The sequence below is a fragment of the Quercus suber genome, unplaced genomic scaffold (assembly GCF_002906115.3).
Source record: "Quercus suber isolate HL8 unplaced genomic scaffold, Cork oak 2.0 scaffold_702, whole genome shotgun sequence".
NCBI classification, from domain to species: Eukaryota; Viridiplantae; Streptophyta; class Magnoliopsida; order Fagales; family Fagaceae; genus Quercus; species Quercus suber.
This window is the reverse complement of record NW_027070143.1, coordinates 215,718-359,137: the sequence shown is the minus strand read 5'-3', so window position 1 is coordinate 359,137 and position 143,420 is coordinate 215,718. Positions and strand designations below refer to the sequence as shown.

General features: G+C 34.8%; 9 protein-coding genes and 2 long non-coding RNA genes across 15 annotated transcripts in view; 9 read left to right on the top strand and 2 right to left on the bottom strand.

Annotated features, from left to right (window-relative positions):
• Positions 1-2,524: 2,524 nt before the first annotated feature.
• Positions 2,525-3,377, bottom strand: LOC136064531 (uncharacterized). The gene is made up of 3 exons (XR_010626158.1): positions 3,223-3,377; positions 2,954-3,034; positions 2,525-2,836 (listed from the first exon to the last, which is right to left on the bottom strand). It is a non-coding gene; the product is annotated as an uncharacterized LOC136064531 (long non-coding RNA).
• Positions 3,378-10,098: 6,721 nt separating this feature from the next.
• Positions 10,099-10,755, bottom strand: LOC136064528 (uncharacterized mitochondrial protein AtMg00810-like). The gene has a single exon (XM_065766390.1). It carries the CDS (start codon positions 10,753-10,755, stop codon positions 10,099-10,101), a length of 657 nt encoding a protein of 218 aa, XP_065622462.1.
• A 6,487-nt stretch (positions 10,756-17,242) lies between these two features.
• On the top strand, positions 17,243-22,015 carry LOC136064532 (uncharacterized). 3 transcript variants are annotated; one of them, XM_065766398.1, is made up of 7 exons: positions 17,243-18,222; positions 18,316-20,067; positions 20,178-20,419; positions 20,520-20,741; positions 20,881-20,973; positions 21,066-21,173; positions 21,300-22,015. In XM_065766398.1, the coding sequence occupies exons 4-7, from the start codon at positions 20,644-20,646 to the stop codon at positions 21,682-21,684; spliced, it is 684 nt and encodes a 227-aa protein (XP_065622470.1). In that variant the 5' UTR covers positions 17,243-18,222; positions 18,316-20,067; positions 20,178-20,419; positions 20,520-20,643; the 3' UTR covers positions 21,685-22,015. The 3 variants fall into 2 exon arrangements, with proteins under 3 accessions (XP_065622470.1, XP_065622472.1, XP_065622471.1); XM_065766399.1 differs by lacking the exon at positions 21,066-21,173.
• A 23,285-nt stretch (positions 22,016-45,300) lies between these two features.
• LOC136064529 (uncharacterized) lies at positions 45,301-48,270 on the top strand. Its single transcript, XR_010626156.1, has 2 exons — positions 45,301-45,628; positions 45,749-48,270. It is a non-coding gene; the product is annotated as an uncharacterized LOC136064529 (long non-coding RNA).
• A 5,380-nt stretch (positions 48,271-53,650) lies between these two features.
• Positions 53,651-56,182, top strand: LOC112036094 (subtilisin-like protease SBT3). The gene has a single exon (XM_024068920.2). The coding sequence runs from the start codon at positions 53,792-53,794 to the stop codon at positions 56,093-56,095; it is 2,304 nt and encodes a 767-aa protein (XP_023924688.1). The 5' UTR covers positions 53,651-53,791; the 3' UTR covers positions 56,096-56,182.
• Positions 56,183-58,617: 2,435 nt separating this feature from the next.
• On the top strand, positions 58,618-79,870 carry LOC112036046 (uncharacterized). Of its 3 annotated transcripts, none has more exons than XM_065766384.1 (21): positions 58,618-59,081; positions 59,220-59,370; positions 60,989-61,320; positions 61,817-61,898; positions 61,974-62,289; positions 63,362-63,420; positions 63,877-63,966; positions 65,499-65,590; positions 65,806-65,904; positions 66,010-66,087; positions 67,211-67,295; positions 67,380-67,438; positions 67,557-67,626; positions 67,740-67,831; positions 69,235-69,297; positions 69,422-69,488; positions 72,549-72,821; positions 74,961-75,077; positions 78,226-78,378; positions 78,719-78,877; positions 79,422-79,870. In XM_065766384.1, the coding sequence occupies exons 1-20, from the start codon at positions 58,666-58,668 to the stop codon at positions 78,812-78,814; spliced, it is 2,790 nt and encodes a 929-aa protein (XP_065622456.1). In that variant the 5' UTR covers positions 58,618-58,665; the 3' UTR covers positions 78,815-78,877; positions 79,422-79,870. The 3 variants fall into 3 exon arrangements, with proteins under 3 accessions (XP_065622456.1, XP_065622455.1, XP_065622457.1); XM_065766383.1 differs by having other exon boundaries at positions 78,719-78,909; XM_065766385.1 differs by lacking the exon at positions 59,220-59,370 and having other exon boundaries at positions 58,988-59,081; positions 78,719-78,909.
• A 16,240-nt stretch (positions 79,871-96,110) lies between these two features.
• LOC112036090 (uncharacterized) lies at positions 96,111-97,488 on the top strand. The gene is made up of 3 exons (XM_024068916.2): positions 96,111-96,599; positions 96,693-96,784; positions 97,051-97,488. Exons 1-3 carry the CDS (start codon positions 96,275-96,277, stop codon positions 97,333-97,335), a joined length of 702 nt encoding a protein of 233 aa, XP_023924684.1. The 5' UTR covers positions 96,111-96,274; the 3' UTR covers positions 97,336-97,488.
• A 2,920-nt stretch (positions 97,489-100,408) lies between these two features.
• LOC112036035 (uncharacterized) lies at positions 100,409-109,389 on the top strand. The gene is made up of 13 exons (XM_024068852.2): positions 100,409-100,831; positions 100,913-101,066; positions 102,722-102,804; positions 103,508-103,567; positions 103,668-103,877; positions 104,210-104,338; positions 104,957-105,661; positions 106,036-106,228; positions 106,315-106,508; positions 107,418-107,522; positions 107,686-107,825; positions 108,559-108,837; positions 108,946-109,389. The coding sequence occupies exons 1-13, from the start codon at positions 100,469-100,471 to the stop codon at positions 109,208-109,210; spliced, it is 2,880 nt and encodes a 959-aa protein (XP_023924620.2). The 5' UTR covers positions 100,409-100,468; the 3' UTR covers positions 109,211-109,389.
• Positions 109,390-126,684: 17,295 nt separating this feature from the next.
• On the top strand, positions 126,685-127,248 carry LOC112036083 (uncharacterized). The gene has a single exon (XM_024068909.2). It carries the CDS (start codon positions 126,685-126,687, stop codon positions 127,246-127,248), a length of 564 nt encoding a protein of 187 aa, XP_023924677.2.
• A 6,774-nt stretch (positions 127,249-134,022) lies between these two features.
• Positions 134,023-137,004, top strand: LOC112036050 (cytochrome P450 CYP749A22). The gene is made up of 5 exons (XM_024068875.2): positions 134,023-134,433; positions 134,517-134,740; positions 134,864-135,096; positions 135,235-135,595; positions 136,389-137,004. Exons 1-5 carry the CDS (start codon positions 134,151-134,153, stop codon positions 136,815-136,817), a joined length of 1,530 nt encoding a protein of 509 aa, XP_023924643.1. The 5' UTR covers positions 134,023-134,150; the 3' UTR covers positions 136,818-137,004.
• A 5,381-nt stretch (positions 137,005-142,385) lies between these two features.
• LOC136064527 (cytochrome P450 CYP749A22-like) overlaps positions 142,386-143,420 on the top strand; it is a 7,416-nt gene continuing 6,381 nt past the window's right edge. The window contains exon 1 of the mRNA XM_065766389.1: positions 142,386-142,407. Coding sequence (XP_065622461.1) covers positions 142,386-142,407 — 22 coding nt within the window. The remainder of the gene's footprint in view (positions 142,408-143,420) is intronic.

Here is a 143,420-nt window from a genome sequence, read left to right as displayed (position 1 = left end):
TTACCTGAGTTGTGTTTCTTAATTATTGCTCAATTCATTGTATGTTTTAGCTATAAAGTTACTCTTTTATTTGAAATTCAATTAAAGTAGAAAATCATTTAGTTTTGAAGGTATAGTTATATGCATGGTTGCCAAAATTGCGATCTAGATCGTAGACAAGAACGGACCTATGATTTCAAGCTAGGGAGGCTAGAGACAAGCGGAAAAAAAAAATTCAAATACGCATCAATTTAGTATTAATAAATTATCAACCAAGACACAAACCCAAAAATCATTGGAATAGCAAAATACACATCCATATTTTCTAGAACTGGAATAGCAACATTAGTTGTTGGCAATCCCACATTGACTTCGGAAGAATTTGAATATTTTCTTTTAAAAAATCAAGCATTGTAGTTGATTTTTTTCATGATCTACAAATAAAATAAGAATCATATATATTATCTCACAAACGATTGTTGTTACTAACTAAAGACAAATACTAGAATCTAGGTAATATGCATGATGCATTTAATTATAAATTTAATATTTCTCACTTCTTTTTAATTTATAAATTTATTTAATTTAGCATTATGAGTTAACAATAGGCGCAAGTGAATCACTGTTATTTTCTTAAATTTGTGTGACAATTTTCTATATTTATGATTTGTTTTTTTCTCTTTGTCTTTGGTCTGCCTTTATTTATCTCTTTGTCTTTGTGTTGCACTGACCCACTAACCCAATCCCACTACCGACACTATAAATTTGTTCTACACTATTAACAAAAACTTTTCTTAACTTTATCCTCTTTTTTTTTTTAGTCACTTGTCCCTATTATGCCCAACTACCAATCAACAAAGAACAAACAGTCAAACAATGTCTACACTAATACGTTCTCTAAGCTGAGTAATCTCTACAAACTCTCTCTCTCTCTCTCTCTCTCTCTCTCTCTAATATAAGAGAGAGAGTCACAAACACAGAGTGAGAAAGAGTCACAAAGCCAAAAAGCCAAAAAAAAAAAAAAAAAAAAAAAAAAAAACACCACAGGCAGCACAGATTCAATTCACAATTACCAACATCAGTTCATTAATCATCAGTAAAAACACAAACACCAAAAGTCCACAAGCACAGATTGTTAGATTCTGAGATTCACAAACATTTTATTAGGTTTTGAAGGAAATGATAGATTAAATACCTGTGAACTGTGAAGGCTGGAGCAGTGGAGCAACGAAGCTAGGCTGGGTTGGGCAAATCGAGCAACCGGGGGCGGCAACAAGATGGGTCTCGGCATCTTGCGTGGCGGCATGGACAGCTCTCTTAGTCTCAGCGTGGGCGTGGACAGCTTGTTGGGCTGAGCAACAGTGTCACGGCGTAGGCGGTGGACGGTGGCGTCATGGCATACAGTCTCTTGCCTCTCCCTTTCTTTTCTTTTCTTTTTTTGTTTTTTCCCTTTGTTTCTGGCTTTTCTGTTCAGGCGTTTGGTTTTGGAGTCTTCAAGTCAAAGTTGGGTTTTTTTTTTTTTTTTTTTTTTTTTTTTTTTTTTTTTTTTTTTTTTTTTTTTCTCTCTGTCACTTGTCCCTATTATGCCCAACTACCAATCAACAAAGAACAAATAGTCAAACAATGTCTACACTAATACGTTCTCTAAGCTGAGTAATCTCTAAAAACTCTACTCTCTCTCTTATCTATATAATACAAGAGAGAGAGTCACAAACACAGAGTGAAAGAGTGTCACAAAGCCAAAAAAAAAAAAAAAAAAAAAAAAAAAAAACACCACAGGCAACATAGATTCAATTCACAATTACCAACATCAGTTCACCAATCATCATTAAAAACATTTTATTAGGTTTTGAAGGAAATGATAGATTAAATACCTGTGAACTGTGAAGGCTAGAGCAGTGGAGCAATGAAGCTAGGCTGGGCTGGGCAGATCAAGCAACCGGGGGCAGTGGCAAGATGGGTCTCGACATCTCACGTGGCAGCATGGACAGCTCTCTTAGTCTCGGCGTGGGCGTGGACAGCTTGTTGGGCTGAGCAACGGCGTCATGGCGTAGGCGGTGGGCGATGGCGTCACAGCGTACAATCTCTTGCCTCTCCCTTTCTTTTCTTTTCTTTTTTGTTTTTTTCCTTTGTTTTTGGCTTTTCTGTTCGGTGTTTGGTTTTGGAGTCTTCAAGTCAAAGTTGGGTTTTCTTCTTCTTTTATTTTTATTTTTTATTTTTTTAAGGTTTTCATGGGCTCTTGCCTTTGGGCTGGTTGACTGGGTTAAGGTGAGGGGGGCTGAGCTAAAAACTATGGGGGCTTGAGCTAAAAACCAATGGGGGCCCAAGCCCCCCCCCCTTTTTTGGAAAAGTTTACATACTAAAAAAAAAAAAAAACAAACCCCAAATGAAAATGGACAGCCCAAAAAAAAAAAAAAAAAAAATCAATTATACAGCCACAAATAGTTAACAATAAACTTTTCTTCCAACTTCAACTAATAATTTTAACAATTACATATTAATAAATATAATAGACATAATAATATGCTTCATCATTACCCATCTAAATAATCCCAAATTATGCATATCCAGAAATTAGCCCCAAGTTCAATGAGCTATACAAGCACATATAAGTACGTACATGAAGAACATATTTATACAAGAACCCAAATCTGTTCAATAGGTGATAAAAAGCTTCCAAAATTGAAACCTTCTATAAATTAACTGCCGAATTTAAGTTGAAACTTGTAGAAAATTAAAAGGCAAATAACAATCAAATTTGCAAAATTGAAAAACTAAGGAGAACACTAACCTTGTCAGTAGGTAGACAAGTGCTTTAGAAATTAGTTCCACCACTTTGATCGCAGCCGTTTTTAAGCTGAAACTCGTAGAAAACAAAAGTTAAAAAATCAATTATTATAAAAAAAATTGATCCAATCATCTTTAAAAAAAAATGAAAAACAAAGGAATAGAGCTATAAAACCAAGAACTCCACCTCTTCAATGTGACATAAAAAGCTTTCAAAATAAAAGTTTTAAATCTGTTAGTTGAGCTCACGGCTACATCTGAGTTGATGCTGATTAAGAATGAAAATGGAATATCAATTATTAAACAAAAAAAGAAAAAGAAAAAGAATCCAGGTAACAAACAAATTTCTAAATTGGAAAACAAAAATAAAGAAAATCAGTATCAATGCGAGCTATTTATGCCCAAACACAGAGATTTAGGTTTGGGTTTGGGTTTGGGTTTGGATCCAAGTCCAACCTCAGTGAAATCCACATATCTTAACAGGCCTAGACCTGCAATCACAAACTTCCATTGAAGCTCACAACGCTTCTATCCGCCGCCGACCGATGCGGATGCCATACCCATCAATATTATTATTATTATTATTATTTGGCTGGAGTTTCTGAGAAAAAAGGAGGACGATATGAGAGAGAGAAGCGTTGAAGGGGCTTTGAAGAGAGGGAGAGTGTGATTTGTTGCCGTTGACGTTAACGGCAACAAATCATTAACGTTAACGGTTAACAGCCGTTTTCTCTTGAAACTCACGTGTTTTTATTTTTATTTTTATAATTGCTGTCCTGACAGCAGCAACTGCCGCAGAAAATCCTTGTCCAAACTCCAAAAGACATGATGAAAAAGTTTTCGAGGGAGTGGAGTTTTGAGAGTAAGAGATAACGAACGTATAATTCCGGCACTCCATGCACAGATTGCAAGCTATACCTTCTCAGCATCCACACATTTCCTCAAAACTCGATGAACGTTTTGTGGAAGTTGGCTTGTATTGGCTTAGGCACAAGCCAACTATGACCTGTTTACCGGTTTGGCTAATAACTAATAACTAATAAGCCAACTATGACTAGAACATCAAGCAGTGGGAAATAACTAATAAGCTGATAAGAAAATATTGAAGAAGAAAAAGAAAATAGTACCTATTACTTCTCTCCAAAAGCCAACTATGACTAGAACATCAAGCAGTGGGAAATAACTAATAAGCTGATAAGAAAATATTTAAGAAGAAAATGAAAATAGTACCTATTACTTCTCTCCAAGTTCATTGTGGGAGTATTGTGAAGTTGGCTCACTTTCCACAGAGAATAACAGAGAGCAGAGAGAGATTGTAATAGATGTGGTGTGGGAGTATCATTTTTATAGTTATAATAGAGGATAGTATAACTTGGTTTGCACTTGTAAAGTTTGGGTTTGCACTAGGTCCACTTGACGACTTTGTAAAGTTTGGGTTTGCAATAGGTAAGTACAATGTAATTTCGGTAGTAATATTCCATTTCAGGCGGGAGTATCATTTCCATAGTATTACTATACATTGTAAAGTTTGGGTTTGCACTTGACTTTGGAAAGTTTGGGTTTTGGGTTTGCACTTGACTTTGTTAAGTTTGGGTAGATTGTAATAGATGTGGTTTGCACTTGACGACAGAGAGAGATTGTAATACTGTGTACTTTAAACGTTGTTTACGTTGATTTTTATTTATTTTTGATAATAAGTGGATTTCAAGTACACATTAAAGGAAGATTACTTCTTATAAGCATATCTTTATGTGCTTTTCTAGACGATGTGGGACTATAAAATTGCTTCTCACTTTGGTCCTTTACACAATACTTTACTAATGAGAGTATTAGCAATTGCTTGATCTCAAATGAATTGTTGAATTGTTTGATATATATATATATATATTCTATAGTTTGAGGATATGATGCTATTGTCATTTTTCTAAGGCTTGTTGATTGAAATTCCATCCAGAACCCTTGATCGAATTAATTATGTTGAAACAATTATACACCTTATTTGATCCAATCCATGGGGCCTAGAAATTGGAACAACGGAACCAAACTCCTAAAAATTTTGAGGTTTTTTAATAGAATTTTATGTCATACTTATTTTTGGTGTCATGGTTGTTGCAACATCTTGTAAAATCATAAGTTGTATTGCAAACAAGTTTTGTTTGGAGAGGGTGGATTAAATGCTAACACTTTTTTGGTTATAAAATATTTTAAGTATAAACTACGTATTTGGTTCCTATTCTATACACTATATTTTAATTTGATCCATAATAGTTCAATTGTGTCAATTTAGTCCCTAACCTTTCAGTCTCGTGTCAGTTTAGCTCATGCCGTTATCTTTTGGATGAAAATTGATGATGTGTTTAATGGCCAAAATAAAAAATTAGCTTTTGTTGATGTGACAATAAATTTATATTTTATTTTGGCCGTTTGTCATGTCAGCAATTTTTATCTAAGATATAATAGCATAAACTAAATTGACAAAACATTAGGGACCAAATTGATACAATTAAAAGTGATAGGCCAAAAACGTATTGACCCATTGTGATGAATTAATTGATTAATTAGCCAAGTTTATTAATTAATCAAATTAACATGCAATTGTACGTGCCAGAAACTAATCACCAATAACTAAAGTATGCAGCAGAAAATAAATTGACACGGTGATTTGTTTACGAATGGAGAAAACCTACATGGGAAGAAAACCTCACCGGGTGATTTTAAGGTCACCACTCCTGAGAATCCACTATTATCAAAACAAGCGGTTACAAGAAAAGGAATCCCAGTACCTTATACCAACCTACAATTGAATCCTTACCCCAATACCCAATTGGACTTGTTCTGTAGTGACAATCTCTCATTTTCAATGTAAGGCTACGTGACTAACCAATTGCGTGAATCTAATACGCGACTTGATCATCAATTTGAGAAGGATGTTGGCAGCAAAGTTTTTTAGTTCATCCAGACGATGAAGATCATGAATTTGCTCGGTCACAAAACCCTACGGTGTACAAACACAACAGTTTCTTCAAGAACTAGGGCAAACTAGGTTTCCGGTCACACTTTCTTCACACTTGTGGAATTATGCTCTTGTGCAACTTGTGTCACCTTTTACGGCCCTTAAAATAATTATTATGTATATTTTGGGTTGTGAGAAAAGAAAGCCTAAATACATACTCACGGATTAGACGAAAAATAGTCCTAAAAAACTGAACTTCATAAACGTTGACAAATACCCTATCTATCGAGTTAGCTGTCGAGCCATGGGCTTCAGCAGCTTTTAAACATCGATAAATGCTAGCTATTGAGTTAGCTGTAAAGTTTTAAAATCTTGCACTTTATTCCTCGATTCTTGGATAGACTTGTATGGTTTTAACACTTGAACTTGAAATAAGGTTCTTTGAAGCATTAAACACATCCTAGATCTACCCAATTACAAGTAAAGTGCATCTTGTCAAAGGATTAGCCAACTACATAAAATAGTGATATATGTTCCTAACAATGAATCACATATGTCTTAACAATCTCCCTTTTTGGCAATCCATGACAAAACCACAACAAATAAATGAGATATAAGAGAAGTCATAAATCACTCAACTTATACTCACTTGTTGAATACAATAAAATCTATTCTAACACAAACTCTTGAAAAACTTGTATTTCTGAAACACTTTAAATAAAACTCATTAAGACATCTTAGTGTGAAACAGAAATAAAAGATTGCATACATTAGATAAGAAACATGAGTATAAAGAAAGAAACAACACATGGAGAGATAGGTGAAAGAACATACATCAATATATATAAACCAAATATAAGTACAATGTATGTCAAAATGGTCACAAGACCAATATACAAGATATAATGTATCTGAAATGGAGAAAAAAGAAATAAGATACATAAAGTCCTCACTACATTCCTCAAAAAACACACACTCTCCCTAACAAAAATCTCCTATGCTAACCCTCCCAATGACTACTCTCTTATCCAAAACTATTCATTTTTGTTACAAGTGACAAAGGGTAAGAGTCTTAAGTAGACATCTCGTCATTGCTAGGTGAGCTAGCATCTCCATCCCCATCGTCATTGTCGTTAGAGTCATCATTGTCCTCGGATGCCTCGAGAGGAGGAGAGGGAGACTTTACAAAGCCACCAAGGCAAGCCTGTCTTTTCGCAATACAGCCGACAAAGGTGTTCACTTGATACAACTCATTAGTGAAAGTGTCAAGGCGAGCATCCATGCTCTAAAGCTGCGCCATGATCGCATCCAAAGCCACACCACCCACAGAAGAGGAGGGAGCAAAGGTGGATGGAGTAGAAGGAGTGGGAGAAGCTGTCGTACAGAACCACCTCGAACGCAGTTGCGCCTCGCTCCGTTTAATAGTAGCAGCGTCAATGGCACACATAACAAGGAAGTGGTTGGAAATGGGAAAGGGAACAAAAAAATGGCGAAGATCCTTGTGATAGCCGAAGGGAAAATAAGCTTATCATGGGTCGCCGTATCCCTATAGACATCTATGATAGAAAGAATGAAATGAGAGGAAAAATCTTTAGTGAGATGCTCTAAAAAAGAAAGTAAAAATCGAGCACGGGGCTCGGTAATAGAGTTATAGTGAGAAAGAGGATGCAAAACAAAAGTCATAACCATATTTATGAACCTAGGACCTTTAGCAAAGGTCGAACATGGAGTAAATTGATGCTTGCCCCAATCAAAGGGACATTCACAAAAAGCGGACACAAGCTCGTCTTTGGACACAATCCTCAGACACTCACAACCAGGGTAGTCAAGATGCTCTACCCTCAGGACATAGAGCACATAGGATACAATATCCGGTGTGACCACAATGCGCATACTTCAAACGTGAGTAACAAAAAGAGGTACTGAATAATCAAATCCATGCATATTGGAGTAGAACTCCTAGATCAGCATGAATGGACAAGTGACCGAGACGTCACATAGTGACTCCCAACACCTACTGTGAATGACAGTGGGTAGGTCAGTGTCGGAGAAGTCCGACAAAATGACTTGGCATTCTGAATGAACACCTCGTCGAGAAAAGTTCTCCGAGAAGTCCTTTTAGGTTTGCTCATCATGGAACCAGACATGAAAGGGAGTGGGGTTAGAAGAAGTGGATGCCCCAGAACGAAGAGGGTTCTGGGACGGAGTAGATTTTCGTTTAGGTGCCACGACGCAACTAACCGAAAGAAGGATAGAAAAAGAGACAATCAGAAAAGTTCCAATGCAGTTCAATATATAAGAATATAGAGAATGTAAAGTACGTATGCATGAAAATGCATGAGCATGTGATATGCAATAGTAAAAACATCATGGGTTTAGCCCAATCCAATCCTACCAACACACATGTTTGCAACAAAGTAAACACACACCTAAGAATGCATGAAACATTATTATAGTGCAAATGAGATGCAATGCATGATGTTTTAAGATCAAAAATACACAACCCATCCTAAAAATTTCACAATAACTTCATCAATTTTGAAAAAAACCCAAAATTTTCAAAACAATCCCAAAAAGTTAGGTCAATGCATGAAATGTGTGAAAAAAAAAGGATTAGGACCCTTACTAAGTGAAGAAAAACTTGATCTAGGCCAAAAAATCCTTGAGGATGAAGTTTGGAATGAGAGAGAGAGGTTTAGGGAGGTGAAGAGGTAATAGGAATCGAGAGAGATCAAGAGAAGTGAGACCCGAATCGCGTTGACCTTATATATAGAAGCTCAGTAATTTAAAAGGGCCGACAGATGCAGCTATTGAGTAGGTGTCTAGAGGTGTCCACAACAACTTTCTCAATGAATCGAGGAGCTATCGAGAAGCTGTCGAGATTGCGATAAAAAGAAGCTGAAGAGCTTGATAGATAAGCCAAGTGTCGAGAGGTGTCGAGGAGCTATCAAAATTGCTTAAAAACAATTTTTCAAGAAGAGAAAAACACAGACATGAATGCAATCAAACATGCAACTCAACCAAGGATCCAAACAACATTTTAATCCCTCAAAAACATCTTTCAATCAAGAAAAATGTAAGCATATAGATCCCAAAACACACACACACACACACTAAACAAGTCTAACCAATTTTATATTTCAAAAACAAGTTAAGACAATTTAGTGAGCATACATTAACACATTCATTCCTTGTGATGACCAACTCACATTGTACCTGCACATGTATCAAAAGTAGCAAAGAATATTGCGTGTTGTGTGTGAAAAACATCACAAGATTGCATAAGTGTCTACATGTTATGACGATTTGAGTTATGAGAAAATCACTTTAACTCACACACAATCATAACTGTTTGATGGAGACTATCACCTTCGAGGTACATCCTATAACTCCCACATCTCCTAGAATACATGCTTGCAATCATATATAGCATTTTGATCTTTTTGCTTTTATTTTTCTTTGCATATATTTTTCTTTTAAGCAAACCATGCATGAGCATATAAAAGAGAGAAAAGAAATACCCAATGATGTTAAGCATTTGACATTGCACTTTTGCTATGCCGAAACATATGGATATCATTTCATGATTGGTGGGCAACAGTGGCAAGATAGTTATTTATGCTTTTCTCTTAGGATTTTCTAGTTATTCTTATAAAAAAGAGTGATACAAGTGTTAAGTACAAAAGATCACTTAACTTTACTTATCACAAACACGAGCCACAAAACTCACTTGCTTAGTTGTGCATAGAGATGCTCATCTAAGTTATAAAAGATACAAAGTTTAGAAACTTTGTTTTAATGGCCATCCAAGGTACACAAGTACCAATGTACACAAACACACACACACATTATTTTTGTTTTTGTTTTGTTTTTTTTTTTTTCAATTTTTTTATATGAAAAACAAAATAAAATAAAACTAAAAACTAACCAAACAAAAACATGTTAAACAAGACAAAACCATGCATAAAACTAGATGCAAATGCATAAGGAAGGAGGAAGAGAAGAGGAGATCAGTCCATGGAGATGACACCAATGTTTTGGCGAAGGAATTCAAACCGTTTGCTGTCAAGAGGTTTGGTAAACAAATCAGTCTTTTGATCATCAGTGTGAATAAACTCAAGAGTAAGAGTACCATCTTCGACAAGCTCCCTAATGAAGTGATGTCGGATCTCTGTGTGTTTAGTTCGAGAATGTTGAACCAGATTCTTAGAGATGTTAATGGCACTGGTATTGTCACAGTAGATGGTAAGATGCTCTTGACAAATACCGTAATCATGGAGGAGTTTTTGCATCCATAGAAATTGGGTGCAATGGCTACCAGTAGCAATATACTTAACTTCTATAGTGGATAATGAGATGGAATTTTTCTTTTTACTTATCTAGGAGACAAGATTATTACCCATATAGAAACAACCCCTCGATGTACTCTTTCTATCATCACCATTCCCAGCCCAATTAGCATTAGAATACTCAGCTAAGACATCATTTGTGTCCTTGCTGTACCACACACCAAAGTCGGCAGTGGTTTTGACATACTTTATGATTCTTTTCAAAGCAATCTTATGAGACTCTTTGGGATTAGCCTGATATCTGGCATACACTCCTACACTATAACTAATGTTAGGTCTATTAGTAGTAAGGTAAAGAAGACTACCTATCATGCTTCTATAGAGAGATGAATCTACACTTTTACCTAACAAGTCAATAGTGAGTTTAACATTTGGGCTCATAGGGGTTCTAACAAAACTAGCAGATTCCAAACCAAATTTCTTCACAAGATTTTTAGCATATTTAGGTTCAAATAAGAATATACCTGATTCTTGTTGACGAATCTGCAATCCAAGGAAGTGAGTTAGCTCTCCAATCATTCTCATCTCGAACTCGGCCTGCATGAGTTTTGAGAAGCTATGAGCAAGTTCATCCTTAGTTGACTCAAAGATGTTGTCGTCAACATAGACTTGAGGAAATATAAACTCGCCATCTTCCCTCTTTATGAAGAGAGAGAGTTTGATCTGCTTTTCCTCTGGTGAACCCATGTGACACCAAGTATTGTGTGAGCCGATCATACCAAGCTCTAGGGGCTTGCTTTAACTCATAAAGTGCTTTCTTGAGGTACAACACATGATTCGGGAAGTGTGGATCAATGAATCCTTTTGGTTGAGCCACATAGACATCTTCTTTAAGCAGCCCATTCAAGAATGCAACCTTTACGTCCATTTGGTAAAGCTTGAACCTCAAGTGACATGCTAGGGCTAGGAGAATTCTAATGGACTCCATACGGGCTACCAGTGTAAATGTCTCATCATAGTCTATTCCTTCCATTTGTGAGTATTCTTGAGCTACAAGACGAGCCTTGTTGTGGATCACATTACCCTTCTCATCAGTTTTATTGCTAAATATCCATTTTGTGCCGATGATGTGCTCATCCTTCGGTCTAGGTACCAAAGTCTAGATATTATTTCTCTGAAACTGAAGCAGTTCATCATGCATAACTTCAACCCAGCTTTCATCCTGAAGAGCTCCCTCAACTTTAGTGGGTCTAACCTGTGACAAGTAACAGGAATAAGGCACAAAGTTAGCAACACATTTATCAACTGTACGCTTCCTTAGTGTAAGTTCATTCATGTTTCCCACAATAACTTCAGGAGGATGATTCAATTTGATCCTGGAAGAAGGTCATTTCTCTTCATGGGTTTTAGAATCAGGTGAAGTAGATAAGTCTGTTGAATTTTCAACAACACTTGGAGTATCTAGAGTACTAGGAGATGCACGCTCTTGGTCAACAATTTCTTAAACTTCTGTGGGCTCGGCAGGAAGAATCTCTTTGGGGATTTCCTCACCAAATTTCTTAGAACCGAAATATAAAGATTCATCAATAACAACATTTATTGTTTCCATTACCTTCATGGTTCTTTTGTTGTATACCCGATAAGCCTTACTTGTAGAGGAGTATCCTAGAAATATTCCTTCATCACTCCGGCAGTCAAATTTTCCTACATTATATCTATTCTTGAGAATGAAACAAGTATTTCTAAAGATTCTGAAATATTTAACATTTGGCTTTCTTCCCTTCCATAACTCATATAGAGTCTTCTTGGTACTAGGTCTAAAGTATACCCTATTAATCATATGACAAGCAATGTTGACGGCTTCTCCCCACAATTTTCTAGCCATATCCTTGTTGTGCAACATTGCTCTAGCTATCTCTTGAATAACCCTGTTCTTCCTTTCTACTACACCATTCTGTTGAAGAGTAATAGGAGCAGAGAATTCTTGAGATATACTTGATCTTATACAAAGGACTCCATATATGAGTTCTCAAATTCTTTACCATGATCGCTTTGAATTCGATCAATCTTCAGGCTCTTTTCATTCTGCAATCTTATGCACAAAGCTTCAATGTGCTCAGGAGCATAGACTTGGATCGTAGGAGAATGACCCAAGTATACCTAGTGAAGTCGTCTACCACAACCATGATGTATCTCTTTCCACCAAGAGACTTAGTTTTGGTTAGACCTATAAGATCCAGATGTAGTAGCTTTAATGGTCTAGATGTAACAAATGTCTGAGTGCCTGGATGTTTAACCTTTGTTTGTTTCCCAAGCTGACATAGTCTACATACCACATTGCTCACTCTACTGAGATTTGGTATCCCCAAAACTGATTCATGCTTAGATATAATTGAAAAATGTTTGTAACTTGCATGTCCCATCCTTTGGTGCCATAGATCTTTATTTAGTAATTGAATGCTATTGCACACAATATCAGCATCAGGAACCAATCCATAACAATTATCTAGAGTACGAACACCACTCATGAGCTTCTTTCCAGACTCATCCATGACAAGGCATTTTCCCTTTGAGAATAGTACCATGAAGTCTTGATCACATATTTAGCTTATGCTCAACAGGTTCACTCTCAGACCTTCTACGTATAAAACATTTACAATGTCTGGTAGTCCAGGTAGAGATATGATTCCCTTTCCTTTAATTTGTGACTTGCTCCCATCACCAAAAGTGACATTACCTCCTTTCTTAGACTCGAAAATCTTGAAGAGAGATTGGTCTCCAGTCATATGTCTTGAGCAACCGCTGTCAAGGTACCACAAACACGTGTCCATAACCTTAAATGCAGACTTCATTATGAAGCACACTTCGTGCTTAGATGACAGATCATTAGGAATGGTGTTTTCTCTCATCTGCCTTTTATGAGCTAAACCTTTAACTTTCACTCTTCTCAGACGAACTCCTTTGCACATTTTCATTCTAAGACAATCTAGTTTTCTCTTTGTCAAGCTGATATCTTTTCCAATAGACATCCTAATAGAATTCAAATAACTTTTAGACTTGCATTTTCTGATACACTTAAACAAGTAGAGATTAGAAAAACAAGATGTATTTGAAAACAAAGATCTCTTCAAGCCAGTTGCAGCGATGACAACAGGGGTCAATGGATTACACAGCAAAGATTAAAACCTAATCAGAGTGTGCTTGCTTTGATACCACTTGATAAGCCAAACACGTATTGACCCCTTTTGATGAATTAATTAATTAATTAGCCAAGTTTATTAATTAATCAAATTAACATGCAATTGTATGTGGTAGCATAAATAAATCACCAATAACTAAAGTATGTAGCTGAAAATAAATTGACAAGATATTTGTTTACGAATGGGGAAAACCTACATGGCAAAAAACCTCACCGGGTGATTTTAAAGTCACAATTCCTGAGAATCTATTATTATCAAAACAAGCGGTTACAAGTAAAAGAATCCCAGTACCTTATATCAACCTATAGTTGAACCCTTATCCAATACCTAATTGGACTTGTTCTGTAGTGACAATCTCTCCTTTTCAATGCACAGCTCCCAATACGTGACTAACTAATTGCGCGGATCCCAGTATGCAACTTGATCACCAACTTGAGAAGGATGTTGGTTACAAAATTCTTCAATTCATCCAAACGATGAAGATCATGAAGTTGCTCGATCACAAAACCCTACGATGTACAAACACAGCAGCTTCTTCAAGAATTAGGGAAAACTAGATTTCCAATCACACTTTCTTCACACTTGTGGAATTGTGCTTTTGTGCAACTTGTGTCACATTTTATGGCCTTTCACACTTTCTTCACACTTGTGGAATTGTGCTTTTGTGCAACTTGTGTCACATTTTACGGCCCTTAAAATAATCCTTATATATGTTTAGGGTTGTAAGAAAAGAAAGCCTAAACATATACTCACGGATTGGATGAAAAATAGTCCTGAAAAAATGAACTTCATAAACCTCGACAGATACCCTATCTATTGAGCTAGTTGTCAAGTCACAGGCTTCAGCAGCTTTTAAACCTCGATAGATGCTAGCTGTTGAGTTTTAAAATCCTGCACTTCATTCCTTGATTCTTGGATAGACTTGCATGACTTTAACACTTGAACTTGAAACATATTGACCTACCCATCTTAGATCTATCCAATTACAAGTAAAATGCGTTTTGTCAAAGGATTAGCCAACTACATAAAATAGTGACATATGTTCCTAATAATGAATCACATATGTCCTAACAAAAAGATTATAGACTAAATTGAAATATAGTGTAAAGGTTAAGGACCAAATATGTAGTTTACCCATATTTTAATTGAGGTGTAGAGAATCATCTTCTTGTATTTTGAATTGTGTCAAGTTTTATTTCACATGAATGTATTTTGAATTAGAAAATTTCAAAAAGAATTGTGATACACTTTATTTTAGATTTTCTAATCTTATGATCTTCTTTTTGTATACTAAACTGTGACAAGTCTTATTTCATATTGATGGTTTTGAATTAGAAATTTTCAAAAAGAACTGTGACAATTTATATCTTGATATATGTGTGTATATATATATATATATATAAGCCAAAACTTAGAAAAAATCAAATTAGAATTTAATTGGATTTCAATTGAAGTCTAATTTTATGCCAAGTGTCCAATTGAACTTTCTTAAATTTGGTGAACCACAATAATGACACTGCTTCAATCTCAATACAATATAATATTTATTACTGGACTCATTTTGAGATTTATAAAAACAAAATTTATTTTTTATTAAAAAAAAAAATTCTGGTTTGTCTAGCCCACTACTAGCATGTCACTTTTTTTTTTTGAACTAATATTACTTTTTTACTTCCTCATAATCATTCATCACATCAATTCATAAAAAATTTGTAATAAAAATAAAAATTTAAGAGTATGTTTGGTAACTGTTTTTTCCCCTTATTTTTTGTTTCCAAAAATAATTTTCTATTTTTGAGATTAAAAAACTTGTTTAGCAACCCAAAATGGACAGAAAACAAAAACTGTTCTCAAAACTCAATTTGTGAATGAAACTGAAAACATGCAAAAGGCTATTTTCAGTTTCTATTTTTCAAATGTTAATAAAAACACGCATTTGATTTAATGAATCTATCTCATTTAATGAGTTAACATTAAAGTTCAAATCCTAATAACAACATATTTTAGTATTTTCTATTTTTTTTTCAAAAAACTATTTTTTTTTATTTTAAATTTCAACTAATTTTTTTATTTAAAAAATACAAGAAAATTGTTTTTTCTTTATATTCCTAAAAACAAGTGTAGTGGCAGGTTTTGGTCCTTAAGCCCAAAAGATGAATGGATTAAGGTCCAAAGAGCCCAATATAATGAATTTGTAGAGAGTGAGCTTAAAAGCTAGGCTTCAATGGGTCCACGATCGTGTACCATGAATCAAAGATAGCAAGAAAGTAAAGAAGAACAAGTTCTAAGCAAAGAAAACCTTCCTCGGCAAAATTCAAGAAGAATGATCTTGGCGTATATTTCTTTTAGACTTGGATATTATTATAGTTTTTGTTACTACAGTGTTTCCTCTCTTGATTCTTTGATCCCCTGTCCCTGGAGGGTCTCTTACATTATATAGGTCCTTTCAGGTGATCTTTGCCCTCTATTTGCTAGTCATCCTGGCCACTACTTAAGTACCTGTCCCATTAGACGCCCTCCCCAGTCTCTTGTAAGTTGGGGCAATCAAGACAGCACTGTCCAAGGGTTTTTTCCACATAAATGCGGCCAGGGGGTTTGGTGAGACACATTGAATGTGGTGATAGCCACCATACCTTTAGTCATGTCAATGCTAACTCCTTCCTCGAAGCTTTTTCTTTGCTGTATGACCTCCTCTGATGACATGCCATTGACGTGGCGCTACTGTCCGAGGGTGTGGCCTCCTCGGCATGATAATGGCCCCTCTCAGCCACGAGTATAACACATGGCACAATTCCTTTATTGGAATTCCTGTACCCACAATAGCCCCTTAAAAATCTAGTTTTCTTCCTCCTATTCGAGGAGAAAAATGGGGTTTTGATTTTGGATAATTAATTTAGCACGTTTCTTTAACTTCCATACGTGAGAACGTTGCTTCGCGTGTCCCATAACTGTTCCTAATGCTTAAGAGTCCGTGATGTCTTATTAAATGCTCCAGGTGGTGCTTTGTTCCCCATCTCTTGCGGTGAGATGGAGATCCTATGGCTGGCATTTCTCCCCAAATTTTGAGCGGGATAACTCTCATTCACATCTGCCTCCTATATAAAGCGCCTAGGGGATTCATTTTCCTCACTTTACCAATCTTCGAACTCTCCAAATTTCCTAAATCTCTTGACTCTCAAGGCTTCCTAAATCTTCAAGCTTTTAAGAAGCTTCTGAAGTGTCCTTGTCCTTATTTTCATAAGTTCCTTTATTCTTAGGCTATTTTCTCCTCGGCCAATCTTCTCGGCCTCTTATTTTTTACTTCTTCTTTCATAAAGATCTTTCCTACTTCTTCTTACACAAAGATCTTTCCCACTTCTTCTTAGTCTGCCCTAATGGGTAGGTTCGCTCACCTCGTAGAGTCTTCCATTGGTATGGAGGGCTTTTGGGCTAAGTATCACATTCCCTAGGGAGCCTCCCTGCGGTATTATGCCTCACGCCAGTGGCTTACCCATAGGGGGGAAGGGGAGGTCGTCATTCCTATGATTGCCTTTATAAAAGAGGGAATAACGCTTCCCATAGGTAGAGTGACTAAAGACTACCTAATCACCCACAGGCTATGCCCCCACCAATGCGCGCCTAATTTGTTTAGGATCCTAGGTAGCGTGGACGCTCTCAATGAGCAAATGGGTTTAAACCTCACCTGGCACGGCGTCGTGTGGATGTGCAAGTGCCACTTGCTCGCAGACTCAGGGTATTACCTTAAGTCTTGATCCTCCATTGTCAGGCTCATCTCGTGCCTCCCTAAGTCCAACAAGGGCATGAAGGATGACTTCCTGATAGTCTCGGATGACTGGCACGATGGTTTTCACTACCCAGTCCAGGAGGGAGAGCTAGGTAGGGTACCCTAGGTTTAGGTCTCTCATTTCTTTTTTACATGGGCCTTAGCTTCGTAGTTTTACTACTTTCTCCTTTCCTTTAGTATTTCGTTTATTTCTTATGGATGGTTGCATTATTCTGACCGTGGTTTTGCTTCTTGGATATTTTTGCAGATAAAAGACACATAGCTCCTAACCTCAACCTCGTCAACGTTGAAGACCTCAACAAAGTATTAAGGTCCGAGGTATTTGTAAGCACGGATAAACAGTTGAGTGCTGTCCACCTCATCCTCAACTTCGAGCCTTTGTTGGACACATTCCAAGATGTGGGCCATGTAATTAGGGCAAGGGATCCTCGACTGTGTAGGATAGATGTCTCGGTGTCGGGATTTCTAGCTTGAGAAGACATTGTTCACGTGGAACTACTTGCCTATCGCGCTCCCTGTGAGGCTGCGGTCCCGAGAGAGGAAACAACATCCTCTCGCTTGTCACTTGAAGTGGAGATAGACCAATTCTACTTTGAGGAACATAAGGAGGATTAGGGAGGACCTGTAATCCAGATCTCGAACTCGAAAGGTGAGCTAGATAGATCTTCTATTGTCCACTCCCCCAAGCTCATCGTTGTGCGCCCAGATAGCAACTTCGAAAAGGAGGACAAGATGCCGTTGGACAAAAAGAAAGGATTGCGTGAGCTCCTTAAGGCTAGAGGGTCAGGCCCCAAGGATGCCTTAATGTCCTAGCCCTCTGCTACCCTTCCCCCTTTTCCTTCTCCTCCAGTTAATGTTTTTGCCCCTGTCGGCCTGAAAAAGAGAAAGAAGGAGAAGGAGGAGGGGGAGTTGGTCCCTCAGAAGGATAGGGTTCCTCCTCCCAAGTAGCAAAATTTGACTAAGGGTAAGGGGAAGGCCTCCTTGATCGAGAGCAGGGAGGACCAGACAGTGGTCGAGGTGCGCCTTTCGAACCCCGCTTAAGACCCTTGGGTGAAGCTGGATGGATCTGCCATACCATGGAACTCCAGCATTAGGGAGTTCCAGAAAGGGCACGCCCATTATCTAGCTGAAGCCTTGGAGCAGCCCCTCCTGTTGTCGACGAATATGGATGCGTTGAAGCATCTGCGATAGCCAGACCACTTCTTGTCCCTGAAAAGGGACCTTACTTTGGTAAGTTTCTGGACATGCCTTACTAAGGGCGTTTTGTTGTTTTTTTATTTTTTTTATTTTATTTTAACGTGCTCCTCTGTCGTTTCTGTGCAGGCCATCCAGGAGGTTTTTGTGGTCAAGGAGTGGGTCAAGGATGCCAGGAATGAGGCTAGGGTTTTTTCTTATTATATTAAGCCACTTTCCACTTTGAACTGCCAGTTGTTGATAACTTGATACGGGTTATTCTGAAAAGATGAGTCTAGGGAGGTCTAGTCGTTCATGGCAATTAGTTTTTGATTCTCAAACTTTACAATTGAGTTACTCAAAGAAGTTTGTCATAATTTTATACTCTAATTTTAGTTCTTTCTCAGTTTTACTTCAATAAAAATTAGCTCTAAAATTTGTACCGAAGGGGACCATGAGGGAGAAATGCACGACTTCTATGGTCATGTGTGCAAAATTTGGTAATTAGAATATATGTTTCGCCATAAAGTTGTTTTGTTCCAGTGTGAATGGTATAATACTGGTACCAATGGTCGAAGGAGAACAATAAAAATCGATGCACACTGCACGAGCATTGATGTTACAAGTCGATGGTATCAAAATGACCCTTTAATTATACTTCCTAGTCAAGCGAAACAAGTTTTCTACCTTTAAGATATGAAATTGCGTGACCCTTGGAAAATTGTGCAATGCATCTAACATAGGGGAGTGTTTGATGTCCCAGAAGTCGAGGGCGAAGAATCCAATGATAATATAGAAGATAGTGACGCATTCCAACAAGAAGCAATTGTTGATATTGTCCCTATCAATGTTGAAGACAATATTATTGAGCATTGTATGGGTGATGTTGAAATTGAGGTTATTCCTGAAGGTGGAATTTCAAGAGATGCTAATCAAAATGAAGAGCATGACATACCTGATGTTGATCTTGATATGGATTGTGATATGTAGAGTTCATAACAATTGTCTTAAATGTTATGTGATTGTCTTAAAGTTTTATGATTATCTACATAGCAATTGTTATTGAGATGTTTTGTACTTATCTTAAACTTGATATGGATATTGATGTGGTCATTTGTTGTGTTGAGTTAGTAGCAATTGTGTTCAAATTTAGCACTTGTGAATTGCTTGATATGGATGATGGTGTGGACTATAATATGTAAAGTTAGTAGTAATTATTACTGAGATGTTTTCTGCTTATCTTGAACTTCATATGGATATTAATGTGGTCATTTGTTGTGTTGAGTTAGTAGCAATTGTGTTCAAATTTTGCACTTGTCAATTGCTTGATATGGATAATAGTGTGGACTATAATGTTAAGTTAGTAGCAATTGTACTTATCTTTCATGTCAATACATAGTTTCAAAAAATGCCCAAAAAGGACAAATACACTCATAATATATCGAGGTATGAGATGGCAAGATTGGATAGAATGAGGCAAAACCAAGAGATAATTGATGCTTTGGGATTGAAGCACATCTCAACTTCTCTAAAGGATTCTGCTCAGTCCAATTGTGCAGGGAAAAGAAGCAAAGTTAGTGTTGTGGTAGATGATGATTATGTACCATCTATTGGTGACGATGAGAATGATGTTGAGTCATCTAACTCTTTAATCCATAAGATACAATAGATGTTCCATAGGGTACAATAGATAATAACTTTGTTGTTCTATTATTTGTAATGACTTTGTTGTTCCATTATATGTATGTTTCTAGTTACAGATGGCACCAGGACGACTTACACGCTTACGAGGTAAGGCATCTATCTCGGTGGTCCAATCTACGGAAACACCTCTTGAAGCAAATCCTTCCGCCCAAAGTTCTTCGAGTGCGGAGGCTACTGACGCATTAACTAGCACGATTGGTAATTACACAGAACATACGTAATTGCAACTGCACATTGTCTTTACTATTGAGATTATACTTAATGTACATAAAATGTATAATTTTATAACATTGATAATTTTTAAATAGGATTTGCTAGCAGAAATACCCGTGGAACAACACGTGGTATAGCAGTACGGGCACTTGTTGAAAAGGGTGGTAAACTACCAGTACGTATAGCTGCAGAGTATGATGCTCCTGTTGGGAAGAATGCGTGCAAGCTTGTCAATCAAATTGGTGTACAAGTGCGAAGTAATTTGTCCAGTTACAACGTAAACAATTGGAAAAGTGTTGATGCTGCTACTAGAGATGTGGTGCTTCAAAATATCGCGGTAAATTTATATTAATAACGTCTAACTCATCTTTGTTGTCACTAAGTATATTAATTCATATAATAATATTTTTATAATACATATATACTTCATTTTACAGGATTAGTTTGAGCTTGAAGGAGATTCCAACTTAGTAACGAAAACAATAAATACAAAATGTGGAAGATTATTGAGTAGTGGCTCTAACAAGTTGTATCAAACTTATAAAAAGCTTGTACAATCTCATGGTGAAGACTATGCAAAAAGCCACCTGGCAAAGAATGTCACACTTGAGCAATAAACTAGACTCATTGAAGGAAGATGGACCAATAAGGACTGGCTGGTAAATTATTTATGCGTATATTATTATTATCCAATATTTACTATATTATGTCGTCAAATGATTAGATTAATACTTAGATGAAGTAAATGTATACTGTTTTATTCATGATCTAATAAATATCTTGAATGTTCTTTATTAGGAAAAATCAAGAATTAATTATGAAAATAGAAGCAAAACTTCAGGCAAACATAGATGTGGGACAAAGGCACTTGCTGTTAGGGTTGATGAGGAGGTGCGTGTTTTTTCATTTTCTTAAACCTTAGCATATTACATGTTGTGATTAATTAACTATAAATAACTAAGACTCGAATGTTAATTAATTAGACAAATAATAATGGCGGTCAAGTTCCTGAATTGGCAAAAGTCTACAAAGATGTTCATTTTAATCCAAACACAAATAAGTGGATACACCATGACGATGAAGCGACATATGTATGTGTATCATTCCATCCCTATTATTACATCCTTATCATGTTTGTAAAGTTATTACATATGTAGTATTAATGTTGTGATTGTTGTTTTTGTTTTGTTTTTTTTTTTTCCTCTTTCAAATGGTAGGAAACTATTCTCAAAGTGCAAGAGGATCATTGTTAAGATCCTAATGCAATTCCCCTTACACAAGAGGAAATCTCAAACTTGGTTTTTAAGAAAAAAATCCGGTATTGTAAAAGGACTTGGCATGAGACCTTCCTCTTCTCTAGTAACCACTGCCTCATCTAGTTCCTCGGCAGAGTATATTCATCAATTAGAAAATGAGATAATTGAACTCAAAGAGGCAAGAGTTAGGGACGAAGAGGAGCGAGCTAAGGAGCAAGAGGCGCGAGCTAAGGAGCAAGAGGCGCGAGTTAAGCAAGATGAGATCCAAAAGAATATTCTTAATTTTTTGAGGAGCAAGGGTTATGATGAAGGTTTTAACTATGGGGGTGGATCATCTTCAAGTTAAATCACTTATTGGTTAGTACTTTATCTTTAAGTTAAAACACTTCATTTTTTATGTATCATTTGAAACTAATTGTAAGAAATGTTTTTTTATAACATAATTAATATTTTTACTTTACAATTTTAATGTAGTAGTGTTTTTATATTTGTGCATATTTCTTATTGGTGGCTTTAGGGGATTTACTTTTGGCATTATTTGAAGACATATGAGGACATCTTTTGGCTTTAGGGGGTTCTAATTATATTATACTACATTTTTTGTATTGTTATAAAACATCTTAAGTTATTGTATGTGTTGCAAACAATTATTGTATGGAAGGAGTTTGAATTTGATACTTGTTTTAATTTTAACTTGTGGAATGTATGGATCAATTTTTTATAAATGTGTTAATCAAATGTGAGGTTTTAATAATGTAATGACAGGTTACAGGTTAATATCAACGTCATGAAAATAATAAAAACAGAAAATAAGTTTTAGTGACGAATTTTTTCGTCACAAATATGGCAACAGAAAATTGTTTTCATGACGAAATATTTCGTCACTAAATGCAGTGGAATTTTGTAAGAAATGATTTTAGTGATGAAAATTTTCGTCACTATATGTGCATGGATTTTCTGAAAAATAGTTTTAGTGACGAATATTTTTGTCACTATATGTACCCGAAAATAGTTTTAGTGACGAAATTTTTCGTCACTAAATACTGTTTTTAGCGAGGAAAACATTTAGCGACAAAAAGTTTTCATCGCTAAAAGTTTTTTTTTTTTTTTACCAAATTGGACTTTTAGTGATGAAATTTTTCGTCGCTAGGACTTTTAGCGACGGGGCTACAGCAACGAAATGAATTTCGTCACTAAAAGTCCAATTTCGTCACTAAAGGTTCTTAGTAACGAAAAACTGGTCTTTTAGTAACAAATTTTTTCGTCACTAAAAATACATTTTCTTTTAGTGTGTCTTAATATAACCATTAACCACCGTAAAATGTATTTCTTTTTCTAGATGAATAACTCATTTGCGATTCTTTCTTTTTAATTTCTTTAATTTTGTCCTATAGTCCTACTGCATACAATTGGGAAAAGAATTCCCCCCCCCCCCCCTCCCCAACCCACCAAAATAGAAGAAAAACAAATTTGAATAAAGAAAAAAAAAAGGTCTTTTTTGGGGAGCTGTATTCATTATACACACCAAGTCAAATAAATAAAAGAGTCAATAACTCCTAAACCAAAAGGACTCAAAACATTAAATAAGACTTATGGGCCTTTGGTACAGCCAAGGACAGCCCATTCCAGAATTTTTGAAAATGAACAAATTGCCCTTATTCTATTAAGCTTATTTAAAACTGGTCCAACAACTTCCCAACCTAAAAGACTTAATAGTAAGACCCAATAATAGCTAAAATAACCTGCCAAAGGTGCTAAGAAGGTCCTATATCAAAACTAGACCATAATTCTTGAATCTTTGTATATTTAATCTTTTTTTTTTGCTTGAGTTGTTTCTGTCCTCATCAATTGTCTTCCTGCTCCCTTGAAGAAAATGCTTAAGAATCTGCTTACTAGAATTTCTGTAGGACCTAGTCCTATATTTGATCAAGTAATTGACAAATCTTTTTAAACAATCTACATATTGCATTGAGTATTAACTTAGCTGTGTAGTAAACACATTGATAAATTTGTTGATACAAAGGACCAGTACCCCTAGGATCAGGATTGGGCATAAATTAACCATGAAGAGCCAAAAGGGAGAGACGATTATTGCGAAGAGTAGCTCAATAGCAATAATTCTAGAAACCAAACAAATGAACCTCAATATGGGAAGGTACCCAGCATCTTGAGGTTGTAGTTTAATCTCCATATATGCAATGCAATGGACGATTGCAGCCATGAAGAAAAACAAGATGATGGCAAAATGTGTATGAAGTGGCGAGACGCCTAAGACTTGAAAGTGTATACCAATTAAGGTAGTCGGAAACAAGGTGAGGTCACCAAGAAGCGCGTGAAATGCTTCAATGAAAGAGAGTGCTTCATTACTGGCACATACACAAACAAGAAACCCTTCAGCTTAAATACTAATTTTTCTTCCAAGCATAGGAAAATCAAAATCCACTTAACTTCCACACACACACACATACACAAAAATCCCTTCAATAAATTAACTGCCGAATTTAAGTTGATACTTGTAGAAAACTAAAAGGCAAGTAACAATCAAATTTGAAAAAAGAATGAGAACCCAAACCTTGTGAGTAGGTAAAAAAGAGCTTTAGAAATTAGTTTCACCGCTTCGATCATAGCAGTTTTTAAGCTACAACTTGTAGAAAACAAAAGTTAAAAAATCAATTATTAAACAAAAATTGATCCAATCATCTTGAAAAAAATGCCAAACAAAGGAATAGAGAGATAAAACCAAGAACCCAAACCTGCTCAGTAGGCCATAAAAAGCAGCTTTCAATCCGATCGTTGTGATGAAGCTGGTTAATAATGAAAGAAGAATATCAATTATTAAATAATAATAATAATAAAATCCAAGTAACAATCAAATTTGTAAATTGAAAAAAAAAATCAATGTGAATGTGAGCTATTTAATATTTATGACCAAACGACGATTTTTTAACACTCTAGTACCTTCTACGATGGCAGCATCGGGTGGCTGGAGTTTTGGTTCCTATTTGGGAGCTGAAACTTTGGTTTTTTATTTTATTTTAAGAAATTAAGTTTTAAGATGGAGTGATTGTGTGTGTGGGGTAGGTTTGATTGTCTAGTCTCTATTGGAAGGTCGAAAATGGGGGGTTTTACACCATGGCCCTAGCATTTTTCTTTCATTTACCTAAAAACCACTTTCCTTCCTTACTATTCAAAACATTAGTTGTTATAAAAAAATAAAAATAAAAACATTAGTACTATTTTTCTCAACAAAAAAACATTACTACTATATTAGTACAATTCAATTAAAAAAAAAAACAATAGTACTATATATATTAGTACACCAACTAAATCATGAACAGAAAAAAGTTTTTGAGGGAATTATGAGCCAATTAACTATGATATTGAATTCATAAAAAAATAAAAAATATATATAAAACTATGATATTGAAGAAGAAAATGAAAACACTACCGGTATTTTTCATGATTTTGTAGATCACCTTCGGAAATATTAGACATTGTGGCTGTGTGGCTGCTTGAGTTGATGTGGATAATTGTGGCTGCGTGGCTGTCTGAGGGAATTGTGGCTTCATGATTTTGAGGGACTATACTATATAAATAGCTTGATGTTTTAGCACTGTCGAATTTTATATGTTTTACTTTTAGCAGTCAAGAACTATTCGCTTTTAGCGAACTATACTATGTAAATGGCCAATATAGCCAATTTTATATGTTTTAGCTTGATTCACCTTTTAGCAGTCAACATCTATTCGCTTTTAGCGAACTATACTATATAAATGGCCAATATAGCCAATTTTATATGTTTTAGCTAGATTCACTTCTTGGACTTTTTTCAGATTTGTGGCTGTTTCACTTTTAGTCAACATCTATTCGCTTTTAGCGAACTATACTATATAAATGGCCAATATAACCAATTTTATATGTTTTAGCTTGATTCACTTCTTGGATTCTTTTCAGATTTGTGTTTGTTTTACTTTTAGCAGTCTTCAAGCAGTATACTATATAAATAGCCAATTTTATATGTTTTAGCTTGATTCACTTCAGATACTTTTAACATGATGTTTTACTTTTAGCACTGTTGATGTTTTAGCACATTTCAATCTTCAATCTTCACATACTTTTAGCTCAGTTCTCATTTCCGTGAATATTTCACTCTTCTACACAGTATCATTCCTTATAATCATATTTTTATGCGCTTTCTTAGGCAACATGGAACCCTAGAATTGCTTCCCCCTTGGCCCTTCACGCAAAGTTTATTAATAATGGTAGCAATTCCTTGATCTCTAACAAATTGTTGAATTGTTTGATTTCATTTTAATTTTGCACAATTCCTGATCTAAAGTAGGGAAAGGAAGGGAATAACATGTTTTTATATTTATATATATATATATATATTTCTTCCACAGTTTGAGATATGATTTATTGTCATTTTTCTAATATTTGAATAAGAGATAATTCTCTCGCTTATACTAAATTTATAAGGGATTTAAATGTACCTATTTATGAAAATGTTGAACTTGTGTCCAATAACCATTTCCATTAGACATGTTAAGATATGCACTATGCCTAATTTTAGACATATACCTATATACTAACGTGTCCTGTAAATGATAAAATTCATGAGCTTTAAATTATTAATATTAAAATAGAGGGGACGTGAAAAGCTAGCAAGCAGGCCCCACTGTCCAAGAACCGGGGAAGATGGAAAATCGGAAGCTCTATTGTTACTTTTCTTCATTTTGGGTTCGGTTAATGTGTGCTTTTAGAGCATACATTAAGCTTTCTATTTATGAAAATATTTTCTCGAAAATTAAAAAAACTATCATTACTTTTTTAATTCTTAAAATTTTTTTTTCTAAAAATAAAAATTAATATATGCCCTGAAGGCACCTATTAGTAAAATACTTTCATTCTCCCCTGGACTTTTCCACGAATACCCCCTCCAAAACCACTATTCAAACTTCAAAGTAAGATTCTCAGACGACGTCGTACCCCTTAGGAAGGGGTATGACGCCCTCTTAGAATCTTATGGCTTGTTTGGAAGTTTAGAGAGGGAGGAGAGTAGAGGGGAGTAGAGGGAAGGGGAGTAGTGGGGAGGAGAGTAGAGGAGAATGATTCACCTCCACCTTATTTGGATGTTTTTAAAATTAGTAAGGGGGAAGAGATTAATTAGCCCTTCCCCTTGTGTAATTTTGTTAATATAATAAGGGTAACTTAGGTAATTTACTTGGTCAATAGTTTATGTACTCTACTCCCCCTCCAAATCTCTCCAATTTGGGGGAATTAAAATTGGGGGGCTAGAGGGAGTCCAAACCCCTCCAAACTCCTCCAAACCCCTCCCCCTCATCTTTTAAAAAACTTCCAAATAAGGTAATTGCATTACTCTCCCTCCCTCTACTCTACTCCCCCTCCTTTTTTAAACATCCAAACATGTCATTACTTTGAACCGACAATTGGCTAGTTTTACTGAAGGGGTATGACGTCCTCTGAGAATCTTACTTTGAACCGACAATTGGCTAGTTTTCTTTCAGTAAAGCACACACGTTTTCTTAAAATAAAAAAATAAAAAAACCCACCAACCCATCCCCATTGAAGTCAAAGCATCCCAAGGGACTCAAACCACGTCAGACCATCTTCACCGTTCATCCAGTCCCCAATAATAGTGCGCCATCTTGACCGTCTCGTCCAGAATCAAACCAAACCAAACCCAAAAAATTAAAAATTAAAAACCGAAAGACCGAGACAAGCTTGAACTGTCCGGATTTTTGCGAGCAGCTCTGGTCCAAATGTGCGATGCACAAACCTGGACTGGTTCGCTTATTGGTGACGAGAAGCAATTTTTATGTAATTCACATACATTTTTCAATTAATTTTAATCATCAAATAGTCTAGTGAGTTGATGCTCTTATAATGCTTACTGATGTGATAAAGAAAATTATTATGTAATTTTAATCATTTTAAGCAATTTTTATGTAATTCACATAGATGTCTAGACTTTCATGGCAGTTAGTTTCTGTTGATATGTAAGGTTTGACACACTAATTTGTAGGGGACTAGAAACTCAAACACATAGTAACGGTTAAAATGTCTAAGTAACTGATTTGCATAATTTATTTATCCTAAATATAAGGGTGGAAGGTCCAAACAACTAATTAAGAAAGCAGGAGCAAAGATATTCTAAGATACAGAAACTATTTTCCTGAGATACAAGGAGTAAGCAAGAAAGCTAAGCGTCTGTTTGGTTTGAGGAGTGAAAAAGTGAGATGATGGAAAATTAGTGGGAGGATAGAAAAGTGGCAGGATATAAAAGATTTAGTTTTCTCTCATGTGTGTTTGGTTGGAGGGGTAGAAAAGTGAGAAGATGGAAAACTTTTTTGTTTGATTTGAGAAAAAAAGGAGGGAATGGAAAATGTAGTTTATATAAATTGACTATTATGTCATTGTTATATGATATATAAGAAATAAATATATTTACACTCATTAAATAATATAAAAATTAACACAAATATATATACATTTATAATACTTTTCTTTATTATTATATATAATTTAAAATTTATGGACAACAAAAATTTATTGTGCGTTAATGGGAAGTCATTTTCAAAAAAAAAAAAAACTTTATCCACCTGACCATTATTACGTAAACCGGGAAGATATTTTCAGAGAAAAAAAACTTTATCCACTAGCCTTTTCAATAATACAATGACCCTTTACAAAAAACCTTATCCACACGACCACTATTACGTAAACTGGGAAGAAATTTTCAAAGGAAAAAAAACTTTATCCGCTAGCCTTTTCAATAATACAATGACCCTTTACAAAAAATTATCCACATGACCATTGTTATGTAAATTGAGAAGACATTTTCCAAAAAAAAAACTTTATCCACTAACCTTTTCAATAATACAATGACCCTTTACACTAAAAATTGGGCAAGGCAAAAAAAAAAAAAAAAAAAAAAAAAGGAACTTGGAGTTCACGTTGCTGTGAAGATGCTGAGAGATAAGGATGAAGAGGCAATAAAGTTGATAGGTCAAACGACGTGGGAAAGTGAGAGAGGTAGGTGAGAGCAATAAAAAGTGAGAGTATTTTTGTCACACAGCATGCCTTAACATTTTCTCTCCATTTTGGAGAGAAAAGTTTTTGTGGGCCTTGATGGAAAATCACTACAAAAAAAGCGGTTTTTAGCCACGTTTTGTAGCCGCGTTTTTGTAAAACGCTCCTACAGGATGGAGTTTCAGCCGGGTTTTTAAAAAACGCGGCTCCAGGCTAGACTTCGAGCCGCGTTTTTGGAAAACGCGGCTCTAGGTTAGCCTTTGAGCCGCGTTTACTAAACCCGACTATAGCCCTCCCTGGAGCCGCGTTTTTTCAGGGTGAAGTTGCGTTTTTTTTTTTTTTCTTTTTCAAGTATGTCCGGAACTGCGTTTTCCAAACGCAGCTCAGGTAATGGTTAGAGCTGCGTTTAACCATTAAACGCGGCTTCAACATTAAGTATAAAAAAAAAAAAAAAAAAAAAAAAAAAAAACAACAACTCCACAGAAGAAAAAAATACCCTAACCTCTCGATCGACCTCAAAAAAACCTCTCGGACTACTCAATCTCAACTCCATCCACCTTCCTCCAATTCCCCTTCCTTCAACTCGATCCCCCTTCCTCCGATTCCCTTCCGATTCCCCTTCCTCTGAACTCGATCCCCTTCCTCCGATTCCCCTTCCTCTCAACTCGATCTCAAACTCCTTCCCTCTCTTCCACCCTCTCCGAATCGCCGTCATCCTTCCGGTCTTCCCTCCGCTCTCCATCCCCTTCTCATGGATCGGTAACACACACACACACACACACACACTCTCTCTCTCCAACTCGCAATCTCACTGAAGACACTGTCGCAAGGCCGATTACAAGTAAGTTTTTAAAATTTTTTGATTTGCTTTGTGTTTTAGGGTCCCCATTTTTCGTTTAGGGTTTAGATTTTAGGTTTACGGTTTCGATTTTCGATCTAGGGTTTCGATTTTGGGTTTAAATGTTCAATTTTCCCAATTAATTTCGTTCTAGATTTGGATTCAAAAATTAGGGCTAAGAAATCTCTTTGATTCTCTCTGATTTTGTTGCAGGCTTGTTGGAGGAGCCGGTGATATCAAGCTTACTAAAGATGGCAATAGTCTTTTGAAAGAAATGGTGACTTCTCTCTCTCTCTCTGTCTCTCTCTCGCTCTGTTTGATTGACCTAGTACCCATCTGATCTGCCAGACTCGCATTATGGTATCAAGTAAAGCTTTAAATGTAAAATTTTAGATTTTTTTTTTTTTGGGTGGGGGGTGATCTAAAGCTTTGAAAGTTCTTTAGGGAAGTTGTGTAATTTAATTTATTACGACTTTTAACTATTTGTTCTTTGATTGCTTTAACACCTCAACACCTCATTTTAGTCCTTAATCGTGTTCAGGGCGTCAGTTAGGGTTTGTAGAGAGAAGAAATAGTGAGCAAGAATTCTGGGCTAGCCACTCTCTTTAAATTGTGTAATTTGGAAACCATAGAAGTAGAGGAACATAGCTTGTTTAATTTTTTAAATTAAAAAAAAAAAAAAAAAAAAACTAATTCTGGGTTTTTCTGGGTTCATTTTAATTTCTTGTAAGTTTTAGTTTTTGCATGTAGTTTTTAGAATTTTTGTTCAAATTAATGTTCAGTAGTTGTGGTATCATGGTCTGCAAATTGGTCCCATGTGGGATTTTGAATGAAAGTTTACATTTTTAAGTGTTATATGTATTTGAGAGGTGGAAATTTTGCATTTTGCTTATCTGGGTATCCTTACTTCTCTCCTAATTTTTCAAATTCTCATATTTTTAGTGTAGTCACATGTTGCTTTGAGTAGAATTGTGTTTGAAAGTTTTCATTTTTTTTGAGTCATTGTTGTTTTGTACCTGGTTCACTTGTCTGAATTCTTGGTTGGTTTTTAATTTCTTCAAATAGATTTGTTTATATTGGAGTTTTTGTTCACATTAATTCTCAGTAGTCATATGTGGGATTTTGAATGAAATTTCACATTTTTTGAGTGTTATATGCGTCTGAGAGGTGGGAATTTTGCATTTTCCTTACCTGTGTATCCCTTTTTCTCTTCCAATTTTTCAAATTCTCATCTTGTTATTGCAATCACATGTTGCTTTGTGTAGAATTTTGATTGAAAGTTTCCTTCTTCTTTTTGTTTTGTTATTGTTGTATTGAGTCTAGTTTACATGTCTGTGTATTCTTCATTTCTTTGTTGTCTTTTAATTTCTTCAAATATATTTTTATAGTGAATATTTCTTTAAAATTATAGATTTATAAAGCATGAATAAATTGTAGTGTTTTTTATTAACAATGTACATAAGAGTCTGATTTATGGAGTGACTGATTTCTCTTCTTTTTCTTCTTCTTCTCTCTCTCTCTTTTTTTTCCCCCCTGATAATCAGTGACTAATTTCTCATACTGTCTGATTTAAGTTATATGTATGGTATGGATTAGCATGTGTGATAGGTCATGGCAACAATTTATCATGCTTTGGCAGGCTATCTTTGCTATTCCAAATTTGCTATGCTGCATCACCAGTTTTGGACTTGCACACACATTTATCATTGTTTGCTTACTTTCTCTAAGCATTGATGATCCAACTAACATATTTAAGACTATAAATAAGCATTTCAATTTTCAATGGTTGTTCCAGTATAGGAATTTTAACAATCATGATTCGCCATCTTTGAGAATTCTCTTAATGCATGATAATGATATATAGAGAAAGGTTGTTGAGTTTGGGCAAATATAAATTAGTTATATGTGAAAAATATTCAAGGCTTCAATAATAAATAAATTAAATAAAACAAAGCAATATATAAATTAAATTACACAACTTCCCTTAAAACTTATCAAAATGACATTTAATTTCCTCTTTGAGATTCATACAAATGCCACAGATAACTCCATATTTAACTTTTTAAACAAAATATTCTGTTTTTTAAATGATTCCTACTTACTTCTCTCTTGAACTTTGTATAAATACGCACAGCCTGTGTTACTCGCATTGCAATGCAACAGTTTTTTTTCTTTTTCTTTTAATATTTTACTCTTAATTAAGGTCTATGAAATTGAACTGTTTAGGGTTCCTTAAAAAAAAATGAAAATTGTATTTAGTGTTAAGTGTTATCCTTTTACATTTTTTAACAGTGATGCTTGCGATCCAGATATAGAGAAGGAGGAGAAAATAGACCCCTGCCACTGGTAAGTTTTTCTTTTTTTCTTTTAATTTGGTTTGATTGGTTTTTCTTTAAGTTTTTCTTTTTTTCATTTAAGTTTTTCTTTTTTGATTAATTGATAGTTGATTAATGATAATTTAAAGATGTTGAATCCTGTTGTTAATCTTTTTTCTTTTCTTTTTTTATTTTTTTATTTTTATTTTATTTTAGGGAATTGTTGTTAATCTTAATTGAAGTTTTTAGTAAGTATATTTTTTATAGTGCACAGGGGATATAAAATACTTATTATAGACTTGTGTTTATACTTTATAGAACTATTCTATACTACTATCATATATAGTAGGAATATAATATATACAAAGAAAAAAGTACTTAATAATCAAATATTTTATTTGGTTCTCCAAAAACAAATTCCTACTATAATGCCAAAATTAATGTCTTCCTAAGAGCTTGAATACATATCTATATACTAGTATTTGCCTAGGTTTAAAAGAAAGTGAAAAATAAAATATAGATAAAAAAAATTCTCACAAACTTCTAAACGGGGAAAAAATCACATTTATGGAGTTCAAGTGATGGTGCATTACTTATAGCATCTTTTGTGATTTCTCATGTCTTTAGTTTGAAACCCACATTTTTCTCTCTCTATCATTGTTTACCTGTTAAAATGAACATTTTTTTTGGGGGGTTTGAACAAGAATAGTGATTTCAATTCTAAATGATCTATCTTACATATTCCCTAAGTAACCATGGATATTATTATATCCTTTATACTTGTATTTTGCTAGCCACAATACATCTATAGCTACCTGCCAAAAATGATAATTATATGACAGAATTCGATAGAATTTCAGTTTATGGCGTTTACTCTACAATGAGCGTGTTTTTTATCATCAAGTTAAGATACTACTTAGTTTTTGGTGTAGGTGAAATTCGAATTTCAAATCTCTTATTCAACGATGAGAGTTGACTTTATTAGTTGAGTTAATTGGAACCAATATTTCAAAATTTTAATCACAAACAAAGAAACTAATCATAGGTCAAAAATTAAAGATCCTAGCATCTAACTTTCAAAAATGTGAGAGGGGTTCATAGGCTTTGACACAAAGCGGATTTCATGCAAGAGGGAAAGCGATGACCAGAAAGATTCCAAATGATAAGCTGCCATTAGTCACGCTAGGTACCCTTATTGTCGTTTGGTTAAGTCTCTAAAAAAATAAAAATAAAAATTAATTAACTCACATGTGAACTCTCAGAGAATAAGGTTATATACCAAATGGCATTCAACAGTAGTGTTGAACCGGAAATAAAGGGCTGATGAGAAAGCATACACATGCAACTCTCTAGGCCGGGTTTATGAGTATAATAATCAGAACTTAGGTTTATATGCATGCATATAAACATTTGCTTATATTTTCCCCTTCCTACTCAACAAGTAATGATGATTGTTGGATTGAGTTACATAAATATGGCCGACTTGATAATTGTGTTTTTGACTATATTGCAGTGAATAAAACTTCAGTTATTTATTAGTTCTTATAATGATTGAAGATATAAAAAGGGTTTAAAATTCCAAGTCTTGAATGAAATGGTAGTTGAATTGATCTTGTTAGTCTTTGAAAATAATAACACCATTTGTTTTCTATTGTTCAATGCAACCAAATATTTCACTACATTTAATGCACTATACCTAAACCTAAACTACTCAACCTAAGTTTTGCCTACAATAAAATAAAATATTTTATCTTTTATTGACTCATTTTTATATTGCTATGTAATTTTTAAAAGCTCACATTTTTTTTTCATCATATATATATATATATATATCAATGTAGTTTTTGTTACTTGTTAGTTAAAATAAGTTAGAAGACACTACTATATTAAAATTCTTTTTTTATTAAATCACTTTTGGTCTTCAGTAAAAAAAAAATATATATATATATATATATTATCCTATATTGCATATATGCCATCTATCCCTCTTCTCTGGTAAGGTGCACCATCGTCCTTTAATGATAAGAAAATTAGACATTTCAAAGCATAACTTAGGCAGTTAGCTTTTCTAATTTGTTACTGAATATGCATTATATGCAAATTTTTTCTTGTGAGCTCCAATGCAATTGGCATCCCCTTGAAGAAAATTCATAATCCCAAAGGAGCCTACAAACTTATAAAATTTTGAAATGATTGCTTCAATTCCACATTTGCCTCTCAATTTATCTGTTGATTTATTACAATCTCCCAATTTTCTCCAATAATCAATACCTTAATTTAGTCTTCAATCATATAGAAAGTATAAACTTCCAATACCTTTCACTATCAACAACTTTTACTTGAAAAATCAAATGTATCTAATATAGGTTACTGTACTAGCTAGAGTCCGCCCAGGTGTACACTAGACTACACTGGGAGAATTTGTTTCATTTTTGTAGGCTTAACTTTGAGCACTAGAGAAGTACAACTCCTATATACATAGTTAAACCCACTATTATCCAGCAGCCAGCTAGCTAGCTAGTATAAACAGTACTTAACCTTTACGATCCCCTCAAAAAGTAGAAAAGAATAATTGTGGAAAGATATTTATTGCATGGTGGCATGCAATTGGTTGCAGTGCAACGTGCAGTTGGAAGCTCACAATTTCCTTATCTTACCTCATATCATATGTATACAAATCATGATGAAAGACATGTGATGGGGATTTAGTACTGGGATTTTTAGTGGTTCATAATAAGTTTTCAACATTTTATAATGTAATAGTTGTGTGGATGACTGGACGTGGTAAAGGATAACATCTTCTTATACCAAAGTTTATACTGCATCTTGATTAATTACTTTATAACTATTCACAAGTTCATTCTTCTTACTCCAATTTTATTATATATACACACACATATTGAGCATCTTGCTTTAACGATGTAGTAATTAAATGGTATTTTTATTTCATTTATATATTGTAGTATTTGAAATTTTAGCTAGCTGTTAAACAAATGGACTCATTCTGATTATTTGCCCTTCCGTCTTAGCATGTTGAAAACACTTGAAAAGTAGCAAAAGTGCAGTTATAGTACATTGGAAGCCAGCCGACCAATCAATGAGACTCAGGTAGCTTGAAGTTTTCACTCATGCCTCTCATACTAAAGATGACATCGTCAATATATGGATTATACAGATGATATTGTTTTATAGAATGCCACTTATATTGTGGACTCCACCGTAGCCGCGTTTTGAAACGCGGCTCAAGTGGGACCTGTAGCCGCGTTTTTTAAAAAACGCGGCCATAGGCTTGTAGGGCCGGTTTCCTGTGCCAGAGCAAAAGACGCGGTTACAGGTCCACCTATAGCCGCGTTGTAAAACGCGGCCATTGTCCTGTAGCTGCGGTACTTAGGCCGCGTTTACAAACGCGGCTACAGGAAACGCGGCTCCAGCCTGTAGCCGCGTTTTTGGGGTCTATAGCCGCGTTTTTCAAACGCGGCTATAGACCCAAATTTTTGTAGTGAATGCATAGCCCCACACAAAAGTTTTCTTTCCCCTCCTCCCAACCAAACAACACACAAATTTAGTTTTTCTTCAAAGTTTTCCATCCTTCCTATTTCACCTCCAAACAAACACAACCTAAAGTATTACAATGTGGCTTTACTAAACTTTTTTTTGGTTTAAAAAAAAAGGAAAAAAAAGTTGAGTACTAATCCAGAATAATTAATAGGTTTAAGCATTTAATAAAAAAAACGTTTAAATTAATTTATGGTAATTAATGACACTTTCAACAATAAATTTGGTAATATCCTTAACATTACTCACCCCATAGGATAAGTACGAAAGAACTTACCCCGAAACCCAGGCAAAATCCAAAGTTTAGAAAAATGAATATTAGAAAGAATATCCTATTATTGGTTGCACACTCCATATGTATAATTTCTTTTTTAAATAATAGACAGTGGCGTGGGCTAAAGCAAAACAAGAAGCAAATAAAAAATTGCGTAGGGCAAAAGCGAAAGAGGAGGGAAACGAATATAACCAAATTCGGAGACTACTCCAAATCCAAAACCAAAAATCCAAATTCTACCGCACAATTAAAAAAAAAGAAAAGAAAAAAAAGAGAGAGTCAAAGTCCTATATAATTTTACAGTTATACAGTCCCATCACTCACCGTTTTTCTCTCTTTTTCTGATAAAATTTTGGGTTTAGCTAGCTCCGATATGAGATGAGATTCTCTATCCTTCAAATATCTGGAATCTAATAAATTCTCTACCACTCTCTTTCGTGTCATCTCTGTCTCTCATGGCTAGTCTCTCTGCTTTAAACTAAATTGTTTTTGTAAGAAGTAAATAAACTAAAGCCGTAAATGCACTTTTAATCCCTATATTTTGACTATTCTTCATTTTAGTCCCTACATTTTAATTTTACTCACTTTTAGTCTCTAAATCAATTGACCGTTCCATTTTGGTCCTTTCTGTTAGCCCACTAATGGAAATTGTTTAGGTGGCAAATTGAGTACATTGCTGGCACATTAAATGCTGACGTGGCCAATTAAAAAAAATAAAAATTTTAATTAGCATTTTAAAAAATACCATGTCAGCTTCTAAATAAAAAAAAATTATTAATCAATTTTAATGAAATTAAAAAAGAAAAAACAAAATTAAAAATAATAAAATACATCAATTCAGATCTAATTCATTTTGAACAAGAACACAATTACAAATTTAAACATCAACACAAGAACATAAAGCACAAACCCAGAACCAAACACAAAAAACACAAACTCAAATTTAAACATTAACACAAGATCACAAACACAAATAACACAATAACAAACATAAAAAACAAAAAACATTTAACTCAGACCATCACTCTCGAGGTCGAGAGCTCAGACACCATCGACAACGTCAAGGCCAAGATCCAAGACAAGGAAGGAATTCCCCCAGACCAGCAAAGGCTGATCTTCGTCGGAAAGCAGCTCGAGGACGGCCACACCCTCGCCGACTACAACATCCAGAAGGAGTCCACCCTCCACCTCGTCCTCCTTCTCTGTAGTGGCATGCAGATCTTTGTCAAGATCCTCATCGGCAGAACCATCACCTTGGAGGTTGAGAGCTCCAACACCATCGACAATGTCAAGGCTAAAATCCAGGACAAGGAGGACATCCCACCAGACCAACAAAGGTTGATCTTCACCGGGAAGTAGCTCAAGGACGGGCACACCCTAGCCGACTATGACTGGTGGTCTGATCTGTTCATGTGGGTTTCAGATTGTAGGAGTAGTTGGTTGGTTGGTCAGATCGGTGATCATTGGTTGGGTTTGTTGTTGTTTGGGCTTCAGATTGCAAGGTATTTTCTAGGTTTCGATGAGGCGATTGACCAAAAACGCTGAGCAAAATAATGTCGGGCTGGGTTTTGGGTTGCTGCTGTGTTTATTTTAAATTTCTAGGTTTGTTTTTTTCATGTGGATTTTATTATTTTCTGGGTTTATGGGTTTGATTTGTTGAAGGATTCGGTAGAGGAAAGGGATTTTGAATGAATTTTTGCATGTTCATTTGCTGAGAAAATGTAATAAAAGAAAAGAAAATATTGATTATTTTAATTTTCTAGGCAACCTTCATGTTCTTTCCCGAAGAACATGAAGAATATGTTACTTTGTTCTTCCAAAAATAATGAAAGAAAAAAAAAGAAAAAATTTTAATTACTCTTTTTAATTGGTTTATGTTTGTTATTGTGTTTTTTGTGTTTGTGATCTTGTGTTAATGTTTAAATTTGAGTTTGTGTTTTTTGTGTTTGGTTCTGGGTTTGTGCTTTATGTTCTTGTGTTGATGTTTAAATATGTGATTGTGTTCTTGTTCAAAATGAATTAAATCTAAATTGATGTATTTTATTATTTTAATTTTGTTTTTTCTTTTTTAATTTCGATAAAATTGATTAATAGGGCATGGCATTTTTTTTAAAATGCTAATTAATTTTTTTTTTTAATTGGTCATGTCAGCATTTAATGTGTTAGCAATGCACTCAGTTTACGACCTAAGCAATTTTCGTTAATGGGCTAACGGAAATTACCAAAATGAAATGCGTTTATTGATTTAGAGACTAAAAGTGATAAAATTAAAATGTAGAGATAAAAAAAAAAAAAAAATCCAAGATATAAGAACTAAAAGTGTATTTACACCTAAAATAAAACAAGTACAGTAGAAAAGACAGTAGAGGACTTACTGGAAGTAGTTTTTGTGTCGTTAATGTTGTATAATTTTGAGAGGTAAATGAGTAGTTGATAATTAATGTTGTATTATTTTAAGAGGGTAGGTGACTAAGGTGAGTGGTGGGAAGTAGAAACCGTGAGTGGTACAGCTGCTGACTTTACTTTATATATATATATATATAATATAAATATAATATATTATTACTTTTGAATTTATATTAATGTTTGAGGATGGAATATTAGGAAAAGAGTACTTGCACTCTAATTTTTACACAATTTGTTTATGTGGTAAGTTGTAAATGGTAGAATAAAAGTGGTTGATTTACAACTCCACTACTCACAACTTGACACATAAGTAAATTGTGGCAAAATTTGTGATTCTAGCTAAAAATACTATTTTTTTCAAAAGAAATATAAAATAATATTTAATTTTAAATTATAACTTTATAAGTCACTAGTACCTAATTGTGTACCATTTATTTTACAGTATAAAAGTATCTATAAAAAAAATTATCATATCATATTAAATTTTATTTGAGGGGAGTCCAATTAAATCTATAATTTTCATTCAGCCAAAAAAAAAAAAAAATTAAGTCTATAATTTTCAATTATATTGTAAAGGATCAAAGGGGTATAATTGTTATAAATAATTATCATTTTTGTAATGTTTATTTATTTTTTATACTTATTTAGAATAAGGCATGAATAGTTGAAAACTCTTTTTAATATATTATATATATATATATATATATTATTATATGATAAGTTATTAATATTATACATTTATTTAATTTTTAAATTTATTAATTAATGATGTCGCCAGTTGGACCTTCGGTTTGACCTTGGTTGGACTAGATAACTGGAAACCACTCCTCTTTTCGGTTCTTTGACCGGTCCGATTTTTGAAACCATATTTTCTCCCAAAATTTATTAGAAATCAAACCGATCTGGAGTGGTAGGTACTTGTTTCTATTGTAATACTGAAATGAAATCGTGAGCTTGCAGGTGTTGTTTCGCTGGAGCTATGCTTAATTTTTAGTTTTTTAGTTGTATGCACAGTTTTTTAAAACACTGCAATTTTTTTTTTAGTACAAATATATTTTATCATATTTATAAAATAAAAAAAAAGTATTCATAAAAAATTTAAATAAGTTATTTTCAAATTGACTCTTGTATATTTATATAAAATTACTAGCATGTAATTTACAATCGGGTCAATTACAAATATTTATAGTTTTTTTTTACTAAAATGAAACTTATTAGTTGCCTACACAAGACATCAACCTTAAGGTGGCTTAGATCATAGGTATTTATACCCAAAAAAAAAAGATTAGATGCATGAGTGATTTTTTTATATGGTTCATTTGATATTGGACTCTTTATTCTTTTCAATGAATAATTAACTCAGCACAAAAATTAAAAATCTTAAGTTTAGCACATGACACAAAATTGAACCTCAATTGAAATCTAATTCAGAATCTACTCGTCAACACTATTAAGTAATCAACAAAAGTCTTTAGCTATTATAGTATACTAGCATGTAACCCATGCAAATGTAAGGATGCATTAAAAAAAAATATTATAAAAATATAAATAATTAGTCAAATTATTAATAAATAAATAAAAAAGCATGTAACACATGTATACGTATAGATACATTTAAAATTAAACACAATTTTTATCATAAAAATATAAATACTTAGTCAAATTATTTTTTTTAAAAGTAAACGTAAGTAATCACATATTAAAATTTTTGTCTAAATTTAATACTACTTATGATCAATTTTTTTTTCTAATTTTTAATAAGATAGAACATGTGGTGATCTTTGTTGTGTGATGATTTTTTTAGAATATTAAGTATTTTAACACAAACACACACACACTTACGTACATGGGGAGAGAGGAGAAGGTCTTAAAGAAACTGAAAGTGGTGTATATCCAAAATAGTCTAACTTTTGAGTATATGTGATTGGTTTTTTTTTAAAAAAAAAAAAAATTTATAGTTCATTAATATTAGATTTTTAGTATTTTGCACTCATTAACTCACTTGGCACAAAGATTAAAAACTTAAGTAGACACATAGCAAAAACTTAAGTGGATAATTATGATGCGGTCCCCATATAAATTTAGACATATGGTGCAAAATTAGATTCTAATTTCAAATTCTAATTGAACTTTCTCTAAGTTTTGTCTATTAATATATATATAGATTAGATATTATATAGATATAAATTATGGACAAAGTTTTGTTACAAACTTTATTGTAGCTGAGCTACAAATTCTTTTAAAAATTAATATTGCACATATTTAAAAATTTAACCCATTGTATTGTATGTTTTTTACGTGTCAAATTTGGTGTTAATTAGATGTAATTTACTATATGATCCATAAACTTATATTTTATTAATATATTATTTTAAACTACAAAAACTTATAATTTAAACAAATGCTTGATAACATAATTATTGATCTTTATCTTCTTGAAATTTTGCAAGTATAGATGATATAAGAAGAAAATATAACCGCTTCCAATTAAAAAAAAAAAAATTTGAATGAAATTATAACTAGGATAGAACCAAGTTTATAACTAAAATTTCTCAATACATTATATAGATTTGGATTTTTTTTTTTTTTCAAATGTTGTGTAGCGTAGGTAAAAAAGAAAGATAAATAAATAATCCTTATATTTTCAGACGTGTTAAAACCAGAAGGCAAGAGAAACCTCAACTTCATCCCACACCCCCCCACCACCCCCCCCCCCCCCCCCCGCCCCCCAAAAAAAAAAAAAAAAACTCTCCAAGTCCAAACGCAGGACTCCAGCACCTAGCTTCTCTCTATTTTTTTTTTTTGAGGGACTCCAGCGCCTAGCTTGAACCCACCAAACCATCGAAATCCTCCAGCAACGCGGTTTCCTCAAGAGGCCTAGCTAATAAGAATACGTTCAAGGTAGAATGTATGGTAAAAAACGAAAATGAAGACATTAATTTGTATACTAACCTGTCATGATTGCTAAGATTTAGCATCCCATTCGGAAATGGAAATTGTGACATTTGTCTCCGACTCCGACTCCGTGTGTCTTTCGGCCATCTTTGGGTTGTCGTGTCGTGATTTGCTTCAGCACTACCAAGTATGAACGCTTTAAAATATATATATATATATATTTTACAATAAGTGGCATCTTAACTTTGGGGTCCACCTCATGTGAGGGTGAGGAAGCATTCAATGAAAACAAGGTAGATTTTCTCCATCTCATGAGTCATGACCTACCCACATATATTTTTTTTTAATTGGTAATTTTTTTTTTTGAAAAAAGAGATTAAATTTCATTCAATGCTAATATATGAACCAAACCAAATTAAATGATCTCTATGAGCCACCTATTGCAATATGTAATATTATACACAGCATTAGGCAAAAGCTACACGATTTCAGAATGACCAAGGTTTCTTATATTTGTCAACAAGGTAATCGCTTGCTCATTTTTAGTTCGGTATGCTTTTTCATATTGTTGGTTTTGTAACTTGAATAGAGAAAATTACATATATAATTGAGTCTGACTCAAGATGTATTGTCATGGTCTTCTTATAAAATAGAAAAATACAAAACCTTCCGAGCATGAGGGGGAGAATCCTCAATTCAAAATACATCTTCAAGAATATGTCTAACATATTGAACTAAAGAATGAGCAACTAAATAAAAGTAGAGAAGAAAGGTGCTCTCGTGCTTTTGAGTACGTAGATGCAGTGTTTAGTCTTGTAGCCACTTGCAAGAGGTTGTGTGCCCCCCCCCCCCCTGGGTGCCGACGTGTCGTGGTCCTTTCACCCTGAAAGGAGTTCCCCTTTTCACAGACATAGTGTTTTTTCAGCTAGCGGACAAAGATGGCAGAGGAACTCGAAAGATTATGGTCTAAACTGTCTTTTACAGAGGAAGAAGACGAAGGTATCGAGTTGGACTCCAGTTGTACTAAGGCGGCAAGGGAGATAGGAAAGAACTGTGTGATAATGAAGATTCTAGCCCACAAAAGTATTAGCATTGATGCTCTCAGGAAGAACATGAGAATGCTCTGGAAGCCAAACAAGGGAGTTCAAATTTCCGAAGTTGGTGAGGATCTATTCCTTGTAGAATTTGGCGATGACAGGGATAAGAAAAAGGTTCTGGATATGTGCCCTTGGAGCTTCGAAAAACAGTTGGTTCTTTTCCAAGAGTTCGACGGAAAACTCACCCCGAAAGAGATTGATATCAGGTGGGCACCCTTTTGGATCCAAATATTCAATCTCCCCCTGAACTGCAGAACGAAGGAAATAGGACATGCTATCGGGGCCAAGCTTGGAGAGGTTTTGGAGATTGACGTCCCGGACTCTGGTGTCCAATGGGGAACGTGTTTGAGGGTGAGGGTGCGTTTAGATGTAAACAAGAGATTGGTTAGAGGCAAGAAGATTTCTGTGGAAGGTGGAGAAGGGAGGTGGGTCAACTTCAAGTACGAGAGACTCCCCAACTTCTGCTACCGTTGTGGACTTCTGAACCACGCTCTAAAAGACTGCCCAGAAAATGACGTTGAAAACAATAAAACGGTTGGCGAGGAGTTTCAGTATGGTGCATGGCTGAGAGGTGATTTCATTAAAAGGCCCTGGCAAGATCTTAACAAATCGGGGCGCGGAAGAGGAGCAACCACAGCGATAGACCGATGGGACACCGGACTTGAACCGGAGAAGAGGAAGGCAACACTCGGTCCAAACGTGCCCTCTGAAAGGGTTGGTGGGGCACATGTCTCGAGTCAGCCAGGCATGGAGGTGAACCCGCTGACACGGCAAAATGAAAAGGTTGGTGAAGCAGAGAAGGGGTCAGAGGATCTACACCAAAATGGAAGGGTCAACGGGTTAGTTGAAAAGCAAGTGAGAAAGAGTATGGGTTTAGAAAGGGAGGCCTCGGTCCAACCCAAAGACCAGGCAGAAGTGATAGAGGTTATGCCTTGGGAAAAAAGTCCGGATTTTGAGGAAACTCTGAAGAAAATTGACGAGGAACTTGGCTTCAAACTTGCGGCCAAAGATGCAGGTCATTTACTGACGAACAAGAGCGAATCTCCTGCTTCTAATTTGGTGCGGGACCTTAAGGCTTCCACGGATTTTACACACGCGGTAAGCCCCAAAGAAAAGGCCCATTTACGCGAGCCCATAACCCACGTGGTAAAATGCAAGGAAAAAACCCACTTAATTGAGCCCATTATCCCATCTGTTTCCACGGATAGCACTCAGGTGGAGTCAAAGTGTAAGGTGCTTGTGTCCAAGCCCAAGGAACAAGGCACGTGGTTTAGATATACAAGAGAAAGGAAAGTTACAAACCAGAACACAACGGCGCACTTAGAAGCTGCTAGAAGAGACCCACTTCACACCAGAGACCCACGACCAACCAAACGACAGAATACATCTCAAGATGAGATTCTCTACCAAATCCCAGCGGCGGTGGCTGATGTCCAGCCACGCCGGAAGCCATGAACGGCATCAGCTGGAACTGCCGTGGCCTGGGGAGGTCACGCGCAGTCCTGGAGCTCACCGAAATGGTGAAGAAACACTCCCCATGGTTCGTGTTCCTTATGGAGACCAGAGCAAAAGATAAGTTCCTCAAAAACCTTTGTCGCAAATTAGATTTGAAAAATCTCTTATTGTACTCTCTCTCTCTCTCTCTCTCTCTCTCTCTCTCTCTCTCTCTCTCTCTCTCTCTCTCTCTCTCTCTCTCTCTCTCTCTTTGCAAAACAAAAGGATTATAATAAAAATTAGCTAGATAGGGGTAAGACTACACCGCCTCTTTTCTACAATAAATGTTAAATTTAGATAATTTTTCATGCATATACACATGTAGTGGCGGCACTAGAAATTTTTCCCACGTGGTCATTAAAAAACTTAAATTAAACAAAATTAAATAAAATAAAATTTGAATATGTCGATATCACAAAAAAAACGCAAATACATAAATCTTTAAAATTTATTCTGCAAGTTTTCATATTTTGAAATTGATGTATGATAGTTTCGTTATCAATTCTATCAACTGCATCATTTTCAATGTATACAACCAAACAATTATTAAACTACTGATATCCCATCCAATTATGAACATCTTGCCTAATAAGTAACAATATAAACAAAATACATCATCTTTTTTAATGATCTATTCCAACCAATTTTTGTATTCTTTAAACTAATTAGTATTAAATCAACACAGTGCTTGATTAAATTTTTTTTTTTTTTTAGGGAAATCATGGCCAAGAAATTGACAAAAACCTCTTTGTAAATATGCTCTTCTTATTTCAACCTGATTTTTAGGATGAAAAAATGAGACATTTTCTCATAGCCTATGATTTGAAGAAAATTATTAAAGTCAACCCAGTTTTGCTTAGAATATTAATCTTGCAATACAAGTGATTTCTTTGTAAGAAATTTATTCATGGTGCAAAATAATAAAGGGTAAACTATAAGTTCATTTAATATATTCAATTTAGGCATTCAACTGTTATATTAATCATATTCAATAAAGTATTCAGGCATTAATTAATTTAGTACATATGCGTATGTACAAAATATATCACATAAATCCAACAAATTCAGCTAAAGACTAAAATAAACACTAATAGATTAGCCGTTTGAAATGATGTGTCTTTTGCGAACACAATTTAAAATTCACAATTAGGGTTTATTTGAGATCTGCTTATTTTGCTGAAACTGAAAACTTTTTGCTGAAAGTACTATAGATAAAGAAAAAAGTTAGCTGAAATAGTACATTGAGAGTCATAAATAATACCAAAAAGTGCAATGAGACCTATAAATAGTAGTAAAAATAAGCTGAATAGTAAAATAAACTGAATTTAAATTTAGAGCCAAATGCACACTTAGATGAAATCTCTTCCCTCGCAAATAGGAGAGCAAGCAAGTCAGCAAGACTAGAAACAGCAGCATTATAAATATTTTCAATGTAAAATTGATGGGTAATGGTAAAGTCAATGGGTTGTTGGGATAGATAATGAAATGAATTGAAATTTATCATGTGATTTTATTCTGGCACAAGGCACAAAGCACATCTGTAACACCCCGACCCAATTTTATAATTAAATTATGTGTTTGAGTGGTTAAGTATTATTAATATGTTAAGCCACTTACTTACTAAAATTAATATATGAGTATTTAAATAAATATATTATTTTATAATGCTTTTGGATAAGAATTGTGAAGATTAGAAATAATTGAAATGGCTATTTGTATTATAAATATATATTTAGTATGTGTAAAATTATATTAAGTGATTTAAGTTATTAGATACATAGATGGTATTTTAATTAAGCATGATGCATGAGATGTTGTAGTAGAATTTCACCCACATGCAACCAATTGAAATTTAATACATGTAAAGCCAAAGTGTCTTGCATGTTGACTCATGATATCCTCTTAAACCCAAAGAACAAGTTTTGGCCGGCCATGCAATGGGCAAGCTCCACCTAAGTTCTTCCTTGACTTTTCCAAGTGAATAGAAATTTCATGAAACTCTCCCTCCCTATTCCCACGGGTCCAAGAAGAAAATCTGAAATTTCTCCCCTCACTTTACTCACTTTTCTCATAAGGAAAGAGCTAGGAAGCTCTCTTAAGCCTTTCTCTCAAGCACACGTACCCCCCAACCCCAAAAATCCACTTTTATCTTCTTTGGCTGCCCAAAAGTCTTCTCCCTTATCTCTTCTTTTGCTGAGACAGAAAGTTCAGCCCCCTTTCTCTACTCCTTCTTTATTCTTGTTTCTTTCTTCTTCCCCTCTCACACGGCAACACCTCTTCCTCACTCTCTCACCAAAAATTCTAGTTTCTCTAAGAAGAAATTAAGAGCCTAAACACTAAGACTTCATCTTCAAAGTGTATGGGTAAGTAAATTAAACCTCATCTGATTTTGTGTACTTGGATAGTATGATTGTTTGTTTATTTTCATTCTTTATCCTCTGTTCTGATTTGTGAGACTGAACTTGTGATTCTGTTTTTGTAAGTTGAAAGAGTGATGGTGTTATGGACTATTGGATGCTTATTAGGGTATTTTAATATGTATTGTATAGGTATAAAAATACCCAAGTGAAATGAAGGCCAATTGCTATTTGTTAATGATTTTTGTAAAAACATGCACTGAAGCTGTCACTGTGACAGATTTGATGTTTACCAAAAGAAAATTCTGTATTAAATAATTTGCTGTGAATTAGGATGCTAGGAGTAGTTTTTATGAATTTTAAGACACACATGGTTGTTATGAAAGTGGTCTCACAGAATTTGGATGAACATAAAAATAATGGTTTAATTTTTAAGTTGCAAGAAATTCTGTCAGGACAGATTTGAGTATGCTGTCTTGTGTGATTTTTAGTAAATCATGGGTTTATTCTTTGACTCCGAAATTTTTATGGTTTATACTGGACATACATGAGAATAGTTATGTAAAATTTCATGACAATTGGATGTGTGTGGACAGCCTGTTTGTATTTTACAAATGGAGCATATTCTGCTGAAATGAGCAGTGAGCAACATATGCTACACCTGACTTTGAGGATTTAATTCTAAAGTTAGGGTGAATGATTTGAGCTATAATTTATTATGCTCATCATATGATATGTCTGGATCATAGTGTAATTTTGTATAACTTGGTTTAAGATTTAGTACTCAAAGGAGGGGTTCTAAACCATTCGACGGTTGTATTTATGAAGCTGTTTTGTTGAACATGCTATGTGTTTCCTTAAGAGTGTATATGGTTACATGACAATGCTTAAAACAGTTTTTATTTATGCATGCATTATTGTCCTAAGCTCAAAGTAGCCTTTGAAATGAAGCTGGCTCTTCTAGAGTTATGAGATAAATATGAGAATGATGGCATTTCTTTAGGTTGGTACATTATTTGTTGACGTGTGCATAATATGTTTGTGGGAACCTCACTGAGGTGGGATTAGGATTTCCTTGGTTCTAAGAGATAGGCTTTGAGATGAATGTGTAAGTTTATGATAAGAAAATTATGGATAGTAATAACCTTTGATTTTAGTTTAGGTGTTACCAGTCGTCAAGTTTAAGCTCCTTCAACTGTAGGCTATCGGTTCCTCTGCTTTTAGGTAAGGGATAAGTTATATGAGCATTTGGTAAGTCATGAGGTTATTTTAAAGTATATTATGCATTAAAATATTTTTAATTAGAGATATGGCATGTAAGCATTATTAGACAAAGATATGTTCGTGAGTTTTCGAAACCTTATGTATATGATTTAAGCATATTGATACTATTACTAATTCCACGAACATGATGTTTAAAGAAAAGAATGGAAATGCTATTATTATGAAATATTATGCAAAATAAGAAATTTTAGTATGATGTAAAATATGAATTGTTTTCGGGTTATGTCCTTTTGGTGATCTGAACTCTGCTAGTAGAGTTAATTACTAACTTTCCATGGAAAACGTTATCTGGTTGGCCATTATAAGTGGGACTGGCTTTGCTGTACCCGCCCCTTGTTGGTTACGGCCAACTTGTGGGGGAAGCCAACCTACCCCCATGGTTGGAAGATATGTATTATGATGTGATCTCAGGAATACTTGGCATTGTGGGGAATGTTGGATGCCTAGTACCGTGGTGCTAGAAGCCTCCCAAATAAGTACAGACTTATCAGCTATGAACTAACCAATAAGTTATTTATGAACAACGATATAATGTTATTAATCATGAGAGAATTATTTTGTTAAATGCATTGTGGAAAGTTAAAAGCTCTCATGAAAAGAAGAAGTTTTTTATGAAAAGAAAGTTGTTCATTAAATATAAAAGTTTCTGAAATTCTGTTATGCTATAAAGATAAAGTTTCTGATGAAAGTACAAGTTTATGTTAAAAAGTTATCAGGTATCTGTTTTTCTTTATGAAACGTTAAGTTTTATGATTATAAAATTTATAATATTTTACATGAAGAAGTTTATGAAGGAAATTTTTATTATTCTTTAAGATGCTTCCAGTTTAAGACAAAGTTACCGATTATCCGATTTAAGTTAAAATAATTATTTTGTAATAAAAATATATATGGTGACTTTGTAAGAAATGAAAGAAATTCAATCTGGAAGGTTTTGATAAATTATTTTGATAAGGAAAGGGAGAACAATTATTTCCTACGAAGAGCGTATAAGTTATTATTATAAATAGTATAAAATACTATGCATGAAAAGATATTCTCCTATGAATGTTGATAAAATAAAATGAATTGATTTACATGCATCCTTATTAAATTCTTATATATCTTACCTTTACTGAGCTGTGTAGCTCACCCCTTCCACTCTTTCAGTTAGCAAGTTTTATTTTGGAGTAGAAGAAGCCTTAATCGAGTTTTAGAAGGAGCTGGTTTTAGTTTTATATATATATATAGATCCTAAATTAGCAATATGATGTTTAGATTTGTAGCATTGTGTATTTTAGGATCTAATGAAAGTGTATACCTTAAAGTATTGAGAGATGTATTTTGTGAAATTCTGAATTTGAACAATTGGTGGATTATGTCAATCTTTGAGTACAATGTAGATGCTCTGAATATCAAGTGAAAGTTATATCATTTAAGTAAAGAAACAAGAATGAAAAGAAAAAGAGAAGCTTTTTAAAAGTTTTGAAAAAAGTTAAGTTGGTTCTTGTTAATATCAGATTTAAACTTGATATTAGCATGCCGGTCATTGTCACAAATCCGGGTATCGAGTTTGGGGCGTGACAACATCCATCCATAATACATGGTTCAAGCATGGAGGAAGTTTGTTCTCTTGAAACAACAATTTTATTATTATTTTTTCAATTTATATTACATTTTTTGATATAAAAGTATTAAAAACCTCATTTATTCACTTCCCAAAAACAATAAAATAATTGTTTGGTCACTAGATGTGATACTGATTACAAGTCTCTTGTAGTTAAGGTTTTCAGACCCAGACCGTTTATTGAACCGTAAAATGGAGAGATTTAAGGTTTTTGAAGTCAGGCTAGGGTCAAACTGTGATGACGTCATAATTAATTTAATAATTAATTAAAACCTAAATATAGATATTAAATTTATAAAACTAGCAAAATTGACTAATATATCTATATATGTGAGGGAAATTTAATGATTTTGAAGCATATATTTAATAATTAAATAAAAAAGTTAATAAAATAAAATAATAACCATGAAAACATTAAAATTTATGATTAATTTTTGAAGTAAAGTTGATTATCTTTGAAGGATTTTAATTATCATTTTTTTTTATTCCTTGTAAGAGATGGATAATTTAATTAAGTAGAATAAATTTGTGTTAAGTTGTTTTAAAAAATAAAAAAAATTACTAAGGGGTTGGACTGCACGGCCACCAGTTCGTACGGCCCAACCCCGATTTTAAGGGTTCATGGAATTGCCACATATGCCTGGTTCTTTATGCTTAAAAAACCGATTTTCATCTCGGTTCTCGGTTTTCACAATCTGACCTCCCTGTCCGGTCCGGTTCTGAGAAATATGCTTGTAGTTTGTACATTGATACATTGTCAACAGCTTATATTAGCATTATTTAAACATTAGGGACAAACTAGGATTCGTAAAATATTTTCCTTCTTTTAATTGTTATGCTCTGCATAGATATTAAAAGTGTTACTTTGTCGAATGGATCCAAAACATTTTCTTAAAAATAACCACAAAAAACAAAAAGGGTACTAAGTGTTTAGTTCAGAACAACTTAAGGTCTATTTGAGATTCGCTTATTTTTCTGAAATTGAAAACTTTTTACTAAAAGTACTGTACATAAAGGTAAAAGTTAGTTGAAATAATATAGTGGGATCCATAAATAATACCAAAAAGTGCAGTAAGACCCATAAATAGTAGCAAAAATAAGCTGAATAGTAAAATAAGCTGACTTTTTTAATTTTGAGCCAAACACACACTTAAACATTTGTTTTGGTCTTTTGGGCTAAATTGTATTTGTTTGGGCAATTTTTTAGAAGTGTTACGTTCGCAACATCTTTACGACACTTTTACAACAAATCCTAGATGAGCAGTTTTTACTAGTTCTAATCTGAACCTGCCACAAAAATCATTTTTTTGTCCATTAATAACAACTAGTAACAACTTACTACTTAAGATTTATTTGTGAAACTATTGTAAAAATGTTGTAAAAATTGCATTGTTTGAAATTCTTTGGCTCAACCTTCCACGGACCAAAATTTTGGAGAGATCAAATTTTATTTTAAATGGACACAAATTTTTATTTAGGGTGTTCAAGTTTTTTCAGGGTGGTCAAAATTTTTTTCTAGGGTGGCCAACAACCCATATTAATTGAAAATTAAAAAATTTTAAGGTATTAACAAAAAAAAATCAATTCAAGGTGGTCATGTGACCACCCTAAGTAACATGTAGAGTCGCCGGTGTACACATGCTACACAAAGGGATAATAACAAGAATTAGCTAGATAGGAGTAAGACTACACCACCTCTTTTCTACAATAAATGTTAAATTCAGATAATTTTTCATGCATATACACACATATGTAGCGTGCAAAGCACAAGACTTAAACTTTAAGTTTAAACTTAAACTTGGTAGGGTGAAACTCACTCAAGTTTCATGCCTTCTTCCATGCTTTCAATGACAAAAATTAAATTCTCATGTGAGTCTCTCTCTACTTCAAATTTTTAAATGTTTAATAATTTAGATTGTTCTTAATTATTGATTTGAGGTTTCACTTAAACATTAATTCAATTATTGTTTTGGATAGTTTTCTATTAAATTCAAGGGTTTTCCATTTAAATATATGTGATTAATTAAGTCTTAAAGTTCAATGTATTATTGAAAATCATTTTATATATATTTTTAGGTACCCCTACTATCTTCCATTCAGTTATATATATATATATATGCATTTTATGATACCTTAGTCCCACACAACATGCATTCATTATGTAACTTAAAAGTAAAATATTCATTTATTTTTATTATTTATTTTAAGTAAATTAATAAAAAAAATTATTTACATATGAATTTTGATTAAGCTATGCATCGCACGGGCATGATGCTAGTCTTCAACTAAAGTACGTATAAAGTGGGTTGAAGTCCTTATTATGGGATATTTCTCAACATAAATTATCTTTTGTAATAGGTGTGTTAATTTACTAAATGTAACAATTTGATTTATGAGAGTAGCATATGAGAAAGTTGGTATAATATTAATAAATTTGAGAGAGTTTCAATTTATGGCGTCCGCTCCTAATGATAGTTCTTTATCAAACCAAGATACCAATTAGTTCTTGGTGTCAGCAGGAAATGACCCTAGATATCTTATAAAATTATATGATATTCACTTCTCAAGTTCATCAAATAAATACATAACAAGTTGTGATGCATTGAACATAAAAAATGGTTAAGAAAATTTGTATTCATGGCATACCTTAGTTAACTGTCTTGATCTCATTTGTCTAACATTTGGTTCAGGAAAAGTTAATTGGCAAAATAAGAAATCCTTAAAAGTCAAATTCCATGCCAAGTATCTTGTAATTCAATTGTCTATTGCAAAGAGATATGTTAATGGTTCAAATTCCACTCCTCAAACTATTGAATCATTAGAGAGAGAAAAAAAACCCACAACAACATTGGGGTTAAAATAGTAGTGGAGGTCAAGGTCCTCTACTAATATTATGGGCAGACAAGTAGTTAGAGAGTGAGTATCTCAGGGTTCCCATACTCGACTCTATGGTGAGTTTGGTTCAGCTTTTTAAAACTGAGATTTTTGAAAAAGTAGAGGTTTCAAAAAGTGCGTTATAAAACTAGGCTTTTTAAAAAACTGAGTATTCGGTAAAAGCTGTTAAAAAATGCTATTTGAAAAAACTGAGTATTTGGCTAGTACTTATTAAAGTGGCAGTTTGAGTTGTAAATTACTAAAAAAGACAATGTATATGTAAGGAAGTTTATTTCATACTTAAATCAACTACTTAATAATACTTACTAAAAAAAAACTACTTAATAATAATAATAATAATAATAACAATAATAATAAATTTATTGTTAACTAAAATTTGTTGTAAAAATATTGTTAACTAAAATTTTTTGTAAAAATACTTTAAAGATAACATTACTCTAATATATATATTTTTTTTCATAAGCTTACTTAAAAAAAATAAAAAAATATTTGTTCATGCCCTTGCCCCACACCATATGTATAACCAACCCAACACCATAGTTGTCAGTATCGTACGATATGTATTGTATTATGTGTAAAAAATTCTGTATCGTATCGGTGTATCGTAAGTGCTCATGAATCGTATCGTATCGTATCGTAAAATTGTACATATCGTACGATACATAGACAAATGCTTTAAAATGAGATTTTTTGTTAAAATTTATACTTTTATTTGAATCTTACAAGTTGTTAAACTTTTTTAAACACAAACTTATTAGGTTACTTAATTTAACTTAATAAAATAACATATTTAGAAGTTTTTTTTCCCTCTCTTTCTTCTACAAAATTTGGACTACACAGTACACACTTACACTTCACTTTAATATTTACAAATTTATTTTCTATATCATGAATAAGATATTAATTGAAAATATTATTATTATTATTTTTTCACTATTGTTATAAGTCCAAGAAACTAGAATGCCAAGAAGAATTTTTTTTTTAAAATTATTAAAATAAAAAGAGCAAGAAGAGATAGTAAATGTTAATGACGATGAAGAAAATTTTAATGAAGAAATAAATTTGCAAAATGATAAACATGATGATAGTATTGACTTAGATGAGATTGATTAGCCAATATGATGAATATGATAAAAATAAATTAATTTTTGAGTAATTTGTTATATATTATCACTTTTAAATTTAAGCAATTTGATTTTTTTTTTTTTTTGGTAAACTTCAATGTATTAGTTCAAAAAGACAAACAAACTAAGGCATCTTCCTCACAAACAGCAGCCAAACAGCCTGGAAGATTGCTTGGTACAAAACAGAGAGAACCTAAACAGTTAAGTGTGTACTTTGCTATCACATGAGCAGCATCATTTCCACTTCTATTAATCCAACTAAAAAGACAAAAGGAAAAAGACTTAGCCAACTTACTAATGTTGAAGACACTAGTAGAGATAGCCCACACGGGGATGCCTGAAGAATCCAAGATGGCATCAATGCTGATTTTAGAATCACTTTCCACTGCAATATTCCTCCAATTTTCCCCATATGCAAGGTTCAGAGCCCATAGGATTGCTTTGATTTCAGCAAGAAGGGGGGAATGAAGAGGTATGATTGTTGCCCATACTTTAAGCACAGCCCCACGCTCATTTCTGGCAATTACTACTAAGGCCGCCTTTGATTGGGAGATGGTTGCATCAACGTTAAGCTTGATGGTGCCCACAGAGGGAGGCGTCCACTTGACGGAGGGCTTACTTGGATAGGGAGTCTCACAAGGAGATAAAATCCGGGAGCATTCCTTGAATTTAGTGTTGATCCTTAAACAGGCTACATTAATATCAGCAAGACTTTTAAGATGAAGTATATCATTACGGGTATGCCAAATTTCTTCCAAAGTAAATGCCATATTGAGTGTAACTCTCCAAAGCGATGAATAAATTAGTCATTAGTTTGATTTATTTAGTTAGTTTGTTAAATATTATTACATAAGTGATAAATAAATTAGTCATTAGCTAAATATATTCAAAATTTATAATGAACATTCCCTTTATATATATATATATATGTATATTTGTAATTTTTTATAAATTTTATTAAGTATTTGTGTATCTTACGATACACAATACAAAAAAATCAAAAATCGATTCATGTTTTGACAATTATGTCCAACAACTTTTGTTCCGTTTTATTCTCAGCCACATTTTCTTCACATTTTGTCTTCTTTATTTCTCCCTTATCTCTATTTTCCTCCACACACACACTTCTTTAAATTTTTTCTTCTTTCAAGTTTCAACACCTCTCTCTCTCTCTAACTCTGTGTTTCACATATTGCATGCTTAACCCAGTACCCACACTCCAACTTTGCTATTGTGCTCTAAAACCAAACCCCATTGATCATGGTTTGTCATATTCCCTACTATGTGTGCCTTATCTTTTTCTCAGTCTCTCACCTTGTCTCCACCTTAGCAGAATCTGATAACTATATCATTCACATGGATGTATCAGAGAAGCCCAAAGACTTTGGTAGCCACCAAGAGTGGTACTTGTCCACTCTAACCTCTGCATTAGAAACTTCTAAACTTCGCACCACCAATACATTTTCTACCTCCACTTCTAAACTTATCTATAGCTACACTCACGTTATAGATGGTTTTGCTGCAAGTCTATCACTTTCTGAGCTTGAGGCCTTAAAAAGCTCTCCAGGTTTTGTTTCTTCAATCAAGGACTTGCCTGTGAAGGCTGACACAACTCACTCACCGGACTTTCTTGGCCTTAGTGGCAACTCGGGCTTATGGCCAGTGACAGACTATGGCCAAGATGTCATAATTGGAGTGGTGGATACAGGAATTTGGCCAGAAAGTGAAAGTTACAATGACAAGGGCATGTCCGAAGTTCCTTCAAGGTGGAAGGGTCAATGTGAACTTGACACCAAATTCAACACATCTTTTTGCAACAAGAAGCTAATTGGTGCAAGGTTCTTTAACAAAGGTCTAATTGCCAAATACCCCAACGTGACCAATACCATTAAAAATTCCACCCGAGACACAGATGGTCATGGGACCCACACTTCAAGCACGGCTGCTGGGAATTATGTGCAAGGTGCATCATATTTTGGCTATGCCACAGGAACTGCTAGAGGCATAGCTCCAAAAGCCAGAGTGGCCATGTACAAGGTCTCGTGGGATGAGGGTCGTTATTCATCTGATATTATGGCTGCCATTGATCAAGCAATTTTGGATGGTGTAGATGTCATATCCTTATCATTCGGCATAGATGGTGTACCATTGCATACTGACCCAATTGCCATAGCCACATTTGGAGCCTTGAAAAAGGGTGTGTTTGTGTCCACTTCAGCAGGAAATCGAGGGCCTCTTCTTGGGACCTTACACAATGGCATACCATGGGTTTTAACCGTTGCTGCTGGTACCATGGACCGTGACTATAATGGAGTTGTTACTCTTGGCAATGGAGTTCAACTCTTGGGCTCATCTTTGTATATTGGGAAATGGAATTCATCTTCCAATAAAATCCCAATCGTTTTCTTTGATGCTTGTGACAATCTCAAGGCATTGCAGAAAGTTGGGTACAAGATTGTTGTGTGCCAAGATAAGAAAGGCTTACTGTCTAACCAAGTTCAAAATGCTTACGATGCAAAAGTGGTAGCTGTGGTCTTTATAACCAACGTCACTGACTTGGAATTCTACATCCAAACCTCATCTCCAGCAATTTTCTTGAACATGAAGAATGGAGAAACTGTCAAAGACTACATCAAAACCAGCAAGTCCAACCCAAAAGCAAGCCTTGAGTTCAAAAAGACAACTCTTGGTATCAAACCATCACCAAGAGTTAGTAGCTACAGTTCTAAAGGGCCATCTATAAGCTGCCCATTTGTGCTGAAGCCTGACATAATGGCTCCTGGTTCATTAGTCTTAGCCTCATGGCCACCAAAAATCCCAGCTGCCAATGAGGGCAGTTCCTTTCGATATAGTAAGTTCAATTTATTGTCTGGTACATCCATGTCTTGCCCACAAGCAGCAGGTGTGGCAGCACTATTGAAATCAGCACACCCTGATTGGAGTCCTGCAGCCATTAGATCTGCCATGATGACCACATCGGATGCATTCGACAACACACTCAATCCAATCACAGACCTTGGTGCTGATAATCATCCAGCCAGTCCTTTTGCCTTTGGAGCTGGACACATCAATCCCAACAAGGCATTAGACCCTGGTCTAATATACGATGTGAATACACAAGATTATGTGAATGTTCTATGTGGTCTAAAGTATACCAATCAGCAAATTCAAATCATCACCAAATCAGCTTCAAATAATTGTTCCAACAAGTCCTTGGACCTTAACTACCCATCTTTCGTTGCATTTTTCAATGCCAAGGGCTCCAATTCTAGTTTTAAAAGTGTACGAGAATTTCATAGAACAGTGACCAATGTTGGAGAGGGACAATCAACCTATGTTGCAAGTGTGACACCCATTAAAGAAATTAAAGTCAGTGTCACGCCAGAGAAATTGGTGTTCAAAAACAAGAATGAGAAGCAAAGTTTCAAGCTGAGTATTGAAGGTCCACAAAAGCTGAAAGAGGATTTAGCTTTCGGTTATCTTTGTTGGGCGGCTAGTGCAAGTAAACGAGTGGTCTCAAGCCCAATAGTGGCCACAAGTTACAGCTCTAAATTTGTGTCATAGTCCAAACTTTAATTGTCTCTCTTTTTGCTTGTGATATTTTAGCTAAATAAAGCTTGATTAATTAGTTTCAAGTTAATCTATTTCTAACCGGTTGGTGATAAAAACATTTTAGTTTATTTTTATTGGATATGGTTTTGTGTGGTTGTTAAGTTGTAGCTTGTTAAAAAGAAAAAAGAAAAAAGAAAAAAAAAGTGCAGTTGGTTTCCTTGCCAAAAAAAGTATGTATACAAAAAAATCAAGATATATGAGTTTGGGACTATTAATTATAAATCTTAACTACTATTCTTTTTTTTTTTTAATTAACAAAAGATGTCAAATTTTCCTGCACATTGTACAAGTATGCTACTAGTATTAAATATTGCAATAGGTGGCTCACGGAGATCATTTACTTTGATTCAGTTCATATATTAGCATTGAATGAAATTTAATCATTTAGGGGGTGTTTGGACTTATGATTTCCATAACTCATAACTCAAAAATGGTGGGACCCATAGCAAAAATGTTGTTTGGCAAATGATAACTCTGTTTCCATAACTCAATTCTCTGATTTTTGAGTTATGAGTTATGGAAACTGAAAACAGTCAAAATGTGTTTTCAGTTTGGCTATTTTTGTAACTCATAACTCAATGGCATTTTTGTAATTAAACACACATGGGGGATTCATTGTCATAACTCAGCCACACCTTTTTGACCAATCTACCTTTTTTTTTTCCTGGGTTCGGTCTCAGGTGTCTTCCTTCTTTTTTTTTTTTTTTTCCTTTCTTCTCCATTCGGTCTTAGGTGTCTTCCTTTTTTTTTTTCCTTTCTTTTCCTGGGTTCGATCTCAGGTGTCTTCCTTTTTTTTTTCCTTTCTTTTCCTTCCTTTTTTTTTTTCTTTTTTTTCCTTTCTTCTTTCACTGGGTTCGGGTGATCTGAGTTTCTTTTTTCTTTTCTTTTTTTTTTTTTTTCCTTTTTGGTTTGGGTTTTTGGGTACTAAAAAAAAAAAAGCTGCACTGGGTGACAGGTATGAGGCTTACAAATAGTCTGAAAAATATTGAGTGATAGGAAGTGAGTGATGATGCTAAAAAACCTTAGTATTTTAAGTGATTAGTAATGAATGACAAAAATTGAGTGAAGGGTGATGAGCGATAAAAAAAATCTAAACATGGCCTTAATCTCCTTTTTCAAAATATATATATATATATATATATATATATATATGCGCGCGTGCGAGAGTAGGTCATGACTAGACATGGCAAAATGGGTCAGAATTTTCTGACCCGACCCGACCCGACCTGAAAAAACCCGAACCGAACCCGATTTTTGACCCGAAGCAAAAACGAGTTGACCCGTGACCCGACCCGTGTTTTTTGCGGGTCAACCCGACCCGACCCGCGACCCGACCCGAACCCGAACCATTTTTTTAAACTTTTTTTTTTTTGGGTAAAAAAAATAGTAAAACTAAGACAATATTGGTTTAATTGTTTATTGTGAACTTTAAGGAAACAATTGATACATTTACATAACTATATGCAAATTAATTGAAAGATTAATGGTTGAACATTCTGTAATGAGTGAATATTTTTAGATATCAAATAACAAAGTACATGCCAAGATAATTTGGTTACAGTAGAGTTAAAAACATAGATTTAAAATTGTAGACATGTAAGAAATATTCACAAGTGTGAAAATAGTGAAGCTAAAGTATCAAATTAGCATAAATTATGAATACTTAGACCTATTTTTTAATAATTTTATGTCTAAAATAAACGGCTTTTTAAAATAAATTATGATATATCCTAGAGTGTGTGTTGCTTAACAATAATATGATATTCATAAAAGAGACCATGTATAAATAAGTAAGCAATCAAATTTTAAAGTATATCTCAAAATGAAATACAGTGTGCAATCAAATTTTAAAGTATATCTCAAATTGAAATAGAGTGTCAACCACAACTGATAATAGATTATAAAATTAATTTTCAAGATTGTAAATTTCTTATATATTTTTATTCTTTATCAAATGAGTTATCCAATAAGTCATTTGTAATTTTGTTTTATATTTGGAATGTTGATATTGTGTAGAAATAAAACTTGTGTATTTGTTTTACTTATCTTTGTGTTATTTTGTTTTAGATAGTAATGTTAGGATTTGTATAATTTTAAAATTGTTGAATAAGTATTAATAAGTTTAATTGAGTTCATTCTTGATATAAGTGGTGAATTCAAAATAATGCATTTTACATTAAGTAATTTGTTGCATAACTTTTCAAATGATAGATACATGTTGTTTTCTATATAAAAATTAAATAAAAAAAATTAATGTGAAAAATACGGGTCAACCCGACCCGACCCGTAACCCGATTGACCCGAACCCGATTTTGACCCGCTTAAAGTGACCAGTTTGACCCGCAACCCAATTGACCCGACCCAAATCCGACCCGACCCGCCCGTTTTACCATGTCTAGGACTCATGACTCGTGAGAGGACGGTAAGAGGGATGCCACGTATGTGAAAATTGGCCGAAGTGTTTAAAACTTTGAAGTCTAAAACCCTCAACACTAACTGCAAAACCCTCTCAGTCTCAGACAATGTCACAACAACCCGAAGCGGAACGAGCGGTGCTCCTCCGCGGGTACGAGCTCCGTCTACTACGCTGCACCCTCACTTCATCTCCTCCGTCCGATTCTCCACCGCCTCCTCCTCAACCGCAGCCTTCCGATCATTATCAGACTCACTCTTCACTCCTCAACGACCTCCTCTCTTCAATCGAGTCCGGCGACTATCTCCGCGCCCTATCCTCCGACGCCGCCGCACTCGTCCTCCAACAACTCTCCGATGACGAGTCCTCCTCCGCCGACCGAGTCTACTCCGAGTTGCTCCGCCGCGTCGAGTCCTTCCTTGTTTTAGAACCCGAAGACGACGAGGACAAGGCTTATAGAGCGTTGCTCGTGGTCAGCATCGCCGTTGCCGCGTTCCTCGCCTTCACTCAGTGCAACATGACTGGGTGAGTCAGTGAAAAAATTGCAACTTTTTGAAATTTGAATGACAAAAGATCGAACTTTGACTCTGTCTAATTGTGTAATTTATCAGCGTTTTGTTTGTTTTTTCTGTTTTGGATTGGTGTGATTGAATTATTCAATAGGCCTTTGAAGGAAATGGCAAAATGTCCATTGGCATTGAAGAAAGTGGGTGGTAAAGGAGAAGATGAGGAATTAGTGGAATGGGAAAACTGGGCTTGTAATCAGCTAATGGCTGCTGGCTCTGACTTGCTTGGAAAGTTCTCTAATCTTCAGGTTACTCTACTTCTGAATCTAATTCTAATTTGCTTCAAAACTTCAACTTCAAACTGTACTTATATGTGGGGTCTACCTACTATGGATAATTCCATAATTACAATGGAGAAGGGGGGATTTGAATCTGGAACGTCTCAGTTAGAGACCCGTGAGGTCCCAATTTTAAGGTCCTATTATGAACGGTGGCGACTTTGTACAATACAATAGTAGATTGGATTGGAGAACAAATGCTCAAACTCTTTTAAAGGAATCTCTTTCAACCTATTATGTGGTCAATCAAATGATTATCGGTGATGATCAATTATGTTATTCAGAAAAAAAGTTACATGATTCTACCCTCCTACCCTTGTTTCCTTTCCATGGAGAATGATATGGCAATCGAAGGTTCCTTCAAGGGTGGCTTTCTTTTCTTGGTCTTCTTCTTTAGGTAAGATCTTAACAACAGACAACCTTCGTAAAAGATGAGTGACAGTGCTTGACTGGTGCTATATGTGTAAGAGGTGTGGAGAGTCGGTGGATCATCTTCTATTTCATTGCCCCATAGCTTGGGAGTTGTGGTCTTTGGTTTTCTGCTTGTTTGGTATTCAATGGGTTATGCCTAATACTGTCCTTGAGTTGTTTGAGGCTTGGCAAGGAAAGTTTGCACGACATCGTCACATTGATGTTTGGAGATTAGTGCCTCATTGCTTGATTTGGTGCATTTGGTGTGAAAGGAATGCTAGAAGCTTTGAGGGTTATGAACGGTCTTTGCTGGAGATTAAGTCTTTTTTCTTAAACACTCTCTTTGAGTGGAGTGTGGTCTTTTCTCACTTGTTCTTCTTTTTCTATTTTTCTTGATCGTTGTTCTTTTGTTTCCTGATTTGTGCCCCCATAGTACATCTCCAATGTACTCGGTTTGGCAATCTTTCTATTATTAATAATATTCTTACGTTAATTATCAAAAAAAAAAAAAAGTATAAGCATATGTGGATGATTTTTTGAATCTCCATGTTACATGATTAGTGGAAAATAATTTTCCATATTTTTCCTCTAGATCAATTTGGAGGAAAATTCTGCCCTAGATTGTAGGGGATGTCTGATTTTTTGAACTTTTGGGGGAAGAGCGGAGATCACTTCTTATTGTCATGGAAATATATACTCTTTGTTACACCAATACTACCAACCTACTGAGCCTTTTAACTTGAATGTCATACTATTATTCATAATTTAATGAATTACATTACTTATCAAAAAAAAAAAAAAAAAAGTGAACAACATCAACTTATTTAATGGAAGGTAAAATTTGTTGATGGGATAATGGTAGCTTTTTTTTATTGGTAAATTACACATGAACATAGTGAGTTTTGAACCTATGAGCTCATTCTCTACTTACAATTGTTAGAGGAGGCGGTATCCTTTGAACTAGGACTCATCTGTAACTAGGTAGTAATATTGCCAATAGCCTTTTAGCTCGATTAGCACCTCTTGGTGTTTCTAAATAAGATGTCTATGGTTCAAATCCCACCTCCCCTAGCTATTGAATTAAAAAAAAAAAAAAACCAGTAGTAATATTTCATAACTGTTATTATTATTGTTGTTATATTGAAATCTGAGACAAGTCTTTTTGGCTGTAATGTAGTATTTAGTTTTTGCTAAGATGTTGCTCACGAGGACAAGAGACTTGTTATTTGGAGAAAGTGTATCTTCCACGTATGGAATTAGTAGCATCTCATGGTGGCTCGCTAGGTTCATATTTCTTCAACAGAGAATTTTGGATGAGCGGTCGTCTTCCTTGTTTGATTTATTGCACGTCTATGTGGGCGAGACTCTACATCACTTTGACACTTTGGAAAACGTAATGAGTTATTTTGGTTCAAGTTTACACAATGAAGATGCTTTAGCAATCATCTCGATGGTTCATTTAGAAGCTGGGATAATGGAATACAACTATGGAAGAGTTGATTCTTGCAGGTAAATTTCAATAGGGGAAGCTATTTTCTTTGATGAACTAATTAGTGGTTTATTAAAAAAAGCCCAAAAAAGTAACTGGAGTCATGTTTATTTAACTTGAAATAATGTTTGCACAATAAGATATATTGTATTGGTAGATATTTAACTTGTGGGAACTTATTTCAATATTTATATTGTAAGATAATACAGAAGACTTTTTTATATCTTCTTGTTAAGGAATCCTTGTCTTTAAATTTAAACACTTTACTTACCTTGTGACTTGTATTATCAGTTGATAAATGGGAAATTTATTTGTATGCCATTTAAGTTTGTGTTAGAGACTGCATGCAATCCCCAATTTCCCTCTGAAGATGTGCTTCCAGTTGTTAGAACATCATTATGAGTTTAATGTGGAGGGATTATTACCCTAGGTATACTTGGCTATCTTGAAATGGGATTTGGGTTTTTGATTACTCCTAGCTTCTCTTTATTTGCTGAGGTACCTATGTCATATCAGGCAACATTTTGAGTCAGCTGAAGTGGCAGCTGGGCTTCAGCTTTCTGTTACTGGGATTCTTGGCTTCCGTACTGTACATCAGGTAATTGAAGTACATATAGTTGGACTTTGCCAGAGATGCTTTCTTCTTAGCTTTACAGATCATTCTTGGATATAGGTACAACCTAAGGCACAGAGTGTACTTGTTACCAACACAAGCTCATCTAACTATGTCAGTAATTGCCCCTTAGAAAGCTCTGGTATCCAGGCCCACAAGTCTAGTGTTGGAGAAGATAATTTGCATTTAAATCAACCTGAAACCTCTGACATATTGATGACCCCAAAATTGTTAGTGGACAATGATGAAGGAAGTAGATTGCAAGGCATTCAAAATGGTGGTCCTGCTACAGCCCCTTTGAGGGGAATCCAACAGGCAGTGATTCTGGCCCGATGCCTTCTTATTGAAAAGAGCATTCCACATGGTGAAATGCAGGGTGAGTTCTAGACACAAACTTCTGGTACTAGTATGTGCTGCATCTTGGTTGACATGATGATCAACGCGAAATAAACTATACTTTTACTGTATTTTCAAAATGCATGCTATATCATTTCAAATTATTCCTTAACTGATATGAAAGATTGTATTAATAAACTAGACAGACTTAGATTTTTAGAAAGGGCAAAAAATTGATTTTTGTCTTTGAACAGTTTGGGGAATGGAGGCTGAACTGCCTTTGGGTTCTCCTAAAGGCTGCTTCTGTCTTTTTGTTCTTTTTTTTCCTTTGTTCACTACTGTGAACTCTTTGTGTTTTTCTTGCTATTCTATTCTTTAATAATATTCTCTTTTTACTTATCAAAAAATTTTTTTGAACACATTTAAAAAAAAAAAAAAAAAACGTTTTCTAGTTAAAAAGAGTTTTAGAATTAAAAAAAAAAAAAAAAAAAAAACATTGTTAGTAGTTCACTTGCCCATTAGACTTTAGTATCTTATAATTTAGTTGTGAAATACTCTTCCTTTTTCTTTCCCCTGACTATGAAAAGCATATATATATATATATATATATTTTACTACATCATTCAATATGGTCTACTTTTTTTTTTTCCTCCTTAATTAAAAAAAAAAAAAAATGATCAATCAAGCATTGAAGATGCTTATAGAGAGAGCAGATTCAAGAAAAGATAATTTTAAGTTAAAAATGAACAATGAAAGCCTGCAGCAAATAAATAGACCTGAAATTACATTGAAACATGGTCCATCATGCCTTTCCTGCTTAGAGATCAACTTCAAAGCTGTTCACCACTGGGTTCAAGCAGTTAAAGTTCTATCTGTCACTATAATGCTCAAACCAATCAGCACAACAGTTTCTGCTTCTACCATGGTCCTGACATATTTGTTTATTATCTTTTTTTATTTGATAAGTATATTTGTTTCTTATCTATATGGCAAGGATCTCCTTTACTAGAGTTCCTTTTCCCCATTGCTGTTATTTTAATTATATTATAAAGTCGTTTTCTGAGTTGAGATCCTTCTCTTTTGGTTATTCAACAGCCCTATTTCTGTCTCAGGATGGGATATGGCTCCATATATAGAGGCAATTGATTCTCAGCAGTTGTCATACTTCATTGTAAGTAGATAATTACGGCAATATGTATTTACTCACATTGCATATAATATTTTTATAAATGACACCATTTATTTCTTCAATGATAAATCTGTTAAATGTTGAATCTTCTGATAAAAGTCATTGCATCTTAAGAAGTTAGAATGAGGCTTTACTTGTACATAGATAAGCCATTACAATGGGTACCGCAAACAAGTATAAGAAATTGAAAATTTGGTCAACTTCATTATTATTAGTTGGGGCTTTCTTACACTTTAGGGGTTTGAGCAGTAACAGTCGGTTATGGGACTTGCCATGAGATTAATTTACCTATTACTTCATATAGGGATGCATGTTTTAATTATTCCCATTACACTTAAAACTTTCTGGGCTTTAATGTCCTATAGATAACCAAGGTCATCTTGCATTCCTATTGAATTTTGATACCGGCATGACTTGTTTAAAATTTTCCCCTTTCAGATAAAGTGTTTCTGTGACATCTTACGTATTCGATGGGAATCGACTCGTAGCCGCACAAAGGAGCGTGCATTGCTGATGATGGATAAACTGGTATGAGGTGCATCATTGTTATCATGTTAGCTATATTTTCTTTAGGATATCCAGTTGTTTTTCCAACTGAATACTTTTTCCTTCCTAATTTTTGAATTGCTGCCTGCTCTCTAAATTTATAGGTTTCCTGTTCAAGTTTTCATTTCTTGTGGCAGGAAAGAAATATTAAAGAGCAAAGACACCCATGGCAAAGCTAGTAATCCAATATACTATTAACAGTGAAAAAAAAGAAAATTTCTAAGATAAATAGGCTATTTGATTTCCCTGAACTTATTAGATACTCAGCTACTTGGTTTGCTGTCCCAGATTATGGTGACTAGGCTTTATGTATTGGAGTCATATGAGGATCCACCACCAAGTTGCATGTTTTCCTTCATTGCAATTTATGATGAGCTTCTTTGCTACTACTTGAAATCTCGCAGTTTTGTTATTTCAGGCCTTACAAATCATCTCACAGCTTTTGCTTTTTATGGCTTGCCCCTTATTAGTTGCTTCTGCTTCATAGGCTTCTGTAATCTCTGATAATGTAGTTTTTGTTCTTCCTTAATTAAATAGTGTAACACCGGAAGAGAGAGAGAGGGTGTGTGTGTGAGTGCGTGCACAAACATATGTAGATACACAGGTGTGGGTATGTACATGTGTATGTATATACTGACTTTGTGCTCACCAGAGTCTGCACCCACTCAATGCTACCTGAGTAAGCATGAGGCCAAGAAATATGATTTTGGATCTATTAAAATAATTCCTTCCCATATGCTCAACATGCTTCATTTTTTGTCAATTTGCAGTGTGGATAATGCTGTTTATGTTATTGGTATTTGGCATTCAGAGTTAGCCATTTTTACCATTAATGTCAGCAATGTTGTCCCTTACACCTAACTATATTTCATAAATTGCAAGGGGTTTGTCTTACCAAAGCCGGTCTTAATTTTTCATGCAACTGTTCAATGGCATAAGCATCAAGAAAGTTTCACCATTGCTGGGTTTATATCTATCAAACTATTTTTTTGTTTCTTTAAAAGTGAGCAACTGGTCCTTAAAAAGGAAAAAAAAAAAAGAATAGAAAAAAAAATTGTGCGACTAGCATGTAAAACTCAGATTCTAAATACCCATAGAGGGTTTAAAGTTAAGATATTATTTATTATTTGGACACAGACCTTTCTATAATTTATATTGGTTTGTGTACTATGCAACTCGTGATCAGTAAGCTAAGTGTATGCATACCGGATTCACACTAGATAAGGGAGTGCACATAAAAGCTCATAATAAGGGAAGCTCATTGAAGCATCTTTTCAGAACTATATTTTATAAGGTCATTGCTCATTAATTCCTACCTTGTTGGTTAATTAGGTGTTGACTTAATAAACAATGTTACTACTTACTAGATATCTGGTGTTTTTGTTGATTTCATGTGTTCCGAGGAAAGTTCATCCTATGAGGCAATCTAGTTTTTTAGCTCCAGTATATAAATAGTCCTCATTTATTTATCACTGTTATTATAAATCTCACAAAAAGATTCTGCACTATTACAGGTCCAGAGTGTCAGTGAGCCTTCTCCAGGAGTGGCACAACGAATTCCTTTTTGTTTTGGAGTTTATATCCCTACTATTCCTGCATTGCGAAAGTACAAATTCACTTTCATTGTCTTTATACACTATAACCCCCCTCTCCTCCACCCCCCCACCCCCCCCCCCCAAAAAAAAAAAAAATCATTTTTCTATTGAGCAGATCTATTCTTCTGTGTAATATTTCATACTAAAAGCTCTTTTCTTGCCAGAGTTGTATGCATGGTTAACTTCTATTGATTTTTGTTTTTTTGTTTTTCCTTATCAATTTTAGGGAATATGGTGAACTTTTAGTTCGCTGTCATTTAATTGGTGAGGCAGTTAAAATTTTTGAGGATTTAGAGTTATGGGATAATCTTATATTTTGCTACTGGTATGTTCATACTTGACAGCCCATTATCTAAGTCAATTTCCTTCATCAGTGCATTTTTCATATTTTGTTGCTGGAGTCTCACGTGAGATTCAATATGTAAATCAGCTTATTGGAGAAGAAAGCAGCTGCTGTTGAACTCATCAAGAAACGACTATCTGAAATGCCTAATGACCCCAGGTTATGGTATGTAAGTTACTTGTCTTTTCCTTTCTTTCTCCTTTTAGTTGAATTAATTTTCTACCTCAGCTAATGCAATCGAAGTTTGAAAGTTCCACTGGCATGTTATTGTGGAAGCAAATATTCTTTTTGATATCAATCCTGATTTAAAGTGGACAACTAATAAGCTCAAAGATGAGTTCTTTCTGATCTGTTTTGACTGAAATGAACTATGTTTATGACACAAAAAATGTTAAAAAGGAAGGCTATTTAATTATGTATATTGACACATGTTGGGCCTTTTCTAAATAATGTTGTGCTTGTTTTGCAAAGCTTGTTGTATCAAATCATATTTACATGCCTGCTAATATCATAGAGGACATGGTATTATTTAACTTGATACAGTGATGTTTTACTTTAGCCTACAACATGAAAACTTGTTTTCAGTTGTTTGACTTATTTCATTCTTGCATTTATGGTATATATATATTTTTAAAGTTAAATTATGCAAAGAACTTCTGGTGAATGCAGGTTAAAATCTACCGAAGGGGTGTCTTTTATTTGGGTTTGAAAGTGCCCAAAAGTAAAGCTTTACCTGTCTCATTATGAAATTTTTAAAAGGTGCATATATTTGAGATTCTGTAAGGGGAAAAAAAATGTAAATGTGTTAGGCTCATTCTTAAAATATGTGTATCATATGCAAGAAGGTTGGTCCATTTGCTTATCACTTGGTTATTCATAGAAACATCAGCTTGCTTTCTTGTTTGTGTCAGTTTTATGTATTCTTGTTTACTGCATCCATATCAGCTTATCTGTAAAAGACTTCTTCAGAGTTCTTTAAGAGTGGTATTTTCCGAATGCATTATTTTAGGTGATGAGAGAATAAATAGGAAAACGCAAGTGGAATTGGAATCTTATTGGTAATTACTTCTAAAACTTATTTCAATCAAGAGGGGTCTAAATTATTCTTATAGTGGTGTTGATTATTGTTACTTAACATTTTCTTTAGCAGTTGCTATTTGCATGACTCAAATAATGCTAAAATTGAAATAGCTTTCCGTAACCTTTATTTATTAAAATTATCTCACTTGCTTAAAATTCATCTTTGGGTTTGCAAAATATATCTTACTTGCTTAAAAATTATTCCTAGGTGTTCATTGGGTGATGTTACAAATGATGATGCTTGCTACCAGAAAGCCCTGGAAATTTCAAATGATAAGTCAGCTAGAGCTAAGGTGATTCCATTTCTTGCTATCAACCTTTTATCAGTATGCTTTTTATGTGGACTTTATGTTAATTTTATTGAGTCTGTTTGTCAGCGATCTCTTGCTCGTAGTGCATACAATAGAGGGGACTATCAGACATCTAAAATCCTTTGGTAAGTTTCCTCTAATGGCTTCTACTATATTATTCTGTTATTTAGTACTGATGATAATATGTGTACTTCATGGCTGATTTGGTTTTACAACAATTTCGTTGTGATTATTATGTTTCAGGGAATCTGCGATGGCCTTGAATTCTTTGCATCCAGATGGTTGGTTTGCCCTTGGGGCTGCTGCTTTGAAGGTGACTTATGTGATCTGCATTGTGTTAAATTCTCTATTGAAGGGATTTTTCCTGGCATTGTATTCTTCAATTTATCAGAAATTTCTGAATCTATTGCTGAACAATTGTTACAGGCTAGAGATGTTCAGAAGGCTCTGGATGGATTTACTCGTGCTGTTCAAGTTGATCCTGATAACGGGGAGGCTTGGAACAATATTGCTTGTTTGTATGCACCCTTTGCTCTGAGTCATCTTGCATTCTTTCCATGCTGAAATATACTGCCTTTTGTTTTCTCATCTCAATACAGTGCTAATATCTTTTATTGAACTTTTACATAAAATTTCCTACTTCAACCAGACAGCCTTTTTTTTCTTTTTTGAAAATTATCATTAGTTTTTTGATAAGTAAGTTTTTTTGAGAATTATAATGGCCTCCCCCCTTGTTTGGAATATTACAATGGCCTTTGCTGTCACAACAAAAGGGTCAATGGTGTTAATAACAGGATTTTTATTATCTAAAGATGAAACTGTACTATTTTTTTGCCTTCTTTTACTCAAAAGGGTAGTATACTTGCTATTGCATAGTCTAGCTTATAAAACAGGAAGGGGGGTTATTGTAATGTCACAAAACCTCATGAGAGATCGAGGTAACTTAACTTTTATTATTTCATGGGGGCTTCCTTCTAATTATTTATCTTATTTTTGTCTTTGTTTCAAGAGATTTATTATATGCATATACTTATAAACAAATATTTCTAAATTGTATATAAAATCTAAATTGCTAAGAGCTGGATTCTTAGTTTTATCCACCGCATAGCCTCTAAAATCCTGACACCAAACCTTTCTTTCCAGATTAGTTGGTCCAGTGTCTGCTCTTAAATTGGAATCTAGCATTTGGTGTTTAGGATTTAAGAGACTATGGGGTGGATAATATTAAATATCCAGCTCTAAAATATCATTTTGGCTTGGTTGTCTTTTGTTGCATTACTTTCTTGATAAAGTAATTGTCTTATTTTTTTCCCGGTTGAACTTTTTACCAGTGCTATAATGAATTCAGTTACTTATCAAAAGATAATAAATTTAGTTTGAACTACGTGTTAAGCCATAAGTTGAGTCAATTCTGTAGGGACTTCATTAGGGTTTGTAGAGATGTGAAGGGAAACAAGAATACCATAGCTATCAGGAACAAAGGTTTTGTTTCAAGACTTTGAGATGGTGGAAGCAAGGAAATGAGGGTTGTTTCCGTTCATTTATAGAAAATAAGCTGATTATTTGTTTTTGTTGAATCACAGTCTCATTTGTAGTGAATTATTATATGCAATTGTTTTCCCTTGAGATACTGGCAAGTCATTTTATATGTGCTTTACATTAGATGTTAATTAGTGTCCCTCACTCCCTCTTAACAACATGAAATACTAAGAATTATGTTTTGAATGACTTATGAAGACTATTTTGAGTCATTTTATATTTTCTCATAAATGAAAGTCACTTGTGATTAGTTGTCATTCAAGAATTAATATTGTGAATACTTGTTTGTTGTTTAATTCCTCTAACTGGCTTTAATAAATTATATGTATGCCTTTATATTTTTTTTAGAGGATAAATTTTATGCAACTTACCAATTATGCAGGCATATGATCAACAAGAGGAGCAAAGAGTCTTTCATTGCATTTAAAGAAGCTCTTAAGTTCAAGTTTCGTCTTTCTTCCCTTCATTAGAATGATGTTTCTGCACAGACTCACGCGCGCACACACATTTCTAATTTTTGGATTTGCAAATATATGAATATGTGGTGACCAAACGTGATTTGGTGACAGGCGAGATAGCTGGCAGTTGTGGGAGAACTACTGTCATGTTGCTTTGGATGTGGGTAATATTGATCAGGTAAGTGCTTTCTTTTAGCAAAGTAGTGCATTATTCTAAGTCTTCCTTTGGAGGCTTCATGTGATACAGCCCTTAACGAGGGGGTACTTTGTCAGGCCATAATATGAAGGATTCTAGTCGGCACACTGACACATTGTGCTAGTTAAATATACAAACCTGACCTATGGTTCATTCTTGCAGCTTAGCTCAAGCTCTTTTTTTGAATGGTCTACAGCCTTAAACTATATGGAACCACCCTCTCTGCTTGAGATGGCCCTGTTAAACAATTATGTTAGGTTTACGAATTATGTTTATCCAAATATATATGTTCAACCTGATGTTGTTAGTCCGGTGGCAGTTTATATTGCTGACGCGGAAGCTATCTCCCTCTAATAAGTAATAGAAATAACTCCATCAAGCAAAGAATTTGGGAGGACATGGATGAATTGATTTAAGGGTTACCAAATGAAGAAAGATTTTCAATGGGAGACCACCTAAATGGTCTTGTTGGAAAAGATAGTACGGGGTTTTGAAAGAGTTCATGGATGCTAGAGATATGGAGTAAAAAATGAATCAGGATATGTTATTAGATTTAAATTCATAAGATTTGATATTAACGGACACTTGGATCAAAAAAAGGGACGCACATTGAATTACTTTCAAAAATGGGACAAACATTAGTCAAATAGATTTCATCCTTACGCAAAACGTTGATATTAGATGTTGTAAAGATTTTAAGGTGACATGAGGCTAATGGTACTAAATATATGTATTAGACAATTGAAAAGAAGAGATATTAGAGAGAAACCCAAGAATTAGGTGGTAGGGTTTGAAGGGAGGAGAGAAACAAGATGAGTTCAAATATTAAATGATCAAAGAAGGCAAGTGGGAGCTAGAAAAAGATGTCGCTTAGATGTGGAATAACATGGCTAGTTGTATTTAAAAAACTGGCTAAAGACGAACTTGGAGAATCTAAAGGGTGTGGGCAATCTACTTTGGGGACTTGGTGGAATAAGGAGGTTCAAGTATCAATTAGATTAATGAGAGAAAAGTTGTAGAAGTGTACCTAGATGTAGAGACAATGTTGCTTATGAAAATTATAAAATGGTAAGTGGGAAACAAAAAAGGTTGTCCAAAAAGCTAAATATAAGATGTATATTGCAAGTTGAGGATGAAGGATGGAGGAAAGAATATTTATAATCTTGCTAAGTCAAGGGAAATAAAAACAAGAGTTTGAATGATGTCAAGTGCATTTTTTTGACATTATAAATGAAGATCAAATGGTGTTAGTAAAGGAAGCGGATATCAAAGAGGTTGGAGTGAATCAACACAATTAGAAACTGTAGGTTTGTTTGGAAAATTAGGATGATCAAGGTATGATGCATTGAGGAGGATGAGAACGAGTAAAACAGTGGGACCTGATGAAATTCCCATTGAAGTTTGTAAGTGCTTGGGTAACATGGGACCCATGGCTGTATGCTTGTTGACAAACATTTTCAATAAGATCTTAAGTGTAAACAAAATGCCTAATGAGTGGAGGAGATACTTTTATAATTATACCTATTTACAAGAGCAAGTGAAATATCAAAATTGTGCAAATTACCACAGCTTATGAATCACACTATGAAACTTTGGAAGATAGTGATTTAATATAGGTTAAGACAAAAAACAACAATATGAAGAATCAATTTGGTTTGGTTTTATGCTAGGACAATCTGCCATAAAAGCTCTTTTCTTACTTAGACATCTAATTTATGAAAAAGTATAGAGAAGCCCGTAAAAAACTCCATTAACTTTTTTTTTTTGGTCAATAGAAAACATACTATACAGTCCCTAGAGAGGTTATGTGGTGGGTTTTAGAAAAGAAAGAGTTCCTCCAAAGTATATAACTAAGGTGATAACAAGTGGATGCATTACAAGTGAGCTTTTCATCATTATAGGTTTACATCAAGGATCAACGTTAAGTCCATATCTTTTTGCACTAGTGATGTATGAGCTCACTAAATTGATTCAAGATGAAGTTCCTTGGTGTATGCTTTTTGCACATGATATGGTTTTAGTGGATGAAATTGTATGTGAAGTTAATGTTAAGTTAGAAATTTGAAGAGATGGTTTGCACTCTAAAGCCTTTTGGCTAAGTAGGACTAAAATAGAGTACATATAATATAACTTTAGTGAAAGAAGAAACAAAGATGAATGGATGAAGAGATTGAAGATGATGTGAATCATATGATAATTGCAAGGCGGATGAAGTAGTAGAGAAACACATCGGGAGTAGATTGTTATAAGACCATTTGTACTCTATAGTATTGAATGTTAAAAAGTAACATATTTATAGCCGAAATGATAATATAATAATTAGGATTTGTAATGAGGAAATTCACTTAAAGATAGGGGTGACCCTTATTGATGAGAAGATGAGGAAGAGTCACTTGAGATGGTTTAGTCATGTACAAAGAAGAATGATTAATGCACCAATGAGAAAGAGTGAGTTGATTCAAGTCGTGGGAATGAAAAAAAGTAGGTAGAGGAAAACCTAAAATAACATTAATAGTAGTACAAAATGACAGCAATTAAAGAGGTTATAGATAGTATGACTTTGGATAGAATGAAGTGATGGAAAAGAATTCATGTGGCTGACCTTTCCTAGTTTGTTGAAGATCAATAGTCAAAATATTTTGGGAATAAGGCTTGGTTGTTATTTTAAAATAACATGACTGGGCATAGTTACAAGTCTGCTTGACTTTGGGAAAAAGGGATTTAGCTATTCTTTAAAAAGATATAAAATGCTATGATGTTGGAATGTGGTATGATGGAAAACCAATAATTAAAGGCTTCATCTTCAATATAATTTGCTCACTTTCTATCAGATGGACTAGCTTAGGCCTTTCAATTGTTGGGCCTTTTTTCATATTTAACCATCCTTTGCATAGTTGTTACATGTGAAAATGTTTGTTTAGGCCATGAAGTTGATATAGTTTTTTTTTATTTTTATTTATTTATTTTTTTTAATTTTTTATGGTGGCATCATTCTAATTGTCTATATGTCCTTGTTTTTCATTTATGTATTGGCTCTTTTAGGCTCTGGAAGCTATACAGAAGGTTTCGGACATGACTAGTAATAAAAGAATTGACATTGAATTGTTAAAGGGGATTATGATAGAGGTGGAAAGAAGGGCTTCAACTGATCATTCTGTATCTCCTGTGATGATCAATGACGATAATTTTACTGATCAAGATTGTCCAGCTGATTCTCAAATAGACCGTCTTAATGAGTCAACAAATGCAGAGTCTGTGGAGAGAAGGTCAAGGGAAACTGAGCATTTGGAGATTCTTGGGAAAGTCCTACAGCGGGTATTCAAATACTTTCATGATTATCATTTGGTCCTGCTTTTTCTTCAGTACCAATCGTGTAGTCATATCTCTGCCTACTTGCATTTGTGGTTACTGTCATATATTTTGGAGTTTTTGTTTTGTTTTTTTTTCTGAATGTGTAGGCACATGATGCATATGTGGCCATTCTTGAATCAAGTCAGTGCACCAATTGATCATTGCCATGCTAAAATGAATGCATATTAGTGCATCTAGCTATTGATCTATGCTTATTTGTGCTGTGACTATTCTATTTGTAATCTAACATTCCATTTGTTTTGGTGGAGATTTCTTTATTTTCTGGTGTCGGTATGGCGCACTATGAAAGTCAATGGAAAATATTTTCCACGGTCAACAGAAAATGAGCCGTTTAGGGTGGCAAACGTTTCCTCTTTTCAAAGGTGGAAAACATTTTTTGAGCTAACGTGAGTCGTGGAAACTTAGACGCACCTCACTCCAACAGTAACAATCTCTTCCTTTTCTCTCTCTTTCTCATCCGTGTAACCACCATACACCCACCCTACACATGACCCCAAATCCTAACCCACAGCTGCCTGTCTGCAAGGGCCACATCTCCTCTCCTCACCTACCCTGTTTCATTCACTGGCTAAAACCATGGCATCCATCACCCATTCCTTCACATCACTGTCATTCTATGATGATGCTCCCTAGGAAAGGAGGTAAGGGTGCATGTTAAGAGAGAAGTAATTGGTGAGAAGTGAACAAGAGAGAGGAGGAAAAAAAAAGGAAAGAAAAAAAAGAGAAAGATAAGGATTTACGGTAGGCAGTGAAATAGAAAAAAGTTAGAGAGAAAAAAAAAAAAAGAGGAGAAAGAAATAGAAAAAAGAGTGAATGATAAAAATGGCAGTGAAATAGAAAAAAGTTAGAGAGAAAAAAAAAAAAAAGAGGAGAAAGAAATAGAAAAAAGAGTGAATGATAAAAAGGTTAGAGAGAAAAAAAAAAGAGGAGAAAGAAATAGAAAAAAGAGTGAATGATAAAAAGGTTAGAGAGAAAAAAAAAAAAAGAGTAGAAAGAAATAGAAAAGAGAGAAGATATGATGGGGTGAACATGTGATTTAAAAGAAAGAGACAGAGGAGAAAGGAAAAGTGAGAAGATAAGGTGGGATGAACGGGCGGAAAAGGATAATAATATTAATTGGTGGGTAGGGGGGGAAAAAGAGAAATAAAAATGAGTTTGGGAAATTTATTTATTTTTAAAATGATTGCCATAAGAAAGTTGTAAATATGTAGAGAATAATTATTATTAGCTTTATTTGTTGTTATGACTTTTATGTTTGTGAACTAGTAAATGTGTACTTGAAAAAAGGTTGATTTTCTAGTTGCTCTAAACAATAGTCATGTTGTGAATGAAAGTGTTTGTTTCTATAATTATATGGAAACTGAAATATTAACTATTTTCTGTACAAGCCAGGCATTGCAAAATGTTTTGGATCATTTACAGGGTTGTGACCAAACACTAGAAACCAAGTAATTTTTCTAGAAATTGTATTTCTATTTATCGAAACAAATGGAGCATAACTTGTTCAATAATTTATTTTATATGTTTTGGGATTTTTTTTTTTTTATAAAAAAAAAAAAAATCTTTGGTTTTGTTCTTGTAGTGCTCCCTTGGGAACTGAAATATTAATGATTTTTGTAAACAGCACATTGTTTTTCAGATCATTTCCAAGGTTTTGACCAAACTTAGGAAACCAATTAATTTTTCTAGAAATTGTATTCTTTCCATCAAAACAAATGGAGTGTTACTTGTTCAATAATTGATTAAGCTCATATTTGGGGTTATACACAATGTATTTCAATTTCTACTTTCCTACAATTTGTTAGCTTTAGCTCTTGAGCTTTTTGTGTTTTTTCATGTCCAGTGTTCATCATCATGAACACAATGTTCAATTTATTCAATAAAATTTTTATTACCTATCAAAAATAAAATAAAAAACTTGTTCAATAACTGATTCTATATGTTTTGGGATTTAAAAAAAAAAAAAACTTTGGTTTTGTTCTTGTGGTGATCCCTTGGTTTCATTCTTGTGGTTCTTGTAAGTAGGATCAGCACGGCTTCTCATTACATATTTTTTATTGAGTATTTCCCTTTCTGATATAGATGGTTCGAAATGACGGTAGAGCAAATATCTGGGGCTTGTATGCAAGGTGGCACAAAATCAAAGGAGATTTGACAATGTGCTCTGAAGCCCTCTTAAAGCAAGTTAGATCATATCAGGTATCACTGGCAATGACTAGTACATCCTTTTTCTTGAAGGAAAAAAGAAGAAGCTTTGTATGATTAATTTTAGTGCTGTTTTCCCCTCTTTCAGTTAGTGTGCCCTTTTTGAAAACTGTTCTTAGTATGCTATACATTTAAAGACGAATAAATGAACAGATTATCTATTTAGTCTTATCAAATAATTTGTGAAGGACATTTCCTAGATTTATAGAGTTATGAGAAATGAGCACCACAGGTGCCTATATCATGTACTTCTTTTAATAATATAATTTTGAATTATGAAGTCTTAAATTGTTTTAGTTAATATATTTGATATTTCTTTATTTGCTTTAATGTACTAGATAGGTTATTATTTAAACATTTCCAGTCTTATCTCAGCTATTTGTCATGCTCTGATCATTGTTTCTATTGTGCTCTCTCATTCATGCCAAATTTAAATTCATAATGCTCATGTCAAACTCAGATTAATGACCCCTAAAATATTGTCATCGTACCACCTGTGGCAAACTAGAATCATCCTGTGGGGGGGGAAGATTTGTAGTATCATTCTGTGGGAGTTTGTTAATTGCACATCAAATAGGGTTTTGGCTTGGATCTTTGGTTACAGTGAACTAGACTATGATCCCATGGTGCTTTTCTTTCTTGCCTTCTATATGTTAAGTCTAGAGGAGACAGATGCATCCGTGGAAGAGATTGTTTGTTACTACATAAATTCAACTTTACGAACTTGTGAAGTCCAGTTGAAATAAAATTCATGATTTTGAAGGTCTAGTTATCTGTGTCTTAGGTTAAAATATTTTTTAATTGTCCCAGCAACCTTTAAAAACATTTGGATTCAAGTGCAAAATTTTTATTTTGGCAATCCCTATGAAATAAGGGCATTTTGGTAGTTTAGTTGAGTCTAGAATTTTCTAGGATGTCCTAAGTATTTTAGGTTTTATGTTTTTAGAGTCCAATTTAGTCTTTTACCAGATTTTTAGTTTACTAAGTCAAACTAGGAATCTTAATACTACTCTAGTCCAAGAAACAATCAGTATATTTATTTGTGCTCAATGTACTTGAAAATGGATGTAGTTGATTTATATAAATATCGAGTGTTTTGAGCATTGAGTGATGTTTTCCTTCGTATGTTCTCCCATTCTCTTCTCTTTCTTGTGGTATTGTTCAAGCCGTTTCTTTTACCCATCAAAACCTTAAAACACTACATACTTCTCTCAAATAGTCATTAACTAACTCATTAAGCCACTTTTTAAATTTTATTTTATAAGTAATAAAATTTATTGAAAAAAGATGTAAGAAAAAGTCTAATGATATCATGCCATAATCACATAATACCTTTTTTAACAATTCTAAAATCTAGATTAATAAAATTCTCCTAACCCTAAACCTGCCACAAGTACATGCAGACAAATCCCCAATTTTCCCTATGTCAATTTGGTGTCAAAGATACCAAAGCCAGGTTCCTCCCACAATTTCTTTGCTAATTTTCTTCCCCAACCACTTGACGAATCTTCTCATCCAAGATAACGCTGAGTAATGCAGAATTAGAGTCCAAGTTTAGGACTTCTCAATACTATTACGAAACAAAGAAGGATTTAAACCAGTTCTGTGAAAGGGTGTGTTCCATGCAAGAAACTTTGAGTAATCTGACAGTTGCTATTTGACAAAATTACTTGCTAAAAGAGTAGTTGATTAAGAACCTAGATATTCTAAGTTAACCCAAGTTTGTTCCCACCCTTGTCTGCAAAGATTGATGGATATGGCAATACTAATTCGCTATCACAGAAACCTCAATCAGGTGTTGGTTCAATGAATCAATGTGTTACATTGAAGAGCAAAACCCAGCCTTTCAATTCACATTTCCAATTCCAAGAACAACCAAAGGAATACCTTGCAAGGATAATGGAGACCGCAACGGAACAAGTTGAGCATAAGGTTGATCGTGGAAAAGTCAAGACCAAGGAAGATATTGATATAATTGCTATATGTCAATTCTTGATTTTATCATTCCAAATGAATTTAGTGTGATAGTGGACAAAAAAAAAATCATTATTCTTAATGCCTTCGAAGGCGATTGAAGATTTGGTGCAAGTTTCAAGTTCAAAAGTTGTTATACTTCAACATTAAAACTCAAAGCTGAGTTTTTCCTAGCTGGGGGAGAATGTTAACAAATATTCAAGATTTATGTTATGGGACCCACATGTGAAGTCCAATTGAAGTAAAAGTCGTGACATTTTCATTTTCTTGTTTTATGTGTTATAGGGTTAAAATAGTTATAAATTTGGTTTTTTATATAATAAGTTACAATCAATTTTGTATTCAAATGCAAATTTGTAATTTCTGAAATCTTTGGGAATTAAGGGTATATTGATGGTTTAGTTGAATCTAGAATTTCTTAGGTTTTATGTATTTTTAATTCCAAGTTAGTCTTTTATTAGATTTTTAGTTTACTAGTCAATGGAGTCTTATTACTACTAGTACAACAAAGAGTCCTTATTTATATATATATATATATATATATTTGTGCTCAATGAACTCAAAGATGGATGGAGTTGATAATAAAAATATTGAGTGTTTTTGTGCATTGAGGCATCTTGACTTTTGTGTGATGTTCTTCATTTCTCTCATCTTTTTTCCTTCTCTTTCTTTTGGTTCTGTTCATACAACCCTAAATACCGTTAAATTTATTTTCTTCCTTCTTCCTTACAACAATAATTCAAGTCTTTTTTTTTTTACCTATCAAAACCCCAAACCCTAAATGTAATTCTACCAAATAGCCATTAAACAACTCATCAAGCCACCTTTTAATTCCTTTTTACCCCATAGCCCTTTCTTCAATAACTCTAAACCCCAGATCCATAAATTCTCCAAATTCTAAACCCACCATAAGCACACATAGACAAATTCCCCACTAGGGACTTAGCCTAATTTCTGGTTCATGTGAACGAGAATTTCTGTGCATGAATCTCTTATTTTGGCCATGAGATGCTTTCTGTGATTGCCCACAAGGGGCTCAGTATGTTTTTTTTTTCCCCTTTGTTTGGTAGTGGATATTATAGTTTCCTTTCTCTGCATCAAATTTTACTTTAGATGAGAAAGCTATAATCACATTATTAACACATTATTCTCTCTCTCTCTCTCTCAGGGATCTGATTTATGGAAAGATAGAGATCGTTTTAAAAGTTTTGCACAAGCCTCCTTGGACCTTTGCAAGGTGTACATGGAAATTTCTTCATCTACTGGTAGCTGTCGGGAACTCCTTGCAGCTGAGATGCATCTAAAGAACATAATTAAACAGGCAAGATGTTTATATTTTGATGTTTGAGAATGTCTTTTCATATATATGTGTTAATTTGATAGTTACGAAGGTGGATGGGGAATTTGAACCTAGGATGTCTCCGTTGGAAATATCAAGAGGTGCCAATTGAGTTATAAGGCTCTAAGCAAGAAAACCTTACTTTGGAACACTAAGTTCTATATTTTTTTTATCTTACTAAATTGTGTGTAGAACTCTAAATTAGCTTAGCTGCTATGCTGGTGTAACCATTTTTGCATGACAGTATGCAGGTCAGATCGCCTTTTAATTTGTCAATCATTTTGTAAAGTTGGATTTATAAGATTCATTTATAAAATCACAGGCGGAGAGCTTCTTAGACACAGAAGAATTTAGAGGTCTTCAGGCTTGCCTTGATGAAGTGACGATGAAGCTCCAATCCAGTCCTTTGCCTAACTAAAATTATTTGATGATGCCCCTTGGATATGTTATTTACCTTCTTAACACAAGGTTGGACCTACAGGTACAACATCTTGGTTCATACCATTGTCCAAGGTATGAACGTGAAATTTTTTGATAGTGGTAGCTTTTTCCTGTCTTTTGTCTTAAAGCGGCACAGATGCTTATCTTTATGATGAATTACATTCCATAATTACCATGATAGCTTTAAATTATATAAAGAAGAGAAAATGTTGCTTCAGTTTCAGTATGTTGGCTTTTTTTTCCCCCTAGAAAAAAAGATCCATCACTGACCCCAAAATTTTTGGATTAAGTCTTGGTTGTTATAATCATGTTTCTTGATATGATCTAAAAATTTGATGTGGCCTCTTTGTGTTATCGAATTTAATGCAAAGAAATAACTATGTTACATGCATGGGTGACACTGAACTCCAGCTCAAATGACAACTCTCCTTGTCAGAGCAAAGTGGAGGTTAAGGATGTAGGCTTGAGACCCACTGAGTACATGTATAATTTACTGATTAAAAAAAAAAATTGTTTCATGCATGGTTGATATAGGGGGATGGGTCCTTTCCTGATTTTGCACTTTGTCCTCTTTTTATTTGCAGGGATATTGGAGTTTAGAATGCAAGCCTTTTTTATGGATGTTTGTAGGGTGGCAAAGAATACTACATGATATAGCCAAAATTTTTATATCGTAATTGATTCTTTTGCTTCCCAAGGAGAAGAGAAGCTGAATGGATGAATGCCTAAATTGATTTTACTCATGAATTAAACGGTTGACCATCGGATTGATCACTTCTGTGTATCTCTTAGCTTTACCACCCCCGCGGCGAGGGGGGGGGGGGGGGGGGATTGAATGCGGTGGAAGAGAAGAAGAAGAAGAAGAAGAAGATTGCGGAGTTCAGCCATTGTTGTATCTATATTCAAGTGTTTGATAATGGACAGCAGCTGTACTTCGATAATAGTCCCTAAGAAATTAAATGAAGTTTAAAATAATTGTGAAAAAGTGTGGTTCTGAAACCACTATTTAATTTATGAGATGTGCTTTTCCTAAGATTTTTTTTTTTTTTTTTAATAAAAAAAAATTGTTTTTACCTTGATAGGCCAGATCGGGATGACTTTTACTAATAGAAAGGAGAAAGATGGATTACTTAGTTGTCAATTTGTTGCTGCCAGAATAAACATCTTAGTGTCTACCAGCACCATCATAATTCTACCCTCACATCAACCTTCAGCTCTTGCATTTCCAGTGTTGAGTTTGAATAATATATGGGGGATTGGAAATGAATGAAATATATTCAAATGGAAAAGAATTGCACAAGGTATTTTGTAAGTTGGATACATTAGCTATCTCAGAAGATCCATTGAAATATTTAGGAAACGGCAATGCATGTGAATTATATAGAAAAAAAATTAATAAAGGTTGAACTAAGAAACCTATAATTTATAGGTTAGAATCTATATATATGTGTGTGTGTGTATATATATAAAAGTTGAAGTTTAACATTTGTTATTGCTATGCTTCTGTTAAGCCACATCAGCGGTCATATCATCCGATTATTTCCAACATTCTCTCTTTTCTTTTCTTTTTTTGATTTTTTTTTTCTTATTAATTTTCTAACTTAATGTTATATTTTCTCCAATTTTCCCTTCATTTTACATTTTCATCTCTCCACTACTATCTATCTTAATATTACTTTTCTTCTATGCCTTTATCTTCTTTTATTTTTGACTTTTCTTTTTTTTTCCTTCTCTTACTATAAATTTACAATTCTCTATTTCATTCTATACATAGTTTTCTTATTCTCTTCCTTTGTATAGCTCTTTGTTTAGAGAAGGGATAGTTCTTAGTAATGATTCATTGTCCTCCATGTAAAAGTTGCTAGAAGCAGTAAGCCATCTTTTTGATTATCTAATCTCTACTTATGCATGGGTTATTTCAAGGAAAGGTCTTCATTTAGGTCAGGGTACATCCATGACACTCTAACAATGGTTTTTCTTTAATCAATCGTTCTGTCAAGAAATAGTACCAACAATTTTAAATTTTTACCAAAGCAAATATATATATATATATTTATAGTTAATCTTTAGGACGTACGTATATTTCATTATATGATTCATTTTCTTTTTTTTTGAAGGGAAAATTTGTGTTCAATCAATATTGTGGGAGAGTTGCATTGATGTATATTCGTTTTCGTTTTTGTTTTGTTTTTTGCTCCTTTAACTTTAGATCTTAGGGGAAGGTTGTTGAAGGTAATTAGGTAAGGTAAACGGGCTAGGTGGGAGAGGTTAGCCAACCCCTAAGAACGGGCATTAAACAGTTAAACTAGTTAGGTGAGAGACTTTGCTACTCTTCCTGGAAGCCATGCAACAATGAGAGTCCGTTGCCTCTCGCCATTGAGTTAAAGGACACTCCATCCACCATAGGTGGGTAACTCTTTATGTCAAATGATTTGGTTAAAAAAGGATTGGGGTCTCCCCACAGATCAATTAAAGGACTTTGAGAAGAATCTGGGCCCAAAAGGACTTTGAGATGTGTACAAATTCTTTATGGGTTGGGATTTGGTTTTAGCCCATGGGAGTCCAAAAGGACTTTGAGAAGAATCTGGGCCCAAATTTAAGCATGGCCCGTATGATGCATGGTTTGCCCAATAATACCTCCTGACTAAATTCTTCCAGCCTTGTCCAACATGCATGCCACTTGCACCTCTTATTACAAAGCATGTCTTAATAAAGAAAATACATATTACATAGCAGTGCCAGTGTTGTACTTCTACACCATGATTGATGATTCCTATCTCACTTCTGGACTGTGTGGCTAATCATATCTCATTTCATTTCAAATATAAAATTATCAATCTTCTAAAGTCTTCCTTCACATTTTCAANAAAAAAAAAAAAAAAAAAACAAAAAAAAAAAAAAAAAAAAAAAAAAAAAAAAAAAAAAAAAAACTTTTTTCTGTACCGGCCGGTACCCCCGGTACCGGCTAGTATTGCCCAAAATTGGCCGGTATGGTCGGTACATGACCGGTACGGCCGGTATTTTTTTCGGTACAAAACATGGGGGTTATACGTACCAGATTGTTGGCCAGTACAGTATATTCCGGCTATACCGGCCGATATGGTATGAAATTGACTTCCCTAAAAAACAGCAACAGAGGAGTCATGTAATTTATGATAAAATGAGCGGATAGTAAAATCCCCGTTTTTTGTCAACCTCCATCTCAAACGATCACCATCTGTCATGGAAGGTAGATTGGATGCCAAGAAATGGAAGAAATCAGCCACCACATTTACCTCCTAATCATTAGGACCTCGAATGAAGCGAACATTCAAAGTTCTCCTAACCGTTGCTCCTTGACAAGAAAGAGAAGATTCAACGAAAGCCTCTCTGTTTGCAGGAAAATTGTACAAGATTGGAAAAGCCAAATGGAGAGGAAGATCTCTGCACCACCTATCTGTCCATAATTTCACTTTATCCCCCACCCCAACCTTATATAGGGCATTATTGCTAAAAACCTCCTAGTCCTAGCCCATCCGGATACTTCTCCACAAACCACACCCATGAGCACCCTTTACCAACTTAGAGCTCCACCCCCCACCCCCCCCAATTCTTCCCCAAACTTCAAAGCTACCACCCTCCTCCAAATCCTATTCTCCTCAATCCCGAAACGCCAAAGCCACTTTTCTAGTAAGACTTTATTGAAAGTAGTCAATTTCCTAATACCCAAACCACCATTAGCAATAGGCAAACACACCTTATTCCAACCCAATAAATGTATCTTAAAGTCACTCCACAGGAAGTCCATTTGAAGCTTCTCAATTTTGTTAGCCACATGAGTAGGAACGGTGAACAAAGATAAAAAAATATGTGGGGAGACTAGATAGCGTACTTTTAAGCAAAGTTAGCCTACCATCTTTTGATAAATACAACTTTTTCCACCTTGCCAACTTCCGGTTAATTTTCTCCAAAATAAGGTTCCAAATAGAAGGGGACTTATGGGACGCCCCTAACAGCATACCAAGATACGTCATTGGCAAGGCCCCAACCCTACAACCCAAAATCTCTGCCAAAGCCTGCAAATTATTTACCTCCCCTATAGGAACCATCTCACTTTTAGCTACGTTAACCTTCAAACCAGTCACAGCCTAAAAACAAAGAAGCAGTAGACAAACATGAAGGACTTGCTCCACCTCTGCATCACAAAACAAAATGGTATCATCTACAAATAGCAAATGAGAAACACATTCCCCTCTACTCCTCCTACCATCCACCCTAAAGCCACTAAGTAAGCTTGCTTCCTTCATTCTCTTCACCATCCTACTAAACACCTCCATGATAACTAAAAATAACAAAGGAGACAACGGATCTCCTTGTCTCAAACCTTTAGAGCTACCAAAGAAGTCAGCTGGAGACCCATTGACCAACATAGAGAACTATACTGTAGAGATGCAGGTACGTATCCAGCTACACCATTTCTCCCCAAAGCCCATTTTCTTCAACAACTTCAGAAGAGCCTCCCAATTCACATTGTCATAAGCTTTCTCAATATCTAACTTACAAATCACCCTCGGAATCTTACTCATCTTTCTGCTATCAATACATTCATTGGTAATGAGAACTGAATCCAGGATTTGCCTACCTCCCACAAAACTATTTTGAGATTTCGATATCAGTTGATCTAACACCATTTTCAATCTATTTGCCAAAACTTTGGCCAAGATTTTATATAAACTCCACACCAAACTAATGGGTCTAAAGTCACGGATATTAGAGGCATCATTCTTCATAGGAATCAAAGCTACAAAGGTAGCATTAAGCGATTTCTTAAACTTACAGTGCTGATGGAACTCTTCAAAGACCGCCAAAACATCTCTTTCTACTACTCTCTAACACTGATAGAAAAAGGCCATAGGAAAGCCATCTGGGCCTGGAGCTTTATCCCCGTTCGTATCTTTGACCACTGAAAGAATCTCATCTTTCTCAAACCTTCTCTCCAACCAGCCCCTCTCCAACTCCCCTATTTGGTCAAACTCCAATCCTTCCACAAAAGGTCTCCACTCCTCAGGCTCTTGATATAAAGTTTTATAAAATTGAACAACTTGAGCCGCAATTTCTGCTCTGTCCTTATAAATCACCCCATCCACTTCTAAGAAACTTAGATGGTTATACATTCTGTGAGAATTAGCCATCTTGTGAAAGAACTTAGTATTATTATCTCCCTCCTTAATGCATAACATCCTTGAATTTTGTCTCCATGAGATCTCTTTTAGAGAAAGAAGAAGCTCAACTTGCGATCTCGCTTCATTTCTCTCACCTTTTTCCATCTTCGTGAGACTAAGAACCCTTTCCTTAGCATCTAGTAACTCTAAAGCCCCCAACAATTTTTTCTTCCTACGCCCAAAATTGCCAAACTCTTGGTGGTTCCACTAAATAATTTCTTCTTTCAAAGCTTTCAATTTTTTTGCAAACACAAAACTAGGTGTGCCCGAATAAGTATGTTGATTCCACCATAAATCAACCTTATCAACAAACCCATCCATCTTCAACCACATATTCTCAAACCGGAAAGGAATTTTCCCCCTTGCCATACCCCCTACCTCCAAGAGAATAGGGAAATGATCTGAAATAGTTTGAAGAAGAATCTGTTGGATGACATCTGGAAAGTGTTGCTCCCAGTCATGAGAAACTAGAGCTCTATCAATCCTAGACATGGATGGTTGGTCCATGCCATTAGACCATGTGTAACTCACTCCCTCCAACGGCAAATCAATCAAGTTTAAATCTTCAATAAATTCAGAAAACTTTCCCCTAGCCGGAGTAAGCCGAGACCCATCCCTCCATTCACTAGGAAAACGGAGAACATTAAAATCCCCAAAACAGCACCAGGGAACATTCCAATACTACTGAGTACCAACCAACTCATCCCACAAATCGCCTCTCAAAATATTAGCATTTAGGCCATACACTCTTGAACATGCCCAAATAAAACCATCCTCCACACCTTTCCACTGAAATGACACTGAAAATGAGCCCACCAAAACCTCCGTCTTTTCTAAGACCCTCCTATCCCACATAATCAAGACCCCACTAGCCGACTGATCAACGTCAAGAGCCACCCAATCCACATACAAACAGCCCCATAAACTGCAAACCAGCTGTCTATCTATGCCAGCAAGCTTTGTTTCTTGAAGGCATACAACATCACCTTTCCACCCACATAACAAATTTCTTACTACCAGACGTTTTTGAGGGTCATTCAAACCTCTAACATTTCAAGAAATCATATTCAGCTTCATAAAAACTTTTGAGGCCCCACAACTATCTCTACCTCACTACCAATACATTATCTCCCATCATAGTTAACTGTTAAGATTAGATTCCTCAACTCTCTTTTCCCTTTACCTGTGGAGTACGCTATTTTTCGATTAGCAGCTGCTTTCTTTCGCTGCTTGTTAATAACCGCCAACTCCCTTTCTAGCCTTTGAAAATAATCAATACACAACTTTTCATGACTATTTGTAGAAAGCCCAATCATTTTACTAAAGCTTGGGATTCTGTTCTTCACCCAACTAGAGACATTTAGCGTATTTCCTATATTCAACACCTCAGAATCATTGTGTGTATCCATCGACAATGCCATCCCTAAAGGGATAATTGTAGACAATGGGTTACAATTTGCCAGATTCTCTTCCTCACCCGAGACCACTTCTGATAACTCCATTTTCTCCACCAACAAAGCACCCAAACCAGGTTGGCCACAACCTGACTTCAATTCCATCATCACTAAATTGGGCTGACCACTCTCACCATTAACTGTCTGCCTGGTTCCTTCATTATCTGCCCCTTGAGACAAAGGCTCACTACTCTTATTGACTCTAAAATCCACAAAGCCCGTTTCTGCCAAGAACCTACCCTTCGAGAGTTGCAGATTTGCCAAATCGATGTTGCTCGGGACCACTGCGGCTTCATCGAAGCTAGCCCCGTTAGAGGAGTAACCACTTAATTCTGACAGAGCCACTGCGGGTCCGTCGGAGCAAAACCCAGCAAAGATAATCTCCATCGGAGCCACTGCGGCTCCATCGGAGGAAAACCCAGTAGAGATAATCTCCAACTGAGTCGCTGCAGGACCATCGGAGCTGGTCGCAACCACCAAACCATCCACCGTGGGACTGTTGAGGCAAACCCATCAATAAGTTCTTCCTTAGGATGCGCCAAGAAGCTCTTCCTGCCATTCTCGGCCTGAACCCAGTCCTTTTGAATCCACACCAGACTTCCAGCCACCTGTGTTGGCCTCCCCGAGCTCATCAGAGTCACTAGTGGGCTCTCTCTAGCCCTCTCGTGTATATCGGTTGAGAAAAAAGGCTCTACAATGATATTAGAGCATTCCCCAAGCTCAATAGTTATTGGGCTTGAGGAAGTTAGGCCTAAACCAGACTTGCAAATGGTCTATTGGGTAGTCAACTTGTTAGAGTCCACAACCAGGAAACCCCTGCCCAAATCTTTGTAAGCCCGTGACACCCACTTAAAACTCTTAACTCCCCCTTTAGTACTATCCCAGGCAACACATCTCCTTCCTTTCACATCAATCTTCATGATTAGACCACTCCCAATCCAGCAGGATCTCCTAAGATCACTTCTCTTCCCATTTCCTTTTGCTTCAGAATTCAAAAAGAGAGTTGATGGGATACACTTCCTTTCTTTTGCCATATTTTGCTCACCAAAATCTGACTCCTCATAAATGCTCTGCTCCCTCCTAACCCCTCATCCCATTACCATCGTATCAGCCTTGCCCATCGGAAAGACCCCCACCTGAGCACCTGAAAATCTCGGGTTCATCTCCAACAACCCCTTTGACAGGTTCTGCCCCTCCATAGACTCCCCATGAGTCATATTTTTATTCTTCTCCTTGGTGGTAAAAGGTTATGACTAAGTCACATCCCTTGGCTGCACCTGACCCTTCAAGATTTCAGCAAAAGACCGAGATGGATGAGGCCCCAAAATCCTCCTCTAAGGCAGAGACACAAATTTGGACTGGCTTGAACCACCTAAAGCATATTGGTCAGGAGCCAACATCTTCCTCAATTCAAGCCAAAAACCTTCTAACCCTTTTGTGCTTTGCCACTAGGAATAATAACAAATCTTCTCTGCTCTCTAACTTTAAGTTCAGACACAAAAAGGAACTGACCAAATGCATTAGATCCTCGTTGTAAAGTGTTCGCAGTATCTCCTTCCCTGAGCGTAAAAAACTGTTTGGGATTGACTTTGACCACTGTGTGTTCTATGTTCTTTATCAACCGTAAAGCTGCATTCTTGTTCATGAAAACTGACTTCATGAAGTGTTTGCCCCGTTCAAAAATACGTAAGGAGAAAAAATTTCCTCCTTCCTCAACCACCAATTGAAAAAGCTTAAATTCAATGAAAAAACTACGAACTCCACCCATAATCCTGCTCAAATTTTAGCTATCCCTATCTCAAGCTGTTGAGTTACTGATAAGCTGCTATGGCCTCATACAACACAATATAGTGAGTAAAATTAACCCGCTAAACCATGTATTTCTTGACTAGAACTTACATGAATGCAACCTTTGACAACAGCACGGCAGCAAAAAGCTTGCGGTAGTCTATCTTTAGTTCAGGCATAATTTCACCATCAACAGCTTTTTAGCGCAAATCCTAGCTTTATAGTATTGGCAATCTGTATTTACTTTTGCAAGTTCACTCCAATTTTAATGGGATGACAAGAGGCAAGCAATAAGCTCTTATGGTTCCTAAAAGGTTCCTAGTGATCTATGCACGTTGGGGGAGAGAAGTGCAATAAGCCATCTTTTTGATTATCTAATCTCCACTTATGCATGGGTTACTTCAAGGAAAGGTCTTCATTTAGGTCAGGGTACATCCATGACACTAACAATGGTTTTTCTTTTAATCAATCGTTCTGTCAAGAAATAGTACCAACAATCTCTCTCTTTTTCTTTTTTTTCTTTTTTGATTTTTTTTTGCTTATTAATTTCCCAACTTAATGTTATATTTTCTCCTATTTTGTCTCCATTTTACCTTTTCATCTCTCCACTACTATCTTAATATTACTTTTCCTTTATCCCTTTTATCTTATTTTATTTTTGGCTTTTCTTATTTCCCTTCTCTTACTATAAACTAGTAAGTTACCCGTGCGATGGTTTTCATTTAGGTCAGGGTACATCCATGACAATAACAATGGTTTTTCTTTTAATCAATCTTTCTGTCAAGAAATAGTACCAACAATCTCTCTCTCTCTCTCTCTCTCTTTTAATTTTTTTTTTAATTTTTTTTTCTTATTAATTTCCCAACTTAATGTTATATTTTCTCCAATTTTCTCTCCATTTTACCTCTTCATCTCTCCATTACTATCTTAATATTACTTTTCCTTTATCCCTTTTATCTTATTTTATTTTTGGCTTTTCTTATTTCCCTTCTCTTACTATAAACTAGTAAGTTACTCGTGCGATGCATAGATAATGTTGTAATATTTTATGTAAAATAATTTTAGAAAATGTTGTATAATTATTATAACATAATTGTTATAGAACTTTATTAGTAATGAATTCATCATTAAAAACAACAATTGTAAATTGCACACACATATTCATTATAATTATTTAATTGAAGTAACGAGGAAAAAAAAAAAAAAAAACTTTGGAGGAATATGCCAGAATAAAAGTTGATATAAAATGTGTCTTTCTCTTTCTCATTAATTCTAAAGCAAAATACACATCCCAGACGACCACAATTAATCACATTATTTATAAAACTCACAAATCCACAACATTTGACATTAATATAAAAATCGTAATTGTCATTATTACTCAATATAAAATGCAAGCCCCTTCCTTGATTGTAGCCAACTCATACGGGTTAGGATTAGATGAGACACAATGTTAGAAATAGGTAGGTGTAGTTGAAAGATAAAAGAAAAATGACATTGTTTTTGGTCTGTGTGTATTTGACGTAGGATGTCATGATAGGTAGGCATATATAAAGAGGTAGAAGTGCAAGAGGTAAAAATGATGAATTAAAATGCAAATTAAAGAGTGTTGCGTGTATGTGTAAGGGATGAAAAGTCTTAAAACATTGAACCAAATGATACAAAGAATATTTATTTTTAATTAGAAAAGTCTTGAAACATTGAACCAAATGAAACAAAAAATCAATATTTAATTTATTCTTATCTTGGATGTGGCACTTGAGAAAATATCAATTCTTTTTACATAGAATGCGCCGCTTGGCAGAATTTCATGCTTTCTCATATGAGATCTCTTTTAAATACTATTTTGTAAGAAATTATCTTATAACTCATTGGATTCATCAATACTATTATTCTTAGTTACAATAGTCATAGTTTATGTACGAATTTTGCCAGTAAAAGTGTAAAATAATAGACAAACCAAACCTTATTATCATTAAAAACCAAATCTTATTATCATTAAAAACCAAATCTACTAAGTTTGCCTTAAAAGTGTAAAAATCTACGGACTTTGTAGAGATTTAAAAATCCTTAAACACCCATTCTCATCACAGGCAAACCAAATCCTAACCAAACTAGCAAAAGGATATTAGTCACAAACCATCGATATTGACATACAATAGTTGATGAAGAACATAAAAATGAAAGATATAAAAGAAAAGCTTGACTTCAAAGGGAAAATTCAATTGTGATGATACATAGGCAATTTTTGGTGAAGGAGTAGAGAGAGAATAATTGGACTTGGATATGCTTGAACTCCTTGCTATTGCCCTTGTTATGGGATTTTGTAAGTCACTCCCTTTTATATATATATGCTTATTCTTTTGACTGTAATTCAACAAAACACCCAACACGTCTAAATTGTAAACTATATTAGCAATATTAGCAATACAATCATGCACATCCTAAAACCAAATGGAAGGACTATCCAGAAACAATGCAACCTTGTTTGCCCTTCGGTGCATGTGCAGCCTTGTTAACTTCACACCTGACGTGCTTTGACTTCCATGCTCGTAAATATGATGCAGCATGCTTTGCATCGTCATTGAGATTGTTGAGAGCATTTTATAACCGTGGAAGTGGAAGAGTTGAGAGAACTAAAAAAACGTTTTAGAATTTTGAATAGCCTATGGAATTAATGGGGAAGTGGAAGAGTTGAGAGAAACGTAGAGTAGTAGTGTTAAATGATGAGATGGAAGAAGGAAAAATAAAAATAAAAAACTGAATGGCTAAGTTATCAAAGAAGGGTGCCACTTGGCAGAACCTCATGCTCTCTCACTTGAGGTCTCTGCTTATATATATATATATATATATATAGATTTACAATTCTCTATTTCATTCTATACATAGTTTTTTTATTCCCCTCCTTTGGAGAGCTTTTTGTTTAGAGAAGGGATAGTTCTTAATAACGATTCATTGTCCTCCATGTAAAAGTTGTGAGAAGCAATAAGCCATCTTTTTGATTATCTAATCTCTACTTATGCATGGGTTACTTCAAGGAAAGGACTTCATTTAGGTTAGGGTACATCCATGACACTAACAATGGTTTTTCTTTTAATCAATTGTTCTGTCAAGAAATAGTACCAACAATTTTGAATTTTCACGAAAACAAATATATATATATATATATGGTGAATTCTTAGAACGTATATATACTTCATTATGTGATTCATTTTCTTCTTATTTTTGAAGGAAAAAATTGTGTTCAATCAATATTGTGGGAGAGTTGCATTGACGTTTATTTATTTTGTTTTTGTTTTTGTTTTTGTTTTTTGCTCCTTTGAGTTTAGATCTTAGGGGAAAGTTGTTGAAGGTAATTAGGTAAGGTAAAATGGGCTAGGTGGGAGAGGTTAGCCATCCCCTAAGAACAGGCATTAAACTAGTTAGGTGAGAGACTTAGACACTCTTCCTGGAAGCCATACAGCAACGAGAGTCCGTTGCCTCTCGCCATTGAGTTAAAGGACACTCCATCTACCATAGGTGGGTAGCTGTTTATATCAAATGATTTGGTTAAAAAAGGATTGGGGTCTCCCCACAGATCAATTAAAAAAAAAAAGGACTAGGTTAGCAGAAACTAAGGCTAGATGTGTACAAATTCTTTATGGGCTGGGATTTGGTTTTAGCCCATGGGAGTCCAAAAGGACTTTGAGAAGAATCTGGGCCCAAATTTAAGCATGGCCCATATGATGCATGGTTTGGTAGGTTTGCCCAATCCAAATGCGGAGGTGAACTGACTAAGTTCTTCCAGCCTTGTCCAGCATGCATGCCACTTCCACTTCTTATTACAAAGCTTGTCTTAAGTAAGAAAATACATATTACATAGCAGTGCCAGTGTTGTACTTGTACACCATGATTGATGATTCCTATCTCACTTCTGGACTGTGTGGCTAATCATATCTCATTCCATTTCAAATATAAATTATCAATCTTCTGAAGTCTTCCTTCACATTTTCAATTGAGACTTGGACATAGAATCATGATTCATTTTTTTCCTTTTGTCTCAACAATTTAATCATATGATTAGAATAGCATATTTTATATGAATAATCATCAATCACTAGGTCAACATTGGATTGGATATATATTGTTGCAAAGAAAAGTAATAAAGTTAAAAAAAGAGGTAAAAAAAGGAAAGAAAAGAAGCAAAAAAGGGTTTATGCCATCAGTGAAAATAACTAATAAAGTCATTACCTGGTTACTCAATTGGTTAATAACATTCTCATGCCGGCCATGTTGGGTTATCTTGTATGCTTGTCTCGTAAAAACCCCATTTTCAGTGTCAATTCCACATTGATTGTGCTTTTGGGTAGAATGTCAAAGTGGAAGTTGGTATGTCCCCTTTTTTGTGATGGATGCTGCTTCAGCATTCCTTATAGAATATTAGCATCTGCATGGACATAACTCCTACCCTTAAATTAGTGCACGAAAAAAAAATATTCTCCCCATTTGCCTCGTAGTGGAGAGGCTCTCTCTCTCTCTCTCTCTCTCTCTCTTTATATATATATTTTTTTTTTTTTTAATTTAATTTTTACAACTTTCAAGATATATATGAAGCCACGCCATTTAAAAATCTATTTTATCATAGAAAAACTTTTGAGATTTGTTAAATGCCAAATCCTTATCATGAACTATATTATTTCCATTTAAAAAAACAAAATAAAAATGAGAAGATCATGATTTGGCTACATTAGGAGTACGCAAAACTCTTGAGGGACCTAAGAGCAGGAAGGACCAGATCGTGGCCGAGATGCTCTTTCAGAACCCAACATGGGACTCACGAGTGGAGCTGGATGAGGCTGCCATACCATGGAGCTCCAACATCAAGGAGTTCTAGTAAGGGAATGCCCACTATCTCGCCGAAGCCCTAGAGCAGCCCCTCTTATTGCTGAGGGATATGTCTACATTGAAGAATGTGAGGCAGCCAGACCTCTTTTTGTCCCTGAAGAGAGATCTAGCCTTGGCAAGTTTCTTGGCATGTCTTATTGGCATCATGCTAGGCCACCTTTCTCTTACTCAATAACGTGTTCCTCTATTGTTTCTGTGCAGGCCATCCAGGAGGTTTTTGTGGCTGAGGAGTGGGTGAAGGATGCTAGGAATGAGGCCAGGGTCGAGGCCAACCTCTATGCCTAGACCAGCAAGGCCTAGGCCAGCTAATGTTTATACTATTAATGAATTTCCATTGAATCCTGACGAGGTAAATAAGCACTGATGAAGCCATCAAGCTTTTCCTATGAGAACGATCGTCCTCATACGGACGAGAACGTCCTCAGGATGAGCAACGTAGAAGGCCACAGTACTGACGAGGACATTCAGTCCCTTTAATGCAGTCAACTGAACGGTTACACTTCCAACTGTACGAACCGTTTGGAGACATTGATGCCTCATTACACAGTCCCGAAGCGTTACCCAATGGAGCATTAAGACCTCCATAACTCCTCCAACGACTAGGGACGATGAGAACAGATATAAAACCCATACACTCCCACGAAGGGAGGGAGAGACAAGTAAGAAAGAATATTGTTTATTTGCTTTTTTTGTTCATTTTGTTGCTTTTCTTAAAAAGAGAGTTCCATATTCTAACTTTGGCATCGGAGGCATTGTGGCAGGCACCACACCGGTGTCCATCTCGGAAGGCAGAAGGATTAGCTCCTTCCGACGAACATCACTGACAAGTTTACACTTATCAGTTTGGCGCCGTCTGTGGGAAACGACATTGTTTTCTTGTTCAGACTCGAAATAGTGGTTCCTTATTCTTGTTCTTTTCAAGATGGAGTCTAATCAAGACGCTGCAACCCTAGCTCAGCAAGTTCAAGCCCTTGCAGCCACCGTTGAAGAACTGACTAAGCAAAACCAAGAAATGAGATTACGGCTTCAGCAAGAGAAAAATCGTTCGAAGGGAAATCAGGAAGATGAGGGGGATAGCAACAGAAGAAGTGACCATCGAAGGCCTAACACTCCCGTCGAGCAAAATTCAGATATTCTTCGGGAGATGAGGAGGGAGATGGACGAACTAAGAAACGCCATCAAAGAGAAAACAGAGCGGAGCGTGGATCGGATGGTCTGGGTGATTGATTCGCCATTCACAACAGCGGTTCTCGACTGCCCAGTGCCATCGAAATTCCAGTTACCTCAGCTCGAGCCCTTCAACGGGATGAAGGACCCTCAAGATGACCCTGGGACTTCAACAGCCCCCAGATGAAATATTGTGTCGCTCCTTCCCAACTACACTCAGGGGAGCTGCCCGAGAGTGGTTCACGAAGTTGCCAACATCGTCAATCGATACGTTCGAGCAGCTGAGCAACGCCTTCCTGCGTCACTTTATTGGAGGACAACGACCAAAGAGGACCGCTGACCACTTGCTTACCGTCAAGCAGGGAGAAAAAGAAACCTTGAGGTCATATGTACAACGTTTCACGAGGGAAACACTGGAGGTAGACGAAGCCGACAATATGGTGCAGCTGACGACCTTCAAGGCAGCGCTGAGGTCCAGGGATCTCGTCAGCTCACTCGCGAAGAACCCCCCAAAGACGATGGCTGAAATGCTACTCAAGGCGCAGAAGTACATGAACGCTGAAGACGCATTGGCTGCTATCAAGGACGCAGACAGACCAGGGGACAAAGGAAGAAAAGAAGATGATCGTAGAGGGCAGAAGCGGGACCGTCCAAATCGTCGAATCAGTGACGGAGTCAGAAAAAGGATGACAAAAATCCACGAATGGTAAAATTCACCCCTCTCGTTATGCCTGTTGACAAAATTTTGGCGCAGATTAAGGACGAGCATTATCTTAAATGGCCACGGCCACTACACTCATCTCCCAACGTCCGCGACAAAAGTAAGTACTGTCGATTCCACAAAGATCACGGCCACTACACTGAAGATTGTAGGGATCTCAAAGAGCAGATAGAAGAATTGATACGGAGGGGGAAGTTGCAGAAATTTGTAAAGAAGGGGGAACACAGCAAATTCTGAGAAGAAAACAAAGGCCAACAGGGGTCCTCCTCCAGGAACGACGGCCGTCAATCACAACCCCCTCAAAATGTGGTCGGGGAAATACAGACGATCGCCGGGGGGCCTACCACTGGGGGCTCATTCAAGTCACTAAAGAAAACACATCAACGACAAGTGAATAGCGTCCACGTGACACACCTGCCAAAGCAGAGACGAACTGATCAGGATATGACCTTCAACGAAAGTGACTCCAGAGGAGTGAAATAGCCACACAATGACCCCTTGGTCATAAAGCTCACAATAGAAGGGTACAACACAAAGAGGGTCCTCGTGGACAATGGTAGCTCTGCTGATATCATTTACTTTTCCGCATTCCAACAGTTGAAGCTGGATCCCAACAGACTTTGTCTATTTGACTATCCACTCGTCAGTTTCAGTGGTGACAGAGTGTATCCTAGAGGCATAGTGACGCTGACAGTCACAGTAGGGACGGACCCAAAACAGTTAACTCGTCAGATAGACTTTTTGGTAGTTGATAGTCCGTCATCATATAATGTCATCATCGGAAGGCCAGCACTCAACAAGTGGAAGGCGTCCACATCCACGTACTGCTTTGGGGGGGGGTTCATAATGTTTTTATTAAATAATGTTGGATTCATCACCAACACTACTTTTATAATTAATCACAATAGGTGACTTTAGCTTGTGAAAAAAATTATGAATTTTTTGTTTCTCACTATTACTAGATTCTAGATTTATTGAAAAGGAAAAGAAGAAGGAATTACTCTAAGAAAGAAAAAGCAACTTTAAAATGGTTGCTAGAATGGTAGAATAGCATAATATCAAATATTTAAAAAAAAAGCATATCTAATTTTTAACAAGAAATGTGGATAGTTTCTTACAGGGAAATCAAACAAAGAAATGATGATACTAACATAGGATTAGTAGTAGTGATAACAAAAATATACTTTATTTATAAATATATAAACATTTTTTGGCATCAGCATTAAAAAGTAAGTTGTTATTTTACAATTTTTTTTTTTTTGAGGATTTTTTAAAATTTTATCATGATAAGCCTAGACCCCTAGTTGATACTTGATAGTCGTCATTGGAAATGTCATTAGGTTGCCAGTTGTAGAAATTTAGAATCTTCCTCACTTAATCACATCATTCATGCCCAAGAGAAAATAATAATAATAATAATAATAATAATAATAATAATAATGTTAGTATGTATACCAACATCAATGGTGAAAATACATATACATTATTTTTAATTAAAAAAAAAAAGCATTGGAGAAAATACGTGTAGAGAGAGAGAGAGAGAGAGAGAGAGAGAGAGAGAGTTTTCCTCATTAATTTCATAGTTTTATTAAAAAATAGATGGGTGGCTTCTGTTTAATAATCTCATCCTGATTTCTTATTTTAGAAACTGATAGAAACAGTTGTCACAAACACGGGAGAGAAAACAAATGTTGTAATGGAGAATCTATATCTGCAACTTGTTGAAGATATGAGAATAGATTAAATATTGTTAGGAAAAATAGAAAAAGAAATGGACAAGGACAGGGACAAAGAAAGGTCAAAGATTATAAGTGACTGAGTGAGAGTGAACAACCAACTAGTTCATGAATTAACTGAGTAATCAGTCTTATTAAGGGTGAGAAAAAGCAGCTTAAAGATATAATTGAAATTGATTACGCTACCAAATGTCCAGTGCAGTAGAACTGAACTGAACAGCTGGTATTATGAGTAATATGGCCCTACAGCTTCATGATAAGCACGTTCAGCAATAAGCCCCCACAAGGCCAAATAAAAAGAAACAAATGAAGTGACATGATTAAAGAAAAAGGAGAAAAGCAAAGCAGAAATAAAAACATGGACCAGACCAACATCTAGAAATTTGTTCAGGCACAAGCAAATGCCTAGCTAATTGTGGCCACACTCTCTTCTTTCTCTTCTCCTTCTTATAATAATTGGTGCCTCACTTAATACCCCATCTCAGGATGGCCAAAACAGGTACAAAGTTGCCTAATTTCTGCTTAAACAGAATTAGGCCTCATGCTAGAGTTCGTTCCCCTCCTGCACAAGCACAATCCAAGCCAGCTGAGAATGTGATCAGTTCCACCAAAGCTGAGAATGATTCTGGCCATATCAAAGAAGAAAAACTTGGTGATGGTGCAAAACCCGTGTTGTTAATTGGTAGGAGAATAATGATTGTGGTTGATTCAAGCTTTGAAGCTAAGGGAGCTTTACAGTGGGCACTCTCTCACACTGTTCAGAACCAGGACACACTTATTCTTCTCTTTGTAACCAAGCCTTCTAAGAAAGGTTCGGGTTTAGCTTCTTGTTTCTTTCCAAATTCCTTGTAATTTATTGATATTCAAAGCTAAAGTCTTGAGTAAAGTTTGGTATTTGTCACAGGCACCAGTCAAGGGTCCAGAGAGGAGAAAGCTCCAAGGGCTTATGAATTTATTGACTCTCTCAAAAAAATGTGTCAGTCCAAGAAACCTGAGGTTAGTATATAATATATTAGTTGTGCTCAAAATCATATGACAGGCTCACATTTTGTCATTGATGCATTTTGTTCATCACTACATCTACATGCATGGACTAATAAAATTCAGCATAATGTTTGAATGGTTAAAGAGAATCTTGAATGAACATAAATGTTGGCCATCACATGTATGTTTGTTCATATGTGCAATGTAGTGTTTATTTATAAATCACTTTTTATTTGGTCATTTCTTTTGTGATAACAATATTATGGTCCAAATTATAGGTGAAAATTGAGGTTGCAGTTGTGGAAGGGAAGGATAAAGGACCTACAATAGTGGAAGAGGCAAGAAAACAAGGGGTGTCAATGCTGGTTTTAGGACAGAAAAAACGCTCCACAACATTGCGGCTTCTGATGATGTGGGCAGGCAACAGGGTTGCTGGTGGTGTGGTGGAGTACTGTATTCAGAATGCTGATTGCGTGGCAATTGCAGTGAGAAGGAAAAGCAAGAAGCTTGGAGGGTATTTGATCACTACAAAGCGTCAGAAAGATTTTTGGCTCTTGGCTTAGTTTGTCTGCATAAGTAAATATTAATTAATTATCTGAAGCCTTGTGATCATGAGAGTAAGTTAACCACATGAGAAAGTATGATTGTTTTCTGTATTGTCTGTAAATATTAAATCATGCTGAGTTATGAAACGGGGATTGGGTGTGTATGAAAAAGTTTGTGCTATATTAACCCAAAAAAAACAAAAGAAGAAAAAGAACACAATTAAGAAGAAAAGATGAAAAAGTGTGTAGTGTCATTATTTGGGCCATTGGCTATTATGGTTAAGGGAGAGACAATGGGGTCCATTGATCCCTTTAGGGTCTCTTCCGGTTGCTACAGTGCTACCAAGAGTGCACATGGTGGGAGACCTTAATTCTTGGTGCTATGAAGTTAAGAATACAATTTTTTTTTTCCATAAACCCTTTACAATTATTAAGTTGGTATGCTGCGATTGATCCAAACAAAATAGGTGTTAGAGATTGGGCATATACAAATGACGTTACTGCAATCAAAATTTATCACAACAGTTTTGAAAAAGATTTAAAATTTATGTGTTCTGGCATTCCTTTGTGGCATATATGGAAACTAAACTAGGAAAAGGGGGGAGCACTTAGAGCCACCTGGAATTGTCGGTTGTCACAATTCTCACCCTCATCATGCAATGCAGTGGTTGCAACTTTATGCAGCAATGCCATGTTTTTCACATGGTTTTACCAAAAAAGCAAACCAATTTGTAAGTAAAATTCTGTCTGCAAGAGAAGTGCATCTATGGTTGATGTTTTAACTTTCATAAATCTAAGATCAATGTGGAGTAGTTTTGTTAATGGAACTCCAATCCTCTTCACCATATCTCCATTGATTTGTTCATTATGGGTTAAATATACAGTATAGTTGGTCGGTCCTACTGCAGTACTATACTGTAGATGATTTAATACCATTTGTCGCTACTGGTGTTTTGTCAAGAGTTTCGGGCCCTTGTGTGTTTAATAAAGAAGCAGTTTTCAAAGCTAGAGTTCCTAGCTACTGACACATTTATTTGGGCCTGAAATCTATGCGCTCGGTTTTCGCTTTCACCGTCAGAGACTTTTGGAGCCCAGGGTGGTGGCTACTGGTACACTCAAGGGTCATGATCTGCAATAAGCATCACAGGGCGTGGGGCAACATGCTGATTTTTGTTCATCAACCCCTAATTTATTATACCTATGCACTATATAATGGTTATATAGAAATTACTAGCAGTTATGTATAACTTTTTTCCATCCTTTAGAAAATAGGAAGTCAAGCAAACTTACTCAAAGTAGTCAAAAACAGATACTACTTTGAAGAATCTTATATAAAGGGTTATCTATATAGCGTTGTTGTCACATATGTTGTGCAATGCAGTCCTTGAAACAGTTGAACACTTTAATTATTGAGTGTTCTTTTTGGTACGGTTGAAGAAGTTGGTAACAACTTGGGACTAATATATATCAAGTTATACTTTTGTATGGGGTTTGATGGCAAATAGGTGAACATAAATTTGTTTAGATATATAGATCATAGTGCCTACATATATGATTAGACAATGCTCAAGTTGTTGCCGTTAGTGTACAAGAATAGTGAAGTTGCATATTCAAGGAACAAATTTTAATAGATTGAAACTAAAGTTCGCCTATTCAAAAATTGATTTTGCAGATTTATATTTCACCCCTTTAAGTCCAACAAGTAATTAGGATTTCAGTCCAAATACACTCAGTACTTAAGGGAAACCCTAATGCACATTTTCAAGGACTTTGTAGTAGCTTAGTTTGAGATCTAGAGGTTTGTGCCTACTACTCTTTCAAAGTCACTACTGGTGATCACTCACACACTCATTGAACCGGTGGATTCAAGTTGCTAACCTTCGGCTATCAATTGTACTGGAGATCTAAATCTTCAATGGGATTTTAAAGTGAGTGGATTGGAGGTTCACATTGAAGCAATTTATTGTAAAGGAAGTTTGTGGGATTTAAAGCCCAGTTCTGTAACTAAAGTTAGATTTATTATGGATTTTTATTCTTGATTGTAAGTCTCCAACTTAGAATGAAAGTGTTACCTTGGGATTGATTAGGTCAAGTCCCTTAGGTTTTTCCTTTAGAACAAGTTGTTTTGTAAACTTTCCTAGGTCATCATATCCTGTGTTATATATATATATATATATATTTGCTGTGCATGATATTTATGCTTCTTTGATTAACCTAAGACTTTTTTAATAGATCTAATTAACAACTCGTCCTTAAAACTTGTTAATTACTACTATTTTTGACAGGGGTCTAAACCTAATAGTATATATAAACACACACATACATGTTCGTATTTTGTTACATATGCTTTTTCTCTTTTACTTGAAAAGGTGAGTTGATATTTTGTAAGAAGGCTAACCTTAATTATATAATAGAAAAATATTCATTCAGTTTCTTTTTTAGATGCTTCAACATAATAAATTTTGTCTAAGTACTAATTTAATTCATATAAAATTGAATGTCATATGTTATCAAGGAATTGAAAAATCAATAAATTTTATATAAAAAGTAATACACCAATCAACAATCAATTTTGGAAACTATCATTCCAACCACTTTCTCAAACAACTCAATCTTATTTACAATTGACATCTCATCATATAACTTTTCACTCTTTCTTATTACAAAGATAAAAAAATTAATTACTAGAAAAAAAAAATAATTGAAGGGAAAAAAATACTTAAGTACTCAATAAAATAATGAAAGCATATAACTAAGCATTGATACATGGTCTAAAAAGTGCATAATTGGAATTAGGTTAACAAAACTTAAAATTTTTAGACAATATTTTATTACTCATACCAAATTTGGTATTTTATTTTAAACGATGGTCATGTATTATTTTCACAAAAATAATAAATTTGTAATTTTTTTTAATGAAATACTATAATTTGTCACTTTTTTAAAGTTCCATAAAAGATTAGGGTTTTTTTTAAAAAAAAAAAAAAGTATTTTTAGGAGGAAAAACTATTGAAAATTCTAATTTTGTGACTTATTCTTTCTTAATAATAATACTATATAATAAAATCCGGGAAACGGTGCGTTTTCGGTTTTCCTTCCGTTAAAACCCTAAACCCTGTGATTCTTTGTTCTCTCTCTTTCTCTCTCTTCAATGGTTAAGCTTTCGAAACCCACAGCTACAATGGACAACCAGAAGAACAAGAAGAAGAAGAAGACGAAGTCTTCAGGACCAAAGGCCAAATCCATGAAAGTATCGGAGCCTCCAAAACCGAACCCGTTCGAGAACATTTGGTCTCGAAGGAAATTCGATATCCTCGGAAAGAAGCGAAAAGGCGAAGAGCGCCGCATTGGTCTCGCTCGCTCTCTCGGCATCCAGAAGAGGAAGCAGACTCTGCTCAAAGAGTACGAGCAAAGCACGAAGTCTTCGGTTTTCTTGGATAACCGAATCGGCGAACAAGGCGAAGCGCTTCCCGAATTCGATAAAGCCCTTCTCCGCTCTCAGCGACACCGCCAGGTTAGGGTTCTTATTTCGATGATCGAAATTGAGATTTGTTTGTAAAGTTTTCAAATTTTTGGTTTGGTTTGGTTTTTGTAGTTGAAATTGGGGAAAAAGAGCAAGTTTAATTTAGAGGAAGAAGAAGATGAAGGAGAAGATGGTTTTGGATTTGGAGGTCTTGGTGGTGAAAGGGATGATTTTGAGGATGAGATGCTTCCTTTTGATGAAGATTATGATGGTCAAGCTACTGAGGGTATGTGAATTTTAGTTTTTGATTATGAAAACTTTGCTGATTATGTTGTGTTGATTTCGCAAAACTAGTAACTGGGCTATTTGTTGTATAGCTGCTTACACATGTAGAATAGGAGCAAGTCTGATAGGGTAATCTATGATGTGTAGTTTCTGATGCGTAGGGGCTGTGATTGATCACATTATATTTCTGTGTTTCCATGGATGAAAGATCCACCCTTTGGAAATTTACATTTTACAAACTGCTCTTGGATATACTAAATTGGTTTTAAATACGACTTCTTTTTTGATAATCAATTGAATTTCGTTGAAACACAATATGACAAAAACTACAACAATTCCATGCCTAAACAGCCCAATATATCTAAGCAGATTAGCCAGCATTAGGCCTACATGACAGTAAACAAACATTGAAACCCATCAACAACAAATGTCTTTGTTTTCACCAGTATCGGGAAATGAATTTTTGAACTCAATTCTAGCTCTTGCTTTCTGATGGCAGCAATTATCCGATCCTCAGAGTCAATGCATCTTGTATCTTATGTAGGAAAGCATTTCAAAGCTTCCAAAACTGGTATAAAGTTGCACCAAATCCAAGCTTACAAGTTATAACCTTTACACTTCTCCCTTTCCAATTGTTTCCAGCCCATTCAACAATTCTTCCCCAGTCAGTTTCTGGGTTGTCTTAAGCCAATTATCACTCTCCAAAGTCTTTTAGCTGCAGGGCAATTAAAGAACAAGCGGGCTCGACTCTCTGTACTAGCTCTGCATAGTAGAGACAGCACATCACTACCAACACCCCATTTAGCTAATCTATCTCTTGTTAGCGTCCTATCCTTCCCTGCAAGCCAACAGATGAATTCATGCCTAGGGATTGGTTGTGGAAAGTGAAAACCAAATCAATTTCCACCAATTCACCACAGGAGCCTTTTATCTGATTTGTATGCATCCATACCACCTGATCAGACTCACCAAGAATTACCTCAGGCAACTTTCTCTATATACTTACAATATTTTTAGATCTAGCAGGTCTCCATGCCCAGGTTTGGTTACTAATGATAGTTGACAGCATAGCAAGTAGTAGAACTAGCAACATCATACACTACACTATGTCCATGCTTTAAAAGCAGAGGGCCATCCAGGTGCCAATTGTCATGCCATAAATATATGCTAGAACCATCACCGACCTGGAATTTAATTCTTAATATCACTAACCCTCTAATCTTCAGGATTTTCCTCCAACCCCAGGAACATTGTTGATGAACCTTTACTTGCCAAAAGCTTTGGATCTTCAACATATAACATTTCAAAAGAAAAAAAAAAATCCTGAATAGAAGAAAAGGTGTATTGAAATGATCTTGAACTATTTAAAATTGGCCCTATCTTAGTTTTTATGTCACTAATTTATACCCTTTATTTATTTTTATTTTGAAGTAGTGTCCCAAAGGTACTACATTTCGGTATGAACATTTGAGCAACTTCATAGGTTGTTGTTCAGTTAGACATAAAGTAAACTTGCTTGGATTTCAGAATTGTACAATATGGTTTTTGTAGTTTATTTTCGTGATAGGGTTATTGGGAAGTTGCAATTGCTTGGTGTTTGATTCTTCATTCTTTGGGATTATGTCAATGACATCAACAATACTTTTGACTGTGCAGAAGAGTTAGCCATTTTAAAGCAACTTCAAGGTCCTAAGACACAGGATCCAATGGATAGTGGTCTGATCGAAGGAGAAGAAAATGTGAGGCCTGTTTTGCTATCTTAGTTTTGATATTAACATGTTAAATTATTATTTGTAACTCGAATCCCTAATTAGTGTGACCATTTAGGTTGTTAATGTGAGGATACTATCTTATTTTGGATTCTTTTGTTTTATGTTTCAGTCTTATTATATCTCCTAATTGCTCTTTTTTTACTATCTTTTTTGGGAGTTTATTTATTTTTCCTTATTCCATCTTGTGGCAGTGTGCTGTTTTGCAGCTTTATGCAATCATGATTGTTTTTTCTGTCCTTTATGTGTTTGTTTCTTTAAGACATAATTTGTCTTGATGCTGGGTGATCCTTGTACTGTTACTTGATTACTTAGATTGGCAACTCCATTTATTTAGTTTATACATGTTTCCTGATCTGAAGATTAGAGTTTTCTGACCCAAAATCATATTCCTGGGATGGATTATGTCATTTGTTGAATGTATTTTCTTTAAGTGTAAGAAAGTGATGTGTTTTCTTGGAAGTGACTTGCATATTCACAGCTAATAACATTGATTCAATTGTGTCTATTAAGGAGGATTCCCCAAATTCTCAGTATTATCTATTAATGAAGCCGTGTGTGTGTGTGTGAGTGCAACCACGCATGTGCTTGGGGGTGTGTGCGTGTCCATTTGTGTTTGGCTGCTGTTAGATGATGTGTTGAACTGATTCAAAGAATTGTATTTTTACTGCAGAGACATAAAACCAAGAAAGAAGTGATGGAGGAAATTATCTCAAAGAGCAAATTTTTTAAGGTGATTTTTTTTTTTGGTGTTATTGAAACTGCTTTTTGAATGAAGTTGCATTTATTTCCAATCTCTTTCTTCAATTTACGTTTTCCACTAATTCTTCAAGGCACAAAAAGCAAAAGAGAAGGAAGAAAATGAACGTTTGATGGAAGACTTGGACAAAAACTTCACATCCTTGGTGCAGTCTGAGGCCTTATTATCTTTAACTGAACCAGGCAAGATGAATGCTTTGAAGGCTCTTGTGAACAAAAGCATTCCAAATGAAAGGAAGAATGATAACTCATCTACAACTCTAAAAATAGAAAATTTTAATCAGGTAAAATTCTAGAACTTGACAACTATTATTTTTTTTTTTAATTATTATTATTATTTTTTGGTTGATAAGTTAGATCCTAACAACTTTTATTCAAGAAATATGGCGATTGGGGTTTCTAATTTGGCCTCTGTTGTTGGAGTTCTCATTTCTTATTCTTCCCCCTTGCTGCCCCACCAAACCTTCACCTTGGCATACAATGTTTTCTGATTCTTAAACCATCTCTAGGAGGGTTGTTTGTGTCTTTCCTTAGGTTATCATTTTTCATATACAATGTAATGATGTAGTGTTTGGCTACTTGACAGTTTCAAGCATTAAATTTTTGTATTTGGCAGGATCAACCTGATTCTTATGATAAACTTGTGAAAGAGATGGCACTGGAGATGCGAGCTCGCCCCTCAGATAGGACTAAGACTCCTGAGGAGATTGCCCAGGAGGAGAGAGAACGACTAGAGCATTTGGAGGTATGAGTGCCTCATACTCAATGATAATTGTGTGTGTGCGTGTGCATGCATGTGTGCATGTCCATGCTTGCTAATATGATATGTGGAGTCCGTTTTAAAGCAACTTATTTGGCTGAATCTGAAATTTTTTTGCTGAAAGTGTAGAAAAAAAAAAAGTTAAAAACTTGTTCAATAGTACAATAAGATCCATGAATAGTACCAAAAAATTCAATGGGACCTATGAAATAGTACCAAAAGAAGCTAAAAGCTCAAGATAAGCTGAACTTTTCATCACATCCTAAACAAACTCGTAGTTCTTCTTAACATGACCGGTTTTGCAGTTGGTTACTGTTGGTAGTGACTTTAGCATGTAGTTTCTGAATATCTTATTAGGGTTCTTGAATATTGCTTTGCTTGGCCAATATTGAGTTTAATCCTGTATAATACTAATTTCTAATACAAATTATTTGTAAATTGTAATTCTTCCAAGTCAATGGTAGTAAGATGTTGAATGTACACTATGCAATATGCATGGATTGGCACACTTCTCACTGAGCCTTGAGAATGTGAGTCCTGTTCTATTGAGTTATATATCTTCAATTTTAAGTTGAAATATTTGTATTATGTACTAAATTTCAGGAAGAGCGACAAAAGAGAATGCTTGCTCCTGAAGATGCCAGTGATGAAGACAATGATGATTCTGACAAACCATCTACCAAGGGGCTGAGATCCATATCGGGGGATGCTCTTGTTGATTCCTTCTCACTTGAAGAAGAGCCTAGGACTAAAAAGGGTTGGGTGGATGAGATTCTTGAAAGAAGGAACGAGAATAATTCTGATAGTGAAGCTGGTGATTCTTCTGGTGACTCAGAGACTGTTGAAGATGATAGTGATGAAGAAGGATCTGATGAAGATGATGATGATGAAGGTGAAAATAAGCTTTCATTGAAGGACTGGGAACAAAGTGACGATGATCATATTGGCACAGATTTGGAAGATGATGAAGAAGAGGGTGAAGAAGAAGAAGAAGAAGAAGAAGAAGAAGAAGATGATGCTAATGAGAAAGAAATGGGATCAAGAGACCAGAAAAAGGCAAAGAAAAGTGATTCTGTTGAAATTATTAACAAAGATGGAGATTCTTTACATGCCAAAAAAACGAAAGCGGATGGTAAAACTGTTTCTACTCGACCGGACCTTCCCTACTTAATTGAAGCTCCAAAGAGTTTGGAGGAGTTATGTGCATTGTTGGACAATCGTTCTAATACTGAGGTTATTTTGATAATCAGTCGAATTCGGGCAAGCAATGCAATCAAGCTTGCAGCGGAAAATAGAAAGAAAATGCAAGTAAGAAACTTTTGGTTGCTTTTACGACTACTATATATTTACTTTGTAAACCAAGGTTTCCCATCTCTTGGAAACTTGAGTTAAATTCCAGAAAGCCTGGCTTAGATTTTAATGTTATCATATAATTATGAGTGGATTTTATAAGGTGACTAATATCATCCAATTATTGTGCATTCTTTTCATGATGCTTTTTGCCTTTTGTCTTCGTAACTATAGTTAATAATTCATAACAAACTAAATTATCCTTTGAGCATTCATTTTATATGAAATCTAATAATGGCACAACATTTTGTTAAAAATTTTATTCAAACAACACAAGTTGAGATGTTGGTGAGTCAATTTAGATACTTATCAATATTGCTGCTCCTTTATAGGTATTTTATGGTGTATTGCTTCAGTATTTTGCCATCTTAGCAAATAAAAATCCTTTGAATTTCGAGCTACTTAATTTACTAGTGAAGCCATTGATGGAGATGAGTGTGGAGATTCCGTACTTTGCTGCAATATGTGCTCGTCAGAGGATATTACGGACTCGAACACAACTTTGTGAGATCATCAAAGACCCAGGTTAGACCTGACAAATACTTGTTCACTGCTGTTTTATTTTATTTTATTTTTTCCCCAACATGATTTGATTATTTTTGTTCCCACAGAAATTAGCAGTTGGCCTTCTTCAAAAACGTTGTTTCTCTTGAGGCTCTGGTCCATGATATTCCCATGCTCCGACTTCCGTCATGTGGTCATGACTCCAGCAATATTGCTCATGTGTGAATATCTGATGCGTTGTCCCATTGTGTCGGGTCGGGATAGTGCTATTGGATCTTTCTTATGCTCTATGCTTCTCTCTGTATGTATAAACCTATTTGCTATTTCCTCTTTTTCAATAGTTAGTGCATTTTACTCATGAAATTTTTAATAACAAGGTTTGTGGAAAAGTCTTGACTTGTGCCACACGAGCATTATTTTTACCATCATACGTTTGTTATCCTCAACTCCAATGTTTAAAAACCCTGACAATACATTGACCTGGAAAGTACCTGGATAAGGGGTCATAGGTCATTAATATAATATAAAACACATTATACAAAAATAGGCACACAACTTAAAACATGTGTTTATGGACAATTATTTTTTATTTTTGGAAATAATGGTTAGAGTTAACATAAGAAGCTTTAAATATTGGTCATGAAAATTTCTGTTGGCCTAATGTTCAATGAAAAGTAACAAGTCCTTTTATATGATTAGCTACAGTTCATAAATCTGGGTTCAATCCAGCTTTTAGTGCTTGTTAAAGCCTGACCCTCTGGCCATGACCATATGGTGGATGGATGGTGAGCATACATTATTCAGTCTGGTTTTTAACTAAAAAGGTTGAAGTATGACCTGACCAGGTTATGGCCAGTTGCCGTTCAACCATCTGAAGTCTGGGTTGAAGCATCGTGCAACATTGTGGATAGTGATGGAAATCACTGAAGTTCTTTTCAATATTCCACATGTCAATGGTGTAATTAATACATTTCATTTGAATTCTATGCTTGTTCAACTGTTTTGTTCATCATGCATACCTCCCTTTTAGTATACTGTACTCCTTGATTTTGCCTTTTAGTTTTCCTAATGTGTCATTAATGAAGTTTAGAGTGATCTAATGAGTTTAATTGTTAATATAATGTCTGCTGCATGATTGAATTTTATGTCATCCCATTTTCCTGCAAGAGTTGCAATTTCAGGTTATTCATTTGATTAATTTATGTTGCAGGTCACTAGACAATCTCAGAAGTTCTGTCCTGAAGCAATAATGTTTCTCCAGACTTTGCTGATGGCAGCTACAGACAAGAAGCCAGTTTCATGTCAGGATTCTCAGGTATGACTCCTGAAGCATTATTTGTGATTTCTGTGACAGTTTTAATGTTAAAAGATGCATAATGGTTTTCTTCATCAACTTGCATATGCTTCAGACTATACTTGATGGACGCTATATTAAAGTTGCATGAAGAAATGACTATTCTCGGTTTATTTTGTTGCAGTTTAATCATCTTACTGAATTAACAGCACTCAGGCCCTTGCTTTGTATACGTAATTGTGTAGATGAGATTAGTCCTCTGAATTTCATCATAATAATGGACATGCCTGAGGACTCTCCTTTTTTCAGCTCTGATAATTTCAGGTTGGTAGTTGATGGGGTTTGGCTCAGTACTTTTTTCTTGAATATGCTATAATGTGTTGTGGTATTGGAACTGGATTATACATTGTGATATCCCTTAGAGTGGTATAGTGGCCTTGTCAAGACATATGCACTTCTTTATTTCTACTAGAGATTGTTTAAGACTGAACCTCAGAATTTCTCCATTTAGACTGAAACAACATATTAAAGACTGGTTTCTTTAAATGGTTTGTATGGAAATGCATTTTACTCCTAGAAGTATGTTGGTTAAAAATCTTTACCATAATGTTGGGGCTTATACAGGTTTCTTCGAATATATTAGATTTCATAATATTCTAAGAATTTCCACTTCTCAGTCATCAAAAGAGATGTCAAAGGAAGAATAGAAAGTGGTATGTGTTGCAGAGACTCAATTCCGAATCAAGTGCTGTGCTGTAAATGGGGTCTGAATCCTGCTGTGATTTGTAAAAGACTTGTTAGGGGGGTTTGATTTTTAGAGCTTGTAACAATGAGTCTATAAGATGTTGTCGTTTGTTTTTCTGCACTGTCTTTTGGCTTGGGCGGCCTGTTGCGGCTGTTGTGTTGTTTAGGTGTTGGTACCTCTGTTTTGGTCCTTTAGGAGATTTTGTTGTATGTTGTTAATGAAAATTACTTATTCTTCAAAAAAGAAAAGAAAAGAAAAATTCCACTTTTGAAAGTTGTTGATATTTGATTAAATTGACCTTCCAATTTGCAGGGCTAGTGTGTTGTTAACTATGATTGAAACCCTACAAGGATACGTCAACATTTATGAGGGATTTTCTTCCTTCCCTGAAATGTTCTTGCCAATTTCATTGTTGTTACTTGAAGTGGCACAACAGGAAAATTTACCACATGTGTTGCAAGATAAATTTAAAAATGTTGCTCAACTCATTAAGACAAAAGTAGATGAACATTACAAGCTGCGGCGACCACTTCTAATGCGGAAGCAAAAGCCAGTGCCTATCAAAATGCTGAATCCAAAATTTGAGGAGAAGTAATTTTCTTTCCCCTGCTCTTAACCACATGTTAAAACTTTGTTGCGATAGATAATGTTACTAAGAATAATTTGTTGGAATTGAGAATTTGACATGTTGTTTTGCAGCTTTGTTAAGGGTAGAGATTATGATCCAGATCGTGAACGGGCTGAGAAAAGAAAGTTGCAGAAACAAGTAAAACGTGAAGCTAAGGGGGCAGCTCGTGAATTGCGGAAAGACACATTTTTCTTACTTGAGGTTAAGGAAAAAGAAAGAGCATTACGGGAAAAAGAAAGAGCAGAGAAGTATGGGAAGGCATTAGCTTTCCTTCAAGAGCAAGAACATGGTATAAAATCTGGACAATTAGGAAAAGGCAGGAAGAGGGGAAGATGAAGCTGACTTCTGATTCTTGTATTACATGCTATCATTATTTAGGCGGTGTTCAAGTATACATAATATTCTTGGAATTGAAGTGAATTGAAGCCTTGGAATTGGAATCAGAGGCACAATTTTGATTTCGTTGTATTATTGTTGTTAACTTAAGAAATTATAAGCAAGTTTTTCCTTTCTCATATTGAGTCATGTTAAGTCTACTCTTAAGCGCATTCTGAGACCCTTAAACAGATTTCTTGAGATACATACTCTTAACAGAGTCGGCTAGTGTCGTTTGAGATAGAAATATCTATCTTTTGTGTACCATTGCCTGGATAAACTAGGATAAATTAAATTGAAATATGAAGTTATGAAGTAAATTAAGGAGAGTCCAAATATTCTGTCACAATTTTCCTGCTCCACTCTATACTCCACCAACAAATATCTACCATGTGTTTACCTAATTAATTAAATACTATCATTATTGACTTATTAATACTACAGTTATTAATTAATAGTAGTATTTAATTAATTAGGTGAAAACGTGGCAGATATTTATTGGTGGAGTATAGAGTGGAGCAGGAAAAGTGGGACAGAAGATTTAGACTCAATTAAGAGCATAAAGAAGGATCCATTATTCAATATTCTACTCAAAGTCCAACCAGCAATCTAGTTTGTGATTTTTGCAATACTGCAAAAGAAGCTATACCATCGATGGTCTCTCAAGTGTCAACAGGTTGAGTTCTCAGTATGGTATGTTTAATTGTTGGACAGGGGAGAAGGTGTTGTAAAAGTGGAAAAGTTATACTCTACATTGGGTATATGATTCTCCTCACTCACATTTTAGTGGGACCCACCAATTATGAGAGAGAGGAATGTATACCCATTGCAAGGTATATTTTTCCATAAAAGTGGGTGTTTGCAATTTGTTTAAAAGAGAAAATAGATCAAATGCAAAATACATAATGGCCTGGTGACAAGGGCTTCAAAATTATTTTCTTTTTTATTTGATTTACTTGCTCAGACTCATCAAAGCAGAGAGGAGTAAGGACCTACTACTCCCGCCTAAATAGTTCCAAATCTTATTTATTATTATTACTAATAGTTTCAAATCTTAATTATTTTGTAATTGTAATATAATGTATAATTTGTTCTCCCTAAAAAAATAAAGAATTACTATTTGGTCCAATTAGGTCTACTTTGGTCCAATTAGGTTTACTTTAGTCCACTTTGGTCTCATTCAGTCCAATTTCGTCAACTCGGTCAATCTTGGTCCCTTTCGGTCTATTTTGGACTAATAAGGCCTTAAATTGATTATTTTTGTAGGTTGCATTTTCAAGTTTAGCTCAAAAATTCGTTTTTTCTTATTTTGGGCTAAAAAAAATATGAGATTTTATTATATTTGGCATAAGCTCTTTAGTTTTGAATTAAAAAAAGAAAAAAGAAAAAAAAAAATAGATATTAGAAATATGAGCCCCAAAAATGCAATAAAAATGATAAATATTCAAGTCTTATTCGGTCCACTTTAATCCTATTCGGTACACTTAGGTTCATTTTGTCCATTTCGGTCCTATTTAGTCGACATTAGTCCTATTTGGCCCACATCGGTCCTATTCGGTCCTATATGTTCTTATTCAGTCCACGTCGGTCCTATATAGTCCACATTGGTCCACTTTGTTATATTCAGTCCACTTCGGTCCTCCTTGTTCCCATTTGGGCCACTTTGTTCTATTTTGTTCATTTGTGTCCACTTTGATTTATTTTGTTCAACTTTGATCCATTTTTGTATACTTGCATATAGGGAAAAAATATGTTTAGGTTTGGGTTGAGAGTACCTATTCTAAATTTGAATATATTTTTTTGAAAATCTCAAGTATAGCATTTTTTGTTGAGCTACATTAATGTAGCATTTCAATCCACATCATTCTGACTAAATTTAAGTGAAAGTATTTCTAAACATTAAGGCTATGAATATACAAATCTAATTTTTAGGGAAGTTGCTCATTTATTTTAACATCATTACCTTAAAAATAATTGCATGAGGTTGATTATACATTCAAGAAAATACACACACACACACACACACACACACATATATATATATATATCTATAGATATATTTATATATGTATGTTTTAATGTATGTACAATTTTTAATTAAATAAATTATTCAAATTCTTCATTCTCTTAAAAGAGATTATTATGATAATCAAAACTTATAACAAACTTATATTGAATATGTATAATTTATTCTCTAAATTTTATTGTAGATAATTTGTTCCCCCTAAAAATTAAACAATTTCAAAAAGTAATTTCCATCACTCTATTCTTACAAATATAAAATTTTATCATTTTTGATGTATTTGATTGATATAATTCTTTTATGAAATGATCCATATTCTTCAAAATATTGTTATTATGCATTATATTTTCCTAATTTCTTTTGGTATAATTAAAATTTTTAAGTTTCAAATTTTTTATTTAAATCTTCATTCTCTTAAGGAAGTTATTATGATAACCAAAACTTATCATATAATTACAATTGATATTACTTAAATAATTAATAGCACTCTTAACCTAAACTTGTATTTTGCCATGCTTAAGTAGGTACACCAAATTGGACTAAAGTGATATAAAATGGACCAAATGGATTGAATGGACCAAAGTGGACCAAATAGACCAAATTGAATCGAATAGACCTAAGTGTGTCATATGGACTAATTGGATCGATTAGACCTAACTGGACCAAATAGACCAAAGTGAACCAAATAGTTCAAAGTGGACCGTATGGACCAAATTAGACTAAATAGATTGAAGTGAATTGAATGGGCCAAAGTGGAGTGAATTAGAGCGAATCACAGAATTGGATAGAATGGACCAAATTGACCAAATTAGACCAAATGGACCGAATTGGACTGAATGGAACGAACAAGACTGAATAGACCGAATTAGATTGAATTGACTGAAGTAGACTAAATAGACCTAATTAAACTGAAGTGGACTGAAGTAGACTGAACCGAATTGAATTGATGAAGTGGACTGAAATTGATCAAATGCCAATCTGTTATTAACATAGCCATGATTATGTTTTTATATAAATTCAAATTATTACTTCCAAAATAATCAAGTATCAATTCAAAAAAAAAAAATCAAACCAAAACTATAATAGAGATAGATTTACGACTTGTAACGGGAAACTAAAAAATACAGCACCAAAATGTATGAATCCAAAATAGAGTTTTAAAAATTACAATGATTCATCAATATAAAGTAGGGTTGCAAGAAAAAAAAAATGAAGAGAGAGAGAGAGAGAGAGAGAGAGAGAGAGAGAGAGAGAGAATGTGGGAGAATAATAAGAAATTTATAGAAAATAATATGAGAAAAAAAGTAAAAATAAAAAATATTGTAATAAACACCATATTATCCAAGTCATGATATGTTATGTAACAAAATAACATTATATTCTTATATACTATCTTTATATATAATGCAATAGGATAACATCCATGAAATTAAAGAGAAGAAAAAAGATAACAACTTAAAAACACATCTTAATCACATCAACCCAAAGTAGAGTTCCAAATAATACAAAAACTCACCAACTTAAAGTAGAGATGCAAGAAAAAAAAAAATCCACCAAAAAATGAAAAAAAAAATTGAAAAAAGAGAAATAACCTTATGTGTGTGGGAAAACTATGTATAGAATGAAATAGAGAATTGTAAATTTATAGTAAGAGGAGGGGAATAAAAGAAGCCAAAAAATAAAGGAAGATAAAGCGATAGAGAAAAAGTGATATTAAGATAGATAATAGTGGGAAGATAAAAAAGTAAAAAGGAAGGGAAAAGTTGGAGAAAGTATAACATTAAGTTGGGAAATTAACAAGAAAAAAAAGAGTTAAAAAAAGAAGAGAGAATGTTAGAAGTGGGTGGATGATGTGACCATTGATGATGTGGCTTAACATTAGCGTAGTAATAATAAATACTATGTTTTTGATTTTAGATACATACTAGTGTGCAACCCCATGCATATGTGCAGGTACAATTAAAAAAAAAAAATCACAATTACACAATTCAAATTATACATTTTTTTTAAAAGTGGTTGAAATTTTACATGGTATTAGCTTGCATATTTTTTGAACTATAGATTTTTAAAATATATAAGTTAAGATCTAGGAAGCACAGGCATAGACATTGACATAGAGATGGGGACGAGTACAACATGGCAACATGGAAATTTCTGAAAAATTAAGTATGAAAAATTAGGATACATATATTAATTAATTATTAAATGGAAAAATATTAGCTACAAAATTGGTTGTAATTTAAGGCCACAACCTTACTCGATAAAATAAAAATTACTACATATTTTAAAAATTTAACTGTTGAATTGCATGTTCTTTACACTCTTAATGCATATGTCAAATTTTGTGTCAATTGGAGATTATTTACTATATAATCTATATAAGCTTATATTTTATACATAATTTTAAATTACAAAAACTTACAATTTAAACAATTTATTGATGACATAGCAATTGATCTTTAATTTTCTAGATATTTTGCAAGTATTGAGGATATAAGAAGAAGATGTAATTCAATGGTGGATTTGTCAAAATTCACCTCCAATAAAAATATATTTAGTAAGGTTGTATTCTTAGGCTACAACCAATTTTGTAGCTAAACTTTGTCCTTATTAAATATATATATATATATATATATATATATATTTTTTTTTTTTATTATTATTATTTTGTTTTGTTTTGTCTAGACCCCTAAAAGACAGATTTGTTTAACCTAATTAATTAGCTAAGTAAATATTTAGATTAATTATTCAAATCTAGATTAAACTCATGCAATTATATTACTTAGTGCGGAAATATAAATAAGACAACAATATGATGACTTAGGAAAACCAATAAAACCAGTAGTTTAAAGATAAAAACCCTGAGGAGGATTTAACCTAATTATCCTCAAGGTAAACAAATTCACTATGATAGAATGAAAATTTACAATAGATTTTCTCCCTAAAACCTAAAACTACCTCTTGTAGAACTTCCTCACACAACCACATACAGCTTCGACTCTGCGAACTCTTCAATCTTGAATTTGTTGACACAAATACCCACGTTTATGACTTTGAGATACCACTTAAAGTTTTATATCATCAATAGTTTTTGATCTTGTATGTAGCAACTTCTACAATATTGGATCTTGAGTTTCTTCAAAGAATATTCTAGGAGATGATTTTAGAGAGCTTTGGGTACAAAAACCCTAGATCTACAATTGGAGGCACAAGATGCACTTTTCTCTCTCTAAAAACCCCTTTAGGGTTAGCTTATGATGTTCTTTAAATACTGCAAAAAATGGATCACGATTTGGGTTTCAAATTGATAAGTTGTGGGCTTTTTACGTTTGTTGATTTTTGCTGATCTGCGACTTTCGACCAATTGAATAAAAATCCAACAGAAATCCAGAGAACTAGATTGCATCTCACTATTTTTTCATCCTGAACTTGAGTGTTTTTGTCTTGGATTTGAAAGTACACCATTCTAACTCAACGAGACTTACTTTTTGTCATGGTTTGCCAACGCTACTCAAATCCTAACAATATATATATATATATATATTTTTTTTTTAGATTGTTAAACATATATTAATTTGAGAGCAATAATAAATAAGAAAAGGTTGGGCTCTAACTACTAATAGGAAGATGACACATGCCAAGTTATGTGCAATACTTGCGACTTACTTGGTTAGTTGGTTATATGCATTGCATGTGACAAGTACAAATGTCATATTCCTCCTAGGACAAAACTTAGGTATAATACCTTAAGTGCAATTTCTTAGATTCCTCTCTTACGATTCAGTTATGTGGCTATTTAACTAAAAAATACACTTCCATCCCATGAACAAAAATTCACATAGCAAAATCTTAAAATGGGAATCTAAGGAATAGCACTTAAGTACTGTATCTAAGTCTTGCCCTTCCTACTAATAGTTGGAGTCTAAGGATCTAAATATATTTGAAGCCAAACTCTATCCTAATAGATAATAGAGTGAATTTGTGGCTATTAAATGATGTTTAGAATATAATTAATTACCAAAAAAAAAAAAAAATAAGAGAGAGAGAGAGAGAGAGAGAGAGAGAGAGAGAGAGAGAGAATGTGGGAGAATAATAAGAAATTTATAGAAAATAATATGAGAAAAAAAGTAAAAATAAAAAATATTGTAATAAACACCATATTATCCAAGTCATGATATGTTATGTAACAAAATAACATTATATTCTTATATACTATCTTTATATATAATGCAATAGGATAACATCCATGAAATTAAAGAGAAGAAAAAAGATAACAACTTAAAAACACATCTTAATCACATCAACCCAAAGTAGAGTTCCAAATAATACAAAAACTCACCAACTTAAAGTAGAGATGCAAGAAAAAAAAAAATCCACCAAAAAATGAAAAAAAAAATTGAAAAAAGAGAAATAACCTTATGTGTGTGGGAAAACTATGTATAGAATGAAATAGAGAATTGTAAATTTATAGTAAGAGGAGGGGAATAAAAGAAGCCAAAAAATAAAGGAAGATAAAGCGATAGAGAAAAAGTGATATTAAGATAGATAATAGTGGGAAGATAAAAAAGTAAAAAGGAAGGGAAAAGTTGGAGAAAGTATAACATTAAGTTGGGAAATTAACAAGAAAAAAAAGAGTTAAAAAAAGAAGAGAGAATGTTAGAAGTGGGTGGATGATGTGACCATTGATGATGTGGCTTAACATTAGCGTAGTAATAATAAATACTATGTTTTTGATTTTAGATACATACTAGTGTGCAACCCCATGCATATGTGCAGGTACAATTAAAAAAAAAAAATCACAATTACACAATTCAAATTATACATTTTTTTTAAAAGTGGTTGAAATTTTACATGGTATTAGCTTGCATATTTTTTGAACTATAGATTTTTAAAATATATAAGTTAAGATCTAGGAAGCACAGGCATAGACATTGACATAGAGATGGGGACGAGTACAACATGGCAACATGGAAATTTCTGAAAAATTAAGTATGAAAAATTAGGATACATATATTAATTAATTATTAAATGGAAAAATATTAGCTACAAAATTGGTTGTAATTTAAGGCCACAACCTTACTCGATAAAATAAAAATTACTACATATTTTAAAAATTTAACTGTTGAATTGCATGTTCTTTACACTCTTAATGCATATGTCAAATTTTGTGTCAATTGGAGATTATTTACTATATAATCTATATAAGCTTATATTTTATACATAATTTTAAATTACAAAAACTTACAATTTAAACAATTTATTGATGACATAGCAATTGATCTTTAATTTCTAGATATTTTGCAAGTATTGAGAGATATAAGAAGAAGATGTAATTCAATGGTGGATTGTCAAAATTCACCTCCAATAAAAATATATTTAGTAAGGTTGTATTCTTAGGCTACAACCAATTTTGTAGCTAAACTTTGTCCTTATTAAAAATATATATATATATATATATATATATATTTTTTTTTTTTATTATTATTATTTTGTTTTGTTTTGTCTAGACCCCTAAAAGACAGATTTGTTTAACCTAATTAATTAGCTAAGTAAATATTTAGATTAATTATTCAAATCTAGATTAAACTCATGCAATCATATTACTTAGCGCGGAAATATAAATAAGACAACAATATGATGACTTAGGAAAACCAATAAAACTCAGTAGTTTAAGTATAAAACCCTGGGAGGATTTAACCTAATTATCCTCAAGGTAAACAAATTCACTATGATAGAATGAAAATTTACAATAGATTTTCTCCCTAAAACCTAAAACTACCTCTTGTAGAACTTCCTCACACAACCACATACAAGCTTCGACTCTGCGAACTCTTCAATCTTGAATTTGTTGAAATAAACTACCCACGTTTATGACTTTGAGATCCCACTTAAAGTTTTATATCATCAATAGTTGTTGATCTTGTATGCTAGCAACTTCTACAATATGGATCTTAGTTTCTTCAAAGAATATTCTAGGAGATGATTTTAGAGAGCTTTGGGTACAAAACCCTAGATCTACAATTGGAGGCACAAGATGCACTTTTCTCTCTCTAAAAACCCCTTTAGGGTTAGCTTATGATGTTCTTTAAATACTGCAAAAAATGGATCACGATTTGGGTTTCAAATTGATAAGTTGTGGGCTTTTTACGTTTGTTGATTTTTGCTGATCTGCGACTTTCGACCAATTGAATAAAAATCCAACAGAAATCCAGAGAACTAGATTGCATCTCACTATTTTTTCATCCTGAACTTGAGTGTTTTTGTCTTGGATTTGAAAGTACACCATTCTAACTCAACGAGACTTACTTTTTGTCATGGTTTGCCAACGCTACTCAAATCCTAACAATATATATATATATATATATTTTTTTTTTAGATTGTTAAACATATATTAATTTGAGAGCAATAATAAATAAGAAAAGGTTGGGCTCTAACTACTAATAGGAAGATGACACATGCCAAGTTATGTGCAATACTTGCGACTTACTTGGTTAGTTGGTTATATGCATTGCATGTGACAAGTACAAATGTCATATTCCTCCTAGGACAAAACTTAGGTATAATACCTTAAGTGCAATTTCTTAGATTCCTCTCTTACGATTCAGTTATGTGGCTATTTAACTAAAAAATACACTTCCATCCCATGAACAAAAATTCACATAGCAAAATCTTAAAATGGGAATCTAAGGAATAGCACTTAAGTACTGTATCTAAGTCTTGCCCTTCCTACTAATAGTTGGAGTCTAAGGATCTAAATATATTTGAAGCCAAACTCTATCCTAATAGATAATAGAGTGAATTTGTGGCTATTAAATGATGTTTAGAATATAATTAATTACCAAAAAAAAAAAAAAAAGTCTAACCCATCAAATATTAACAAGACCATCATTTAACAATTAAAAAAGGGAAATGTTGAACTATTCTTGGGGCATTGGTTTATGAACTATTTTTAGAAATATTTGTTGATGCCCATTTTTTGTAAACCCGTACCCAAAAGCCCATATGGAGGAAAGCCCAATGAAAAGCAAGGCCCAAAGGCCCACCAGTAAGACCAAAGAGCAAGAGAAGTCCAAAGAAAGAAATGCAAGGGAAAGTGATTTGCAGTAGAATATAGCTTTGTCGTAGAATACAGTTCTTCAGCAAAATGGCTTTGGCAAATAAAGACAAATTGGGCTTAAGACCCTTTTGATCCAGTCAACATTATTTGGCCCACAAAGGCCCAAATCCTTTTGTATAAAAAGATAGGCCTAAAAACTAATATGAAAAGGCACGATGAAAAGAAATAAGGAACAATAGAAAATGTCAGCAGTAGGAATTGCGTGAAGGAAAGAAAAGTCAAACCAAAGGAAATGACAAACACAACAGGAAACGCATGAAGAAATAATACAAAGACATGCAACAAAACAGAACAAGGCTAGTCTACTACAGCAAAAACGATGTGAAAATGAAAGAAGACAAAAACAGAAGATAGTGGAGCAAGCACACAAGGGCCGAGGCACCACCAACTTGTACCTAGCTAATACAAGGGAGGTGGGTCCACGGTTAAGGGGATTCAGAGGGTGTGATTTGGTGGTGGGGAGAAAAAGGGGTCTATATTTGGTTTCTAGCTGCGACTTATTTTGGGAATATACCCTGTTGGAATGGTATCTTACCCAAAAGAGGTAGTAGATGGCTAATACCATCTGATACATGCCATAGAGGTAGGTGGTGAGGTAGTCCAATCCTTATCCATTTGAACTTAGAAGTAGAGGTATACAGTAAGAACAAACAAAAGAAATTTTGTCACAAAATGAGTAGTGGTGCAGAAAATGTATTCTGAGTAGTGGTAATGGCTGGGCAACCAATGGGTTGGTGGGCAGTCCTGAAGGAATGCCCACAACAAGCCAAAAATAGTTAGTGAAGCCCTACGGATAAAAGGGAGAAATCTCATTGAATCAATTCACTATAAAAGGATGAGGTAGCTATGGATGAAGGGGGGAAGCACCTAAGGGGGGAACCCATGGTAAGAGAGCAATAAACATCTAAGGGAGGCACTTAGAGAGAGAAAGAGAGAGAGAGAGAGAGAGGGATCTGGAGAGAGGGACCTAAGAAAAGGAAAGACCAAAGGGGGAACAACCCATGATAAGAGAGTAGTAAGAAACTAACTGTAAAAGAACGAAGAGAAAGAAAGAAAGAAAGTGGTAAAAAGAGGAGAGAAAACACGACAGGGATAGGGGCATGCATTAATAGACCATCTTTTCCATTTCTCTTAGCAAACTCACTCTTTGAAGTCCCCCAAAAGTAGTAGTAGAAACCTATGACAACGTTGTTCAAGTTGAGGTTTGGGTTTCTTCTTGGTTTACTTATTCTATAGGAAGATTCAATATTTGATTTCGATTGTAAATATATTTGATCTCACTCATTAGAACTTATATTTGCTGTATTTAGTCATTCTGCTGTAGCACGTTTTTATCACGTTTGCTGCATCAGTTGTCCTGCTGTGGTATCTTTACTTGCTGTACTAGTTATTCTGCTGTAGCACCTTTTATTATATTTGTTGTGCTAGCTATTATATTAGCTAAACCTTTTCTGCTGAAGCTTTCTGATTTCTTTATTATTACGTGTTTTACTTTTGACACAAACTAATCATTATCATACCATAAGTATATATACATATACATTGTTTCACATGTTTTGCAAAAATATATTTTATATATGTATATGCGAATATGTATAAGTGTATTTATGAATATATGTATGTATATATTTGAGAATATGCTAACCCATATAAACTAACATTTGCTTGCTTGATTTATTTTATTATTATTATTATTATTTATTTTTTGGGTTTTAGATTTGTTTATGTTCAGAAAGTAGAAAAATATTTCTGCAGTAAAAAATGAAGAGTAGTCATTCACGTTGAAGAAAAGTGCCAAAAGTTTTATTGCACAGTAGAAGGTTTTACTGCACAGCAGAAAGTTTTATTATGTAGTAGAAAGCTATACTGCGCAACAGAAGGTTTTACGGCACAGCAGGAAGCTTTACTACACTGCAGAAAGTTTTACTGCACAGCAAAAGGTTTTACTGCATAGTAGGAAGTTTTAGTGCACAATAGAAAAGTTGGTCATATGGCAGAAACTAGAGAAAAAGTTCCTTTTGTGGCAAAAGTAGAGGATAAGCTCACTTACAGTGTCTTCCCTAGGACTTTGGACTCAATGTTTGCGTATAAACTGACAGTGGCAGAATGGTACTTTGGAGCCCATTCCGCGAAGCGCCAGGCTTAACTTTCTTCTTAGAAAAAGCCTAGACTAAGTATTATCCAATAATATCAAGACGCGTGTCTAAGGTACAAAAAACCCAAAAAGAACCCTCGACAATATTTTATTAGAAAAATAATAAAACAATAAAAATTATTGACAATTTTTTATATTTTTCATAAAAGTAATATCAAAACTTTCCTATTATGATTTATTAATAATCGACCTAAGCGGATTTGTTAACATGACCTTTAAAAAAAATACTTGTATTAAACAAAGAATTAAAGTTAAAAGTTAGTAAATTCCTAAAAAAAGTTATTATTATTTTTGGGCGGGGTACCCGGTCAGGACACGCATGCAGCAGTGTCAGAGGCTTGTCCAGTGTGGTTGACACGTACAAGCAACCCATGCTGGAGTTTCTATGCTTCCTAGGTTAATATTTAGTTTTAATAGCCTAACAGGTGTTTAAGATCGGTAAAAAATCTAAATCCTATAATAATTAGATAGGATTCATTATTGACTGTAATCAAAGTCCAACTACAAACTTTGATGTCGGAGAATGTATTTACCTTTGCACCTTTCTGTTTCCCTTCAGGATTGCAATATATTGCACAAGTACTTACACAATTTTTTTTTTTAGACAAAAAATGGGTAGAGAGAGGTGATCAGCGTGGCTTTCTTATCTAGGCGTGACTATAGTAACACCTTACTCGTGGACATGCATCACACACCAATCTTTTAAAATTTTAAATGATTTCATAATTTATATTAGTTAGAATTTATGTTGTCAGTGTTAGAAAATTCCATGACTTTTGTAGCTGTTAAATTGAGAATGTAATGTTTCATTGACGATCAATTTAATTTGAAGACAATTTGTAGAAGATAGGTCATACTGTGTTCGACTACCCTTTGATTGAGATTCGATCAAAACCATGGTTTATGTTCATCAAATCCATGAAACTTGGCTGTGCTCAGAATTGTGTACCCTAGTTACTGCCAATATATGAGAGACTATTCTACAAGATTTTCCGGGAGGCTTGAGAGGTCATGCACTGTTATTCCCTAGAGAGAGTGATTCAGCCAAGCCAAAATATACAGTTCCCTTGAGTTTAAGATTAAGGGAGGCTAGGACCAAAATTTAAGTTTGCCGGAGTAAATTTCATACACATATACATTTAGTTTAGGTTAGACCGTTAGGATAGGATTTCTATTTAGGAAAAAAAAAAAGTGAATTTCAACATGGTTATTGAATTGTTTGAGCAACAAATTGATTTACACTTTCTTGAGTTTTTCACTTTGTCACCATATCATGGTCTTATTGTGATTATTTTTTTATGCTATTGGTGATAAAAAATGCCACATCTTAATTTTCTTTTATTGATTAAAACATAATTGTTCAAGTTGGAATAATTGGGTTTAATCCGTTTTACCACATAATCAACAACCGGGCCTAAAATATCATATATACTCGTAGATCTAGAAAATAAAATTTAAACCATAAATGCATATTTTTGGCTATTTTGTCTTTTACACCGTTGAAGAGGATCCTATTCACTTATAAATGCATATTTTTGCTATTTTGTCTTTTACACCGTTGAAGAGGATCCTATTCATTTGAATAGGATCCTCTTCAACGGTGTAAAAGACAAAAATAGCCAAAGAAGATAATAATGGAATCTTATACTGCATTCAAATATGATAAAGTCTCAGCTACAATATCCACTTTATAAGCCTTTCAATTTCAAGGGATATCTTAAATAGGGGGGGGGCAAAATTCGACACGACCTCTGAATCCGACAAAACACAACACAAAATTAGCAGGTTATCGGTTGAGACTTAATGAGTTTGTATGATATTTGGGTTGACATGAATAACCCGTTTAATAAACAGGTTGGATCAGTATTCAACCCATGGAACTTGTTTGACCCATCCAACTCGTTTAATTAAATAACATTTTACTAATATACTTATTAGGTTCTTAAAGTTTAAAACAATTGGCAAACTGTGAACACAACTTGTTTAGATATAGATCTTAAAGTTTATAAGATATATTAAACAATACTCAAAGTACTGTAAGTCAGAATACAAGAAAAAGGAAGCTGCAGTTCAAGAATTCGAAACATGCCAGGTTTGACCAATCAAAAGAACAGGTTTGACCGATCGAAAGATAAGTTTTGCAGACTTTAATTAAAGCCCAACAGTCCAACAGCCTGTTAAGCCCATTAAGTGATTAGGGTTTCAAATCTAATTCTCCTAGTATATAAAGGAAACTCTAAGACATGTTTTAAGATGACTTTGGAGGTGCTCTTGTGAGATCTAAAAGATATTGTACATTCTCCTTTCAAATTCACTATCAGAAATCATTCTCATATTATTAGAATCGGTAGATCTGAAGTTGCTGCAACAAGATCATATATAGTTGATGATTAAACTTTCAAGGGTGGTCTTAGAGTCACAAATTGGAGAGTTTGTGTTGCTAAACTTTTGAGTGGGATCTCAGAGTCACAAATGGGGAATTTTTGTTTAGCAAATCCAAGATAGAAGAGTCTGTGGAGTCAAAGCTACACGTGGTTGTGTTAGTACGTAAGTTTTACTTGAGGTAGCTTTAGATTTAGGGTTTAAATCTATTGCAATCTTCCATTCTATTATAGTGGATTTATTTACCTTGATGATAACTAGGTTAAATCCTCCCCTGATTTTTACCTTAAAACGGTTGGTTTAATTGGTTTTCCTAGTTCATCATATTATTGTCTTCTTCACTTTTATGCACTAAGTAATATGTTTGCATGTGTTTAACCTAGATCTCATAATTAACCTAAGTAAATACTTGGCTAATTCATTAGGTTAAATTAATTTGGTTTAAAAAGGGGTTTAAACATAACAAACAATACCCTTCAAGTCCTAGGTATATAAATTTATTAGTTTTTGTGGTTTATTTCCTTTGACATATTGTGATTAATTATTTTTAATATTAAGATATGCTTTAGTTTTGAATAATTATTTATGATGTAGTTACTCATTGGTTCTGAATTTTATATTAAAAATATTTATTCTTTTGTTTTTTCATAATTTATATTAATTTGGTTAATACTGTATTTATTTTTTCTTTCTTTTTGATAAAATTTGATAAAAAGGTTGATATGACTGATCCTTTTAATAAATAAGTCATGTTAAGGTTGAGGAATTTTAACCCATTTAATAAACATGTTAGGTTAGTATTTGTGGCGAAGCAGGATTTTAGGTTATGGGGGGCAAGATCAGAAGAGAGTAAAATTAATCCGAAAAAGTATTAATTGATATTAATAACAAAATAAATAAACTATATGCAAACGTAATTGTCATACACAATTAAAATTTGGGTTTGTTAAAAAAACTTGGTTTTGAGACTAAAAAATGCTAGTGAGGAAAGAGAAAATTGTTATACATAACAGAGATGTTATGAGTAGTTCTAGACCATAAATTATTTCACAACTTTTTTGCCAAAAGTTTGACATGGCATACTATGAGTGATTAACAAATACCAACACATAAACTCATAAATTCTTTTTTTAACAGTTACACTCTACCATGCAACAGTTGTGACAAAAAGTTGTAAAAAATTTTGTGGTTATCAACTCTTTTGAGGTGCTATAATGACTAGTGAGTGAAAGTAGGGTTTTTATTTTTTTTATATTAATTTATTATAATATTATTATAAAATGGGACCCATTATTTTTTTAAAAAGAGTTGTAGTGGCCCCAAATGTGAAATGGTTTTTCTGTGATGAACTAATACACAGTTCAAGTAAAATATGTATGTAAAAAAACTGATTGTCCTTTTGTATGCAAATAAGACCTTGTACTACATAGAGTGATACTACTTGAGAATTTTTGGGACATTTGGGGGGGCATTTGTCCCCCCTTCCCTCCACCGTTGGTTAGTATTGACCCATGTAGTCGGATACTCATGAGTCAATCCGACACGCAAACATGAATTGCCACCCCTTATCTTAAACATGCATTAACAGGCCAAAGAAAACAGCAGCAAGGCTCAACATTGATAACTTTGTTCTACATCTACATAATCAGTTAACAGTTAACTACCACCACTGCAAAAACGCACTTAACTACAGCAGCCGCTTTATTTCTGGTTCAGACATTGCGCTATGGTTTTCAAAGCCAAAGATTTACTTATAAATGTAAATTAATACAAATACAAGGTATAACTTTCCTACATACATTTATATTATTACGTAATTATCCTCAAAATTTTTTACATACATTATTATGAAGGAAGATAAATTATTACATAAAGTATTTGAGGTTCTATTAGGTTTTTATTTATTTATTACATATATACAGACTTTTTTTTTTTTTTTTTGAGGATAAATGGCAGATATATACAGACTTTTTGAGGAGACAATTTGGTTAGGAAAAATGCTATTTTTAACACTTAGTCCTGCTTAATTACGGATTTCGACAATTACTCAATTATTCAACCTGAGTAGTTAATTAATCAATTTCAAGTACAACGTGAATAAAAGTAATCATAACAATAAAGAATAACTCATTCATATAGATACAAGAATTTGTTCACGGAGAGATAGAATTTTTCTATCATGTGCTAATAAATTAATAATATTACAAAAAATCTCCTCGAGTAGGAGCTGTCTCTCTCGTCTGCGAATGAGCCTTCCCTCTCTAAGGATCACCCTTAGAGTTTAGCCTATTCTCTAAAATATTACCATGGTTGTTGGTCCTATCACTCCTTGCTATCTCGATGGTAGAGGAGGTTATTGACAGGTTGGAGAACATGACGTTAACAGTGGAGGAAGAAGAAACCATTGCGATCCCGGATGAAGGAAGATTAAGGGAGATTGAAAGTTGCAACTTAAGCCTGATCGGAAGGTTTCTCACTTGTAAACCTTTCAACAAAAGAGCAGCGGTAGCCACTCTACGAAGGGCCTGGGGCTTGAATGAAGGACTACAGATTGTAGAAGTGGGGGAGAATCTCTTCCAATTTAAATTTAAAATTGAGTTTGATATGGAGAGAATAATTCATGACGGCCCATGGACGTTTGATAATCAAATTCTCTTGGTACAAAAATGGCATAGAGGCATGAATGCAAAGAACGTTAGTCTAGACTCGGCATCTCTCTGGATTCAAATCTAAGATGCACCATTCGATATGGTGTCTCCCACTGTGGCTACGGAGGTGGGTGGCAGACTCGGTAAAGTGGAAGAAGTGGAGAGGAGGAGGAGGAATCTTGACGATCAAAACATCTTTATGAGGGTTAAGGTGGCATTGCCAATCTCAAAACCCCTTAGGCGGGGGGCTTATCTAGCTAGTGCAGACGACGAACGAACATGGTGCAAGTTCAAGTATAAGAGGTTGCCATTTTTCTATCACTATTGTGGTATGCTTGGACATGATCTCCGGCATTGCACTAAGCATTTTGCTGCAACAAAACAAGGTGGAGAGGTGAAATGCCAATACGGGGATTGGATGAGAGCTTTTGGAGGCCGTTCACGCACATCACCGAAGCGAACCACTAAGGGCCCAGTGAGTTCAACTTGGGAAGGGGAAGAGGCGCAAGATGGTGGAGGTGGTAATACCAAGCGGGCAGAGGTAACGGTGATGGCGCCTGAGAAACCTAACGAAAACCTTAGGGAGGAAAATGGAATTGGAAGCAGTGCGAAATTCGGATTGCATTTAGAAGGCCATCAATGAAAATCCTAAGTTGGAATTGCTAAGTACTTGGGAACCCTTGGACAGTTTGAAGCCTGCGCGATATTGTGCGGGTTCAAGCGCCTACGGTATGCTATTTAATGGAAACTAGATTGGACAAGGAGGGGTTTGATAGACAGTTAGGTGATTTACCATTCCCAAATAAAATCATAGTGAAGTAGCTGAATTCAGGAGGGGGATTAGCATTGATTTGGAGGGCAGGAGTGAAGATGGAGCTTATCAATTTCACCATGAACCATATTCTTGTCAAAGTTACGGCAGAAGATGGGTTCAACTGGGTTCTCACCAGTTTTTATGGGTGGCCTGAAGCTAGCCAACGTGGTATGTCTTGGGCTCTGCTTAATCATTTGAAATCATTTGTTGATGGACCATGGGTTTGTATAGGTGATTTTAATGCCATACTAAACTTTTCAAAGAAATTAAGCAATACACCGCTGCAATAGAGGCTTATGGATGATTTTCGAGAGGCATTGGACTTGGCAAAATTGATTGATTTAGGCTTTGAAGGATACCCGTTTACTTGGAACAATAGAAGACCGGGATATGCGAACACTAAACAGAGGCTGGACAGGGCAGTAGGGAATGAGGCTTGGAAGGAAAAATTCCCTCTTTCTAAGGTAACTCATTTATCCTCTTATGCCTCTGATCATCTTCCAATTGTGCTCCATGTGAAGTGTGACAAAAAATGGCAAGGACGGGGAAGTCGTGGGTTTAAGTTTGAGGAGGTGTGGCTTCTATGGGATGATTGTGAGGCTGTGGTAGAGGAAGCTTGGGGTAGAGGAGGTATTCGGTCAAATTCCTTAGAGACAGCAAGACAAAAAATTGAAACTTGTGGGGCGGATTTGTTGGCTTGGGGTTCATCTAAAACCCATCCGGCAAATGAGGAAATCAAACAACTTCAGAAGAGAATTGAAGCTTTGAACTGTAGTGACTATAATGAGGAATGTAAGGCAGAGCTCTTGGTCCTGAGTAGGAAGTTGGATGATTTACTGCACAAACAAGAAATTTTTTAGACACAGAGATCTCGAATCCCTTGTCTGAAGCATGGCGATAGAAACACGAAGTTTTTCCACCAAAAGGCCTTACAAAGAAGAAGGAGGAATTACATACAGAGAATAAGGGATTCAGACAATAACTGGGTTGAGACAATGAAGGATATTGCAAAAATAGCTTTAGACTACTTTCAGAAAATTTTTACAGCAGGGAAGTGTGACCGGATGGATGATTGCCTTAATGCAGTGCTCTACAAAATTACTACTAAGATGCATCAATTCTTGACCAATGAGTTTAGTGTAGATGAAGTCAAAGCGGCGCTGTTTCAGATGGCACCAACAAAGGTCCCAGGTCCGGATGGTATGAATGCTCTCTGTTTCCAAAAGTATTGGCATATTGTTGGTAATAATGTAATAGATGTTGTGTTGGGTTTTCTTGAGTCTGGTCACATGGTTCCTGGAATTAATGCTACTAATATTGTACTTATACCAAAAGTTAAATGCCCTGAAAAAATGTTTGATTTTTGCCCAATTAGCCTTTGTAATATGATATATAAAATAATCTCTAAAGTTTTAGCGAATAGACTAAATCTGATTCTGCCACAAATCATTTCACCTACACAAAGTGCCTTTGTACCTGGAAGACTCATCACAGATAATGTTTTATTAGCCTATGAGACTATTCATACTATACATAGTAGGAAAAAGGGAAAGACAGGCTCTCTTGCTTTGAAATTGGATGTTAGCAAAGCCTATAATTGGGTTGAATGGGATTTCCTTCACGGCATTATGACTAAATTGGGCTTTCCTGGACATTGGATTAGGTTGGTGATGGCTTGTGTTTCTTCACCATCCTTTTCTATTCTTATTAATGGCAAACCCTTTGGAAATATTACCCCCTCTAGAGGGCTCCATCAAGGAGACCCTCTATCACCTTATTTGTTTCTCTTGTGTGCAGAAGTGTTCACATCCTTATTAGCAAAAGCTGAGTTAGAGGGGAGGATTCATGGCGTTGCTATTTGTAGGAAGGCACCGATGATATCTCATTTGCTTTTTGCTGATGACTCGTTGTTATTCTACAAAGCCTCTCAAAAGGAAGTCCAAGTGATAAATGAGCTCCTTCAAACCTATGCTGATGCTTCAGGGCAGATCATTAATATGAAGAAGTCCTTAGTATTTTTCAGCAACAACACTCTAGTGGGCATGAGGGATTGGATAAAAGCGAAGTTGGCTGTAAGGAAGTGGCCAAGTTTGAAAATTACCTGGGGCTACCAACATTGGTTGGAAGGGCAAATTACCAAACTTTTTCCTACCTTAAAGACAGAGTGTGGAAAAAGTTGCAGGGTTGGAAAGAAAAGCTACTGTCCAAGGCCAGGAAAGAGGTGTTGATTAAAGCCGTGGCACAATCTATCCCAACATACACAATGGGTGTATTCCAACTACCAAAAAAGCTTTGTGATGATCTCAACACAATGTGTGCAAATTTTTGGTGGGGTCAAGTGGATAGAGAGAGAAAAATCCACTGGCAAAGGTGGGGTATTTTAACTCAAGCTAAGAAATATGGAGGAATGGGTTTCCGAGACTTGAAGATTTTTAATCTTGCCATGCTAGCCAAACAGGGATGGAGATTATTGCAAAACCAAGAATCCTTAGTGTTCAAGTGCCTCAAAGCTCGTTATTTTCCATGTTGCTCCTTCATGGAAGCAGTTGATTCACCGACTAGCTCTTATATTTGGAAGAGTATTATGGCAGCCCAACCTGTTTTAAAAAAGCGATGTTGTTGGATGGTAGGAGATGGAACATCCATACGGGTCATGTCTGATAGTTGGATCCCTAATCATCCCACAAATAAAATACTTATCCACCCGGTGGAGGAAGAATGGGAATGGAGAGTGTCTGATCTTATGGAACCCGAGTTAAGGTGTTGGAATAGAGAGATAATCATGTCAAAGTTTCACAAGGAAGATGCAAAGGCTATTTTAAGGATACCACTGAGTAGAAGGCTGGTTGTGGATTCGATGGTGTGGCTACATACAGCAAGGGGAGTGTATTCTGTGAAATCAGGTTACTATGTGGCAACACAGGTGCTTAGGGGGGCAGATTGGATAGAAAGCTCAAGAGGGCTGAGTGGTACTAAAGTTTGGGCACTGTTATGGAAGCTCAAGGTCCCAAATAAAATCAAAATTTTTGGCTGGAGGGTATGCCAAAACATACTTCCTACCCGAGAAAATTTAGTCCATAGATGAATTTTGGAGGATGGTACATGTGAACTCTGCAAAAGTGCTTCAGAAATAGTGATTCACGCCTTATGGGAGTGTGGGGTGGCGAGGGATGTGCAGGCAAGCAGCCTTGTGAAGTTACAAAAATGTGGTGGAGGTCAATGGGATTCAATGCAATTATTTAAGGAGATGCAAGACCGGCTGTCAAGGGAAGAATTGGAGTTATATTTAGTCCAAGCCGGGCTCATATGGACCCAACAGAACAGGATTTTACATGGAGGCAAGCTTCAGTCACCAACCCAACTGAACAAAAGAGCATTTGATCTCCTAGCAGAGTTTCGACAAGCACAAGAACAGCTAACTATAGTAAGCAGAACCAGCACAGAGAGTAGATGGTGCCCACCACCAATTTCAAGGTTCAAACTTAACTTTGATGTAGCCATTTTCCCTGACCTTAAGTGCTCTAGTCTAGGAGCTATCATTCACAATGAAAACGGTGAAGTGATGGGTGCCATGTCTGCCAAGGGGCCACAGGTACAAGACAGCATAGAAGTTGAAGTCCTTGCATGTCGTAGAGCCCTTGAATTTGCCATTGATATTGGTTTTTTTAGAGTTAGTGATTGAAGGAAACAATGCACAAGTGCTGAATTCACTAAGGTCCACTGATACAAATATGTCTTAGCTTGGTCATATTGTTGCTGATATTTAATGTTTGATGGCTGGTTTACAGTGGATAGAAGTAAAACTGGTGAAAAGGGATGCAAATGGTGTAGCTCACTCATTAGCACGGTTTGTAAAAACTATAGTTGAAGATATATTTTGGTTAGAGGACTCTCCACCACCTGCCTTGGAGGCTTTGTATGTTGATTCTCTTCAGTTTCAATGAATGAAAGTTTTGTTGCATTTTCCCAAAAAAAAGAAAAAAGAAAAAGAAAAAAAAGAATTTGTTCATGGAGTGAATTGAGAAAATTACTCTAGGATCAAGCCCAATTGACCAAATCCACAATAAAGAGCATTGTGATAGATGCTAACTTACAAAACCCCTGTACAAGTAATAGACAGTGGTAGCTCAAGGCCTAGGCCTAAGGTTACCAATTTTTTAGGGCCTATTTGATAATATTGTTCTAGTAACATTGTTTAAATAGCATAAAAATATGTGTAGATGAAAAAGTGTTGTGAAAATATATATTGTGTTATTTAAACAACGAAAACTGTTGTTCAAACAACATTACCAAACAGGCCTTTAATGATTCTACCCTTTGATCAAAATGCCCCATCTCATTTTTTTTTAAAAGCCTAAAATTATAGATTGGTGTTGGGGATATTACTAAAATTATGTACTTATCCTTAAATTTTATTGTTTATACTCATATTTTTTTGAAGGAAATAATTTATACATAAAGAACTTGAGGTCTATTATGGTTTGTTTGTGTGTGTATTACTTTTTTCCCATAATTTGCTAATGAATTTTTACAGATAAAGAGATAGTAGTGCATTGATTCTTATATATGTGTGTGTGTGTGTGTGTGTGTGTGTGTGTGTTAGGTTCTAAGACTTTAAGAACTAATGTATTAGAACTTCAATATGTATTATGTTGGCATACCACGATCAAAACATAGAGTCTAGGTTTAGGCTTGCTCAAAGTGTGATTTAATGTAAAATTGGAATCGAGTGATTGCAAGATTTATTGAACAAAATCTGCAAGGCTCGATCGATTGAAAATTAGATTCGATCGATTGAAACTCGTGTAGATTTAATTTTCTACAAAAATTCCAATTTAGCCCAAGCCCGTATGACATATAGGGTTAAATGTTTTACTTCAAGTATAAAAGGAAAAACCTTAACTACATTTTAGGAGTCTTTTAATGTGTTGTGTGTTGAATCTTCTGTGAGATCTGAGAAGTATTTACCTTCATACACACATATAAAGTTGTCAAGATCAAGATTTGTGTCAAGAACTTGATGATCTCTTCAGTTTCTGCATAAAGAACTTTAAAGAAGATCTGAAACCTTTGAGTGGAGTCTCAAAGTCACAAGTAGGAGAACTAGTGGTTGCTGCAAATTAAAGAAAGAAGTAGTCTGTGGACTCGGAGCTGTCACGTGGTCGTGGTAATAAGTTTTTTACTTGAAGTAGCAATAGGATGTTAGTGGTCTAAGTTCTATTGTAAAAACTTCAGTTCTTTCATAGTAGATTTGTTTTTTACCTTGAAAATAGCTAGGTTAAATCCTCCTTAGGTTTTTTACCAGTTAGGTTTTCCTGGGTCATCATATTGTGGTGTTCTTTATATGTCTGCATTATTTGCATGATATGATATTATTTTGTTAACTTAGAACTGAATAATTTATCTAAGTAATCACTTGGCTAAATGACTAGGTTAAACAACTTGTGTTAAGGGGTCTAAAAACATACAATATATATATATATATATATATATAGTTTCAACCTATAAAGTCTGCTTCTATGATTTTTGCTCTTTATTGTCAGATAAAGACANAGAGAAAATGGATGAGAAAGGTGTTTGGTTAGAGGGGGGGGGGGGAGAGAAAACTAGTGGGGTCTGGTTGTTTTTTCTTCGGGTCCACCAAAATTCAATCTCCCAAAATTAGGGAGAAAACACAAGGGAAAACAATGAGAAAAAGTTCTTGGGTGTTTTGGACAAAATTGCCCCCAACAATGATCATTATTATGGCTCAGCAAGTTTGCTTATTTCTTTCTTCTTCTCTTTTTTTTTTTTTTTTTTGGTCATTTTGCTCATTTTTTAAAACATTTTCTTATTTGCTTCTTGGTCATTTTATGATGTTTCATTTGTTATGCCGTGTGTGTTTTTCTTTTCTTTTTGTTGGGAAAGAAGTTTTGGGTTCTCGAATTAAAAAAAAAAAAAAAATGAAGTCATACAAAGTTTTATGATAAAAATATGATATGTTACCTTTTGTTTTATTTAATAGAGACATGATGGTAAATTTATACAAACTACACTTTCCATCCGCTTATTTTTCTTCTTAACCAAAGAAAAAAGTATTTCATTTCTCTACTTTTCTATTCCTACAATCAAACACATATGAGAGAGAAAATTAAATTGTTTTCATTCTCCCGCTATTTTCTATCCTTTCACTTTTCCATCTCCCCAATCAAACGGACCTTAATGTTCCATTTAGATTAAGGGGGAGTAGAGTAGAGTATAGTAGAATAGAATTCCTTTATTGCACTCACCTACCCTTCACTTTCCCCTCTCTTCACATAATAGTTAATTCATATAAACTACATTTTCCATCCTTTCACTTTTCTCTTCAACCAAACAAAAGAATTTTTCACCCTCCCACTTTTCCACCCCTCCAGTAAATACACATGAGGGAAAACCAAAACTTTTCTATTCTCCGAATTTTCCATCCTCCCACTTTTCCACTCCTCCAACCAAACAAAGCCTAAGGCTCCACTTGGGAGTTCATAAGGGAAGGGAATTACATTGAATTGAATAATAATAAGGGAATAGAAAGGGAAATGAATGAAATGTATTTAAGTAAGGGAAATGAATGAAAAAGAATGGAATGGAATGGAATTAAGTAACCTTGATTGGATGTTTTAAAATAAAGGAATGGAAAAGAATGAAAATGGATGAAATGTAAGTAATCTTATTTGGAACCAACATGGAGGGAATGGAATGTAATCATTTTATGACAATATTACTATTAGACCCTTATTTTAAAATAAAGAATTGAATATACGTGGGTATTTTGAGAGTTTTAGTAAAAAAATCATTAAATCTAATTCCATTATCTTCCATTTCTCCCAATTTTGGGGGGAATGAAAATTTGAAGTTTTACGGGAATAGAGAAAAATGAATGTTCTCTCCTACTCATTCTATTCCCTTCTACTTAAACTCTCAAACAAGGGAATGAACTTTCCATTTCCTCCATTAAAACTCCCAAATAAGAGAAGGGAAGAATATTCTAAAATGATTCTTTTCATTCCATTCCATTCTCTCCACCCAAGCGGAGCCTAAGAGTGAGAAAGAGAGGCAAATGAGAGAGAGAGAAAGAGAGAGAGAGAGGAGAGAGAAAAGTACTATAAAATAATTAAATTTTTTTACAACATCTATTAGTAGAACGTAGATCAATGCAAAGCATTTAGAATATGTATTTTCTTGGTATTTAGGGGTGAAATGCTAAATAAAGAATTCTATTAGGTATGAGGGAAAGGAATGTCCCGTATTCCTAAATAAAGAATACACATGTCCCTTATTCCTTTTTCAAGCTCATCTGCTAAATAAAGAATTCTTGGTATTTAGTGGTGAAATTCTTGATTATCTCTAATACACGGTTGGAATATGTATTAATTTTCTTGGAATTTAGTGGTGAAATGCTAAATAAGGCAAATTGAATCTATCAGGAGCCTTATTTAAACAATTCTATTACACGTTGTGCTAAATAAGGGAAACGTAATAGAGTTGTTTTATCTAGAAGAGTTGCCTATTCAATTTTCTTCTGTTTCTTTCTATAGATCCTTTTTCCCGGTTTAGACATTAAATGTCTGTTCATTATTCACTTCTATATATATCATCTATATCTGCCACATATCACTCGGATATCTCTCCCTCAATTCCGTCACTGTCGTTTCTCTCTCACCATTACATCACATCGAGATTGAAACCTACCTTACTGATTCTGAGAGTTCCAAAAAGTTTCCTTCGAAAAGGAAAAAAAAAAATGGCTGCTATTGGAATCCTTGCAATCTGTCTTTCATGCTCTCTGTGTCTGTACTTTGTCTTAGCTCTCATCCGGCAACTTAACAAACTGTGGTGGACTCCTATTCGCATACAACATCAAATGCATTCACAGGGAATCAGTGGTCCTCCCTACAAGTTCTTCTATGGAAACAACAAAGATGTTTCCAACATGAAAAAAGAAGCCATGGTCAAGCCAATGGATTTATCACATGACATATTGTACAAAGCTCAGCCTCATATTCACGCATGGATAAAAAAATATGGTAAAAAGAAAAAAAAAAAAAATTCCTTCGTTGTTATGCTAAATTTAAGCATTTTTCATTTTCTCCCATTCTCTTTGGTGCAGGAAAGAATTTTCTTCTTTGGAATGGCTCTCATCCTGAATTGATCGTTACTGAACCAGAGCTTATCAAAGAGATACTGAACAATAGAGACAATACTTATGTTAAAGAAAAGCCTGGAGGCTATATAGAGAAGCTCTTAGGAGATGGACTTGTGTTTTCTACCGGTGAAAAATGGACAAAGATGCGGAAACTAGCCAACAATGCCTTCCATGCAGAGAGCCTCAAAGTAATATCTTAAATTCAATACTATTGCTAATGATTAATATTTAAGCGGATTGAAATTCAATAACAAATAAACTTATTTATAAATTAGTCTGAGTTGTTACAAGGGATTCGCTTTTGTATGTAGAATCTGGTTCCAGCAATGATCACTAGTGCGGAGGTGATGCTAGATAGGTGGAAAATTTATGAAGGTAAAGAGATGGAGGTATTTGAAGAATTTACGCTATTGACATCAGAAGTGATTTCCAGAACAGCTTTTGGAAGTAGTTACTTAGAAGGGAGGAACATTTTTGAGATGTTGACGAAATTGACAATGATAACAGCCAGAAATACTTATCAACTCAGGATTCCTGTCATCAGGTAAAAGTCCTTATAAACTCAGGTTTCCTAGCATCAGATGAAGTCCTAGTTTTTTGTTTTTTTGTTTTTTTGTTTTTTTTTTACTGATAAAGTCCTTGTAGTTAAACATTAAGCATTTTTCTGTTTTTATTTTCACAGCAAATTTTATAAAACCAAGGATGATATTGAAGCAGATGAGCTTGAAAAAGGAATATACAACCGTGTATTAGAGATAATTAAGAATACAGAGTTTGGTAGCGGTACTGGGGGTCATTTTCTTCAGTTACTTCTAACGGCTCATCATGATGCCAATGTTAGCCAAAGGATTTCAATAAAAGATTTGGTGGATGAGTGCAAGACATTTTACTTTGCTGGGCAAGAAACCACTAATAATTTGCTTACGTGGAGTGTATTTCTTCTATCAATCCACACCGATTGGCAAGAGAAAGCAAGACAGGAGGTGCTCAGTTTATTTGGCCGTCAAAATCCAACTCCAGATGGAATCACAAAACTCAATACCGTAAGGACGTCTCAATTCTCAAACACTAATCAATTTCTTGTGTATATATCAATGATAATTCTACGGACAATTTTTTTAGAAAAAATTTCACAACTATTGAAGTGACCAATTGGTAAAGAAAAAGTGATGGGTCTATTAGTAGCAATTATATCCACCATGCAACGTTAGAATTATGATTAAATCAAATCCTAGAGAAACCACAAATATGATGTAGTTAAATGATTAAATTCATAATTTCCTAATAGTTAAAACTTTTATTATTATATTAAAGCAAAAGATCTTGATTTCAATCTATAACTCCACCATACCTCCCATTTAACATGTTAAAATCCCACATGTTGAACTTTACTGATTAAAGGAAAGTTTAAGTTTACACGTGAAAGAGATAATAGAATTATAGTTAAATGATTAAATTCTATTATTTCCTAATAGTTTAAGATTTGGAAGAATCGGTATTTATTACACATTTACACGACAAAAACTTTTCCTTACACTCCAACACATTAAATATTTTGGGCAAATTTTACTTGAAACCTTATAGTTTAAGAGTTGTTCAAACTAAACCTTCATTTTCAAAAGTACCAATTCTATACTACTCCCCCTCCCCCCTTCAATTCAAACAAGCCCTAAAGGCTAACAAATTAGTCCTATATTCAAAATTGATGTAACACAGTTAAATAAACGATACGTATCAAAAGTGAGAGAAAGAAAGAAGAGAAGACGACTGGAGGAGAGAGGCAGTTAGATTCTTTATTTTTATTCTTATTTTTTAATGTTATTCTTTTCCATGCAGATGAGCATGATCATCAATGAGGCTCTAAGGTTATATCCTCCCGCAATTTCAATACTAAGAAAAGTTGAAAGGAAAGCTACACTGGGGAAGCTCACTCTTCCAGCTAATCTACTGGTGAACGTCTCCAACTTTGCTGTTCACCATGACCCCGACATATGGGGAGAGGACGTAAATCTTTTCAAGCCAGAGAGATTCTCAGACGGTGTAGCCAAGGCTACTAACAACAACGTAGCTGCTTTTATACCCTTTGGAATGGGACCTCGAATTTGTGTCGGTTCAAACTTTACCCCCACTGAAGCAAAGGTTGTTCTCTCCATGATTTTACAACGCTATGCCTTCACCTTATCCCCAACCTATGTCCATTTGCCATTTCAGCTTTTTACCCTTCGCCCACTAAATGGAGTTCAAGTAATTCTACACTCACTTTGAATTCCATAATCGGCTGTGAGCTTGGGATTTAGTAACTTGGAATAATACCTGAAAGTTGTTTATATGTTTGGGAGGTTTGTAAATTGAATTTGTAAATTCTGCAGGGACATTGAAGTCACTGTTGACTACAAAGTTCATCTTTGGTTACGTTTTAAATAAATTAATGACTGATGTGTGCTTAATTCTAGTTCACTGTGATCTTATCTTGCTCTTGATTTTGAAAAATCTAGATTGACTCTAGTGGAGATAAGTAGTGGATTAATTGTTGCTTATTTCAAAATTAACAGTTTAAGAAACAACACAAACACAATAATAATCACTACGAATTAAATCATAGCAACATAATAATGATAATTACTTAGTTAAGAATTTAGGACTGAGCTTGGGTTGGTTCAGGTTGATTTCACTGCCACCTGGACCCAACCCCGTATTAATTGGGTTCAACAAAGAGAAACCCGACCCTACCATAAATATGCGGGTCTAAAGTTGAGTCGGGTTACTGGATACTGGGTTGGGTCTTTTTTTTCCTTTTTCCTAAACCGTGTGAAAGGTCTATAGAAACATTGAAACAACCACCACTTTAATGAGCTATTAATAGAAAAAAACAAATTAGTTATTGTATTACTAAAACTTTCCTTTAAAAGTTGTCATGTTTTTATTATTAGTTTGAAACTTCCATATCTTAGAAAGATCTCCACCTCCACCTCTTATGGTAATAAATGTTAACCAATGCTGGTTTAGAAGTTATATTTAGAAACATTTTATTGGGGAAATGATAAAATAATAAATGTTGTTGACAGTCTTTTATATTTCCCATAAAAATGGTATCAAAAATTTTCTATTATAGTTTATTAACAATTGTCTTAAGAGCATCTGTTAACATAACCATTTTTCTTTATCAAGTTAATGCATGTCTATGAATTAGGTATATTTTTTTCTTTTGTTGCTATTTTACTAATTTATTGATTGACATTAATAAGAAAAAATTGAATCCAATTTAAGGAAGTCAATTCTGTACCGTATCGGCTAGTGCACTGGTACAAGTACACCCCTTGTTTCGTACCGAAAAAAATACCGGCTGTACCAGCGAAATTTGGTTGTTTTGGCCAATAAAGATGTTTCAGACCGGTACAAACAAGAAGGAAAAAGAAAAAGAAAATGAAGAAGAAGATGAGAAAAATGGGTCTGTGACTCACTGACTTGGTGCCTAATGATTGAAATCTGTGCTCCAAATCTTTCATTTTTTTCCCTTCTATACCCTTTTCTAATTTAGATCCCATTCCTCTCCATTTTAGTTGCCACTACAACTTCTTTATTCTCCTTCTTCTTCTTTTTTTTCCTGCGTCTTTGGCTTCTTCACTGCTAATGCACTACAACTGTGTGCTTTTAGCTATGTCTTTCAAATTTTCTTATTTAATATTTAGTCAATGATGTCAGATGGTTAGGTGGAACTATGAAACACTCAAAAGTGTTGAATATTTTTCAAACCTGTCTTTAGTATCAATTCATTTCCACCAACCATGTGGCCTATGCTCTTAACTTTTTGTTTGCCCCTGTACTTTCTTCTTCTTTCATTACCAAGGTATCAGGCACATGTATTGATATATATATTATTATCATTATTATTAATGTCAAGTAAATTGATTGAACTTGTTTTTAACTTGTCACTCCAGTAGTAATCCACCCACAGTCACATAGAGGGATATAAATATAAATATATATTATATTATATTATATAACTACAATGGTACACACTAAAATATATTTACGTTGTTGGTTTTTTTTTTTTTTTGGGATGAACTTGTTGGTTTCTCTAAAGTATCTGATGGTACTCAGATCATCCGTAGAGATGTTCGTCTAGAGTGGAGTAGTCCACAGTTAACCCTGATCCTGAGACAAAATGAATGGTGAAAAAGAGAGTGTGGTTACCGGTGTGGTACTTGCCACAGAGCCTCCAAAGATAAAGTTAGAATAGCTGGGAGTAGAAAGAAGTATTCAGATAGTAATGTTTGTGCTAGAAAATTTTTTGCACCTCCTTGTCGGGTCTTGTGAATGGATATATATAGGTGCTTTCTCTTTCCTTCTAGTCGTTGGTTTTGCCTTAATGGAGATATCATTGCCAAATCTGTAACGCCTATGTGGGGTGTTAAAGGGATAAATATATTTCCAACGGTACGGAAGTTAATTACTGTCCTTGTAACATTTTGTCGTGATTGAGAGACAATGGTCTAGTCTTTGCCAGGTAGTTTCCCCAGGGCTGGGCTAACCTCGAGGTCATCCTTGTCCATCGTCCTTACTAGGTGTACGAGTATATGTTTGGGACTATAAACTGCCCCCCTATTCCAAGGTCGTCCTTGACTTGGACGGTCTTAGGAATATGAGGATTTTTTTTTTGACGCTTGGGGTTCTGTTCCCCCCATTAATTGTCTTATGGCAGCATGGCACACATCATGGCCACGTGTCATTTTTTTGATCGGTGAGCAATGAGTGCCTTTTTAGTTTTCTCACATTTTTCAAGCAAACCTTTTTAACTCTTTGCTTTTCTTTTCTCATCTCTTTACTTTCCTTTTGCATTCGATTTCTTTGACTCTTAGCCTTTCTCTTCACTTTCTCTCTGTGTTCGATTTCTCTAAGCTCATCGTTGTCGCTGCGTATTTTGCTCCTTGCCTTTCTAGTTTTCTTCCTTATTTCCAGGTACATCCCCTTTTTTATGCTTTTTTCCTTTTCGGCTTTATTGTATTCTTCTCTTTCGTACTACTATTTTCTTTTTTTGGAGTTGTGTAATTTTCCTTAGTGGAGGGTTACACTGAACTTAGGCACACTTCTCCCTCCATTGCCATTCTTTTTACTCGCTTAGGGGGTTGTTAGATTCTTCTAGTGACCGGTAGCCACAAATTGGGGATTTTGTTATAGGTGATAGTGGCCTTAATTTAGCGTTGGGTGACCTGTATCCGCTGTTGCAACAGTCTTTGTCTTGGTTCAAATTTGTTTGTGGGGTCCTTAGGAGGGAAAATATGGGATCTAAGGTGAAATCAGGTGGCCGGGAGAGGGGTTCGTCTTCTGGTGTGGTTGCGGAAGGGGCTGTTGCAGACACAGCTACCTCCGTGCCTTCCTTTGCCCCTTCGTTTGTTCTTCCTTCTACTTCTGCCACACCTCATTCTTTTTATGCCCTCAAGGAAAAGTGTGCCTTGAAGGTAGACATCTTTAACAAGTTTAGGGATAGGTTCCAGTTCCCTGATGAGACTAGGGCTCGTCTTCCTAGGAAATTTGAAAAGGCTTGTGCCTTTGCCCATGGCGAGGTCTGCTTTTATGAGACTGCGTTCTTGTGCGGCCTAAGGTTTCTCGTTCATCCATTCATTATGGAGCTCCTAAATCACCTGAATATTGTCCTAGGGCAGTTTATGCCGGACTTTTGGAGGATCGTCATAAGCTGTATGGTGATTTGGACGACCATAGCGGATGGGGACATGATTACTCTTAACGAGTTCATCCATCTCTATCGCTTAAAAGAGTCCAGGGAATTTGGGTATTACGAACTTGTACCTTGGGATAGGAAATCTCATCTCGTCGTCGACCTTCCTTCGTCCTTTTGTTACTGGAATTCTAGATATTTTTTCGTGCCAGGCGATGGTTGGGAGACTTTGTCCGATGACTTTTGGGGGAATGTCCCTAGGTTGCTGCGCCGATGGGAGACCCCTCATCTTGGTGCGTTTTCCTTTTATGCTTCTCCTTTTTAGTATTTTGGATGTGTTGATCATCCTTTTTTTTTTTTTTCTTTTTTTTTTTTGTAATGAAGGAGCATCCTGAACTTGAGAGCCGGTATGAAGAGAGAGTTCGGGAAACGATTAAGGACACAAGCATGATCGACGATTTTAACGAGCTGGTCGACCCACGTACATTGGCTTGTCATTGTTTAGGACCGAAGCCTTCACTTTACGTTCTTCAAACAATTGACTGGGAAGAGAGTAAACGTGAGTTGCCTTGATATTCCTGACCGTCCTTTTCGTTTTTCTCATTTTAACTCTTTAATTTTCTTCCTTTTTTTTGATGTAGAGATGATGATCAAGTTTAACAAGGATATGTACGAAAAAATCAAAGGGAAGAAAAATGAGCCCCTTTCTAGCATTGGCTAGAAAACGTTAAGGATAACTGATAAAGAGAAGTAGAAGGGGAAGGAGACGGCTGAGAGGGGTTCATCCACCCCTACCTTGGATGAAGGACATTTTTTTTTTTTTAATAATTTTTTTTAAGTGATTGGATGCCTTTGTTGACTCAACTTTTGACGGAACTTTTTATTGTTAGGTGTTGGGAGAAGCGATGCACCTCACTTCTCAATATTTGGCGAATAAGGAGAAGGCCGTTGTGGCCACTTCAAAAGTGGACGCATTGGAGGCCGAGGCTTCGGGACTACAAAAGGACTTGATTGCTGTCATGGATGCCCACAATACCTCCAAAGAGCAAGTCAAGGCTTTGATTGAGCAGCTTGATGTCGAGAAGTTATTGGTAAAACAGAAGGACGAACTTCTCGCATTAGCTGGCCAAAGGATGAAAGCCATGGTGGCTAAAGCCGTCCTTGCCTTCCAGACGACCGATGAGTAGAACACCATTCTATTCCAGTGGTATTTCAAAGGTTTTGAATTGTTGAAGAGGTACCTGGTGAAGCACAATCTGGGCGTTCATCTAGAAGATCTAGACATTGAAGCTATGGATAAAGAAATCGAGGCGGCCTAGGCTGCTTAGGCTTCTGTGACCACTGGCGAGGATCCCCCTGAGGTGGATAAGGGTGGTGATGATGCTCCTCCAGCTTGACCTTGCTGTCCTTTCTCTGCATTTTTTTTTTGAATGCCCAGTTTGTTTTGGGGCTTTTGGATGAACAATCTTTTGGTGCCCTGTATGTTTTGGGGCTTTTGAACAATTTGCATCTTTTTATATACACTTGTAATTACAATTACAAGAAAAGTTGAAAGGGAAGTTAGATTGGGGAAGCTCACTCTTCCAGCTAATTTATTATTGTACATCACAACTCTTGCACCTCACCATGACCCTAAAATATGGGGAGAAGACGTGCATCTTTTCAAACCAGAGAGATTCTTAGAAGGTATTGCCAAGGCTACTAACAACAACATAGCTACTTTTTTTCCCTTTGGAATAGGGCCTGGAACTTGTGTGGGGTTGAACTTTGTGACAACTGAAGTAAAGATTGCTCTTTCCATGATTCTACAATGCTATGCCTTCCCCTTTCCCCAGCCTATGTCCACTCACAATTTCAGCTTCTTACCATTCGCCCACAACATGGAGTTCAAGTGATGCTACACTCATTGTAAAGACCAGAACTGGTAGTAAAATGTGCACAAAATATCTAGACATCAATACCTTGGGATGTATACTGTAGCCTTTTTATTTCAGTTGTTTCTGAGCTTTGTTGGGAATTGGTAGCTTGGAGAGTAAGTGAAAATCAACGTGTTACACAAAAAGTGAATGATCATTGAATTAATAGAATCAGTAGAGACATTGAAAACAGGGGTGACCAATATGAAGATTATTTTGGTCATTAGTTAGTGTAACGTAATGGCATTTGGAGACTTTTCATGTATTTCAAGATCTAATACGATCTGGACTGTTGGTCGCATCTTAATTAAAGTCGTGACTGTTGTCTTATATGTTTGTGCTCAATTTTAATTTACTATGATCATTTTTTGATCTTGATTACATGGTTAGTGATCATCTAATATTTCGCAGAATGAAGACATTAATTAGCGGCACTGATTGGTTGAATACTTAGCTTAACAGCCTCATATGGACTATGATGGCAGATACATATGCCAACAGGTGTGTAAATGTTGCTTAATTACGAATTTGCGCATGCACACACCCACAAAAAAAACATATAGTTTCTTTGTAAAGTATGTTTAATAAATAAGGTTTGTTGGGATTTAGCCAAAAAAAAGGCTTGCTAGGAAGTAAGGTCTCAAGTTAAAAGAAGATGGACGTTTTTTTTTTCAATTGGAGAGGAGAAATTTGAACCCTAGTTATATCTGCTGAAAACAACATGAGATATTAGTTACATTACAAGGCCCATGGTAGAACGGGAAAACACTTTAGTGAATTTCACCATGAATTTAGATAAGGAATTTTATTATTATTATTATTATTATTATTATTATTAGTTGAGAGAAGGGAGATTTAAACCATGGATGCCTCCATTGAAAATTTTTTTTTTGAGCAATTCAAAGGGTGACTGTAAGTGCTCAAAAAATACAGGTCCAAGCCCACTTAGATCAATAGTACCTTATCATTCAAATCAAGCCCAAACAATAGAATTTGTTGAGAGAGTGAGAAACAAGTCCAAGTGCAATACTACACTAAGCCTAAGCTTAAGGCCAAAGAGCCCAGATTAACAGATTAAGGTGATTTAATCAATAATTAAGAATAAAGTCCTCCTTGGGCAAGTCTGAGGATCAACTCCTTGTACATAAATTCAGTTCAAGTTTTACCCAAGGCTATTCATAGTTCTGTTTCCTATTCTAATGGTTCTTAAAATGTTCATCCCTTTTCTTCTTTGGGGTGGGCTCCACATTCCCTACCCCGTTGTTTTCTTCTCCT

What these genes read in the sequence shown, in the direction of transcription:
- LOC112036050 (XM_024068875.2), top strand. Translation starts at nt 134,151, where the DNA reads ATGGCTGCTATTGGAATCCTTGCAATCTGTCTTTCATGCTCTCTGTGT. An exon ending in CGCATGGATAAAAAAATATG is followed by an intron (nt 134,434 to 134,516) that starts GTAAAAAGAAAA and finishes TCTTTGGTGCAG; the next exon opens with GAAAGAATTTTCTTCTTTGG. An exon ending in CTCAGGATTCCTGTCATCAG is followed by an intron (nt 135,097 to 135,234) that starts GTAAAAGTCCTT and finishes TTATTTTCACAG; the next exon opens with CAAATTTTATAAAACCAAGG.
- LOC136064532 (XM_065766398.1), top strand. Translation starts at nt 20,644, where the DNA reads ATGGTGAAGACTATGCAAAAAGCCACCTGGCAAAGAATGTCACACTTG. An exon ending in CTGTTAGGGTTGATGAGGAG is followed by an intron (nt 20,974 to 21,065) that starts GTGCGTGTTTTT and finishes TTAATTAATTAG; the next exon opens with ACAAATAATAATGGCGGTCA. An exon ending in ATGACGATGAAGCGACATAT is followed by an intron (nt 21,174 to 21,299) that starts GTATGTGTATCA and finishes TTCAAATGGTAG; the next exon opens with GAAACTATTCTCAAAGTGCA.
- LOC112036046 (XM_065766384.1), top strand. Translation starts at nt 58,666, where the DNA reads ATGTCACAACAACCCGAAGCGGAACGAGCGGTGCTCCTCCGCGGGTAC. An exon ending in ACTCAGTGCAACATGACTGG is followed by an intron (nt 59,082 to 59,219) that starts GTGAGTCAGTGA and finishes ATTATTCAATAG; the next exon opens with GCCTTTGAAGGAAATGGCAA. An exon ending in ATGTGGGTAATATTGATCAG is followed by an intron (nt 69,489 to 72,548) that starts GTAAGTGCTTTC and finishes TGGCTCTTTTAG; the next exon opens with GCTCTGGAAGCTATACAGAA.
- LOC112036094 (XM_024068920.2), top strand. Translation starts at nt 53,792, where the DNA reads ATGGTTTGTCATATTCCCTACTATGTGTGCCTTATCTTTTTCTCAGTC.
- LOC112036090 (XM_024068916.2), top strand. Translation starts at nt 96,275, where the DNA reads ATGGCCAAAACAGGTACAAAGTTGCCTAATTTCTGCTTAAACAGAATT. An exon ending in AACCAAGCCTTCTAAGAAAG is followed by an intron (nt 96,600 to 96,692) that starts GTTCGGGTTTAG and finishes TATTTGTCACAG; the next exon opens with GCACCAGTCAAGGGTCCAGA. An exon ending in GTCAGTCCAAGAAACCTGAG is followed by an intron (nt 96,785 to 97,050) that starts GTTAGTATATAA and finishes TCCAAATTATAG; the next exon opens with GTGAAAATTGAGGTTGCAGT.
- LOC112036035 (XM_024068852.2), top strand. Translation starts at nt 100,469, where the DNA reads ATGGTTAAGCTTTCGAAACCCACAGCTACAATGGACAACCAGAAGAAC. An exon ending in TGATGGTCAAGCTACTGAGG is followed by an intron (nt 101,067 to 102,721) that starts GTATGTGAATTT and finishes TTGACTGTGCAG; the next exon opens with AAGAGTTAGCCATTTTAAAG. An exon ending in AAAATAGAAAGAAAATGCAA is followed by an intron (nt 105,662 to 106,035) that starts GTAAGAAACTTT and finishes GCTCCTTTATAG; the next exon opens with GTATTTTATGGTGTATTGCT.
- LOC112036083 (XM_024068909.2), top strand. Translation starts at nt 126,685, where the DNA reads ATGGATGATTTTCGAGAGGCATTGGACTTGGCAAAATTGATTGATTTA.
- LOC136064528 (XM_065766390.1), bottom strand. Translation starts at nt 10,755, where the DNA reads ATGGGTTCACCAGAGGAAAAGCAGATCAAACTCTCTCTCTTCATAAAG.